The sequence below is a fragment of the Salmo salar genome, chromosome ssa06, assembly GCF_905237065.1.
Source record: "Salmo salar chromosome ssa06, Ssal_v3.1, whole genome shotgun sequence".
In the NCBI taxonomy this organism is placed as follows: domain Eukaryota; kingdom Metazoa; phylum Chordata; class Actinopteri; order Salmoniformes; family Salmonidae; genus Salmo; species Salmo salar.
In genome coordinates, this window is record NC_059447.1 from 56,208,204 (window position 1) to 56,352,382 (window position 144,179).

Consider the following 144,179-nt stretch of genomic DNA (forward strand, 5'->3'; position numbering starts at 1 on the left):
TCCTGTGTGGAGACTTTAATCCGTCCTAGATCTGATCATTACAAATCTGAACAATCACTTTAACACCCCCACTGTACTTGCTCCTCTCAGATCTGATGATCAAATGTCTGCTGTTCTCCCCATACAACATCAGGAGGGAGAAGCGTGGTGCAGCGGAAAAACGGACGTCTGGTAACCAAGAACAGAAAGGAGGGCATTGTGTGTGTGTGTGTGTGTGTGTGTGTGTGTTTGTGTTTAACTAGGCAAGCCAGTTAAGAACAAATTCTTATTTACAATGACGACCTAGCAAGAGGCACAAGACCTCCTGCGGGGACAGAGGCTGGGATTAAAAATACAAATGTAGGACAAAACACATCGCAACGAGAGACAACGCCACATAAAGAGAAACCTAAGACGACGACAACAGCATGGCAGCAACACATGACAACATAACATGACAGCAACATGTTAGCAGCACATGGTACAAACATTATTGGGCACAGACAACAGCACAAAGGGCAAAAAGGTAATAGGTAATAAGAAAACAACAACACCGGACAAGCCCTGGATGACTAAATGAATAAAGGCTGCCATCAGGAAAAGACAGAAGATTTTCAACAGATGGGGTGAAAACAATGACATGGAGAAAATACAGAAACACAGTGCAAATGCTTATCAAGGAAGCAAATGAAAAACTACTACAAAACTGAAATCCAGAACCTAAAGAAGAAAACCCCTAAGGAATTATGGGACTTCAATAACAAAGAACATCCGGAGGGAGAATACAGGTCGAGAGAATTGAGGATGACGACGGGGCTGAGGTTTTGAATGGCTTCTTTGCTGAGGCATAGACAAGCACCATGCCTACAAGGCTGGTTGAGCTGTGCAGCATTGGCCAGATAAAGCAAGCTCTGACCAGACTCAGCCCATGTAAAGCTTGTGGGCCTGATGGCATTCCAGCATGGCTACTAAAAGAGCATGCAGAAGATATAGCCCCTGTCATCACACACATTGTTAACACCACCTACTGGCAGGAGACTGTTCCTGCTGCCTGGAAGATGGCCAATGTGTGTCCCGTACCTTAAGTGTCAACGAGTGACTGGAGGCCCTTCTCTCTAACTTCATGTCTTAGAAAGTTCCAGGAGAGATTTAGCATTAAAAAAAATAATGCCAACCGTTTTATCCGAGTGCATGAATCAGTATGCCTACTTCCCAAAGTCCAGCACTACCACTGCCCTTTTGTTTCTCCTTCACATGTCCACCCGAAAAGTTGTCTTCAGTGACACTCTGGACACTGGGTATGCAGACGATGTAGGGCTGTCCCGAGCCATACCATTAACCAGCATCCAAGAGGACACTTCCATGGGCTTGGAGGCAAAGCAGCTGGAAGAGTGGGCCCCATCCAACTACATGCTCCTGAATGGTAAAAAGTCTGTGGAAATTGTGCTATGTTTTTCAACAGACCCTCCACAACCTGCACCTCTAATCCTAGGAGGACAGGAAGTACCAGCGGTAACAACGACCAAGTATCTTGGTTTTTATCTAGACTCTAACCTCAGTGGTGACACGTGGCGCAGTCAGTATTGTATTTTGTATTTATTAGGGATCACGTTCAGCTACTTTCAAGGCAGCAGTTACTCTTCTTCTCTTAATGTCCACACTCACACATAAAACAAAAGATAAAACAGTACATCATATAACATTACTACATATCTACAATACAAAATATATAATACCACCATACAACAATATTACAGTGTACGTGTGTGTGCTAGCGTGTGTGTGCATATGCGTGCGTCTGTACATGTGTCAATTCACAGTCCCCGCTGTTCCTTAAGGTGTATTTCTATCTGTTTTTTTAAATCTGATGCTACTGCTTGCATCAGTTACCTGATGTGGAATAGAGTTCCATGTAGTCATGGCTCTATGTAGTACTGTGTGCCTCACATAGTCTGTTCTGGACTTGGGGATTATGAAGAGACCTATGGTGGCATGTCTTGTAGGGGTTTGCATGGGTGTCCAAGCTGTGTGCTGGTAGTTTTAAACAGACAGCCAACACCCGACTGTGAAACACCACTCTACCCACTGCTATCAGACTATATAATAACTCTAGCTCTTAATAAATGGTTTTCCTTAAAATTCTCTTTTTAACAATCACACATTAACATTTCAATTTCCATCATGAAAAATGTCCTTTAATGTTTCAAGTGTCCTGTATTCTATTCATGTCACGTATTTTATATGAGAGTTTTGCAATTCTTAGTAATGTAAATTCTGCATTTCTTCAGTTTTATCTGTGAGCAAGAATAAATCATCTCGAACTCATAGTTTTCTTGGCATTTTGTGTTAATTGTAATAGGCTCACGTTTTACCGATATGGCGTACTCCCACCATTTATTTTTCCAGGACGCCATACCGGACTGTACTGGCTTACTTTCTCCGCTGGTTAAAATAATATATTAATGCATCTGCATCAATCATCATAATAAACTCTGCTAAAAGACAACTGGGCATTAAAATATGTACCTCGTCTTCAAATACTCTTTGGCTGGGGTTGGAGCTGTTAGTGCATTTTTTTTTGCGAGAACTAGAGTACACATGACTGTTCCCGTCCGTCTTGCTCACAATAACCACCCAGATTTCTGAAACCCCTGAGATGAAAAGAGAAGAAATTAGTATGCTTCTCCACCCTCACCCAAAGATGCTGTACTGTTTTTAAAAAAGCTTTAGGGATGGTTTTCCGGATACAGATGAAGCGTAATCGAGTTCTGGACTACAAAAACGCTTTCAATGGAGAAAAGTGCTTTTTAGTCCAGGACTAGGCTTAATCCATGTCCGGGAAACTGGCCCTTAGTGTTACAAATCAAATTAGATTAGCTGACCATGAGATAAAGCTACCTCAGTGTCTGAAGATGTATTACTACACTCCCATAGTTAAGTGTCATAATGTGACACAGAGCTCGAAACTTGTCTATCTGTGGTGCCACTATCACACGAACCACAGAATAATAACCAAACCTTGATTTAAGAAAACAAATTGCTCTCACCTCCATACATTTGTTCACATGTCGTAGTAGCCTGGAGAATCTGAGCAGGCGCAACAGGCTGAACACCCTGGTAATTCTGATCAGACACAATTTTGATCTAACTCCAGTTCTGTGGAGGGCATATCAATTACACCTGCAGCCTGAAACAGACGCCCTCAATAAGCCCTGGCTGTACACACACCCTTCAGCCAGTGGGAGGCACTGGCACCATGTTTAACGTATCTCAAGAGAAGCAGATGAACTGTATTTAGAAAAGTATACAACATTTCAGAGCCAATCCCTCCAAAAAAAGTGTTCCAAAATAATAGTTGATTATTAGCATAATGGGGAGGGCACCCATGGAGAGTTTTTAACAATACAAACATTCCAAAATCAACATCTGAAAGAAGGAGTGGGAAATGCAGTACATACTGCTGATCACCCACAGCCAGAAGGTCTGGAATTAACTAAGCTTTTAGGTAGTGGTTCCTGACTTTTCTAAGGTCAAATGTCTATCTCTCATAATGTACCTCAACAAAATCTGTCTACAACAACAGAAAGAAGAAGACAACAACAGAAAAGCATGGAAATTCAGGGCAAGGTCAATGATGAAAAATACATGTATTCTACTCCAAATCTCGTTTTAACTTTATAATTCCACTTCATGAATGTTGAATCTTTCTTATTAAAACTGTTAATAATGTTCTGTAAATGAGTTCATGCCAACAAATCCAATACATATGTTTCAAACTATGTTCAGTAAACACAACTTTTATTTTGAAACTATCAGACCAGGGGTTCCATTTATATTAGGCCAGTTATGTAGGGGTGAAAAAACAGGCCGCTGTAAACTGACTTGCTGAAGGCTATATGCAACATGCGGGAATAGCATTTAGCAAGTTGGTGGAAATGGTGTTTCATAAAGGAAGTAGGCATATTTCAAATCAAATCTAACTTTATTTGTCACATGCGCTAAATACAACCTTACCATGAAATTCGTACTTACAAGTCCTTAACCAACAATGCAGTTCAAGAAAGAGTTAAGAAAATATTTACCAAATAAACTAAAGTAAAAAATAAAAAGTAACACAATAAAATAAGAATAACGAGGCTATATACAGGGGGTACCGGTACCGAGTTAATGTGCGGGAGTACAGGTTAGTTGAGGTAATTTGTACATGTAGGTAGGGGTAAAGTGACTATGCATAGATAATAAACTGTGAGTAGCAGCAGTGTAAAAACAAATGGGGGAGGGGATCTTGGGACCCATGAGAAATATTTTCAGTCTCTTGGGGAGGAAAAGGTGTTGTCGTGCCCTCTTCACGACTGTCTTGGTGTGTTTGGAACATGATAGTTCATTGGTGATGTGGACACCAAAGAACTTGAAAACTCTCGACCCGCTCCACTATAGCCTTGTCAATGTTAATTGGGGCCTGTTTGGCCCACCTTTTCCTGTAGTCCACGATCAGCTCCTTTGTCTTGCTCCCACTGAGGGAGAGGTTGTTGTCCTGGCAACACACTGCCAGGTCTTTGACCTCCCTATAGGCTGTCTCATTGTTGTCTGTAATCAGGCCTACCACTGTTGTGTCATCAGCAAACTTAATGATGGTGTTGGAGTCGTGTTTGGCCACATAGTCGTGGGTGAACAGGGAGTACAGAAGGGGACTAAGCACACACCCCTGGGGAGCTCCAGTGTTGAGGATCAGCGTGGCAGATGTGTTGTTGCCTACACTTACCACCTGGGGGTGGCCCGTCAGGAAGTCCAGGATCCAGTTGCAGAGGGAGGTGTTTAGTCCCAGGGTCCTTAGCTTACTGATGAGCTTTGTGGGCACTATGGTGTTAAACACTGAGCTGTAGTCAAGGAACAGCATTCTCACATTGGTGTTCCTTTTATACAGGTGAGAAAGGGCAGTGTGGAGTGCGATTGCGTCATTTGTGGATCTGTTGGGGCGGTATGTGAATTGGAGTGGGTCTAGGGTATCCGGGATGATGCTGTAGATGTGAGCCATGACCAGCATTTCAAAGCACTTTATGGCTACTGACGTGAGTGCTACGGGGCGGTAATCATTTAGGCAGATTAACTTCGCTTCCTTGGGCACAGGGACTATGGTGGTCTGCTTGAAGCATGTTGGTATTACAAACTCGGTCAGGGAGAGGTTGAAAATGTCAGTGAAGACACTTGCCAGTTGGTCCACGGATGCTTTGAGTACACATCCCGGTTATAATTAGTCTGGCCCCGCAGCTTTCAATGTTGAGCTGTTTAAAGGTCTTGCTCACATTGGCTACCAAGAGCGTTATCACACAGTCGTCCGGAACAGCTGGTGCTCTCATGCATGTTTCAGTGTTGCTTGCCTCGAAGTGAGCATAAAAGGCATTTAGCTCGTATGGTATGCTCGCGTCACTGGGCAGCTCGCGGCTGGGTTTCCCTTTGTAGTCCATAATAGTTTTCAAGCCCTGGCACATCCGACGAGCGTCAGAGCCGGTGTAGTAGGATTCAATCTTAATCCTGTATTGATGCTATGCCTGTTTGATGGTTCGTCTTTTCCATTTATTTTCCGTCTTCTCGCCATTAAATCGAGTTAAGGAGGCAATCGAAGCCTTTACAGCTTGAATGGATAATATTTTAAGTACGAATCGGTCACCGGGGGACACAAGTGTACTACCGGCTGGGAACATTAAGCCCAGATGATAGTGGAGATCCATAGCGCCCACTGCAGCTGCCCAGGCTGGTGGTTGATCAGCTGTGGTTGAGCTCTAAACATCTGACGTTGCTCTGTTTCAAGATACCACATGGACCAGGGTTGTTAGTGTTCATTCTGCTAGTCTTTGAAACGCGCTGACAATGTGTATCCACTGTGAAGACTCAAAACGTTTCCTCTATTCAAAACCCATAATTTGCTAGCTGGTTAGCCTGGCGCTGGTTAAATATGACCAAAATCCTTTTTAAAAGTTAAACAATTCAACAAAACGTTTTATGTCAGTAGGTAACCATTGCTATGAACGCTAACAAGCCCATCTTACTGAAGCATATATCAGTCGTTGGCCTATCCCTCTGTACTGGCACCGATCTACTACTCACACGAATCAGCCCCATGGGCACCGCTACAATTAACACATACCGCTTGTTTCCCCAATGCTACAAATTCCTTTGTCTCATGCACTTCTGCACACTTCTCACACCTAGGAACCTCCCTCCTTCACACTGCTGCCACATGCCCATAAGCTTGACACCTGTAACAACGTAATGGATTTGGCACAAAAGCTCATAAGGGACACCTTAAATAACCTCACATCACTTTGTCAGGCAAAGACTCAACATCAAAACTCAAAAGATCAGACAATGACTCTTCTATTTCACCACTCGCACCAAACGACGAGCATCACAAACACCTGGAATCTTCCCCTTCAGTTGGTCTACTTTCACCTTTACCGCTTCCCCAGTAATCACTCCTTTCATGGCACCCTTATTGCATGCATTTTCTGGATGATTTCTCTTTTTCGCGAATCTCATGGGCCATGGCTAGATGGGATACAGTCTATGTCAAATTGACTTCGAATGTTGATGTTGTTTTTGCATTTTAGCTAACCCCAACCCTTTTCCTAACCTTAACATAATTATCCTAGCCTGCTACATTAATTCTCCAAACCTACTGTGTAAGTTCTCCTAACCTGCTACGAAAAGTCAATTCTGACAAAAGATATACCTTTTCTAACCAAAATCCGTCACAAGTGTGGTCACTGCACTGAGGTGTAATAGAATGGATCACTCCCCGAAATGTAATTTACGTAGGTATCTTCCGCCACCATTGGTGTGCTGGTTAAGTATGACAAGGTTGCTAACTTCATAACCTTTTATATAACCTTGTTCCTATAGCTCAATGGTCGCTAACTTTACTTTGGCTTTCAAAATTTGACCAAACCGATCTAATATCAAACACAGTGGCCACCGTGTCATTATTTTCTGATCGAGTCATGTAATCAGGAGATTTTTCTGATTGATGCCAGAGAGGATGAGGCGAAGCCAATATAATAGATCATTGGGTGTGTTATTGGGTGTGCAAAAAAAGTGCATGCAATCAAGTAAGTCATGCCTCAATTTTGTTTTAGATTCAAGAGGACTGCTCAGAGAATGACCGAGAGCAATGAGAAAACGACAGTAAACATGCCGTCAACCCACGAGTGATGCAACGGGAATCTGCAGAACACCGGTAATTCCATCTGAAGGTTTTGAGCCTCGGTGGTTTGGTGTAGCCAGGTTGGATTAACTGGAGTAGCATTTATTAGGCTATACGAGTTTGTTGTTTCCTATGGCTTTAATTTGGGGATTAAAGCCAATGTTCAAGATGGCATTGGAAATGTTATTGGTGAATTGTAAGGGTTCTTGGTGAGCAAGAATCCAAGATGTCTTCCAGTATCCCCACTAAATGGAAGTTGCTCAATTAAATGTCTTCATAAAGAACAGAAACAAAAGAGACATACAAACATATTTGTGTAGTGGTGGTGTAAAGTATATAGGCCATCAAGTTTTACTATACTGAATAGATGCATTTCGATTTGAATCATATAGAATTTGCTGACTCGTTTTTGCTTCTCTTAATTCCTCCAGTTTTAGTTGGGGTCATTCAAGATACCAAATGCTTAGGAGAAAGGATTCACTACGTTGGCATCGTCATGTAATGCCCCAAGGGTGAGCAGAATCTCAATATACCACAGTGCTACAGTAAGTTAAAAAAATATATATGATATGCACTGCCTTGAGAATTAAATACAGACATAGTGTAGGCAGCAAGAACATCTACATTTTTGAAATTTAAGATGTGTTTATTTACTGCTTCTTTGATACATTGCATGCATGGGCACTGCACAGTTATTGCTGTTGTCTGTCATAGTGGAACGACCACAGAACTCGAATTCTATTTCCGTGGGAATGTCAGACCTCACAGAGAATTCTCTTGACACTGTAGAGTTGTGGTGGTTGCAACTTGCAGTCCATCACCTCAATCCTGTTCACTGTGAGGAATTTTTCCATTGGGGCTTTCACTTCAATGCACTAAAACAGTTGATAATGGCTAACTGTTATTTGGTTTCACGCCTTTGCTGTTATGCAGAGCTTCCACAAAATGTACTGCTGGTGTTAAAATCTGTGTGATTGTATTAGTTTAGTAGACTTGTGAACACTAAGAAGATCTATGGTGAAATCCCAAGGGATGTTATTGATGAATGAACTGGTGATGTCTTCTCAAATCATACGTTTGTCTACTTTTTGGATGTGCTCGGTGTGAGTCATACGGATTGAGAGAGATTTTTTTTGGGGGGGGATTTTTTTAAATGACTAAATAATTGCTTTAATTATTATCAAAGAAAATTACAATAATACCTCTTTGGTTTCACCTAAGTATTATTTGTAGGTGATAGGGCTGGCAGATAATTAGAAAACAACACAGAAGAAACGTTGTATCTAGGGGGAAAAAATGAAAAGCAACCTTGTGGCACAAAATCAATCTAATTGGTTAATTAGATGGGCATTGCACTAAGCGAGATGAAGAACCATAAACGCTCTGTGTGTGTGTGTGTGTACGTGTTTGTGACTCATGGTGCTCAGCTGTTTGTGCATTGAGCTGATTTGATGCCTGAGTGAACCCACTGTAAGAGTATGTAGATTTTCATTTGGACAAGCCTGACTCCCAGTCCCAGCAGAGCCCATCACCTGACTAGCCTCACATCACATGCTCCTATTATCTGTAGGTGTTGGAAGTCAGAGCACGGGCAGACAACAAAGAGCAATATAAAAGGGAGGGAAGATCAAGTTTGACAGAATCTGATGATGTGCATGTTTTCTTATGGGGGAAACTTGGGGCGTCAAGCTATTGAAACTGCTTGGAAAGGAGAGGAACACAGATTTTAAATTGAAATCACATCCTTTTATTTGGTTGTCAAAAAATTAAGTATTTTCTCCCTTCACGTATGGATTTATTTCCGTTCTTGTACAGAGAAAAAGCAACAACTTTATTTGTTTTGCCCAGTAACAGGCTTTTTGCTTTAATGAAACACTTGGGCTTTTGCTTTGTTGCACTGATCATTATGCCCATGCACAAACATTGTGTTGCGCGAGAGAGGCAGACTAGGATGTTGCAGTCATTATGTTTTGTTCGAGTTATGAACATCCCATTCATCTTCATTGTAAGAAGCATTGGTCTCTCTGACATTCTTTATGGAACAAGTTGACAGCTTAACAAATCTTTTATATTTTTTTTCATTTTTAGCAATTAACAATCAAAAACATTCTTAACAAGCGCTAAAGTTGAAATGACTTGTGGATTGACAATCACATGGAATCATTATTTTAATAAGAACCTGATATCCACAGTAAATTCACACTCATCAAAGTTATGCCCTTAATCATAATAAAGTAGACCATTCTCAAATAGGAAAAATACATGTAAACCATATTTAATCAAATAGTTCATATTCCCGGTTTAAAAAGTGAAAGCATATGCATTATCAAGCATTGTTTTTAAGCATTATTCTAGAATCTAGCCTAGATATTTGTATTCCATGTTGCGAACATGAATATCGATAAGAACATAGTGAAGTATTGGTTCTCCGAGGCATCAAATGTACTTTCCTCTCTGATCAGAGGCAGAATGACATTTATGATTTTTGAGGGGGAAAGTCAGCTTTGTGAAACAAACCCTCTCAAATTAGGAAACCTTTTACCCAGTGGAGCCATTGTAGTTATTTTTGTTCTCTCACATACAGGTAGAGAAAAAACAGAGCATATGTCCTGTCAAGTGAGGTAAACACACAATGACACAATAAACCTACAAAACATTTCTGGATTTTTATTGCCATGATGTCGCTTTTCCAAAACAAGAGCAGCACTGCAATCGAGACCTACAATCTTAGAAAAAAGGGTTCCAAAAGGGTTCTTTGGCTGTCCCCAAAGGATAACCTTTTTTGGTTCCAGGTAGATTAGAACCCTCTGTGAATGACACAAGGACACATGCCTTAAAGATGATTGGGTACAAGACCCTTTTAGCCTCGCAGCTAGAGAGGGAGGGAGCTAGGGGGCGAGGCAGATAGAGGAAGGACGAGAGTGTATGTGTGTGTGTTCAGGGGGGTGTGCAGTAAATGAGTAGTGTGCATCTAGCCGTAGCGAGGTGATAATGGGAAAGCAAAGAGGATCATTATCTCCGACAGCCTGCGCTGCCACGCGCTGGTGGACTTACCATTAGGCAGAAGAGGAAATTGCTTCAGGCCTCACATCATCAATGGGCCTCATGAGCTGGGCATAAAAAAATAAAATAAAAATATATATATATATATTTTTTTTTTAAACACACCCCCCCATGCTCCGCTCGAGGCATAAACTCCCAAAAAAATCATCCCCATCAAAATCCATCTGTTTAAGCTAGAGATATGTTTTTTTGCATGGGCTGCGTCTCAATCCACCACATCCACCACTGGTTTTAATGTCTATGATCCGCCAGCCTTCTGCAACTGTGGTGGAAGGTGGCCGACCTACAGAGGTGTTTGTCAAACCAGCTGGCATCCCGAAAATCGTCTTCTCACAAAAACATCTGTAGTGTCCGAGCGGTTTAGGCTGCACACTAATATGAACCCTCTATGGAATGATGAGACTCACGAACACTATTGTGTTTTCCATTTTGCTCTACCCCATAAGTGTCACAGGACTTGTCTGAAGGTAACCCCGTGTCGGGCCCAAAAAAGTTATGGAAGTGAACAGGGCATTTCCATGTAAAGTTTACGGGTAATTCCACAGTAAACCTTTTTTTTTTTCTTCTGATGTTTCTTATATCTCTCAGACATAGGACAGACACTTCAAAATATACACTGAGTGTAAAAAACATTTGAGAACACCTGCTCTTTCCATTACATATTTTGACCAGGTGAAAGCTATGAAAGTTAAATCCACTTCAATCAGTGTAGATGAAGGGGAGGAGACAGGTTAAAGAAGGATTTTTAAGCCTTGAGACAATTGAGACCTGGATTGTGCAACTCAATATTAGGAGTTAGGAATCCTTTTGATAACTTTTTTTACGATCTGTTTTTCTATGTATGAATCTGATATTCAATGTGTTTCTATTGGCTAGTAGCAGTAAGGCTACTTTATTTTAAATGTTTTAATACCTACAGGGGTCTTTAAAATTCCAAATCAAATAGATAAATAATCCTTGGTATGACCATCTTAAAACAATTCCATATGTTAGCTTAGTAGAAACCAAGCCCGGGCCCTTTGACTCTAGATGGATACAAATACGCATTTCTTTAGTAAAAAGACAGGTGCTGCTGATAATACTGCTATCATCGTCAAGGCAGAGGACATGTATGTGTAGCCCATGTACAGTGCCTATAGAAAGTCTATACCTCCTTCAAGTTTTTTCACATTTTGTTGCATCACAAAGTGGGATTGAAATACATTGAATTGTAAAAAATAAAATAAAAAAAATCAATTGATCTACACAAAATACTCCATAATGTCAAAGTGAAAAGACAATTCTACACATTTTGTACAAATTAATAAAAATGAAATAACTCAAATATAGTCGTGCATTAGTATTCACCCCCTTTGTTTAGGAAAAACCTAAATTAGTTCAGAAGTAGAATTTGGCTTAACAAATCACATAACTTATATTGACTCACTCTGGGTGAAATAATAGGGGTTGGCATGATTTTTGAATGACTACCCCTTCCACTGTCCCCCAAACATACAACATCTGTAAGGTCCCTCAGTCAAGTATTGAATTTCAAGCACAGATTAAACTACAAGGACCAGGGAGCTTTTTGAAAGCCTCATTAAAAAAGGGCAGTGAGTGGTAGATGGCTGTGATGGGGGAAAACTTAGGATGGATCAACAACATTGTAGTGACTCCACAATAATGACCTAAATGACAGTGAAAAGAGAAATACAAATAAACAGAATCAAAATATTGCAAAACATGCATATGTATGCAACAAATCACTACAGTAATACTGAAGAAAAAAAAACGAGGCAAAGGAATGAAAGTTTTGGCCTAAATGCAAAACCTTATGTTTGGAGCAAATCCAACACAACACATCACTGAATAACTGCCTCCTTATTTTCAAGCATGGTAGTGACTGCATCATGGTATGGGTATGCTTGACATCTGGGGTGTTTTTCAGGATGAAAAGAAACGGGATGGAGCAAAGCACAAGAAAGATCAAGGAATATTAGTGTTTACATTTTCAGTAATAAAAAAAATAAAAAACACTACAGAGCATTTTGTGTAGATTTTTTTGTCAACAATTACATCCGTTATAATCCAACTTTGTTGCACAATAAAATGTGCAGAAATCCTAGGGGTTGTCGTCTTTCTATAGACACTGTATCTGATTCTGCCTGGATAAAAAGATTATGTCATGTCATATTCTTTTTGTCCAGACAGCATCAGATACATGGGTTACATATAGTAAGACAGAGGGGTGCTGTTTTGCTCGCTCATATGCTTTCTCCGGTGAGATCGTTTTAGCCACTTGCCTATTTAAGGAATGCTGGAATTATTTTGGATGAACGTGCGAAGGGACCCTACTTTTGAAGTGATTTGTTTGACAATCAGATGGAAACATCGTGTCTGGTTGTGTTCATGGCACATTAAACGGAAATACATTTTTACAGTTAAAATTACAGGAGAGGGGCTCAGACTGGCCTCTGCCTGGGGCCTCCAAATCACTAAGTCTGCCCTGCTGCCATGTACCTTATTCCCCTCCAAGATGGACTGGATGTGTGTGTATGGTGTTGGTGGGAACCTGAACTCCCTTTTCATTTCTTTAGTCTTCTGTAATTCTCCTTTACAAACAGTTGAAATTCTACAAACACATTTTAGGCACATGCTTTGGTAGCTATGTTTCACTAACTACTCTCCATTCCACTGCATTATTTAACAAGCTACAGATAACTTAACGAGCTGCATTATTTAACAAGCATGCTAAGAAGACTGAATATCAATCAGTCTGTTTATCTTTTGAAAATAGGATTGAGGATGATTATTTTAATCTCACAAGGCAAATGGGGTCTAAGAGTTGCAAGCTTGCAATGAACATCTTCGTTTTTCAGACACATAAACGTCTAGTCCACGTTGGTTCAACGTAATTTCCTTGAAATGACATGGAAACAGTGTTTATTCAACCAGTGTGTGCCCAGTGGGTAACTTACTATGCAAAAGTAATGATGTCATATTATTAGCAGCTAATTATCATCAGCACTCTTTTCTCATCAAACCTTTGGTATGGAAAAGCCTCCGCGTCCATTTTTAAAGGAACTTGTCACCGGATATACAATACTTGTGCTGCGCTTGTGCATTTTTATGACACCTCTCCTCTACCCTACCCTTACCCTACCCTTGTGTCTTTCCGCCCACCACAGCAGCAGTCAAGGAGGCATTTACCCCAGGATTCTGAATCCACAAGCTGCCTTTCTCCAAGACTTTGGGAATAGCTTTACTGCTTGCGCTTGCAGTAGCAAGAGAGAAGAGATGAGAGGGGGCGATAAGGCTGTCAAAGTCATTACCTTCTTCCTTCCTCACCCTTTTTTCTCTCCTCCACTCTCTCCCTCTCACAAAGGCAGTCAGTAGAATGTCCTCAGGATTCTCCCTCCACCCCGCTAACAAGAGTAGGGTTTAGGGATTAAACATATTAAACATAGTCCTGCAGGCTGTAGCCAGCCCGGGCGTCTTTTGGAGGGACTCTGGATGGAGAGTAGAACTGCTGCGTTCCCTTGTCTTCATGTAGAGGCTTCTCATGTAGAGGCTCCTCCTGCTGGATTTCGTCAGCTGCTTGGGCCTCATCCTGGGGCCCTTTGTCACCCCATTGTAGCTGCTCGCGGCTTGACTGCTCGTTAGGCGACGTCTGCTGTTCAAAGTCCTTCTGCCCCCGTTGCAGTTGCTCCTGCAGTATCAGGTCACGCTGGAGCTGGTCGCGCTGTATTTGCTCCTGGTTTATCTGCTGCTGCAGTAGTTTGTCAGGAAAGGTGGTAGAGGTGGATGTCGAGGTGTAGTCCAACTGCCCCTCTCTTTTCCCGGGACACGACAAACAAAAGATGACCCCACCGGCCAGCAGTAGGCCGGCAGAGACAAAGGTCACGTACACGGCCCCCCCAGGCTCGTATTTACTGCTCTCGGGTACGTTGGAGTCCAGGAAGGTAGTGATTACCTCGTTGGTGAACCAAGAAGCGGGCACCAGGCAGAGGATACCAGCCAAGATGAAGCAACCCCCCGCTCCGATGGCCGCGTGCCTCTTTGCCCGGTGACTGCCTCCCCAGCGGGTACATTTGAGCCCCAGGGCAGCGAGACAGAGGCCAAGGCAAGCCATCATGCACGACAGAACCATTGTCGTCCGGGCAGTCTGCAGGTAGGCAGGCAGTGAAAGAACAGAGTACTTCAAGGTGCAGCTGAACACGCCGGTGCTGTACCAGGTACAGTCCATCCACAGCCCCTGCATCTGGGAGATGGCGGTCATGATGTTGGAGCCCACGTCGGCACTCACCTTCCAGTTGGGCAGCAGCGTGGCCACAGTGGCGCCCAGGACGCCCAGCAGCGCCAGGACAAAGGCGAGGATCTGCATGGCGGAGGACGCCATCGGCGAGTTGCGAGTCTCCTCCTCTCCGGCACGGCGGCACCCTCACCTTGCTGTGGCCTGAGCCTGGCTCCTTGGCTCCGTCTCTCCCTATCGCCCTGGTGCAGGCGCGGGTCCTGACAGCAGATAATTCCTCAGTGCAGGCTCCAGTGGGCTGTGATAAAAAGCGAAATGAGAATTGAACTGAGCGAGCAAGCGTGACGATCAGACGGATGAGGCACAAGGGCTGGTAATGTGGGGAGAGGAGACTGCGCTTTGCTCTTTTTTTCTCCTTCTTTTGAGGGGAGAAGCGTGTGTGAGGGTGCTTTCTGTTTGCCTGCATTTTGACTCTGCATCCCTGGCTTTGTGTGACTAAGTTTTGTGGTGTTCATTTAAAGGCTCAATTATGTGCATTTAAAGCTGCAGTGTCCTTCCTCTGAAAGTAGGTTACTTTTTTTTTACAGCAAGCAGCTAGTTTACTTCACTTCAGCTGTCAGGTAAATGCTGGTTCTATACAAAAATGGAAAATGCAATATTTCTAATTGAAACATGCATGAGCTATTTCTCGTAAAATAATGTGTAATTTCTTAAATTCTTTACTCTGTCTTTATGTTAGTGACGTTCTGACATTGATGCTAATGTAAATGCGTTGTTAAAGTAAATAAGTGCATAGTTTGTCTGTAATGCAGTGTTCGAGAGAAGAAAAAAAAGCATCCTTACCTTTTGTGTCTTGGACAGCGTGCCATGGTGCGTCAGTCTCTTCTCAATGTTGCCTGGGCTCAAAAGAGAGAAAAAAACATAACAATAAAATAGAGTGAGCAGCTTAGCGATTCGTACTTCCTCCTTCCATCTCCTTAGCAACAGAACATACAATTCCATCCTTTTCAGTGTCCCATAAAAGACGTGCCAGCCACACATCCTTGTTGCCTGTGAGCTACAGCCCCACTAAGGAGAACTGAGTGGTGGACTGAGAGAAACGTGGTGTGAGAGTGGTTAAAGAACTAGACTAGACTAACCTGAAGGTCATTGATTCAGATTAAGCTAATGTCCTCTCAGCAAATGGGCAGCCTGAGAATGTGATTAAAGACAGTAATAAGCTAATATTTTTCATCGCGGCATATTTGAATGGCTGACTGAAATGAGCAGTTCAAGATTTGTTGGTGTACCTTTAATTGGTTCAATATATCATTTAGACAGCCGAGAGTTTTGAGGTTTGATTTGACATTGGTGCTCGCTTGGCGGTGGCTTTGTGTGTTTCGTCAATTGTCACTCAGAGCACAATAGAAACCGACTGATGACAAAGACCTGCATCCCCATCCTTTTGCCCTGCAGCCGATACGAAGGTGTCGCCCTTCAAGTGACCGCATGAACTATGGCCGACTGCATAGTTCATGCCCCCTCCTTTTGTGGAGATGGAACACACACAGCAGTATCCCAACAACAGTTACACAACCTATCCTCATAGTAATCCTGAGTCTATATATTCACACACTGTGACAGCAAAAGGAAAGTACCCTATCGTGGCAGACCTGCCCCAACAGGAACCATTACCAGAGGGCTGAACATAAAAGGTTGCCCATAGGGCTTTGACCGAATGTAGTGCACTACATAGGGAATAAGATGCCATTTGGGACACAGAGAAATATAAATGTTCCTACCTTCTCCTCAGGCCCTTATCAGACCCCCCCCCCTCCACGCTTCACATCTCTGTGGAAAGACTACATTAATTTGAAAAAGAGGAAAATATCGTATCATACATTATCTGTTCCAGACTGGTGATGGCAAGTACCGTAGCAGGGAGGGAGTGTGGAGGGTAAATGCCACTGTGATCATTACCACAGCTGTAGTCCTCATTAGGAGAACCCTAGCTCTATTTATGCGCCCATCCATTCCTGAAGGGACACAGCCCCTCTACATCCCACCACCACCCTACTCCCAAGAACAGCAGCATCCGGAGGTGAATGACCGCAGGTGTGGGTTTAATGGACCCCCTAGAATCGATGTCCGAGCCCCCACGGAAATCGAATAAGCATAATAAAATACAAAAAATCCCCATAAAGATCTGTCTGTTTAAGCTAGAGATGGGCTGCGTCTCAATCCACCGCATCCGCCGATGTCGTCCATCTGCGGTGAAAGGTGGCAGAGCTGCAGCGGTGTTTGTCAGATCATGAGACATCTCGAAAAATTGGTCTTCTCACAAACATGTCTGTAACATCCGAACTGTTTGGCCTACAAACTATTATGACCCTTCTATGGAATGATGATACTCTCATGAACACGATGGTTTTCCATGAACCCCACAAGCGTCATGTCTGAAGTCGGTACCGCTGAACTGCCAACATCTATCTGTAGTGTCCGACTCTCGCAAGTCCGTACGGGAGTTGAGGCGATGGCACAAAACTGTAACTACCAATTTGAATATCACGAAAAAGGGGTAAAAAATAAATAAACAAAATAAAATAAAAATGTATGAAAGTAGTTTAGTGTCTAAAAAAAGGGACAAATATGTGTACAATATACAGTTGAAGGCAGAGGTTTACATACACTTAGGTTGGAGTCATTAAAACTTGTTTTTCAACCACTCCACAAATTTCTTGTTTTGGCAAGTCAGTTAGGACATCTACTTTGTGCATGACACAAGTAATTTTTCCAACAATTGTTTACAGACAGATGATTATCAGGAGGAATGGGCCAAAATTTACCCAACTCATTGTGAGAAGCTTGTGGAAGGCTATCCGAAACATTTGACCCAAGTTAAACAATTTAAAGGCAATGCTACCAAATACTAATTGAGTGTATGTAAACTTCTGACCCACTGGGAATGTGATGAAAGAAATAAAAGCTGAAATAATTCTCTACTATTATTCTGACATTTCACATTCTTAAAATAAAGTGGTGATCCTAACTGACCTAAGAAGGGAATTTTTACTAGGATTAAATGTCAGGAATTGTGAAAAACTGAGTTTAAATGTATTTGGCTAAGGTGTATGTAAACTTCTGACTTCAACTGTACATAAATAATTTCCTCATCTTACTTATATCTCTCAGATATAGGACAGACACTTCAAAACAAACTTCCTTTCGATACATTTTTTGGACTATTTGTTTTTCCATGTATGAATAATTTCTTCAGTGTGTTTCCATAGGCTAATAGCAGTAAGGCCAGATTCAATGTTTGATAAAAACCTTTTTTTTTAAAAATTTTATACCTAAATGGGTCCTAAAATTCCAAATCAAATAGCTAGATGATCCTTGGTATGAGCATCTTAAAACAATTCCATAGGTTAGCTTAGTAGAACCCTCTCTCCCGCCCCCGGCCTAGACTCTAGATGGAGTACCAACTTTGGGCCTCCTGCCTCAAACAGAGTCACATTGAAGTCATTAAAATTGTAGAATTGTGAGCTTTGTGTGTGTGTGTGTGTGTGTGTGTGAGATGTGAGAGGACATGGCAGGCTATTAAAAGCATGCAGTTCCATATATTTATCCCTTCTCCTTCCAGGCACCGAAGTTGGGCTTGATACAGAGCCTGTCTACCGAAAGTCAAAGGAAAAACTGTCGTGAATTTTACACGCTGCATGCATCCCACTACTACTGTGTGTCATATTCCTTTGTACAGAAACTGTATGGACTTTTACTACCCAAATATGGTCATGTCATGAATGGAAAAAAGTAATAAAGAGCTCTTTAAGACCTGACCAGATAATGTTTTGTCATTTTACTACCCAGTATTTAGACAATTATTTAGATAACATGAATATTACTGGTACTCTTCGGATATTACTTCTAGCCTGTTGTCCCATAGAATTACTTCTAGCCCGTTGTCTCATTATTGCACATGACATGAGTCAATGAGACTGGAAAGAACTGCATTTCTCAAACATACACACTTGGATTTGGAGTTGTCATCTAAAATGTTTCTTCCCAAGGCAGTATGCTGTATGGAATTCTCCTCCATTATGTTGCCAAGAGTTTACTAAGTACGCAGGCAGGCAAGGTCATGCAGTTTCCCAAGAGTAACTCTAAGGACAAGTAAACATCTACTAACGCAACACCGCTACAAGGTGAACAGAACGTTCGTATTAATGTTATGTGATATCTGTGGTATAGGATATTTTTAATAAACTCCTTTTGATAGATATTGACCATATGAGCAGACTATAAAGTCCTTTACCAGCCTAGCCCTTTGAGGGTGTAGTGTAGTGTATTTGATGCATGTTTAGCCTGGGCTGCGAGGGGAGCGTGGGAAGAGGAGGGCCGAGTCACAAATGGCACCCTATTCACTTTCTTGTGCACTGCCTTTGACCAGACCCCTGGTCAAAAGTAGTGCACTAGAAAGTGAATAGGGTGTCATTTGGGATGGAGAAGAGGAGGGAGATGGGAACCAAGGCAACTCTCAGTAGAGCAGTGTTATTCTAGGTCTATTGCGTGGCCTCCACTAAGTGGAGAAGTAGCTGCTGATGTGTAGGCTAGTTTTCGAACGGAACGTTCTACTACTCCTTGTTTACTTTGGCTTCTTTACTTTTCACTCCCGTCATTCCTATGGGACAGTAGTAATGTGTTGTACTGTGGAGATGATGTTAGGGATGGATGAAAATGTACAGAATGGGGCCTCCCGAGTGGCGCAGCGATCTAAGGCACTTCATCGTAGTGCTTGAGGCATCACTACAGACCCGGGTTCGATCCCAGGCTGTGTCGTAGCCGGCCGCGACCGGGAGACCCATTTGGCCCAGCGCCGTCCGGGTTAGTGGAAGGTTTGGCCAGCCGGGATGTCCTTGTCCCATCGCGCTCTAGCGACTCCTTGTGGCGGGCCTGGCGCATGCACGCTGACTTCAGTCGCCAGTTGTACGGTGTTTCCTCTGACACATTGGTGCGGCTGGCTTCTGGGTTAAGCGAGCAGTGTGTCAAGAAGCAGTGCGGCTTGGCAGGGTCGTGTTTCAGAGGACGCATGGCTCTCGTCCATCTGCATCAGTGTTTTCGAATTAGTTTATTTTAGGCTATGTATCGATGTGTCCGATGCCGCCCTTCAACTCTGATTCTCTGATTCTATAGTGTGGTCTCAATGAAATGATCCAATGATGAAATGATCCATAAATCTTCAAGCAGCATCGCGGCACAATCAACCTGAAATGGACAGCTCCAGGCGCTGAAAGTAGGCAAATTTGAATAGGCATAATACATTAAAACCGTCTTCAGAGGTTTTTGTGTTGGAGCCTGCATGTATATCTTCCTGTTTAAGAAATAAGAGGCAGGCCTACCTGTTTGACAGACGATATTAGGCTATGGGCTGAAATATCCATAGGTTTGTCGTTGAATTCCTCCATCCACCATCCACTCTTTTAAATAGGATACCTCTGTGTCAGTGAATGGATGTTAAGTTAAAACCATCGAATTGAGGCAGTATGCGGGGGTATGCCATAGTCCTACCTTTTATTGAAGAAAATGGCAAAAAGCACAGCCCTACTCCTTGTTTGCCTAAGATTTTGAAGCAAAGAAAACATCCGATTATATAATAAAAATGTATAATATTTGGATTTTTGCACAATCTGGCTCCCCAGGCCCACCCACTGGCTCCCCAGTGGGTGGGCCTGGGTAGACATGCCTACACCCCTGTTATAACAGTACTTTGGTCCACAATGCTGTGTTCTAGAAACTATAGCTATAAAATATCAGAGAAAGACGTTGCTCCGATACATATGGGAGTATCATTGTTTAGTGTCTTTGACATTCAGAGGCTGAGCTACAACCCTCTATAGCCGAGGAGACAAAAAATACACTTGGGAAGTCATCTAATTCTGTCACTATCAGTTGATGAAGCTATTCACTTTCTGTACAATAGAAGATGTTTAAACCCAGACAGCTTTGAGGGAAACACTTGTGACCTTCTCTCGTTGGGTTAAGCCCAGACAAACGTTTGAAAGTACCATACTCAGATTCCTAATGTATAATGTCTCAGATGTAATTATTTGCAAACAGGGACCGTTTCGTTGCAAACAAGACATGCCGATTTGGCATTGGAGAAGATGAACACATAGGCCTATCTCTCTGTCTTTTCATAGCCTGTAATTTCGGTCATTTGTGTGGTAGTTTCTGCTAATGTGTAAAATGATATAGATTTGCATGAAATGTTTATAAAAGTAAACATTTTCTCGGACCTGCAAATACGATGATAGATTCATGCAATGCTTTTACTATAAAGGAGATTTCTCCACCCTCTACTCTTGTCCATGGTGGTCTGCGAATCCTGAGCGCACAGGGCTGTGGGCCAGATGGTTATCAAAATGATTGTGTTACCATATAATGCTTGCAAGACGAAGAACAGTTTCTTCTTTCTCATACAGTATCTAAGGCTCTGGTCTATTCTAGGACTGAGGCAAAAAGGATAGACATGTTCTCTGCTATCCACTTTGTTTTAATTATTATTTTGGGTACAGAGGAGGGTCACTTGTTTTGTTTCAAGCTTTCAGGGGGTGTTAATGTAAATATATATTTTGCTGACAGGAGGGCCATCCATTTTCTCCATGCAACCCTTATTATAAATAACGTTCACATCCTTATTGCCCGTCCCGATATTTCTCATTACTGTGTACTCATCTAAAATTCATAATGTTTAATGATGGAGGATGAGCATAACTGAGGACTATGGTTTGGCAGAGACAGACTATTGGCAGTTATTCTGTTGGCACTTCCAAAGAGGAATACAAATTCAAAGCCAGAGGTACACTTCTGTAATGATGGTGTAGAAGGGGACCCTACCCAGAATTCTTTTAAAATAAAACAAATATTATTCATGTGAAATGGCAAGCACGATTACAACGTTTTCATTGCCTGTTTGTTTGAAGTCTTTAAAAAAATTTTTTAAAGAAATGTTGAAATTGGTCACATAGCCAAATCATTTTTATAGGCTTGTAATGAAGATACTGCATGTTTAGTCTGGTATTAATTACAGGGTTTCTGCTCTGCTTGTTGTTCTCTCTTTAAAGCCTTGTTCATACAAGCACATTAAAAAAAAAACTGTTGAGCTCATTCAGCAAATCTATTTCCAAAGGGAAATGTTATGAGCAGTAGACTAACGAAGACCTATTGAAGTATTTTAGCTAAGAGACAAATGCAAGAAACATATTTTCTTCTTAGATATCCCTTTATGTTCAGGCCCTATGGTCCGGTGGTCTAGGCACATGCATGCAACCCTGGAGACGGGGATTCAATCCCACTGTCTCCACCCTTCCTAATCTGTCTCCCCTGCTGTTTCTGATCTAAAATGCCCTAAAAAATATATATTATTAGAAGTCCCTTTATGATTACCGAATTTACTGATGTTTGCTGGGATGACAAGCTGTACAGCAATGAGAAATGTTGCATTGGAGTGCTGTTAGAATATTAATTTGCGATACTAGGCAACTAGGCTATTTGTTGCTTTCCATTTTCATTGCTAAACTACCCCCAGTCTCAGATGAAGTAGGAATAGCAACACTCCACAGCAAGAGAAGGGGGAAAAGGCAACTTCTTATGTAATAAGGATAACGAAAGGTATTAAGCCTTATCACCCTATCGCAGTAGCCAGAACACCAGGTGAAATGGGATATCTGAGTTGAGAGTTCATTCCATAGACTGAACTATTTGAGTATGAGCAGCCAGTATACTGACTACAGCCTGGAAGAATCAACCCTCCCAAAATCATCAAACAGACAGGAATATAAATGACCTATTTACTCCCACAGTCAAGAGGCAATGCCCTCACTACATTTTTTACATTTTAGTCATTTAGCAGACGCTCTTATCCAGAGCGACTTACAGTAGTGAACGCATACATTTCATACATTTTTTTCTGTGCTGGCCCCCCGTGGGAATCGAACCCACAACCCTGGCGTTGCAAACACCATGCTCTACCAACTGAGCTACAACTGAGCTATTACCTGCCAGCAGTTGAGTTGACGCTGTGTTTTTATCACCAATGAGGCATCACCGTGAAATTATTAACGACAGGTTCCTAAGGTTTTTGCACAGCATATACAATCAATGTGGATGGTTAAATAACTAGGTGTTTAGAAATTCTATTCTCTCTGAAAAATATCATTCATTGCCATGACATCGGAGTAATGGAATGATGAGGGAAAAGATGGAACCCATTTCCGGCTACCTGATTGGACAAGCCATAATAAGGAAGGTACACGAGCTGCGATGGAAAGTGCAAATAAACAAGCTGTCGACAAAGTTAGCAGAACGAGGATAATGTAAATCTATCGGGTGTTACTCGACATGTCCAAGTTGCTAACAGATGTGCTCGTGTACACAAACTGTCATCCATAGACATATCTCAGTCCAACTGTAGATTACTGTCGCTAGATGTGGTCCATATTATCTAATGGAAGTCTACCTAATGCGTTGTAATCAGTCTCTCGCGTGACGAGAGAAGGAAGAAGGAAACACTTGCAGCACACACTTACCGCTATTCTATCCATCCAGTGGTCATCCAGTCGCACAACTCACAATGGAACGTTTCTCCTGTGTTTGAGAGATTTGCAGACACACACACACACACGTGTATGTGAGTATGTCAGGTCAGCGAGTGCTAGTTGAGTCTTGAACAAAGAAAAAACTATCCTGAGTTGCTGAATTTCCTCTTTTCACTTCAGTTTGCTCCTCAATTCATGCACCTCGGCGAGGTAGCGGCAGAGTTCCCTTCCCTTTGCGCTGTAGGTCCAGGAGGCCCCGGGAGGATCCCAGTCATATCATGGATGAATGGCAGGAGGCAGGAGTCGGCTGATCCACTGATGGCTGAAGAGACCCAGCTGTGTTGGAGCATGCCAGAGAGCAGAGCACACCTGCCTGCCTGTCTGTAGGTCTGCCGCTGCTGCTGTGGTCTTTGTGGAATGGCAATCCCACTCTATTGGTCTGGGTAGAGAAAAGAGCACGAGGCTGGCAGACAAGAGAGTCTAGTGGTACTGTAGTAGGCAGGCAGAGGGAGTTTTGAGAGGAGAAAGTGGAGGAGGTGGTGGACCAGGCACTGCCTTCAACAGTTTGTCAGATCAGAGGAGCTGCTATCAGTGGTCTGTGGTATCTGCGGAGCCCAGCCTCCAGTCCTCCTGCACTCTGGCCCCAGAGATAGATCTAAATTCAGCCATTCCCCATTCCTCTGTCATCCACTCCTTCTTTAATCCACCCACTGCCGAGACCAACATTTACTGCTTTTCCAACACAGCTTCTCTTCCAAGGCCTTTTTCTCGTGAAGAGTAAGCAGTAGGCACGCTGAAGTGTGTTACCCCCTCTCCTCAGGCTGTCAGGCGGCAGTGTGGCAGTATGTTCAGTGGTGGAGGCTCATGTTGAATTTATGTGTGTGTGTGTGGAGTGGGCTGTGTTTATGGCCCTTCACAAAAGGTGTTACTGTGGCAACAGGAACTGAACCGGCTTGCCATCACACACAGCCTCCTGTTTTCCCTTTAAAGCAATCTGTTACGCACATACCTGAAACCTCTCCATCTCCTGAGTATGTCTCTTTGTTTCTTGTGTCTCCATCTTGTGTCTGGCCCAGGAATGCTGTGTCTCATCCCTCAGATCCAAGACTGTAGCTAAAGTGACCAAGGACATTCCCCCCCTTAGAGAACTGCACCAACTGAGTGGAAAATAAATCTCCTCCCCTTCTAATTTCTACTACTCCCTCCATTCCTCCATTTTATGTGACGAAGACTGGCTGACGCCCTACACCTGATTAACGTTGTCCACAGACCTGTGAACAAAAAGACCTGGAAAGAGGGCCAGCAATTATGACTCATTGTGTTGGTGCTGATAGACTGGATTTAAAAAAAAGAAGCTTTCTCCATGCCGCCAGCTAGCAACAGTGTCTGTATTCACCAGAGCCTCAACTCCACTGTCTGAAGGAGGAAGAATCTGTGTGAGTCACACACACAACACTGAGGCTCGGGTAAAGGATGCTGCAGCTACGCTGATGTGGTGTGGTTGTTGTGGCTAGCTCTGGTCCAGGGCTCCAAAGTCTACATTTGGGCTCTACCTCCCTCTAGCTAACGGATGGAGCAGCAGGAGGAAGAAAGAAAGTGTAGGAATATTTTGCATCTTTCTTTACGCTCTTCTTCTGTACCACTCAAGAGTTTCTAATGCATTCTCTTGTCCAGTATATATTAGTGCCGTAGCAAATCGTAGCAAAACATTTTGCAACAGGAAACGTTTTGCAACAGAAATTAGTTTCTTATTGGTCAAGGTCAGGTCGGTGCTCCCCGTTTCAGTCAGTTTTCTTCCATTTGGTGTCTAGTGGATAAGACCTTGATTAGCCAATAACCTACAGTAATTACAAAGCATCTATCTATCAAGCAGGACAACTCCTGTGTGAGCCTGTTTAATTTTTTATTAAATATTACATCATTTAACTTTACCTGTACAATGTCATGTATATGAAAATAATATTCATTATTAGAGAATAAATTACAATTCAGCTAAATTGGAATAATGATAACAAACATTTCAACAATTTGTGACCTTAAAACCTTACAGTCCCACCTGACATTTTAGTCAAACAATGTGTTATTCACATGGAGTTGCTCTTTAGGTGGTCCTTTACATGTAAGATATGTCCGATTTTTGTTTAAAGTCATTTTACGATAAAACATTTTTTTAAAACAACATCAGAAAGTACTATCTGCACAAACACCTTTTAACTTGGTTCTATAAGGTTCTATCTGCAATCCAATCACACAATGCCGGGTTGTCAATCAAAAATGATTGAACGTAAGGTGATAAACTAGCGTATATATATATATATATATATATATATATATATATATATATATATAAAATATGAAAGAAGAATTCGCTACACAACAGTTCTGAGATCTGGGATGGGAAAATGTTGACGCTCAATATCTCAGAACGGAGCTTTGTGCAGATAGAACCTGATGGTGCCAGGGTCTTGAATTCTTAAAGTGATACATCAAATCACTTCAAGTATGAAAGAGCTTGAAAAGGGACTTTGCTTTAACTTAATAAGATAAATGAAATAGAAATGTGACACTTAATCTTAGTTTTTCTGTGGATATTAACACATGAACAAAATAATATAGAGATACATATAAATAGGAACAGGTTCAAATAAAGTACTCATATCAGATGTTTTTTTTTTATCAAGCAATTCCAGTCTTGAACTAACAACTGCTTTTGTCAAAAAAGCCATGAAAATAGAAAGCTACTCGCAATTGAGATACTGCATTATAGTTACAAACAAGATGAATTCCAGAGAGAAAAAAATGAAAGGAATGCTATTGAACATAGGCAACTGTGTTTATAGCTTATAGAGTGCAGCAAAACAAGGGACAGACAGGAGAGTCCCACGGGCATCCATTTACGTATGTACTGTGACGGTGTGTAACTGTGGGACCTGCAGGCCTTCGCTCTTCTAGGAGCTAAAAGGATAAAGTCAAGTCAAGTAACTGATCAGAGCTCAGTTCTTCAGTCAAAGCCTACTCAGCAGAGTCAGAGTAAGCACGTTAAAGAGATTCATCCTCTAGTCCATAGCAACTTGACCAGGCTAGTCAGTGTGATAAGAGCCTAGACAGGTTTTCATCAGCTCTCTGGGGTGAAGTTTCCCCTAGTTTCCCCTAGTTTCCCCTAGGCCACTATAGTGTTGGAATGGCAGCCTTCTGAATTCCCATGACCGTATCGTAGAAGCAGTCCTCGTTGACCACAGAATTCAGGCTCTGCACACTGAAGTCCCTCCCTAGTAGGGCGTTGAAGTCCACACACTGGGAGTCATTATCCTGCCTCCCCTGGCCCCCCTGCAGACTGCTCACCCTCTTCTGGACAGCAGGGTGGGGCTGGGGGACCCCCTGTCTGAGGTGCTCCTGCTGGGTCCCCGTGCTCCTCGGCCCGGCCTCTTCTGTGAAGTTGAGTCTCTGGAGCTGGGCTTCCAGGGTGCTGGTCAGGGAGCACAGCCAGGCCCTCTTGCCCAGTGTGGTGCCTTCCAGACTGGGGAGGCCCGTGGAGGAGCGGCCGGGGTGCTGGGGCTCCGTGTGGGTGTCTCCTGGACCAGGGTAGGGGCCGCCGCTGGACACACTGCTGTCGTCTGAGTGGTGCTGGTGGCCTGCAGTCCTCCCGGCCTCTGATTGGCGCTGTTGTCTTCTCCAGGAGCCGTCTCTGACAGGTGCAGGCTGGGTCCTGCGGAGGGAGCCTAGGTGCTCTCTAGAACCCCTCTCTGATAGGAGAGGCTTCCGGGTGCAGTCTCGAAGGGAGCGAAGAGCTTTCACTACACTGGCCTTATTCTCCAAACCACTGGAAAAGACCCATACATGAGATCATGTCAACTAGGCCATGTTCATTCAAATGTATATATTTTTTGTTTTCATGATTGATAAAACATTCATTATCACTGTCATTTTCATGTAATCTCTCACCTGCTGCAGAGCTGGAATACGGTCTCTGGTCTCCCCTCCACCTGAGACTTGGTGTGGACCAGCTCCCAGACGCAAGGGTTCTCTGTTCCTGCTGTGTTCCCCAGGCGGACCTGCACTGCCGACACTGGGATGAGCCAGCGGAACTTGAAGGGGTCCAGGTCGGAGCGTGACGTGGTCTGTAGCATACAAAGAAACCAAAATGTACACACGCATCAGAACTTGCGTGATACCCACTGTATAACATAAAAGTTATCGGAAGAAGTGTGTTTGAGCAAAATGAGACTCACCATCCTCTTCCTCATCTTGCTGCTCTCACGGTACACCAGGATCACTGCTCTCTTGAAAACTGAGGACAGAGGCAGGAGCAACTCGATTTGAGTCCGACAGTTCTTGACTGTTGTAATAAATATGAAAACATTGACGTCGTCCTGTCAAGTCATTCTGATTCAACTCGTCATTGGAAAAAGTCCCACTCACCGAACACCGTCAGTTCAGGGTCTTTCCTCATGCGACACAGGGAGGGGAAAGGGTTGAGCCACTTCAAAGAGGAGTGGATGAGGAACTCCCCCATGGAGATCTCTGTCACCTGGAGAAGAGAGAGGGGGACACTTAGTCTGGGAGGCTGGTGGTGGAGGGGGTTTCCTCCAATGAACTCACTCTACAATGAGTACCATTCGTATCGTTCATCCAATTACTTGAATGAACAGAATCAAATATTCGTATTGTCAAGAATACGTTATTATAGTTTCATTTGCCAGTTATGTGTGGTGGTGATTACTGTACCTCTTTCTCAGGGCCACTCTGCTCTGCCACCAGCTGGTCAAACACAGTGCCGTAGTCCTCGTAGAGCTTCTGCATCTCATTGATGTGGCTGGCCACCTTCTCCATGGCTCTCAGGGCCTCTGATGGATGGAGACAGATAGACACACAGAGAGGTGCACGTCAATAGAGCTCACCCCTAACACGTCAGACAAACCTGGAAAGACTGCTGTCTGTGGGTCTTATGGTTTCTGTGTGTGTGTTTCTGTGTGTGTGTGTGTTTCTCTCTGTGTGTGTGTGTGTGTGTGTGTGGGTGTACATACATGTCCCTGTGTGTGTCTATGCGGGCTCACACATAAACCCTGACATATGTTGTCATACCTGTAAGGTGGCTGTGCTCCTCGCTTTCGGGGTCAGTGAGGGAGACCAGCTCTCGGAGCAGCAGGGGGTACTTGAGCACCCTCTGGACTGGCTTAATGAGGTACGACTCCAGGGTGGAAGAGTGCTGCTTGGTGGGGTTCCTCGCTTCCAGGAACTCCTTGAAAGCCCGGTCCGTCTTTGCTGTAAACAGGAAATGAGGACTTAAAGCAAGCTTTGATGCAGGCATTGATTTGCTGCCTTTTGCACTGGCTTTTCAAATGGCATTAAATGATTAACTGAGCAGGGATATTCAGGTCTACTATACATAAGGTAGGCATCATCCTTACCTCGTTCCAGAACCTTCTGGACTTTGATGTGGTTGGCACAGAAGCCGCTGTAGAGCTTGAAGTGGTCGGCATAGTAGAGGAAGGAGCCGCCCAGCGAGAAGAGAAGTTTCTGGATGCAGAGAGAGAGAGAGAGAGAGAGAATGCTTGCTGTTCACTTCCTGTGAACATCAAATAGGCCTACCGCTGACTAACACTGCAGTCAGTAGGTTAAGTAACATCCTGTTGATAAAGCTTGAAGATTTTCCACTAGACCTCGAGGCCGCATCCCAAATTAAACCCTATTCCCTATATAGGACACTACTTTTCGACCACAGCCGTGAGTATACAAAATATTAGGAACACCAGCTCTATCCATGACAGACTGACCAGGTGAATCCAGGTGAAAGCTATGATCCCTTATTGATGTCACCTGTTAAATCCACTTCAATCAGTGTAGATGAAGGGGAGGAGACAAGTTAAAGAAGGATTTTCAAGCCTTGAGACATGGATTGCGTATGTATGCGTGCCATTCAGAGGGTGAATGGGTAAGACAAAATATTTAAGTGGGTTTGAATGAGGTATTGTAGTAGGCACAAGAACTGCAATGCTGCTGGTTTTTTTTCACACTCAACAGTTTCCTGTGTGTGTCAAGAATGGTCCACCACCCAAAGGACATCCAGCCAACTTACAGCCAACTGTGGGAAGCGTTGGAGTCAACATGGGCCAGCATTCGTGTGGAACGCTTTCGACACCTTGTAGAGTCCATACCCCGATGAATTGAGGCTGTTCTGAGGGTGCAACTCAATATTAGGAAAGTGTTCTTAATGTTTTATACACTGTGTAAATGGAATAATGTGCCATTTGGCACGCAACCCCAAACTCATGGGGACTCTACCTTGAACTGTTCCGGGGTCTCCAGAGAGCTGAAGTTGGGGGAGGAGGCGATGCGCTCCTCCAGGGTGTGTAGGAACACTCTCTGGAAGTCCAGCATCTCAGGCAGACTACCAAACAGAGACTCCATCTAATGGAGGGAGGAGAGAACAACAGTTAGCCATTACCCAGAGGACAGAATATTCTTTATTTTTAGAAACCCTTTATTGGCACCTTTTTTTTATCTACTGTACATAACAAATTCAAATGCCCAAAAAGTACAGGATAGAAGACAGGAAGAGGTTTACAGCCAATGTTGCGGAGGTGGTTGGGAACCACGCTCATGTGATGGTTAGCATTGTCTGAGATCTGACCAACTTTTTATTCCCTGAGACCCGGGTTCAAACCCTGGTCAGTCACACTAACATACAGCTTACTAACAAGCCATAATTCTATGTTATTGTATTTAACATGTTTAGACATGTAAAATACATTTAGACATTTACACGTATGTCTTTCCATAGTGCCCCCTTCGTGCTCTACCTCGTCGTGGCTGAGGAAGGTCTCACTCTGTAGAGGGGTCAGGTAAATGTCAAACAGACAGCCCAGGTCCTAAGGGGCAGACAGGGGAAAAACTTCATTAGACTGTGACATCATCACTATCAGACTATTACACCATCACTACCAGAGAAATCAGCATTCTCCTCAGCCTGACACATGGGCGTTAGAGTAGCAGATGGTAAACATACATTACACTAAATGCTACGAGAGATCATTAATAAACAGGCACTTAGAGACCATTCATTACCATTAATAAAGAGAGACCATCAATTTTAAATCCCCGGAGAGGACGTTCCAGCACTCTCTTAGACAAGGCAGCAGAATGTGAGTGATCAGGACCCGTATTCATAAAGCGTCTCAGAGCACGATTGCTGATATAAAATCAGATCCCCCTCTGTCCATTCATTACAATTTCAAATGCAAAACTGATCCAAGATCAGCACTCCTGCTCTGAGACGCTTTGATGAGGATAATGTATTTTAAATTATTTAACAAATAATTGTACAAATGACAGCAACACGCTGAATTACAAGTACAATTTACAATGAAATGATTAAATATGAAGAATTTGAAATATTACAAAAAAACAAGTATGGCCAGGTATGTACCTTGACGTAGGACTTCTCTGTGTCTACCAGTTCCTGTATGACCTTACAGAGCCTCTCAGAGATAGACATGTGTCTGGGGCAGGGGGGCTTCTGGACCTGTGGCCCGAGGGGCTCCATGGAATAGGGGTTTCTCTGGCCTTCTACCACCACCGCCCCACGGCCCTCTGGGAAGGTCTGGTACAGCGAGCACACCGTCTCCACATTCTGAAGGAAACAGAAGAGAGACGAGTTTAGGAGATATTCTCATTTCAGCTCTGAATATCAAATGACTGCCCTTTACTCAGCGGAGTGAAGATTACAATTCAGCTCGGAATCTACCGTAACAAGCACCTAATCTTAAAGGGGAATATCACAATATTGTTGGCATCCTATGACACGTTGCATCATCATCATGATGATGTGGATGGAGACACTTTTCTTCTTAAAAAGTCCAATATCTTGACAACTTGACTACTGACATGCAAAACATTTTGGGACTGTATCAACAGTGGACTAATGAAAGAAATACCAAAATATAGTTTTTGAATGAAATTCCCCTTTAATAATCAGTCAGTTTAAATCATCTACCCCTTGTGCAGTATAAGAGGCTGTCAAACCACTCCCTCTGTATTTATGGAGAGGCAAAGAGTGCAGAGGGTCAGGGTCTACATCCCAAATGGCACCTTTTCCCTATATAGTGCACTACTTTTGACCAGCACACTATAAATGGAATAGAGTGCCATTTGAGATGCATCCCAGGTTTAAGCCATAGGGCTCTGGTCAAACGTTGTGCACTCTATTTGGAATAGGGTGTCATTTGGGATGCACCCATCATCTAGGAGTTTTAGATATTTGTGTTATTACCATAATGATTCAGCCAAAATGAATCAATTAGATTAAATTAGAATATACTTATTTTGTCAACAATTTCCCATAAGACATGAGAGAGAGCGTCTAACAGTGAGGTATCAGACGAATAATCGGGTGTCAAGTTTATGAACAAGCATTTCACATCACATACACTTTCACGCTCTCAAAGTTGGAATAATCAGCGGTGAACACACACACGGGCCGAGGCAACCCTCAATAGCAGATTAAACAGATAGGAACCCCCGCCACGGCTTTGTTCATTTGTCATCATAACGTCTCCTGTCAGGCTATAATAAAGTGCTGACAAATGAATAAATCCCCTAGGTTAGGACTATTGCGCTGCGCTGCTATCCAGCTTTAAAATACCCTCTGAACTAGAAGCAAGGTCGGACAGAGAATGGGAAAAAGATTCTAAACATTAACATTGATGGGCTTATTACCTCCCGTAACATTTGTGTGTCTTTACATGAGCGTGTAGCCTATGTATCTTATACCTACAATAAAACCTCAACAGTAAAAACAGTGCATTCAAAAAAGCTCTTGTTTCTATGGCAACAACATCAAAGCAAAAACAACGCAACACTAGTTACAGCACCCATGCATCATCAGTGCAGTGCAGCTCAAACACAGAGAGAGTACAGTACAACAATAACTAGGATACAGAGAGACACCACAGTACACTAGCTACAGTACTACCAGGAGAGTGATCCCGTCGGCTGCCTGCTCGCAGGCTACGCAGGAGGCCACGTCGTCCAGCAGCCCGGCCAGCCTGTCCTTCAGGGACTGCCTGAGAGATGGCAGGGTGAAAGTCCCAGGGATGAAATCCCCCGCCCCCACTTCCACCTCACCCTCATCCTCCTGGGGCAGCACCCAGCACATAGCCCTGGTTGACAGGGCCACCCGGGGCTGCTTTCCCGGGGAGAACCTCTGGCTGTTGTTGGTGGAGCTGGATAGAAACAACATTCTACATGCCAGGCTGGGCGTTCTGACCTCTGCTGGTGGCCATTAATCCCTGGAGATTCCCGGTACTCTCGCTCTCTCTCTACCTTCTCTCTCCCTCTCTTTACCTTCTCTCTCTCTCTATCTCGCTCTCTCTTTATTTATGCCACTCTCTCTGTCACACACACTTAAGGAGTAAGCCTGCAGTTTGTCGTACTACACCTCTCTCTCTCTCTCTCTCTGTGTCACACACACTTAGGCAGTAAGCCTGGATTGGATTAGCAGTCTACTCAGGGTCATGTGTGCTGACAAGGCTTGGAGAGTCTATGGGCTTTAGGAGCCTTGGAGGAGGCTGGGAGGGAGGCGTTAGCTGGCTGGGAAAGACATTTGGCCGAGTGCATTTCAAGTGAAAGCAGAGAAAGGGATTTATTGACTTCGAGTAATGGCGGATATTGTCTTTGAAGCAACTGCCTTCAAATCTAAAAGGACATGACAGACCAATATAAATGTCAGTAATGTGCAGCGGGTGGCTATTCTATCGCCTCTGACCACACAACATCGGCCGCCATTTTCTGTCCATCCCGCATTGATTCCACATGTTGAATCGCCACCATTCATCGACACCCTAAGGCAGTGTCATTTGATGTGAGTGAATTCCTGAAGTGAGGGACTCTTTTCTCTCAGGCCATTGTTCTACCAGAAGAGTCCCTTCATACTTCCAATAGTTGTTGATACCAGTTGATATTGTGCGATGGTGTTGGTGTCACCTGGTGAGGCCATGGCAGGGCAGGTGTGTATGACCTGGGCTTGAACCTGAGACAGTACTCTCCTGGCACCTCATCTTAGCAGATGTCCTGCTCACCAACACATGGCACGTGATCAAACACACCACTCACTGCTCTTAAACCTCCACTGACACACACATTGATAGATATTACTGCACTGTTGGAGCTAGAAACATAAGCATTTCGCTACACCCTGCGATTGACATCTACAAATCTCTGTACGCGACCCGCACACACACTCCAGGCTCTTTTTTCACAAACCTAATGCAATGGTAAATCTCTGGCGGTAGCACCATAGGTACCAGAAATATGTGTCAGAAATATTTTTTTGCTATTTTCACAGCGGGAATTATGAGTGCAGTAGCCGGTGGTGGTGTGAAAGGGCTGGGTTTAGATGAATAAATACATTGGAGGTGTGACGAGGGCTTGGCCACTCACTGGCCAATCAACGCGTTCAATGGCTTAATACTGCATGCGTTTTTCTCAAGTTCTGAACGGTTATTGACAGGCTTTTGCGTTGTCATCAACTCCAATTCGGCTCCAATTCGGTTACAGACTGTTCTCATCATAGTCCATTGTGGATTGATACAACCGTTTATTAAATAGCAGAGGCTGCAGTAACTAGTAGCCTAATAGCAGTAAAAAAAAACATCAGTGTTTGCTCAATATGTTTGGAGTGTTGAAATTGGTTTTAACAAGTATAGGCCTACATCGCACTTCTCCTCAAATAAAAAATACTAGGCTCCCATAAATTGTATTGCATGTGTGAGGCACGTTCTCAATAAGCAAGATATAGCCTAGGCCTGCCTTTGATATGTTTGAATAATTCGAATATGTTTGGTGGAGTGAGTTTTTGGTAACCAGACAAGAGGCGCCCTTTGGAAATGGGGATGGATACCAGCCGAATTGAGTATTCACTGCAGGTAGGCCTATGTGAATTGTTCACGCAAAAAGCATGATGGGAAAAGCCTCACGAGTAGAATATTAAGAAACCTTTTATTGATAGGCTACTTGGCTAATGCATGGCCAGGATAAGAAATTCACCCGACGCATTGCTGTTGAAACCAGCTTTCGTTATAGTAGGGTAAGGGTAGCCAACTAAGGTTTTGTTTTTTAATCAAACTAAACAAACAGGAAAATAACTTAAATGTTTCTAAATAGGGTCACCAGGATCAGCTCATCTCTCTTTCCACGATTGGCATATGGACATGAGGGGTTTTAAGCACATCCCAAATAATGACAGGAGCTGGCTAAAATAATGTACAGAACAAAAGGGGATGTACTCTCCAAACCCTTTATCGATACTAGTCTTGACTAGCCGACTTGGGTAGGGGAACAAAACAGCCTTCATTGAGAGGAGGGAAGGCTTCGCTTGGTTTTTAATCAAATGAAAAGAAATGGGAAAAAACACCAATACAAAAAGCACATCTCTCTTGTCCCATACACATATACAGATGTAGGATCTCAATTTGATCACTCATTTGTTGTTGGAAATGTTCCTGCACAGCAGGAAATAATAACTTGTGGTCTAAGGTTTAAAAAGGCTTCTAAAGTTTGTAATTTCCACTTTAAAATGTCAGACTTGATTTGCTCTAACGAAAAATGTATCAACCCCTACAAGAAAATGTCCATTAATTATAATTCACATAATAATTCACATTTCCTGTTATTTTTCTGTAGTAGCAAACTGGCTCAAACTGGCTCAAATTTAGATCCTACATTTGTAGGCACTGTATATCATGGCTGGATAGGCTGCGCTTCTGCTGTCAAAATCCATGCCATAACCAACCACGTTATCGCTAAGACCAGCTTTTGGTTAGTCTTAAATATACCCACCAGCTACTGCCTGAAATTGGCACTTTTGGAGCATGTTTTTAAGGACACACCTCAGATATTGCCACCCCTTCCACCTCAGCGCAAATGGGTTCATACAAGACAGGTAAATTACCAATCCCGGAGGACGTGTTTAAAAATGGCGGAGCGCCGGTCGAATTTACTAACGAGCATTTAATAATTGCGCTGGCTTAACGCCAGACGAAAATAGAGCCCTCATCTCACCTGGCCGAGCTGCTCCATCTCATCAGCAGGTCGTGGTTGTTGTGACACCTCACCAAAGGGTGACGCTACGGAGCTCTCTGGAAGCTCCTGGGGCGATGGCATATCTGAGAGAGAAGCAGACAGGCCAGTATGATTAAATAGATGGACCAAAGGAAGCACATACACAGTAACCCCCCCCCCACACACACACATATCTACTGGTGCTGAGAGAGAATTCCTGGTTAGACCACTGGAGGCAGATTTAGACCAGGTTAAGTCCACCTGACTGGTGTCAACCAGCATTGATCTGGCTTCAATACAAGCCTAGCAGGCAGGAGCAATTCATTTGGCACCACTCCTCCTCTCCCCGGGGTCTTGCGCAGCTTACTTGGCGTCACACCAACAGCAATAACAGTATCATGCTTTTTAAAGTAAAAACACGCACGCACGTATGCACTCACACACATCCTTACACTGCACACATAAACACACCATTAAATCAATATTGCGTAATGTAATCAAGACAAAGATGATTGTCCTCCCATGGTGTTATAAATAGCATGCGGCCATTCCAACAAGAAACCGTGCTGTGCTGCCCAGTGAAATATGCTAGCTCTCTTCACATTTTCTTAATTGAATCAACGTGAGGCATTTTAAATGTCTCCATCCAGGCCTAAACACCCTGCAGCATTGGCTGGGCAGGATGGCATTCCCCTCAACATGATGTGGCAGACACACTGGCTCTGTGCTACAAGATACAAAGGCTGGAGAACCCTTTGGCCTGAGGCCCTCTAGTGGGGAAGAATACAACTGTTACCCGTTGAGAGAACACAATGCTCTTCAGACAGTAAACCAAATGTAATGCGAAGTTAGGAACAGGTTAAAAAAAAACATCTAGTAACTCAATAAACTCAATAATACCGGCAATTTCCAAAACACAACCTATTTTTTTTTGTCTAAAGAATTGTATCTGTGGGAAGGGATGCATTTCAAATGGCATCCCATTCTCTATATAGTGCACTATAATTGAGGTCTATGGGCCCTAGTCAAAAGTAGTGCACTATAAAGGGAAGAGTGTGCCCTTTGGGAAGTAACCTGTATCAAGACGAGGTTGAAAATACAAAAGTTGTAGTCTCTACCTATAGGCCAGACACAGTGGCTGGGTGGCGGTGGTGCTGGCTGCCAGGGGTCACAGTCTGGCCAGACAGAGGTGTGGTCGCCAGGGACTTGCTCCTCTCGTCTGAGCAGTAGGTGGAGGACCTGGTGGTTGAACATCAGGTGTATCAGCCCCAGGTCCAGATTGGACACACTGGTCCCATTCAGAACCAGGATCTCATCCCCCGATCTCAGACCTGAGGGAAGGACAGGAGACAATCAATCAATCTGACAGTTATCCCCTCAAAGTGTTGACCACTATGGCCTCTTTTTATATTAGAATGGGAATCCATGTCCTTCTGTAAGTTTTTATAGATAGAAATGTATGGGATGGGGAGACAGATGGGATGGATAGAGCATAGAAAGTGAGAGGCGGAACAAGGGATCGAACCGCTTCCTCCAGGGGGAAATGTGTGGCAGCACTACCACTAGTCCACTACCACTACTGTATCTACTCTTAAGTAAAATGCATCAATACTGTATTTTTCTGTCTCTGATACAAAGTAGATATGTCAAATGTATTCGAAAGATGAATTGAGATACCTTCAGTGAAAGCCAGTCCCCCTGGGTTGACCTCACTCACGTAGACATGGCTCTTCCTGGCTCCGTCTACATGGCCTGTCACAGCAAAGCCTACAGGCGATAGAGATCAGAGGTTAAAACAGAGTAATACATGATATTATACTGTAATAACACAACCCAAGAGCAAATGTGCTCTTCCCTGCAAACACACACACACACACACACACACACACACACACACACACACACACACACACACACACACACACACACACGATCCCCATTCCACATGATCCCTACTCACCAAAGTCTACTGCTGTGTCAGGGCGGGACAGTTGTATGGTGAAAACATTGAGTGGGAAGACCTCAAGCTCTTCATACACCTATTCAGAAAAAGCACATAGAAGAGTGAAAAAGTACTCATCGCATACCTCAATGTACTTACTAAAGACGGCAGATATCACTGAAACTATATTCTAATAATGGGTGGATTATGGTTGAATCTTTAAATGTAGCAAGTTGCCTCAGTATTGACTCAGAGATAATACAACGAGTGACTAAATCAATGAATGAATGCTTGTATCAGTGATTGGATCCTTCGTTTTCCCATAGGTACTATATACGGCCGGGGCCTCACCAGGTCTCGTAGTGGGTCTGTGGGCGCTGGGGAGAAGGTCTCTGTGTCCTGACCCACCAGCCTCCTCACACGCAGGCAGTGCTGGCTCGGGTCCAGGTGCCTCTCCTAGAACAAGATCCAAGAGGATGAGTCCGGACGGGGTGCGTCCCAAATGGCTCCCTATCCCCTATGTAGTGCACTACATTTGACCAGGACACACTGAGGTTACATCCCAAATGCCACCTTATTCCCTACTTAGTGCACTACTTTTGACCAAAGCCTGACTAGGGCCCTTGGGCCTCTGGTCAAAAGTAGTGCGCTATATAGGGAATACGGTGCCATTTAGCCTCAGTGTGACAGATATCTTCAGTGCCTTCAGCTACGGTAGCTAGCTATACCACGACTGAACCTGTTCCCTATCAGCTAAAAAGGATGTCGTGAGAGAACTTTCTACGGAGGGAAAGCATGAATTATTGAGATATCAAGAGCAATTAAACTAGTATCTGTTTCGTACCACCCCTACAGCAATCCTCTCCTATCATTTCCTCTTTAACTTTAACAACCATATCAGTCACTGGAGAATTCACGGCAAAATGCTGACATGGGAGTAATGAGTTAGGAGAGCGTTGAAATGTATTAATAATTAGGCCGATAGATGCAGTATGCTTACCTTACAGGCCAAAGATAGCATGTCCGATACGAGGAAATCGGGTTTGATGTGCAGAGTAACGCTTTGGCTGTCAGGCATATTCACACAGACGGGAGTTTCCAAACTGCTGTACCAAGGGTTGCCTTCAGGTGGTGCTATCAACTGCATTTTGGCAAGAGCGTCCAATCTCTGTCAGACAAAGATGGAGAATAATTATGTTTATTTCGGGTTTCTTAACTGATAATACGTTCTTATATTAAACAGGTTACTAAATAATTATGTCAGGAATTTAACATCCCTCTTGGCAATGTTTGTGAAAAGTTGTGTATTCTGGGACGTCTGCCCCATGATGCAAATATTTATCCACTATGACAAAAAAACGACAACTTTCATTACATCTGTTAAAAATCTATCAGTCAAAGATGTTTCATTTAAAACACCACAAAACCCCCAATCTCAGCTGACGTACGGGTCTATTGAACTAAAGTCAAAAGACAGTGAAAGTACATAGCAACAGGTCTGTGAAAGGGGAGGTGTCTCCCCATTCACTGATAGGTATCCCCATTCACTGGCCGTACAGAGGGATTAACACCGGTTGAACAATAGAATTCTGGGAGAATAAAGACCCTCCCCAGCCCCCCGGACCCTGGAACTCGGCCGCCTTACGCCTGCCTGTTTGCGTGGAGCAGTGTCAACAGATCAGCATGCTGTTGAGACAGCTGTGCTAGCCCCGACCCTGTGTGAATAGAAATGGCCCCACCTCTATCCCCCCCCACCCTTATTCTCCCCTAGGAAAGGATTAGTCTGAGGCTGAGATTGATCGACTACAATACTCCTCGAGTACGTCTCGAATGGCACCCTATTCCCTATATATTCCCTATATAGTGCTCTGGTCACTATGGGCCCTTAAAAGTAGTGCACGCTATAGGGAATAGGGTGGCTTTTTGGACGCATCCCGCCCTAGCACCTGGTTCTAGTGCAAATTTAGGGGCAGTTTTAGGAGACTTTCATCAACAAAGAGGAAAAGTTTGACGAGGCCTGACAAACAGGGTTGGGTAGGTTACTTTCTAAATGTAATCTGTTACAGTTACTAGTTACCTGTCAAATTGTAATCAGTAACGTAATTTTTTGGATTACCCAAACTCAGTAACATAATCTAATTACTTTCAGTTCATTTTGGATTACTTTCCCCGTAAGAGGCATTAGAAGAGGACAGAAAGGATCCATCAAACGCATTTGGTGTGTCATACTGGTCTCTGACTTGTGGTCAGACTCGCTCAGGTTGAACACACTGAAACTTGAGCCTTTTTTCAATGCGGAGTTGAACGTCATTGAGAAAACAGAAAGGTGTCAATGTATTTTTGTCTCTCGCAATCATCCTTTCTGAATCTAAAAGTAATCCAAGAAGTAATCATCTAGTTTTTCAAAAGTATCTGTAATCTGATTACAATATGGTAACTGGTAACAACTGATTAAAGGTCTTTTGTTTGTAATCAGATTACATGTAATCGGTTACTACCCAACCCTGCTGATAAATGTGTCCATGACAACCTAAAGTTATTGAATAGAATATTTTAATGCGGTTAGCTGGTGAAATATGATAAATTAGACATATTTCCACTGGTTGCAGGAAATTATGAGGTAACATGTTGGAGAAAAAAAATCCGGACAAAGTGCTTACTGTACCTCTGAGCTGCAGTGGTTGGGGATATGGCCAGCAGGCACTCCAATACTTTGTCCTTCAAAAACCTGCAACATGGAAAAAAAGCACATGCACATTAAGCCTACTCAGTGACTCAGGAGAAAAATGCACACTAAAAAGAACTAACTCAGTCTATATTTACAACATAATACATTTAATTAAAAACGATCTATCTAAAACCAAAGGCTTTGATACTATTCTGATCCAGATTGAGGCCGAAATAAGACTTGGAGGATCCATGGGAAGAAATAAGGGGTTTGGTGATGCTGAAATTACAGGTCTGGCAGTGAGGCAGATGGAACGGCTCTCATCAGGCTGGCGGGGATGGAGACTGTCTCCTCTCCACCCAGATACCAGTCTGCCCTCAGCAGAGATACCAATACCACCGCCCTCAGCCCACCGCCAGTGGCAGGCAGGACCACCACAGAGACAAGGGGTCATGCCTATGTCAACAAATGCCAACAGCTTACTGGAATTTAACAACAACAAACTCAAAATGCACACAAAATGCTTGAGTGCTGGATAGTTGTATGATTTTAGTCATTTTTCATCTTTACCTATTCTGTCTCCAGAAGAGGTGGTTGAGTGACACTGACTGACTGACTGACTCCTCACCTTGACATCACAGCTCTCTGGAAGCAGTAACAGGGCCCTTAAAGTGACAAACCCCCCAATCACCCTACAATAAAAATACATTTCTGGGCTGGCGGAGAAAGGGGGTAGAGTAGAGTCCCTTCGGTAAATGTGGTGCTGTAGGACGTTTAGTGGACGGCGCGGCGGTTTACACAGACCATCTGTTTGTCGCTGCTGGCATGCTGCAGCTTGCAACAATTAACCACATGTGGCTTCCAGTAATGTCCGTTCCATCTCTGTTTCCATTGAGTGGTCTAGTTGGCCTCTCTTATAGGGAGATTAGACTTTCTCTGACTCAGGCTCATAACAAAGAACTTCACTGCTCGGAAATCTCTCCCTATCTGCCCCGTGGGTAAGGAGGGAATCATGTACGTATTTGGGCACCACATTTGACCTGTGTACAGAGATCTATGGACCGTCATGTTATATGTGTGTATTATATTAGATAGTAATATGTATAACCATGGTATATGTGTGTATTATATTAGATAGTAATATGTATAACCATGGTATATGTGTGTATTATATGAGATAGTAACATGTATAACCATGGTATATGTGTGGTATTACAGCGGTGGTTCCGATTATGACCCAGACACCCCTGGGCATTACCAACGTATGCTGGTAAGCATATGGATATGCCATGTGAGTACACAGACGCCAGGCATGCCTGTGACTACGATGTATCTTTCAGAATGTCAACACAGAGCATGTGTCGGGGGGGGGGGGTGAAGTGGGCTTACCATGTCTATCTTATTATCCATCCCATTATACAATACAGCCAGTCTGTCTAACGTAATGTCACACTGGACAGAACTAAACAATGATGGGAGAGCAGAGGGGCCCAGTGTGGTTTGTCCTTCACTGAAGTCCTAGGGATAAAAGATTCTATCAACATCCCAAAATAGACTGCTCTCTGAGTGCTGTTTATCAACCAGAGAGGGGGGGGGGGGCTGGGACAGGGACAGGGCCAGTGGATGGGACAGAACTGGGACTGTTAGAGGGACTGACTTGACTTCAGTAACTGATGAGAATTTCTGCAGGTTGCTAGCTCTGCCCCTGACCGGGGGAAACAAAACATCTGCCTCACTCATCACCTCTATTTGGAATGTTCCCAAACAACGTACAGGAAAGATAGTTTTACGACAAGCAACCCCCTGTCTACCTCCCGCTGGAAAATTTAGTAAGTTCAACTCCCTCCGTCTGGCTAATTTATGGGTCACGGCTCGTGAGGAGTCAGACAGTGCGTAAAACGCATTCCAGGAACCAACCCGATTCTTTTTCTCTGATGGATTTATCAAACATGTTCTCTGTTTAAAACAGAAGGGCTCCAGAAACGTGCCATTGGGTTGGGAGCCAAGGGGTCCCTTGTAAAGAATTGTTTACAAGGAGAACAGGCAAAAGGCAAACGGGGGCACCACAGTCATGGGGTAACCCGCACAGGTCTTTCCCCAGTTGATGGTTCAGTTCACCTAATAAAGGCTTTTGGGAGGTTCGTCCAAGAGCACCACAGAACTTCATTACCTCCTCAATGAGATATTCTTTACCTATGTACTTTTCCCATTCACGTGGTGTGGCAGTATAGCCGAGGTTGTAGGGAGGTTGTAGGGTGGTTGTATGGAGGTTGTAGGGCGGTTGTATGGACGTTGTTATAGGGAGTTTGTAGGGCAGTTGTAGGAAGGTTGTAGGGCGGTTGTGGGAAGGTTGTAGGAAGCTTGGAGGCTGTAGGGAGGTTGTAGGAAGGTTGTAAGGAGGTTCTAGGGAGGTTAAACAGTACCTGGGACACAGACTCCCTCTTCTCCTTGCTGCGTTTGGTCAAGCTGTCCAGACCCTTGAGGGAGGAGAAGAGCCCCCTCTTACTCCGAGCCCCTCTGGAAAAAGATCGGCAACGTCTCCGCAGGGTCGCCTCGTCACGGGTGCAGATCTGAGAACAGACATTGAAGACATCACTTCTGTGGTTAGAGACTTTAAAGAGCCCAAGACTCTGTATTACAAATCTGACCAGAGAGCACGCTGATGTTTTCTGATCATAGTAAACATAGATGGCATTCAATAACATTGCTTAATTGCACCTAAAGGGATAAATAAAGGTGTTATCAATGGGACTGTTCCAGAGAATGTGTGAAATCCAATGTCCCAAGCTGAGGGTGGATATGGATGTAAAGCTGTAGGTAGATCAGGCCTCACCAGGGCATGAAAGGAGGAGACAGAGAAGATCCCCAGGCGTCCCAGAGCGGTCTTAGAGGGGCGTCCTGCCACGGCCAGGAGACTCTTGGGGTTGGGGAGCTCACTGCCCTGCAGGCTGGCCAGGTAGCAGCGCATCCGGAACAGATCCATGTGGAACTTCTCCAGGTTCTGCTCCCACTGCTGGATCTGGGGAGAAACAGACAGGACAGACACCCAGGGTTACACCACAGTACATAAGGTTACAGTCACCTTCAAGGTGACAGAATGGCCTCTCCACCCTCTCATTGACAAAGAGAGACCAGGCAGGGCAGGATCAGACTCACAGTCAAAGCCAGAGCCATTTAGAGCTTGGCCAAGTTTGCCATGTTAGCGCCTTCATTCACAAATTTCTGGTGATATGACCATACCAGAGCACCTCTATGTGAGGGTGACATGGTGACAGAATGGCCTCCACCCTCTCATTCAGAAGGGCGTCTCTAACTACAGAACGAGCCACATGTCTAATTGGAGCGACATAATCACATCTCATCACACTTATCTCTCGCTCTCGCTCTCATTTCCCCTCTCTTCTCTCAATCCCCCGTTCTCTCTCTCCTTCACAGAGGGTGAATGTGTTATAACAGTGTCATTGTTTGTGAGATTAGGATTTAATCTAGAGAGGAGGTTTAAGAGGTTCACTTCAAATGGCAGAGAGAGCTAGTATCGCTTTCAGAGAGACCGACCGTCAGACATCAAAGTGGCCGGTGGGCCTGGAGATGAGATGAGACCAGCTGCTGTAGAGCTCAGTAGAGGCTCTGGGGGTTTGACCCCCCCCCCCCCCATCTGATTACCCCACAAACTGGGCATGATGACCCACCCCCCCTCCTCCTGTCCTGCCATTAAGAAGAAAGGACACCTAACTACCCCTAATGCTGCTCCGGGAACCACTGCTGTCTGTAAACACATCAGCATTTGGTTTGTTACGCTATAAAATGTCCCCCTCATCTGGGTTTCCCATTACAACAGACTTCTATGAGGAGTGGATAGAATGTGTTGATGGTACTAGTCTATTAGACTGAGAACATCTGGAATACAAATGTCATGGTGGCAGGCTACTTGGGTCGGAAAGCTTAAAACTCCAGTTTCAACAAATGATGCTGCCAACACATATAAGCTCATGTCAATATGTTCCACAACCACAAGGAACGTTGTTATATCGTAATGATTTTTTGCCATTACATGGAGGTCGCAACTCGCAGACTTATGGACAGAAACAAGGAGATGTCATGCAGGTGTTAAATTATGTATGGTTCTACAGGAATAGAATGGTCTGGTTTGCATTGGAGCTGAGACACTAATGACCTAATAGGCCAATTTGACTAACTGCTTGTTTGAATGGCTCAGTCTAAAGGTGGCCCTTGATCTTAAGACCACGGCCATTTTACCGAACTGGCACGAAGGGCACGTGCACGAGGCCGCCGACCTCTAGGGGGCCCCCAACCAATTTTTCGAGGAAGAGTTGTGGGCCCCATGGTGGTCAGGGAGTTGTGGACCCCCATATGATAGCAAAATGTGTAGAATTGTAGGAAATTAGCTTTATAACTGCACAACTTTCTCTCAGTCTCATGGCAAAATGTGAACAATAGCTATAAAACAGCACATTTTTCTCTCTGACCCATGGCAAAATGTGAACAATATCTAGAAAACAGCACATTTTTCTCTCGGACCCATGGCAAAAAGTGTAGAATAGCATGAAATTAGCTTTAAAACTGCAACATTTTCCTCATAGCCTCATGACAAAATGTGTAGAAAAGCATTCTAAAACTGCACATTTTTTCTAAAGAAATTTATTTTAAAAATTTACATTTTGGGGGGGCCCCAAATGAGGTAGTCTGGCCCTTCTTAAGACTCACACACACACACACACACACACACACACACACACACACACACACACACACACACACACACACTTTTGTTATCCTTGTGGTGACCAAATAATTGATTCCCATCCAAAATCCTATTTTCCCTAAACCTAAATCTAACCCTAACCTTAACCCTTTAACGTAACCATAACCTTAATTCTTATGCAAGTCCTAATTGTAACACTAAACCTAACCCTAAGCCTAAAATATATTTGTCTGAATTCTCCTCGTTTTACTATCCTTGTGAGGACTTTTGGTACCCACAAGGATAGTTAAACAAAAACACAGCAGCACCGACGGAGAACGCACGCACGCACGCACGCACGCACGCACGCACACACACACACACACACACACACACACACACACACACACACACACACACACACACACACACACACACACACACACACACACACACACACACACACACACACAGCCACTAGACCATCTCAGTGCCTCACCTGGCTCTCGATGGCCTTCCTGTTCCTTTGGTCACTGATGACAGACAGCTGCAGCTCAGCCATCTTCTTCATCTTGCTGTCCATGTCTATCTTCTGCAGCAGGGCGCGGGTCTGGCTCTTCAGTAACCGCACCGTGTCCTCCTTCCCCTGTCTCTTAGCCAGCAGAGAGGCGCTGGCAGAGTGGATGGCAGTCACCCAGTTCTCCAGATCTGTTTGATTGGCAGCCTGCGGGGAGGAACAGGGCTAGATGACACAGTGCCACGGTTGGGCGGGGGGACATGGGGCCAGGTGACACAGTGCCACGGTTGGGCGGGGTGACATGGGGCCAGGTGACACAGTAGCAGGCCAGGGGAAGGGCAGGAGAACATGGCTCTCATTTCCCGTCTTTCTTTCTCTCTTCCCAGACGCCAGGGATCCTTAAGTGCCAGACAAAAGCCTGTTTACATGTTCGTGACTACGCTACAAAGTTTCACTCCCCTCAGTTTCCCCCTCGTTGCCATGGTGCGTTGGGTAGATACAGCCCTGCAGTGTGATTTGTGTGTCTAGTAAACACTTGGTGAATGAATCAAATGAACGTTACTCTCTGGGAAGAAGAAGGTGTTTTCAACGATTGTAAAACTGAGTGCGAAGAACATTAAAGAGAGACAACACGTTCCCTCTCAAAATGTGGAAAAAGAGGACAACAACCCTACTGCCAAACAGACACACAGGATGCATGCCAAATGGCACCCTATTCTCTACACAGTACACAACTATTGATCAGGGCCCATAGCGCACTATACAGGGAATAGTATGCCATTTAGGACGCACATATACACGACTAGTCTACTCAGACCAGCCAGTAGGGATGCTTTTCCCAACCCTACCATTTGACCCCTTTGTAGAACATATAACAGTGGAGCTCTAAAGCTGACAATGCATCCAGACAGGACATAACCAACGCCAATATAGTCATGACCAACCAGAACAGCAGCACATTCCATCCTAAAAAGCAGACGTTCAGCCCAGTCCATACTTGTGGTTGTCCCATAGCATATGGAGTTGTTCAAATATATAACCCTTCTAAAAAAGAATGCAACAGACTGAGTTGAAAAAACACTACTCCATCACAAGGGGTCCATGAGGCAGGAGCAGGGCATACTGCAGAAAACCCTAAAATGTTCCCTCTTACTCATTCACACTGTGCTCAAAGAAAAAGAGATCAACCTACAAAACAAAACAAGAGACAAGCTTACAGTATTGCAGTGTCCGATATGTAAAGACTGCATAAAAAATGACGACGTACTGCATTTCAAACAACAATAGTGAATGAGGACCTCCATGACAAGTGCCTCCGTTGATTGCACAGCAGTCTGTGTAGAACTAACCTCGTCCCCAGTTTATTCCACAGGCATATACAGGTACTTCCGAGCTTGAGAATCCTGGTGTGCGAGCCTAGGGTAGAACGTACCTGGAACAGATAGACGTCTCCGTACGCGTTGCTCAGACAGAAGACGTTCTCCTTCTTGGGGTGTTCGGGGACGGCCTGGACAATGCTGTCCTCGGCCAGCAGGGCGTAGCGCGGGGACAGCTCCTGCTCGGGACAGCTGCTCTTCCCATAGGTCTCATAGAACAACAGGGTACACCCTGTATGCACCAGGGAGGAGAGGAGGTTTTAGCTAAGACACAGCTCTAGAACCATATTATGAGTCAATGTCAACAATAGACTTGTAAGGGGAATACCTACAGAACATACAGTGCATTCGGGAAAGTATTCAGACCCCTTGTTTTTTCCCCAATTTTTTTACGTTACAGCATTATTCTAAAATGAAGAGAAAAAAAAAAACATTCTCATCAATCTAAACACAATACACCATAATGACAAAGAAAAAACAGGTATTTAGACATTTCAGGACTTGTATAAAAAATATACAACAAATATACCTTATTTTCATAAGTATTCAGACCCTTTGCTATGAGACTAAATTGAACTCGGGTGCATCTTGTTTCCATTGATCATCCTTGAGATGTTTCTACAACTTTATTGGAGTCCACCTGCGGTAAACTCAATTGATTGGACATGATTTGGAAAGGCACACACCTGTCTATATAAGGTCCCACAGTTGACAGTGCATGTCAGAGCAAAAACCAAGTCATTGGGTCGAAGGAATTGTCCGTAAAGCTCAGACAGGATTGCATCGAGGCAGGGTACCAAACAATATCTGCAGCATTGAAGGTCCCCAAGAAGATTGTGGCCTCCATCAGTCTTAAATGATAGAAGTTTTTTGGAACCACCAAGACTTTTCCTAGACCTGGCCGCCCAGCCAAACTGAGCAATCGGGGGAGAAGGGCCTTGGTCAGGGAGGTGACCAAGAACCCGATGGTCCCTCTGACAGAGCTCCAGAGTTCCTCTGTGGAGATGGAAGAACCTTCCAGAAGGACAACCCTCTCTGCAGTACTCTACCAATCAGGCCTTTATGATAGAGTGGCCAGGTGGAAGTCACTCCTCAGTAAAAGGCACATGACAGCCCACTTGGAGTTTGCAAAAAGGCATCTAAAGGACTCTCAGACCATGATAAACAAGATTCTCTGGTCTGATTAAACCAAGATTGAACTCTTCGGCCTGAATTCCAAGCGTCACATCTGGAGGAATTAAAATCCAGACGGAAAATATTTACACAAGAAGCAACCTAATATTACACAGTCAAACTCTCAGTCATTTAGTAAGTTCACCATTCTGCCATTCTCACTGTTAAACATCGCACAGTGTTCAACACAACGGCTCTTTATGTCATCATTTGATCTGATCAGTCAACGGCAATTTTTTCTAAAGTAATCTGGTATCATTTTATTTCAACCCAATAAGCAAAAAATAAAAACTGTATCGATCTTCATGTTAAACTACTTTTACAAATAAAAAGCAGGAAGAAAAAACACTATATTTACATATGGTGAAGCATGGTGGTGGCAGCATCATGCTGTGGGGATGTTTTTCAGCGGCAGGGACTGGGAGAGTAGTCAGGATCGAGGAAAAGATGAACGGAGCAAAGTAGAGAGAGATCCTTGATGAAAACCTGCTCCAGAGCGCTCAGGACCTCAGACTGGGGCGAAGGTTCACCTTCCAACAGGACAACGACCCTAAGCACACAGCCAAGACAACGCAGGAGTGGCTTCGGGACAAGTCTCTGAATGTCCTAGAGTGGCTCAACCTGATCGAACATCTCTGGAGAGACCTGAAAATAGCTGTGCAGCGACGCTCCCCATCCAACCTGACAGAGCTTGAGAGGATCTGCAGAAAAGAATGAGAGAAACTCCCCAAATACAGGTGTGCCAAGTTTGTAGCGTCATACCCAAGAAGACTCGAGGCTGTAATCGCTGCCAAAAGTGCATCAACAAAGTACTGAGTAAAGGGTCTGAATACTTATGCAAATGTGATCTTTCCGTTTTTTTCTGTCTAAAACCCGTTTTTAAATCTGTAACGTAAATCTGTAACGTAACAAAATGTGGAAGAAGTCAAAGGGGTCTGAAAACTCTCCGAATGGAGAGTAGTAGCATGTTTACCTTTATTTAACCAGGTTGTCCCATTATGGTCAGAAGACTTCTTTCCCAAGTGCATCCCAAATGGCACCCGATTCCCTTTATAGGGTTCTGGTCAAAACAAGTGCACTATATAGGGAATAGGGTGCCATTTCGGACGTGAACCCTATTGGCAGGTTATTTCGAGCGAGTGCAGGTAGAAGGAGGAGGGAGCCCTACCTTTAAGTGTGACCCAGTATTGCCTCCACTTCCTACGGGCCACCAGCTCCAGCTTCCTGTCCTTGTGCAGGGTGAGGATGGGTTTGAAGTAGAGCCAGCCTGCCCTGCGCACCACCCCCTGCTCCTTCTCAAACAGCAGGTCCAGCTGCTCCAGGGAACCCAGGGAGCCACTGCCACTGCTCTCCCCCTGCTCTCCCTCTCCTATTCCCCCGCCTCCTCCCATCTCCTCCTCCTCTCCCTCCTCCGAGGGCTCAGTCCGCTCCGGCCCACTGTAGCGTCCTGTCTCCAGCTCCTGCATGAAGTTCTCGTAGATGTTCTGGCGCAGAGCATCACTGTGGCACTGTTGGCCCTGGGTGTGGGTGTAGGTCTGGGTGTGGAGGGGATTCCACAGTGGACCAGTTAACTGGGAGCTAGAGTTACCTAACCCAGGGTCCACTCCACTGCTAAAGCCCTCACTGGTCTCACTACCGTAAGGCTCCTAGGGAGAGAGAGACAGAGCAGGATGGTTGGAGAGGAAAAAAATGAATAAATAGCTTGCTAGACCTTAAAAAGACCCGTAAAGTTGAATGATCATCTAACAATATGGCAATTTCAGGGGCACAGAAGAGCCATATTCTCATGTATTTCTCGATTTACCATTTCCTGGACAGGATGCCATGATTTTCTGTTTGTATTAGGACATAATATGAGATGTATTGTGAGATACTCTAACATGATATAATACAATCATACCCTGGAATGTTGCTGGTACGAGTAACAGAAGACATGGATATTATACAGACCAATCTAGAGCAAACATTCTTGCGACTTGCCCTTGGCTTGTGCTAGCTGGAATCGCTCATTGGGGCAGGAGCCTACCCAGCTAGCACATTTGGTTCCTTGGAAGTTGTGGGAACGTACGTTTTTGGTTTCCCATTGGTTCTGGGAGTGAAAACAATATGTTTCCTGACCGGTAAAACTGAAAGTTCTAAGAAAGGAAGTGAACATTTTGCCTGTTCTGGGTTGCAGGGATGTCTCGGGAACGTATTACTATGGTTCCCTGAACATTTTCCTGGGAGGTTTTATTAACGTTCCGAGAACGGAAATTCTAGGTTATTTGAAGGTAATTAAATAACATGCTGTGAACATGTTTCAATAAGACTTAATAACACTTCTAGCTTAGGTTAACTGTTTTGAACTCTAAACACAGTGCACATGGAAATGAATTTGCTTAGGTATTAATCATGCAAACACATTTATATTTTTAAATGTGGCACGGCGTCAGTGAGATTCAAACCGTGATCTTCTGTTTCCTATCCGTGGAATTAGTCGATGCCAGCTACCCCAGCAAAGGGTTACCTGTCATCCACATCTGGTTCCGAGGAGCATTTCCCGGAGACGAGGCCTACCCCAATCTATTTAATAAAAATGCCATATTGCATTCTGTCTTTGTTGTCCATTCAGTTAAGGCTGTACTCGATATAACTGAAAATCCCACAGAAGAATGTTTTTTCTTAACGTTCTCTGAACTATTTTCGAAAATCCCAACGTCAAACCAGCTGGAGAACGTTACCACAATTGAAATGAAATGTAAACATGTTTGAACTTTTAGGAAGTAATGAAATAGCAATGTAATGTTCTCCAGCGGCAAAAGGAGCGGGAAAGGTTTCCTTTCTGAACCGACATCATCGATCTTTGAAATCTTTCCCATGTAAATATTATATAATTCTACACAAAGTCTTAGGGAGACTAGCCTATAGTCTTACATAATATCTGTCAAAATTATATAAGGTTCTGAAAATGTTCCAGCGGGTAACTATTGTTAGAATAATGTGTTTTTTCCTTTCATAGTAGTGTTTATCGCAATGGCTTGATTTTGTTTATTGAAGAACAAGCTACAAAAGTATCTCCAAGGATCCAGTCTGTCAGATATAAGTCTGAGGGTATTTAGGAGCCATAGGATGACGTGTGACAGAGAGACATTCATAAGGCACTGCAATGATCTGCATCGTCAGACTGGATTTAAGAGCCAACGGCCATCAGCCAATCACGTTGACCAAAACAACCTAAACAATGAGATTACTACCACACAGACTCAGCGAGCAGTCTTATCGCATCTCTTCGACAACTGGGGACACGTCATATGATAAAGAGTCTACACTACATGCCCAGTCTTTCCTCCTTCACTGTGTACCCTTCCCTCCTCCCATCCCCTCTTTCTTCCCCTCTTTCCTCACCTGTAGTCTTCTTTTCTTCCTGCTCAGACTTCCCGTCCAGTCGCCGAGGCGCCTGATGCGGCTCTTCAGGTTGTCCTTCCTGCTGTTACCAACCACGATGGCGGAGGGCTCGGTGGCCACCGTGGCAGTAACCCTCCTGCATGGCAGCGTGCGACTGTGAGAGGAGTAGCGCTGGTCGTACGACCCCGAGCTCTCCTCCTGGATGACCGCGTCCAGGGTCAGTAATGAAGTAAGCGACCCCCGTTGCTGGGGGACGTCCTGGAACTGAGCAGGGGGGAACACAGCCGCCACGCTGGGGTTAGAGTAGAGGTCAGACAGGGACACAGGAGGGGACATGAGGCTAAACGGACTCTTCTCCGGGAGAAGGATCATGGAGTCCCCGATGCCACTGTCCTCAGTGCGGCCCGAAGAGCAAGTGTTATACCCGTTGCTGTTAAACCCTCGGCTTGTATATTGACCGTTACCATCCACAGTCTGGAAGAGGAGGCCCGGGGAGATGTCCTCAGTGTGGGCGGACGAGAAGGTGTTGAAGCCGCAGCCCGTCTCCTCGGTGCGAGTGGAGGAGTAGGTGGTGTAGCCGCTGCTGTTGTCCCCCGCTACGGTCTGACTACAGGTGAACACATTGTCGTTGAGCTCCGTGGGGTTCCCCCAGGGAGAGTCGTACCAGGAGCCCTCGGAGCTCAGGGAGCTGCCCTTGCTGGTCCTAGTCAGAGAGGGCTCTGGGGCGGCTACCACAGGCTGGCTGTGGCCTGACAGATCCTGGGGCTCCAGCGACATTCGCATGGCGTTGGTGAACTCAACACGCATGCTGCCGTCCTTATGGAGAAGCACCTTGGGGCTGCTGCGGCTCTCTATGGGACCCCTGTGTTCACACGGAGAAGTCCTCTCGGGGGTACGCTGTCCATTAGCCCCGAGACCGTTAACACTCTCCCCACTACTCTCCAGGTAACTGTAACCGGTATGACAGACGTTTTTCCTGGTCACTTGGGAACTGTCCCCTCTGCCACACCTCTGTGGAGAGATGGGCTTCAGCTTGGCTCCCGGGGGCCCCCCCAGTCCCCTGCCCTCCTTAGTGATGTGGTGCTCATAGTGTTTCGAAGAGCCATAAGGCTGGTTGTGAGTGATCTTGTGCTGGGGCAGGCAGACCCTCCCTCCCTTGCCTCTGGTTCTGTATCCCTGGCCGCTCCCCTCGCTGCCCCTCCACCAGCTATGGGGGGACAGGGCCTCCTCTTTAGTGGAGTAGAACTTTAGAGAGCAGGATTTGGATTTCCCAGGGACGTTAAAACTGCTGTACTGGCTGTCAGTGTTTCCCATTCTGATCTGCTGGGCAGAAGACAAAACATCAGAATGAGAGATAATCAAGACAGGATGTATTTCATTGTAATGAAAAAGGAATTTGTTGTTAACTGACTTCCCTGGTAAAAAAAAAAATATGATAGGAAATGAACTCACATCAGGTTAAACAAAATAAAATCACATAAAGACAATGTTAAATAAAACAAAATGAAATCACATAAGGTTAAATGAAAGCACATCAAAAACGATTGTATGCACACCAGCTGTAAAGTTTTCTTACCAGTTGTGGTGTCTGTCCTCAGGACAAACTTAGATACTACTCTGCATACTCCTATGGGTTACGTCTCAGCAGCGCTAGCTAGGCTCTATGTCGTTGTGTGATCTCTTCAGGACTGAGCACCTCTCTCTCTCACACACACTCACACAGCTGCTCTCTCTCTCTCCTCTCTCTCTCTCGCTCTCTCTCTCTCTCTCTCCCCGACTCATCTGTAGGGAAAGAGAGGAGGGAGGGGCTTTGGTCAGCTCCACACACACAGTCTGCCTTGTGTGTGAGCCTACTGTGGTTAGAGCCCCACCCCAAATCTAAACACCCCTTCTTCCTTGGCTTGGCCATCCCCCCCACTCCACTCAGCCTCCTTCCATGACATACTGCTACTGAGCTGCTGAAGGGACCTTTTTAAAAGCAGACTTCATTCTGTCACATGTTTATTTTGGTTCTCAGGAATTCTGAGCAATTTTCTCTTCTTTTAAAAAAAATAAATCCTCCACTCTAAAAGACTGTTGAGTTGAAGTCATCAGACAAGGCTATTTGGAGAGTCACCACAAAGCAATGTCTCTGAGTTCTGAGTCAGATTTCAACTTTCAAAAAAAGAACACAAGTTAGAAATCTCGCGTCAGATCAAGTTCAAGCCAAAAAGAATGAAAGAGAACATATCCTTAAGGTAAAACAATTACGGGACATTTTGAAATACAATATGACACTGATGAAAAATGACATCAACCCCAGTGTTTCCTGAAACAGATAAAGCCTCAGAGACTGTTTACATCTTGCCCAGACTTATTTTTTTCCTGAGAGACAGAGAGGGGTCAGAGGTTACAGTGGCCCAAGGTTCACTGTGTTCCAGCAGTAAACTAAAGCAGCACTACGCCTATCCTGTCCTGGGCTCATTCATACTGAAGAGGGAGGAAAGGAAGAGGTGAGGAGGAGTAGAGGAGAGGAGGACAGAGCCCTGGCTACACAAAGCAGGGTGAGAATACATCACACTGCTTACCCGAAAAACATTAACGACCCTTGACCCCTTCATTTAAACCCAACAGGAAGCACCGATGGGGAAACCTTGGATGCCGAAACACCCAGTCAGACGGCAGAGAAAAGAGCAACCGGTTGCCTCCAGTCATTAAGCTAGAATGTTGAGGAGGACAGAAGAACGGCCAGCAGCGTGACAGGTTGTATTCGACACTCGCTGTGTGTGTAAAAAGAAGACGCACCCTTTCACCCGGGGCGCCAGACTATGGGCCTGTGCAGTGGGCTGGGCGGAACCGGGGAACGGGGTGCTTCGTGACACGGTTGTCGACTTGCGCTGCAGACAAGTAGGCCGTGAATGGCTAAAGGTAGAGGCGGTGGTTGACACTTTTGTTGTGCCTCTCCGATAGGCCATCTGCTCCCTCGCTGGGGAAGCCCTGTCACTCTCGACCCTGGCATTCTTCAAGCACAATGAGCCCCCCGTGTAGAACTCCAGGCCTGCCATACTGCAGTGGAAGGCATCAGGGCTGAAAATGAGAACGTGCTCCTGTGGATGGCTGAATGCTCTTGTTTGAAGTTTTTTTTGGGGGGTGGGGGGGGGTTGGAATGCCACACACACAGTCACATCCTATTTATTCCATGACATCAGAGCAGTTCAAAACCAACCGTTCCAACCTTTAATTTCTATTTCAGTGAAGTACTTCATTGCCTTTCCTTTTGTTCACCAAATACAGTACTACGAAACAAGTTCACTCTGAATCCCCCTTTACTATCTTGCTCGCTCTCTTGTCCCAGCAGCCTCTCTGCCTTTCTCTTCCTCCTCCTGACCCCTTTCCTGTTGCTCTGCTTACACGGGCCTGCTAAACACCGACTATGTCCCAAATGGCACCCTATTCCCTATATAGTGCACTACATTTCACCAGGGCTCTGGTCAAAAGTAGTGCACTATATGGGCATGGGCCTTGGTCAAAAGTTGTGCACCATATAGGGAATAGGGTGCCATTTGGGAAGCAACCACTGTATCAGCCAGGCCCCACATACTTCACACAACTTTCCATAAGGGGATAAAGGGCTGGCACAGAGAGAGAGAGAGAGAGAGAGAGAGAGAGAGAGAGAGAGAGAGAGAGAGAGAGAGAGAGAGAGAGAGAGAGAGAGAGAGAGAGAGAGAGAGAGAGAGAATCCTGACAGTGTTCTAAAACAGGCCATTAAAAAAAAGGTACATGCCCTTCTCTTCATCCACTTTATGTTTGTCACATGAATGTCGTTAGAGCACATCTGCTGCGGCCAAGAATTCCCAACTGAAAATCTACTGCTATGATCTAATATTGTAATAACACAACTGCTCAAGTTTATGACTACAGTACATATGAGTCATCGTACAATGGAATTGTTCATTGTAGACGGTCACTTTCACAGCAAAATCCACCCTGATCAAATAAATTGACCTTATAAAGTTTTTTCAAACAGATCAAAACTGTAGGAGGCATGAATGTAGATGTTTTATTTAAAGAAAAAGAGGTAGATTCAAATCCCCACACTGTGTCAGCAGCAGCATGTGTAGCCTACTATGGATGGAGCCAAAATCCAGTGCATCATTTCTCCTTCAGCAGCCGGATAAAGGAAACAGGAAGAATAGCTAGATCATAAAAAGAAGGAAACAGAGACACCTCCTACCTCCCTCAGGACTGACACTATGATATGGTGGCAAGTGGAACGCAAGAACATACCAACAAACCAATACACCGGAAGTCTCAGTATCAGTCTCTCTCTCTCTATTGTAGAATAATAGTGAAGACATCAAAACTCTAAAATAACACATATAGAATCATGTATTAACCCAACAAAGTGTTAAACAAATCAAAATATATTCTTCAAACAGCCACCGTTTGCCTTGATGACAGCTTTGCACACTCTTGAAATTCTCTCAACCAGCTTCATGAGGTAGTCACCTGGAATGCATTTCAATTAAAAGGTGTGCCTTGTTAAAAGTTAATTAGTGGAATTTCTTTCCTTAATGTGTTTGCGCTAATCAGTTGTGTTGTGACAAGGTAGGGGTGGTTAAAGTCCATCTCTCAGTACATTTATTCATTTCCAAACAATTGCCTAGCTGTCAGGGTGGGCAGACAGCTTGTGTATCAACAGAGCTCTCTAAGATAAGTATCAAATATCATACTAATGAAACAGCCAACAACAGTTTTACAAACACTTTTAGGTTCCATCCCAAATGGCACCCTATTCCCTATGCAGTGCACTACTTTTGACCAGGGCCCTTAGGGAATAGGGGGCCATTTGGACGCATATTTAGTGTTGCTGCAGTGCATGGTTCTCACTGAAATGAAGTCATATCTGGCTGCGGTGTGTGGGCAAGCAGATATAACTCCATCGTATCCTATTGCACAGCCACAGGAAACCAGCCGTGTTGGTCTAGTGTGCTCTGGTCTGTCTTGATAAAACTGTGTTGGTCTAGTGTGCTCTGGTCTGTCTTGATAAAACTGTTGGTGTAGTGTGCTCTGGTCTGTCTTGATAAAACTGTGTTGGTCTAGTGTGCTCTGGTCTGTCTTGATAAAACTGTGTTGGTCTAGTGTGCTCTGGTCTGTCTTGATAAAACTGTGTTGGTCTAGTGTGCTCTGGTCTGTCTTGATAAAACTGTTGGTCTAGTGTGCTCTGGTCTGTCTTGATTTGTCCACACATCTGAATTTGACTGCTCAGGCCAGATGTGGTGTCAAACGCACGCTAGTTTGCAATTTAGTCATGTAAAAACTAGTGTACTGGCATTCTCCAGCCCTAACGCCAGGTTCGGCAATTTACCTGTCTAACATCAGCTCGCTTGCGCTGAGGAAGGAGGGGTGGCAATATTTGAGATGTTGACAAAAATGGACAATTTCATGTAGCGCTAATGGGAAGTTTTAAGACCCACCGGTAACGCAGTCGATAATGGCATGGATTTTGAGAGCGGAAGCGCAGCCTATCCAGCTATGACGAAGTGCCCATGGAACAAGAGATGTGCCTTTTGTGCCGGTGAATCTCATATTTCGAAACATAAAAAATGATTGGTTTCCCCCCCATTTAGTTTAATTTTATAAAAAAACAAGCATAACCTACCCTCTCCTTAATCAAGGCTGGTTTAGCAGCATTGTATTGTCTTTTTAGCCTGGTCATTAGCCGGGTAGCCTATGAATAAACAGGTTTTAAATGGTCTACTGAGAGTGCTTTGAAGTATTTCAGGTTTTTCCCCTTTTTTTATTATTCACAAAACTGCATTTCACTTGTTGAAGTAGGCTATCCATCCCCATTTTCAAAGAACGCACCTCGTCTGATTACCAAAGACACAATTCTAGCTCCAAATGATTCCCTCCTCCTGTAATGCCATATCAACAGTGGATAAAAAAAATATATAAAAAAAATATGCCTCGCACATGGGCACCGATACAATTGACAGGAGTCTAGTATTTTGTATAGATGTACGAATGTTATGCGGAAAGAATAGGCCTGTGTGCAACCAGTGCCATGGAACAAGATAAGTAATTTATGATATTGCACTCCTGACGCTACCCTATTTAGAAATATTGTTGCTGGTTTTAAAAAAAACAGTTTCCTTGTTTTCCATTTCATATGATTAGAAACCAAGCCCTCCATAGGCTACCCTAGGCCTAGGCTACTATAGCGAAGGCTGGTTCAACAGCAATGCATTGTGTATTTTTTATCATGGCCTTGCAAAGTAGTCTATCCATAAAAAGTGTTTAAATGTTTTATTTCGTCTGAGTGCCTTGAATTGAAAATATATTGCACATCCTAAAACATACACTCATATGCCTATTTGCATACTTCATTTTGCTTGGTCAAGTATCCATCCCAATCCCCAAAGAGTGCCTCTCATCCAGTTACCAAAGACGCGCTCCTCCAAACTTATTTACAATTTTCAGTCCTATAATGCAGTATCAAATGTAGCCCTAGTATATATCTTGCTTACTGAGAACCTGCCTCACACATACAATACAATACAATTTACAGGAGCCTAGTATTTTTATTTTACGAGAAGTGCGATGTGTAAAGACATGTAGGCTAGGCTTATTGACGCCAATTACAATGTTGACCTTTTTTTTCTGTTGCTATGCCTATGATATTTAACAAACTGTATTGTAGTATAATCAACAATGGACTAGGAGGAGAATATTCTGTGCCCGCCAGAAGAATTGGAGTTGACGACAACACAAAAACCGGCAATAACCTACAGAACTTGAGAAAAACGTATGCAGTATTAAGCCATTGAACGCGTTGATTGGCCAGTGAGTGGCCAAGCCCTCATCACACCTACAACTTGTTTATTCATCAAAACCCAACCCTTTTGCGGCGCTGCCAGTTATTGTTCTCATAATTCTGGTTGGACATATAGCGCTACCGCCAGAGCATAGATTTACCATTGCGTTAGGTTTGTTAAAATAAAGCCCACGGTTCACTAGTATGCACTGCTTCTCTTATTCACGTATTCATTCTCTGTTCGCCAAACAATGTTGACCCATTGTCTGCTAACCAGACTATATTTGACCTGGTATTAAATGAAATTAAACAAACTCTTTAGCCACCTCCAGCCCATTTCCACCCTCTGCCTCAATCTGTCAATTTCTAACTAAGTTAGCTGTCAATTAGAGTTGGACCCCATTGATCCATCACTGCAGCTGAGCATTCTGTTGTTAGCAAATATACTGGGGAGTGAGTTGAGGACACAGGCTGCTGTAACGTGTACGCTGGGAGTCGAGAAGCAAGTACAGGGAGTGAATAATTGAATAAATAAAACGAACATGGAACACGAATAGCGTACAGACGTGAAACAGAAACAATAACACTTGGGGAAAGAACCAAGGGGAGTGACAGATATAGTGGAGGTAATCAGGAAGGTGATGGAGTCCAGGTGAGTGTCATGAGGCGCAGGTGCGCGTAACGATAGTGTCGAGCACCAGAGGGGGAGCGGGAGTAACCGTGACAGTATCACCCTATTCCCTATTTAGTGCACTCATTTTAACCAGGGCACATAGGTGTTTGGCCAGTTCTATGTGGTGACTTTCTCTGGCGCAATTTGACCCAGATTTGGGTTAGGTTAGTTGGTACACCGATCGATGACACAGTCTCCAACCCTTTGTGACGCACACCTCTTTATATTGCATCTGCGTGTCCTATACTGTTAGTAGATTGTGTGTAGAACGTAGGTTTTGCCTTGATGTTACATTTTGGCCCTGATCATTTCAGACTGGTGAGAAATACAGTGAGAAATGATCCTAAAAGCCATCTAGAAGTAAATAACTAAATCTTCATACCCTTCATAGTGAGAGGGGTGAGATGGATGGTAGTTGTGCTCGTGGGGGCAGGGCTCTTTCTCTCTCTCTCTCTCCACTGAGCACACACTCTTTTCTTCCAGCTCCATTGTCCCAGAAGAGAGAGAAAGAAAGTGAGAGAGAGGGGGCCAGAGAGGGCCACACAAAGCAGAGACGGCTGCCTGGCGCGGGCTCTTCTGTTCAGCCTCTAGTCCAGATGCCAGCATCAAGCCCCTTTGCCCTTCAAAACATCCATCAATAAAATTTGAATAATACTACATGGTACTTTTCAAAGACCCAAAGTCGCTTTACAATTGTAAAAACGAAACAAAAAGCAGAAATCTAAACTAGGCCAGACTAACAGCAGGTCGAAACAGAAACATGAGTGAGCGAACAGGTGTTGTGTGTGTGTGAGAGTGAGTGTGTGTGGGAGAGAGAGTGTGTGTGTGTGTGTGGGGGGGGGGGCTTAGGGGTAGGCCAAGGTGAAGAGGTGGGGCTTTAGGAGGGACTGAAAGATGGTGAAGGGCTCAGAGTCACGGATGGCTGGAGGGTGACAGTTCCAGAGCCTAGGAGCAACCCTGGCGAAGGCCCTGTCGCCGAAACTCCGGGAAGTTGGATCTGGGAACGACAAGGTGGCCTGCTGTGACGGAACGGAGTGAGCGTGCGGGTTGGAAGGGGGAAAGAAGGTCGGGAAAGGTAAGCGGGGGCAAGGTGGTGAAGGGCTTTGTAGGTCAGAAGGAGGATCTTGTAGTTAGTGCCCTAGATTCAATATCTATCCAAGGAGCTCCATAGCAACCACTGATGAGCTCAGTGAGGTAAAAGGCAACCCTCAGACATTGGACACTGTGTACACAATGCCAGTCTCACTGAGAGAGAAAGATGTGCCACAGTGTTGCTGGTGACAGTGATGACGATGGCTTGTCAGTGTCTTTGAAAGGAGGAGCCATATGTTGGCAACTATACTTTCAAAAGATGCCCATGTCATTTAAATGAACAGGTTGAATGGACTGTCTGTCGCTGGCGATTGAGGCAGTTTCAGGCAGTTTTGTGAATGTGCTAATCGCATTTGGAACAAAAACCTGCTAGGAAGCACTTAAATGCCAGCAGCACCCTCAGTTGGTATCCAGATTAAAACCTAAAAGGGTTCTTTAGCTGTACCCAATCCCATAGGATAGGGGTCCCCAACTAGATTCAGCCGCGGGACGATTTTTTTCGTGAGCGGATGGTCAGGGGGCCGGAACATAACTAGAAATCATTTGTACTCGGCAAATTGACGCAAGAAGCATAAAAACATAATCATTTCAAACCTTGATTACATTGGTACACGATCACATATGTCTCTCTATTTATGAGTGGGAATACTTCAGAATAGATTTCCTAAATAAAAATACATTTGAGCTGAGTTCCTAGTGATTTTACATTCTTTTATGTAAAAGAAAATGAAAATCCCCCCCCCCAATTTATTATAAAAAAAAAAAATGTTGGCTCAGAAAGCTTTGGGAGGGGGCAATTAAAAGCGTCAGTGGAACAAATTTTGAAAGTTATTTTATACTATTCATTTATACATTTTATTCAGGTTTTCAACATCCATAATAGCATGACCATGATAGTCTTTCAGTTACAATATGGTGGTGAAGGGCTATATTCAGCACACGTTTTCATAATTTCATATTTGGCCCACTCATCTCTGGTCAGAGTCAGAGTGAGGCATGCTGGGTTTGCTCCAGCAATAGCTTAGCACCTGGGTCCGAGCTGTGTGGCGCTGTGTACCGCTGTGTACCACCACACACACTAATGAGCAGGATGTGGTGGTTAAGGCTAAGTCCATGTAAACATAGGGATTCCACAGGCAAACCCGATGCATTCCCTCACACACGAATACACACAGAAGAACGCACACACAAACAGACAGACACACACACACCTACTCTCCCTAAGTACTTTGGGCTTTGAGGTGATTCAGTATTTATTTTCTCTGTGGAGCAACGACAGTGTTGTTGGTCAGTGAAGTCTTAAAGGAATGCATTAACAGTATTGATCTGCTGTTCGGATGCCAAATGAGAGAACAATGAGAGAACAAAAAAAGTGTTATTTCCAGTGCAACCAACAGAAAACAGGAAAAAGGCCCATTTGTAGAACTAAGTGGATTTATTGGCTTAAAGTTTAATACCATTTGTTCAGAAGGTCACTGGTAAATACCCATTTAGCCGTAGAGGAATGCCGTAGACTTTTACAGTAGACTTGGTAATGTGCTGTAAAGCAGCTGAAAACGACTAAAAACCTCTGGACCACATCCCCCTATTGTATGCTGGGTTTTATTTTAATAGTTCATAGTTTCTATTGTAGATGGTGCAGCCTTAGCACGGCAGTATGGCTGCCAGAGGTCCACAGCCATGGAAATGATGGTGATCTGAGAGGGCAGTAGGGCCCCAGCCCTGTTCTCCTTGTTTGATCGGCTATGCAAAAACACCTCTGACTCTCACTGAAGACCAAGGCACGCAGAGTCGGATCCGCTTTCCAGCCGGACACACACTGTGCACACACAGCTTGGGAATTCTGCTGACCGGTCACTTATGAGAGGTGAGAGGTGAGGCCGGACAAAATCCATTCTCTTGAGTCTTTCTCACGTGCACTGCAGTGCACACAATCCTACATGACCTAAAAACGCACCCAGGCACACAAGCACACGCACACATCAAGGCACACACTGACTATACTTTACACGGTACACACAACATACACACTCAGGACGCAGTCACTTCCTTAGTCAGGGTAGGGCTATTTCCGCTCAGATAGTCACTCACCAATAACAGGGCTCCAGTCTTATTTGAATGTGACTCACAGGTCTCAGAAGGTCAAACATCCCGTCCACTTGTGTTCCCGTGATGCTATCATTGTAGTACTGTAGGGTAAAACCTGGGAACAAAATCCAACTGAAGCTTCATCTGAATAGCCTACATGAGAGCGATCACAGCCCCAGTACACACAGCGCACCTATTCCCGCTGACTGCTTTGAGGAATTCAGAAAAACATGTTCAAGATTTCAGAATGATCTTTCAGGTTCTGTACTGAAAATTGAAAAGTGCTGCAGCACTTCACCAAGTTGTCCTCTGACTTCAGACTCTTCTCTCATTTGAGGGGAACATGTAAACAAATCCAAAAACCAACCCCTTCCCTTACATAAGAGGCCGCCCATTCAGGGAGTCGCGGAGCTGAGCTCACCAGGAACCGCAGTGGCTTAGTCACAATTCTCCACCCTTTTTTTCATAAGTGTGCACATGCACACTCCCCATCATGGATTTAAAAGCATATGATTGCCGTAAACATTGGCTGGAGTGAGTTTCCACTATTGCTAAATACATGCGAGAAAGTGTGCAAGTGTAAAGTTTGACAGAAGGGTGGAGAATCGGGACTCAGGAGAGAAGTCAGGAGCGCCTCACTCACTCCTCTGTTATGCAACACAGGGAGAGGCTGCAGATCCAGCCGCACAGAATGGAAAACAATGAGGGCTAGAGCCAGAAACGGGCAGGACAAGCTGCCAAAAAATCAACGGAGAGAGAAACCACAGTGTGTGCTGCTGGAGAAGAAATGAGAAGAAGAAGAAAGAGGGGGGAGTGGGAAAAACTGACACACAGGGGAAACATACACTCTGACTCACATACACTCGTTCATCCACTTCAACACAAATGCATGCTATTTATTTATTCATTTATTCAGGTGAATAAATGAATAAATAACCCTTTGCGTTTATTGCATGGTTTGTACCAAGCATTGAAACATTTAACTCTCACCACCCCAGTGGTGTTCAAATGCAAAAGAGTCATAAATTATAGGTCAGGGAAGGTTCCCATGAATCCACTGTGGGAAGGAGAGAGAGAGAGAGAGAGAGAGAGAGAGAGAGAGAGAGAGAGAGAGAGAGAGAGAGAGAGAGAGAGAGAGAGAGAGAGAGAGAGAGAGAGAGAGAGAGAGAGAGAGAGAGAGAGAGAGAGAGAGAGAGAGAGAGAGTGTTCAATTCACATTCAATCCTTAATCTGGAGGGAATTAAACTCATGAGGCTACCCAGTATTTCCCCCCTCAGGCTAAACCTCTGTTCAATGAGAGAGCGATGTCTGGGAGCTCCAGCCTTACAGGGCCACTAACCCTAACCCTGTCTATGTAGCAGACAACGCATAACACACCCCCACAGCTAGGCTAATCTAGGCTGTCCAAAATGGAACCCAATTCCCTATGTAGTGCACTACTTTTGACCAGGGCCTGTAGAACCCTATTCCCTATATAGTGCACTACTTTTGACCAGATCCCTATGGGCCCTGGTCAAAAGTAGTGCACTACATAGGGAATAGGGTGCCATTTGAGACACACAGCCCTAGGCTCTCTCCCTGCACCCCTCATCAGGGAATAGGCGTCTCTGCTGGGGTTGGTGAGACGGATGAGTGCGTTGGGCGACCAGAGAGAAGAGGATATTAACAATTGTGACATTCTGTGTTTCCATATTAAAAGGAAATACGTTTGAGGATGTATTCTTAAGTGGCACAGAGGCTACAAATATGAGCGTCTCTGTTTGTGCTCTGAAGTGTGGGTGTTCTCGTAAATGTGTGTTTGTACATGCCTGTGTGTGTGTGTGTGTGTGTGTGTGTGTGTGTGTGTGTGTGTGTGTGTGTGTGTGTGTGTGTGTGTGTGTGTGTGTGTGTGTGTGTGTGTGTGTGTGTGTGGTGAGTGGGCGGCAGGTAGCCTAACGGTTAGAGAGGCAAGCCAGCAAGTGGAGGGTTGCCAATTCGAATCCCGGGTTCCGACGAGAACTGAGCTGGCAACCGGAGGGTTGCTGGTATCAAATCCTAGATGCTATTGCCTGCCTTTGCCCTAGGCACGTAACCCCCCCCCACACAACAGCAGCTCCCCAGGCACCCAGTGTGGAAGCCCCCTGCACCTCTCCATATTCAGACCCCTTGACTTTTTCCACATTTTGTTAGGTTACAGCCTTATTCTAAAATGTATTAAATCATTTTTCCCCCCTCATCAATCTACACACAATCCCCCATGATGACAATGCAAAAACAGGTTTTTCGATTTATTTTGCAAATTTATTTAAAAAAAATAAAAAATTCAATATCACATTTACATAAGTATTCAGACCCTTTACTCAGTACTTTGTTGAAGCACCTTTGGTAGCGATCACAGCATTGAGTCTTCTTGGGTATGACGCTACAAGCTTGGCACACCTGTATTTGGGGAGATCCTCCCATTCTACTCTGCAGATCCTCTCAAGCTCTGTCAGGTATGATGGGGAGCGTTGCTGCACAGCTATTTTCAGGTCTCTCCAGAGATGTTCAATCGGGTTCAAGTCCGGGTTCTGGCTGGGCCACTCAAGGACAGTCAGAGATTTGTCCCGAAGCCACTCCTGCGTTGTCTTGCCTGTGTGCTTAGGGTCATTGTCCTGTTGGAAGGTGAACCTTCATCCCAGTCTGAGGTCCTGAGCGGTCTGGAGCAGGTTTTCATCAAGGATCTCTCTGTACTTTGCTCTTTTCATCTTTGCCTTGATCCTGACTAGTCTCCCAGTCCCTGCCGCTGAAAAACATCCCCTCACCATGATGCTGCTACTACAATGCTTCACTGTAGGGATGGTGCCAGGTTTCCTCCAGATGTGACGCTTGGCATTCAGGCCAAAGAGTTCAATCTTGGTTTCATCGGACCAGAGAATCTTGTTTCTCATGGTCTGAGAGTCTTTAGGTGCCTTTTTGCAAACTCCAAACGGGCTGTCATGTGCCTTTTACTGAGGAGTGACTTCCGTTTGGCCACTCTACCATAAAGGCCTGATTGGTGGAGTGCAGCGGAGATGGTTGTCCTCCTGGAAGGTTCTCCCATCTCCACAGAGCGACTCTAGAGCTCTGTCAGAGTGACCATCAGGTTCTTGGTCACCTCCCTGACCAAGGCCGTTCTCCCCCGATTGCTCAGTTTGGCCGCGCGGCCAGCTCTAGTAAGAGTCTTGGTGGTTCCATTCTTCCAATTAAGAATGATGGAGGCCACTGTCTTCTTGGGGACTTTCAATGCTGCAGAAATGTTTGGGTACCCTTCCCCAGATCTGTGCCCCGACACAATCCTGTCTCGGAGCTCTACGGACAATTCCTTCGACTCATGGCTTGGTTTCTGCTCTGACATGCACTGTCAACTGTGGGACCTTACAGAGACAGGTGTGTGCCTTTCCAAATCATGTCCAATCAATTGAATTTACCACAGGTGGACTCCAATCAAGTTGTAGAAACATCTCATCTTTGGGTCTTGGGTAAAACGTGGAAGTCCAATTTTGGGTGATTTTAAAGCTCATTTCATAATCTCCAGCACAATACTAGTGTGTACATATTTGAAAACGGTGCATTTCTATGTTTTGTAGAACAAAATCTAATGTTAAAAAGTTCTACCCGATGACATCAACAGTGATTTTCAAACACTATGATATACGTGATGGCGTTGAAACAAGAAAATACTTTCCCTCTGGCTAGAAAATCGTTGCAGGTTTTGAAAATCACAGTTTTTCATACTTTTAACCCTACCCTGTGATGTCACAGAGAAGCATTGTTTAGGACCTTTCTTCTTATCTTTTTACCCACGGATCATAGAAACACGGCGTTGTCATATGTAAACATGGGTATGGTGCTGGAGATAATGAATATGACGTTGAAAAGTGGTGGAATTGCCCTCTAATCTTGATCTTAAGAGGCAAGGGGACTTATCTTGTGTGGGAACAGGGAGTAGAGGAGATTGGAGTGCATAACGTAGAACTAATAGATCAGTAATGAAATGCAGCTGTGGCTCAGTCAGGCCCATAAAGACATGGGGAAACATAAAGCCTTGTTATTGGACTCTCATTAGTGCTGAGTGATTAACCGAAATGTTGGTTATTTCTCTTCATTTTTTTGTTGTCGTAATTGGCCAACATCAGTTCAATTATTTTCTGTGAGCTCAATGCAAATTCGTAGTTTCTCTGGAGATAAATCAGATCAAGCCTGAACTGTGCAATGTAGTAGGGAGTTGTAGTTTCCAACAGGCCAATATTGTACATAGTTTAGCGCAGAAAATTTGGTAATTAACTACAATGACCATAATACATTGCGTGCCTACTTGTCCGGTGTGTGTTTCTTTTACGCCTGCTACGTAAAAGAGACAGAAGACAGCAGTTGCTTCGCAAAGCATCTCTACCTGAAAATACATGATCTAAGTGATTGATAGTTTGTATTCAGCAGTTATAAAAGTATGCAGTCATAAAAGTAAGAACTACTAAAATAGTGATTTTGTCAGACAGCATGGGTAGCAGCTCTATAGAGATGCGATGATGACTTTGATGAAATAATAAAGTCATTAAATAAAACCAATGTAATATACACAACAACTGAAATATTTTATAAAGGTAAAGTAATGTGAATAAATGATGGTTAATAAGTGATCAGCTGTAAATTGGCAGTCACTACCGTCATGGGACTTTTATTCATTGTTTTATTCTGTGTTGTTACAGCATTCCGCCCACATAATGCATAGTGCATTTAATGTTACATTTAAAAAAAATCAAAATCTGTTATTATTTTTCTAGAATCAAACCGAGACCGAACCAACCTCAAAAAAAGCCTAACAGAGTAGCTAGGGCCTGTCCTCTGTCCCTCACTTATGCACAACAACAACTTCAATGCACAAAGCAGTGTAAACCACCAATCTAGAATACCATTGAGTACAAATGGAGGTTGGGGTTATATTTTCAAAGCGCTTAAAAAAAAAGTGCTCTTGTATTCTGAAACTCGGCAGCATTAAACGATAGGAGAGAATGACACGCTTCCCTGAGAAGGGGGAGCTCTCCTAATACACACTGAGGAATAGAATAATTAACTTGACACTAATTTCAGAGATGGAAACAAACCTCCTTGGCCCATCTGTGGTCTGGTCTGGGCAAGCGGCTGCCGTGTTAAGAGGGGGTGACAGCGCTGCAGCTGGACGAGATTCGCTTCTGTTCTAATGCCACACATGCACGCGCACAAAAAGAGCGCATTGGGTTTGCAATGGATGCCCATTATCCCACATGGGAGATTGATAAGGTAACATTTGCTGTGAAATGGCATCGCGGAGAGACCCTTAATGCGAGCCACGAGTTTTTGGTGTGGCTGGAGGATGCAGGACTGTGTGGTACGTAACGCAGGCTGTTTTTCCAGTAAGGAAAAAAACTTTACCCCTAACTGAAAACCCCCCTATCCACTCTCTTCCCCCATTCAGGTCTCCAGCAAAGCCAGTGTGCCCAGTGGTGGAGACCATGGAGACAGAGGACGACCTAAATTACAGCTGTGGGCCACAAAGTAATCCACATTATCATGAGTTATATGTTGGTGATTTCCTCTTTCCTGGAAATAATGTATATATATATGTGTGAGGGAACTGTGTATATCAACGAGACAGAGGGCTGGCCTGGCAATCCATGTCTGTTTTGGAAATGCAGATTATCTAAGCATGCTTTAGGCATACTGTAGACTTTTGGTCTCGTAGTTGAGAGAGTGCATATTTTGAACTACACTGAGTGTACAAAACATTAGGAACACCTGCTCTTTCCATGACATAGACTGACCAGGTGAATCCAGGTGAAAGATATAATCCCTTATTCACGTCACTTGTTAAATCCACTTCAATCAGTGTAGATGAACGGGAGGAGACAAAATATTTAAGTGCCTTTGAACGGTGTATGGTAGTAGGGGCCAGGCGCACTGGTCTGTGTCAAGAACTGCAACACTGCTGTTTTTTTTTTTAACGCTCAACAGTTTCCGGTGTGTATCAACAATGGTTCACCACCCAAAGGACATCCAGCCAACTTGACACAACTGCGGGAAGCATTGGAGTCAACATGGGCCAACATCAGTGTGGAACACTTTCGACACCTTGTAGAGTCCATGCCCTGATTAATTGAGGCTGTTTTGAGGGCAAAAGGGGGGTGCAACGCAATATTAAGGTGTTCTTAATGTTTTGTACACTCAGTATATATAGCTACCGACTGCATAACAACTAGTGGCGATTTTAGCATGTAAATCTTGGTGGGTCAAAGAAATATGTATGCGTACCAGCAATGCCACTACACAACACAACACAATACAAAAATTGCACTGTAATTGTGAAAAACCGTGCCCACAAACTGTTAGGGCCTACATAAAGATGTCCCAACAGCAGAGTCCCAACAGCAGTCCCAACACCTTACCACTGCTACACCTGGCTATCAGCGGAGCCTTGTCTGGCAGCAAAACAGTTCATTCATCCTCATTTACTGGCTTTTTAAATAACATAGCTGATATGGCTGACTTGCTTAAACAAATGTGCTTTCTACTGACAATTGAAATGTACAAACTATGGCATAAGAGAACGACGAGCGGATAAGAGGCAAGTCGTAATTTCGAATAAGACATTAATGAGAGAGCTAGGACGGACGTTGTCAATATAACTATTTGTTCAGCGACAGAATTCAGAACATGGGCCGTTCTTACAGTATTCTCCCTGTACACCAAGTCAGAAATATAGGTTAAATCAAGGGGGCATATAAGCAGACAATGAAAGCTCTTACAATATTCAATGACTACATTTCTCTAAAACAGGCTAAAGGCTACATGTGCACCACCAAGTCAGAACAGTAGGCAAAATTAAGAGGGGGAAAAGGGACCAAATTCCTAGCATGAGGCACATGGGCTACTTACATCTTAGTACACAACATACAGTTAGTACACAACATACAGTTAGTACTACTTTCTTAGCTACAGTATACATATCTCCCTGGCATATTACATCATTTATGCAACAGCATACAATACATTTTTGGACTCACCTTGGTTGTGCAGTGCTCACTTCCTTCCAAACCATTCATTGTTGCATTTGTGATTTCCAACTTGTTGTGTAATGTTTATGTGCAATGGCCGATGAGCACCGATACGTTTTATCTATAATTTCTCTTCATTATTGATCTTCATATGACAAGGATTGAAAATAATTTGCCAGTAGATTGTCAACTTGATTCATAATGATGACTGTTAGCTAAGATTTTGAAAGTATGATGTTGACATGATCAGTCCAATCAAAGCTACTGTAGATATAACATGATTTGACATCATTTCATCTGTGGCCAATGACCTTGACCTTTCTTGGATGGGCACTTCTAATGTAACTCTGTGGCAGCACCCAAGGTGCTAGAATTTTTTAAGTCTACCCTTAGACTTTGCGGTGACGTAGTGTCCCCATGAGTGACAGAACACTGAGCCAATCACAGTGCAACGCTCCTTATTTTCTGCTGGCTTGCCCCACCACCACAGAAAGCACTGAGCTAGGCTGAAACACCTGCATTTTGGAGCTGCCTTACTCAAGAAAACAAAAGAGACCATGTTTGTATGCGGCTTCATTAACTCAATGATATACAACATTTTTTTTACATTATTTGCAAACTGATATGTGACACGTATTAAATGGCAAAATAGGCAAGCCCCCCCACCCAAAAAATGTATTTATAATTTTTCTGTTAAAAATGTGGGGCTCAAAACAGGTGGGGCTTAGCCCCAGCTGCCCTGAATGACGGGTCGCCACTGATGACAACATACAGGTAGATGCCAAAAAAAAGGTACCCCTTGAGTAAATGAATGATACAAAGTATATTGAAAGCTGCCCACTCTGCAAAAACTGGTTGAATCAATGTTGTTTCCATGTCATTTCAACCCAAAAATCTATGTGATGACTTTGAATCAACGTGGAAAACTGATTGGATTTTCAAAAAGTCATCAATGTAAGGGCATTTCATTTTTTTTGTATCCATCGTTTTACATACAGTAAATTCAATGACGTGGTGAATTTGATTGTTGATTTCTCGATGAATTCACGTTAGTTGACAACTCAATCAAATGTAAATCAAAACTAGACATTGAACTGACGTTTGTGCCCAGTGGGAGGTGCTTCCACACAGGTGTGGTTCCTGAGTTAATCAAGCAATTAATATCCCATCATGCTTAGGGTCATGCATAAAAATGCCCTACCGTGGCTAGAAGAAGAGATCAGTGACTTTGAAAGCGGGGTCTCAAAGGAGCATAGGGGGTTTAAAGGATGTGTGTGTGTGTGTGTGTGTGTGTGTGTGTGTCTCAGTCACCAGATCTCAACCCAATTGAACACTTATGGGAGATTCTGGAGCGGCGACTGAAACAGCAGTTTTCCACCACCATCAACAAAACCGTAAATTATGGAATTTCTTGTGGAAGAATGGTCCCTCCAGTAAAGATATTTTATGTTGGTGTTTCCTTTATTTTGGAAGTTACCTGTAGCTTGAAGCACTTCACTATAAGCAGCCATAGTAACAGAATCTTAGATTGGCTGTTGTACGTTAAAAGGATAATATGTTGAAGTGAGAGCGCAATTACATGACTAATTCATATTAGGGTCCTTTAAAGTCTGGCTCTTTGTTGCTGTCAGAGATTCCCCACTAGGCTAATGCCAGCCTCTGAAATGACTTCAAACACTGAAACACTCCATTCAGCTGTATTCACAGCAACTCGCTTTTCCACAACGCTTTTGTTGTGGAACCCGCATTTCCACAACAAAAAAAGGAGTGTTTTGCCAAAAACAGTATTTGCTTTGTTTTATTTGGGTTAAGGTATGCTCTTCGACAGTACCCTTCCCTTCCTCTCTATGTTGACTTTCAGCATCATATTCTCTATGACGCTCAATGGGTTCTTTGGTTCCAAAAATGTGGGCTTTTTCACCTACCTAGAGCCAGACACTTGCCTTTGGCATAGCCAGCACAACTGAGCAACGCTCCACTTTAGTCTCAATTTATATCAACATTGGTTATCAACATTGGGTAGAACCTCTTGAATTGTCCATGATGTTAACAACAAGATAATGAATAACCTTTGTTCTTCTATAAAGATGACTCCCCAAGAGAAATTATAGATTTAAATGATCATCGCTGTCTGATTTTGATCTTAATACAACAATCTAATACATTTCTTATTTGTATTATTCATTCCAATGTCCGACCTAATTAAGGTCAGCAATTAACTCTTTATTATGAAGAAAATGTGAATCCAATTATGTTTATTGGCCAGGGGCATTTTAATAGTATAATAGTTCTGCCTGACATAATTGAGTTTTACATTAAATAAGATGGTATCAGGGCTGCTCTCGTGCCTTATAATGCCCCATGTATAATGGGTTTCCATTGTGGGATTACAAGGCCTCTTCATGCTCGGTACACCCAGTCTTATTGTTGTGCGCAAGAGGATTTAGCGAAAACAACAAAACCCAGGACAGCTAAGCCTATATCACATTCTTCCATCGTAAAAAAAGTGCAGGCTTGCAAGACAAAATATGGGTTAATTGGGTAGAAAATCCACCGCACATTCCACACGCCAGCAGTTCAGATAGCTGAACACAGAGGACCCTTCTTCTGTACCAGACCCACAAAAGACATCAAGGCACTTTACCACTAGATCTGGGCTGGATGAGGTTACTGGGCTACGTGCCTGTGATGACTACCACTGGAAAAATGTACCCACTACCCAGGGACTTCACCTGTTGATGGATCTTATTGTCTTTATATGTACCACAAAAAAAGAGTTCTCTCTGAAGGAGCTCTTAGGAGCTCTCACATAGGAGAATTCAAGAACATATACGGTGCATTAGGAAAGTATTCAGACACCTTCACTTTTTCCACATTTTGTTACGTTACAGCCTTATTCGAAAATTGATTAAATTGATTTTTTCTCATCAATACCCCAATACCCCATAATGACGAAGCAAAAACAGGTTTAAAAAATATATAGAAAATATAAAAAATATATATATATATTACATTCATATAAAGACCCTTTACTCAGTACTTTGTTGAAGTACCTTTGGCAGCGATTACAGCCTAGAGTCTTCTTGGGTATGACGCTACAAGCTTGGCACACCTGTATTTGGGGAGTTTCTCCCATTCTTCTCTGCAGATCCTATCCAGCTCTGTCAGGTTGGATGGGGAGCGTTGCTGCACAGCTATTTTCAGGTCTCTCCAGAGATGTTTGATCAGGTTGAAGTGCAGGGTCTGGCTGGGCCACTCAAGGACATTCAGAGACTTGTCCCGAAGCCACTCCTGCGTTGTCTTGGCTGTATACTTTGGGTCGTTGTCCTGTTGGAAGGTGAACCTTCGCCAAGGTATGAGGTCCTGAGCGTTCTGAAGCAGGTTTTCATCAAGGATAGGGCTGGGCGATATGGCCAAAATCTCATATCCCGATATAGGTCACTTCATATCCCGATAACGATAGTTTATATAAAATGACCACATGTAAAGGCCTATTTCTTATTACATTTTGAATTATACTCAACAAATAAAAAAAGGTACTTACTCATATTTGATTATTTCTTTCATTTAGAACCTGTGCAAATTTTCAATTAAGCATGTAACAAAATATAAAATATGAATGTATAAAATCTAAAAAAAGGTAAATAGAAAACACTTCAACTATAGTTGCAAACAAAATAAATATATGCCTAATATATATATATATATATATTTTTTTTTATTTTTATTTTTTTGGGGGGGCTTGCCTGTTTTGCATGTTATTTTGGCATTAATACGTGTCACATATCAATTTGCATTGGGTACCTTGGATCGAGTGTTAGCACCAATTCACAAAACCCAAGTTTCTTGACCGTGTAAATTGGGTCCATGTCTTTGTGTAACAGTGTAGGTTCCGTCCCTCTCTTCGCCCCAACCTGGGCTCGAACCAGGGACCCTTGCACACATCAACAACTGACACCCCACGAAGCATCGTTACCAATCGCGCCACAAAAGCCGCGGCCCTTGCAACGCAAGGGGAAACCCTACTTCAAGTCTCAGAGCGAGTGATGTCACTGATTGAAACGCTATTAGCGCGCACCACCGCTAACTAACTAGCCATTTCACATCGGTTACACTTGCAGATGTAAGTTGTAACAGCAGCTGTTATCTCCTTCCATCTTCGTGATTCTTTGCCATATGGTGTGCCGCGGGCAAAAGCCTCTTGCAATGTCTGAGTCGGGGGTTTGTTTTGAGCACTCAACTGTACTTTTTGGGGTCTCATCCGTAGACTGTCTCCGTGCTGTTTCACATGATTCTTGCGTAGGTGGTAAAATAGGTTAGAGGTGTTTGAGCCTGTTTTCGGGACCGGCCTGCAGCATATTTTGCAGTGGACGGTTTTCTGGTCCGTGTCAGACTTTTCATACCCAAACCACGTCCATGCGACCGAAGTTGCCCCTCCTTTAGGTACGAGCTCCGTGTCTCTGCTCTGTGTCACGTTCACTCTTCCATGTTTGTTTGTGTTGCAAAGCGCCATTTGGAAGAACGCAAAGCGTCATCCAATTGACGAAAAATATTGCAGTAAAGAGTGTGATTTGTGACACAACGAAATAAACGATAGAGCACAATATGAAACGATAGACGTTTTTCTATCGTCACACGATATATATCGTCATATCGCCCAGCCCTAATCAAGGATCTCTCTGTACTTTGCTCCGTTCATCTTTCTCTCGATCCGGACTACTATCCCAGTCCTTGCCGCTAAACAATATCCCCACAGCATGATGCTGCCACCACCATGCTTCACTGAAGGGATGGTATTGGCCAGGTGATGAATGGTGCCTGGTTTACTCCAGACGTGACGCTTAGCATTCAGGGCAAATATTTCAATCTTGGTTTCATCAGACCAGAGAATCTTGTTTCTTATAGTCTGAGAGTCATTTAGGTGCCTTTTGGCAAACTCCAAGCAGGCTGTCATGTGCCTTTTACTGAGGAGTGACTTCCGTCTGGCTAAACAATCATAAAGGCCTAATTGGTGGAGTGCTGCAGAGATGGTTGTCCTCCTGGAAGGTTCTCCCATCTCCACAAAGGAACTCTGGAGCTCTGTCAGAGTGACCATTGGGTTCTTGGTCACCTCCCTGACCAAGGCCCTTCTCCCCCGATTGCTCAGTTCGGCCGAGCGGCCAGCTCCAGGAAGAGTCTTGGTGGTTCCAAACTTCTTCCATTTAAGAATGATGGAAGCAAATGTGTTATTGGGGACTTTCAATGCTGCAGAAATGTTTTGGTACCCTTCCCCAGATCTGTGCCTCGGACAATTCCTTCGATCTCACGGCTTAGTTTTTCCTCTGACATGCACTGTCAACTGTGGGACCTTATGTAGACAGGTGTGTGCCTTTCCCAAATCACGTCCAATCAATTGAATTTACCACAGGTGGACTCCAATCAAGTCGTAGAAACATCATGAAGGATGATCAATGGAAGCAGGGTGCACCTGAGCTACATTTCGAGTCTCATAGCAAAAGGTCTGAATACTTATGTAAATAAGGTATTTCTGTTTTAATTTTTTATACATTTTCGCTTTGTCATTATGGGGTATTTTGTGTAAAAGGGGTCTGTATACTTTCCGAATGCACTGTAAAAGATTTGGTCACAGACTGAAGATGTTGTTACTATGATCATCTACTACCCTCTTAGAAAAAAGGGTTCCAAAAGAGTTATTTGGTTGTCCCCATAGGAGAACCCGTTTTGATTCCATGGAGAACCCTTTTTGGTTCCAGGTAAAACTCTCTGTTGAAAGGGTTCTACATGGAACCCCAAAAAGGTTTCACCTGGAACCAAAAAGGGTTCTTCAAAGGATTCTCCTATCCGGACAACCGAATAACCCTTTCTAGGTTTTAGATAGCATGTTTTTTTTCTAACAGTACACACAACTGTAAAACAAGGGGAAAATGTTTTGTGTTTCACATTCCCAGGAGTCTTGTTACAGGATGCGTTATCTTGTGTGTACAGACCAGGCTTCTTCTGTAGGCTTATTGCATGAATCACTATTCCTGTTCACATTGAGCGGAGTACCATGCTAACTCAGTCAGCAAACATTGACAAGTAGCTCATGGTCCAGAATCAAGTACCACCTACCCAGCCAGAAAAGGTCCTGATGAAAACTCAGATGACAGTCCTTTAAAATAGATACTTACTGGCTGTAGCAAAGGATACCAATGCATTACTATTAGTTAAAAGGTGGCGAATATTTAGGGTTTCACAGCGTAGATTTTTAAAAACGTTATTTTCTAATTTGGCACACTGAAACTAGAGGCCATGAGTAACTTAGTCAAAAAGAAGGGCCACGTATCCGCCTTCCCTTTAAGCAGTCTTAAAGGAAAGGCGGATACCTAGTCAGTTGTACAATTGAATGCCTTCAACTGAAATGTGTCTTCCGCATTTAACCCAACCCCTCTGAATCAGAGAGATGCGGGGGGCTGCCTTAATCGACATCCACGTCTTCGGCGCCCGGGGAACAGTGGGTTAACTGCCTTGCTCAGGGGCAGAAGGACAGACTTTTACCTCAGGGATTTCAGCTCAGGGATTCGATCCAGCAACCTTTCGGTTACTGGCCCAACGCTCTAACCACTAGGCTACCTGCCGCAAACCCTCAAATGTCATCCCGTTTGACCTAGAGACTTGAAACTTTGTATGTTGGTGTCGTTCCTCATGCTGAACAAATTTGCCTCAAGGAACCATAAAATCCGTCAAGATAGATTTTCCTCCATCTTCGACATTTTGGAAAACATTTGAAAAAATGTATTATCATGAACCATAATTTCAAATAACATCAACAAATTCAGTATGTAGGCCCATGGTACATCTCTTAACTTTGTTTGAGAAAATCTAAGGGATTGGTTAAGAGATGGCTGAGATATTGATAAATCAGGAATTCAGATTTTACATGTCCATTTAAATTCTTTGTAAATCCACTCCACAATGTGCTATCAACTTGAAACTTTTTAGGGTCATCAAATACATTAACATGATAAACTAGTAAGCTTGGTATTGATATTTAAAAAAAATAAGGAAACTATTAACAATTCACTTTTTTGACTGTGTAACATTAATGCTTAAAATAATCAGAAAAAATATTCTTCCCATGGACTAAAAGTCAGATTCACTCCAAATGTGGTCATTGGACCCATCTCAATAGTCCCTAAAGAGTTTGAGACAATAACATTGATGCACTCATACCAGTAGATGCCTATTAACACATATGCTAATATGCTAAAATATGCTAAAAAAATACTTCACAAACTATGAACCATAGGACCAAATGACACCAAGTTTGGAATGCAAGCCCATAGTACATGTCTTGACTTAGTTTGACATAAGGGATTGGTAAAAAGATGGCTGAGTTATTGACAAATCAATAATCAGATTTATGTCCATTCAAACAACTGTAAATCCACTCCACAGTGGCCTATCAACTTGAAACTTGTCATCGGTATCATGGGTATCCCTAAGATGAACCACACTGAATTTGGTATTGATTTCAAAACAAAAAAAACAAGGACACTATTAACAACTAATTATTTGTATATGTAATGCTAATGCTCAAAATCATCTGCAATCATCTTCTCCTCGTGAACCATATGTCAGATTGAGTCTATATACCAAATCTGGGGTCAATGAATTAGTCTCTAATGAATTTTAGGAAAAATAGTTGCTGCATTCAAAGTCGGCCATGCTACACCAACAGATGGCACCATCTCACACCAGGGCTATATGAACTGAACCAACGGACATTGGGCTATACGAACTGAACCAATGCACATGGGGTCATGAAATGTGGTATGTAAACCTTATGTACACTGAGTACACCCCCTTTTGCCCTCAGAACAGTCTCAATTCGTCGGGGCATGGACTCTACAAGGTGTTGAACGCATTCCACAGGGATGCTGGCCCATGTTGACGCCAATGCTTCCCACAGTTGTGTCAAGTTGGCTGGATGTGGTTTGGGTGGTGGACCATTCTTAATACACACGGGAAACTGTTGAGCGTGAAAAGCCCAGCAGCATTTGTTCTAGATGTTCCATTGCCATACTGACTGGCAACGTTCTTATCCCTTTGCTTGTGCAGCCAGTGCAGCCAGAATAAAAGCAAAGTAGCAGCATTTGCATAAGCTGTTTTCTAGTTAAGATTTATTTGGATACATCCATAACAATGAGTTTATGATGCGCGACTTTGCCTGGCAGAAAACAATGTGCTCTCTTGTCAGGACACTGTTCAGACAAAAGAAAGACAATCCGTGACATTCATTTGAGCTGATTTTAATAAATGAAACCATACATTATCTTTGTTATCCACCACAGATAACATAGCTATCGCTACTTATTGTGTCACATTTATCTGTACATTCCCCTGGATTGTGCATTGGTTGAAATATCTGTCGGAATCTGTGCTTCTACTTCTGCTGCCTTGCTTCAGCCTATTGGGTGTTGATGGTGCTGCAGTGTTCTCTTTGTTTTTGGCCAGGATGTTGCTCCAGTGTTTTCTGTCTGTCAGTGACAGATGTCAGTAGCTATGGAGCGAACCTTTGCACCGATACCCACTCACTGACATAATCTCCCTCTCTTCTAAACCAGCATTGGCCAGTTTCTGGACTGTTGTGGTCCTGATGCTGTGATTTGTGTATGTAGTTGTTCCCGCTGCCCTGCAGATCTTGGGTAGAAGTGCTGCCAGATAGTTCACGCCCATCGGCTCTGACGTGTACCAGATCGAGTCCCTGATATACTCGCCTCTTCTTGGGTGGAGATAAAATGCAAGGGCGTTCTCTGGGTATTTTGATAGATATTTCTCCAGTGAGGCCACCGGGCATAGTGGGTTCCCTGGCTGCTCGAACATGAATCCCCTCTTGGACTCCCTGCCCCTCTCCATTGGGTCCAGATAATTCTTTGTGGCCTATATGCGAGAGTGGCGTATCTGAGAGAGCGAATGCGTTGTTATAATATTGTTTTCCAGTAGCCTAATTAAGAGTGCAACTTAGAAATAACAGAAACAGGCTATGAACAACATAACAGACGAGAACGGTCTAAGGTTTTGCGAGGAATGAGTTGGGCTTTAGTTGTCTGTTCCCATCTTTTCCTCTTCGACCCAGATGTAACTGGAGGTGGAAGCACACTTTCTGGAAATTCAGAGCCTTGGAGTTTTGGAGCTGGGCCATGTCCTTATCTGTGATGGAAGGGTGGCTGTTTGTGATATATTTTCCTTGCCTTCTTAGCTGTTTGATGTTGCCCAGAAATACATGATTTGAAGTGGTAAATTCAGTGTCCTTCATAAGGCACCAGCTGCGAACGATCGGTGGGTTATTTAGAAATGACCAGCTCAATTTGCTCTGTCTCGCTTGGACACATTCACTTTATATGGGATGGTGGAGATCGCAATTCAATATTGAAACAGTATTGAAAAGGTCGGAGAAACAGACAGCAAGGTTTATACAATTCTCTGCTGTTGAAAACCAAATGCTAGTTTAAAAGAAATGGGAGATAATGTCTAGATGCTTTTTATAGTGGAGATCAAGTTCAACAATTCCTGGCAGGGCTGATAAGACAGTGGATTGCGCAGTGAGATGGAACAGAGTAAATAGGCATTTCAACGTCATAGATTTAGCCGGTGGTAACTTGTGAAATAGACACCAGCTGGAATGTGGTTTTAACCAATCAGCATTCAGGATTAGACTCACCCGTTGTATAATAGAGCAATACCTATTGATCAAGTGTACTTTGTCTCGTGCAAATCAATGTCAGACTTAAATAATGCAGATGAACAATGTCAAATATTGTGATTAGTATTGTAATGGCTTTAAGAATGATTACCTGCTGCATTCAATGATAAAACAACCTACAGAACTAGACTTAACTTCACTTGCGTCACACTTGTGACATTGAAAGATAAACATCATGGTAATGCTTTCACTGATTTCAGATAAAGGAAGATAGTTCCTACATGATAGAGTGGTTGCTTTGTTATCCAACTTATCTTGTGTCCTTTCTGTCATTCTGTGAACCCCATTCATTGCTGCTCACAGCTATATTCAATTTAATTACATTTACTGTCGGGGAATAATATTTGATTCAAGACTGAACTGTTACTCACAGACCTCTGTTTGTTCTTTATATCCTCTCCCAGCCACAGCATCTCTCTTCATTAATTATATTGCTGACAAAAGCACCTGCTATCATTTTACTGTATACACCATCCACTTAACCATTCACATTCACACAACATGTGCACTTTCATATGATGGCAAGGCAATTAAGATGCTTTTTGCTTGCCACCCTCTTCTTTTTTACTGATTTACGAAGAAAGAAATTCACCTCATGTTGGCCATAAAAACGTCTCTTTCTTTTCAGCCTCTACTAAGTGGCTGGAATACCCCCACCCCCTAATGTGGCTTTGTTGTGCTGCAGCTGAGAGTGTTTCGGGCTTTGGCAGACTAAAGAGCACACAAAAGGCCCACTGGAGTCCTGGAGAGTGGCGGTAGGCAGAGCAAACACAGCACACCGCCACATGATGGAAGGCTGGGGCATGCTGCCGACCGACGGGCACAAAGAGAGTACTGTCGTGGAAACCCAAGCCGGTAGTAACTAACCACTCCACTGCCTTGGCTTTATCCATCTGTAGGAAGTTTGGAACTGCATCTGCACACACACACACACACACACACACACACACACACACACACACACACACACACACACAAGGCCTTTTATTTGGGATGCTGCTAGCCACACTATAGGGTACATTGTCTAGATTAGAGGGTAGACTTTTTTTTTAGAGGGTGTTGTTCTTTGGAAAGAATGTGCATAAAAATGTGGATTTGTCAAGGATAGATGTTGAGAAAATAAATTGTGCTTATGAATAATGATTTTGTACTAAGGAGTCTGGTGCCAGATCTCTTTTACTAAAGCAAATTTGCCTTAGCGAATTGGTTGATGTTATCTCCTGATTGCAGCCAATTGGACCAGTGTTTGACTTCAATTGAGCGTGAGCACAGCCCATTTACATCTGGTTATCTGGAAGCATAACTTGCTGGCCCAGTGTTGGCCAGGTCTGGCTAATGACGTTGTTTGGTTGGTTCACCTGATTATTGTTGTAAGATTGTAAGCATATGTCGGTCTAGCATAGCTGTTGGAATGTTGCACGAGTCCAATATCCCCCTCTTTGACTGGTGTCCAATTCATTGGACTGGCTCTTTGTTTGCTTTGGGCTGACCAGTTTTTTGACTGGGTCCAGCTGTCAGCAAGGGACCAGTGAGTAAACAGTTCAGTGTCCAACCTCTAGTGTGTTAGAACGCAAAACTTAAAAAAAAAAAAACTTGGGGGGGGGGGCAAACAAAATCTGTTGCGGGCCACCTGTTACCACCCTGACTTATGTCAATGATTGTTGTTGTTTAAAATGTTGGCCCTCTGCCTCTTTCTTGTTATACTACGATGAAACTTGACCAAACGGCAAGGAGTTTCTCTGAAACTAGGATAGCTTGAACCACAAGTCATCCAGCATTCTTTCAAGAGGTTTGTTTTCATGTGGTCCAACAAAATAAGGTTGGACAATGGCCATACTTTCATGTATGTCATGGAGAATTAAATTACACTGTTCTGTGTTGCCCTTACCTCAGAGGGTCACACATGATAACTTTCTCTTGTTTGCTCACTTGACAGCAGTCTTTGCACTCTATGTCCAAGAGGTCACCACCTCAATGGCCATATGATCAATGGCCAGCTATTACAGCCTTATTAGAGACAGACCAGTGGCTGTATGTATCAAGCGTCTCAGTGTTGGAGTGCTGGTCTATGATCAGTTTAGCTTTTTAGATCATAACGAATAAGATTATATGGACAGGAAGGACCTGATCCTAGATGCTTGATACATATGGCCCCAGCTCTATCCTATAACTGAACTGTTCAGCTCCATGAAGCATCGTTGTGAGTTTGCATATCAAACCTGTTTGACATTTTGGATAAACTGTCTGACCTATAAAACATGTAATTGTTCCCACCATATCACAACGTTATGTAGATGCATTAGTCATTAGTATTTCCTGTCTTGTACTCTTAAAGGTCACATACACAATGAGAGTTTTATAGATGAGTAGAATGTGCACCTTCAGTCATGTGCGATGACTTGGTTCCCCATATTTTGCTTAATAACTTTGTTCCCTATATTTTGCTTAATAACTTTGTTCCCTATATTTTGCTTAATAACTTGGTTCCCCATATTTTGTCTAATAACTTAACAGTATTGTGTTGGAGCAAGTTACTGAATAATGGGCTGAATGGCAGTTGGTTTCTAAATCTGGCTTCATGCTCCTATGCTTTGCTAATGAGATGAATGGTACGTTACTGGTATCATACTGTTGCAATTCCATTGATCACTGCCTTTTAAATTGTCATAGAAATGCATTGTTAACCTTTGGTACAGTTTGTAAGTATCTTTATAATGAGCATAAACTCTCTCAGTATAGTTGTAATGGCATCTTAACTGGTCATATTTATTCCATATGCCATTCAGAAAAATAAATAAGACTGCCTGACTCATTGGACACTTAAGAGCCACTGTTATTCATAGTCTTGGTTTGGCCCCTATAATTGTATCCAGATCACCCACCAGTGGCCGCTATGACCTATGCTCTGCTCTCTCTCTCTCTGTGTTCAAACACAAGATACAACTAGGCCTACAATAGCCACTTAATATATTAATATAGAAATGCTACACAATAATATTCCATTCTCTCATCGTTTTCTAACCATTATGTTTCTCACTGCGTATTTAACAGTAAAACAACTTTAATCAATGAATCCATCCATGACATCTCCTGAAACGGCTGTCAAGTGAAGCTTGACAACAGAAATAGTCACGTGCATAAACCAAGAGCTCACTGTTTGTGACCACACCACCGTGAAGTTGCTCAAGGAGTAAAACATTTCAGGGAAGGTTTTACGTTTAATTTGAACACCTTCATTTGATCCACAAACGTGTGAGGATGACTCATTTCTGGATAATATGAGTCGATTAGTGAGAGAAACAAAAAGAGTAGGCCTAACTATGGTGTCCGAAAACACATTTTTTCTGGAGCAACAATAAATAAAAAAATCTGATAAATGTTTCTACGACGAGTCAATAAAATCCCGATTTACCAATAGTTCAACTCACCAGTTTTTTATCGCACGGGTAGTTCGTAGGTTGTTTAGCATTGCAGTTACTCCATCATTTCTTCCATCATTTACGTGATTCAAATGATACACACCACTTTGCTGGAGTCCCAATCAACAAAACTCTGACCGATCTTAACTCCCGGATATTAAAATGTTGTCGAAGCAATGAACAGTATAGCCTATCATATTATTAAACAAATGTACAGTAGTATGCTCATCAATACGTTGAAGAGCTGGGGGAGGCTTCCTCAAGAAGTTGTATCGGTGGAAACCACACCCTCGTCGGTCTGACCGGACAGAAGCATCTCGTCACACAGCTAGAGAGCAAGGTCATTACATAATGCATTTTTCACAATTGTAACAGTGACAACATCTAGTTTCTCAAATTCAAGTATGCTATGCCTCATTCTTCCTCCTTCTACAAGACAATAGAGACTTTATGGACCCCTGTTCCCATAAATTGTCATGGTTCTATCATTTCCTTTCTTACCCAAAGGTTACTATGCATGTCAAGATATTCCCTACATTAAAAAGATAGATGCACATGAGTGTACATTGGTGTTCTTCTTAGGCTTTTCCTGCCTGTAAGTAGTACAGCATAACTAAAGTAGGTAGTCTAGGTAGCCTAGTGGTTAGAGTGCTAGGCCAGTAACTGAAAGGTTGCTGGATCAAATCCCCTCTGACAAGGTAAAAATCTGTCATTTTGCTCCTGAACAAGGCAGTAAACCCACTGTTCCCCAGTAGGCTGTCATTGTAAACAAGAATTTGTTATTAACTGACTTGCCTAGTTAAATAAAAAATACTTTAATATTTACACAGTAATAAGGATATGAGGACACCGTAATGTGAAGCTTGACCAAGTCAAGTGGACCCTAGAACTGAATTACCAAATCAATTCAAGTGTTACGTTGGGATGTATTCATTTGGTCCTGACTAAGAAAATCAGGGGAATTCCACACTAGCCGCGTAAACACAAATTAAGTCATGTTCTGTAGTCTGTTAACCAGAGAAGCCTGATCTGAATTAGGACATGCTCCTCTCAACAGTCCCCTCAACAACACAAAGAAGGAAACTAGAACCATTCTGGGTACACACTTTGGACGGTCATTTACTTGATTTCCACCAGTCAAGGACAAGATTTGTTCCATCAAGCTGAGTGAGGGAATAGATGGAACCATGATTGACGACTCAAAACAGAGGGCTGGAAGTTGTAATGCGTTTTTTTATTGGTAGTACACTGTATAAGTGAACGTTTTCATGTATGAACGTTTTTCTATGTCCATCTTCCCATAGGTACAACAACACTCCATCCTATCTGTTCCCTGCCTGCTTGGCATCGTGTCAGCCTCCTGTCCTCTCTTCTCCCTCCAGTCCTCACAAACCTCTCTGTTCACCTGGCTAGGCTGTGAAATGAAACCCTGTGGGTGGGTGTCCACCTGGGCTCACGTTTCCCATTCACAGTGGAGTTCCCCGGGGCAAGGTAAGTGGTGGTGAGAGGTGACGGGCTGGGCATGGAACCAGACGGAGGATGTGTTCCAAATGGCACCCTATACAGTGCCCTACTTTTGACCAGGGCCCATAGGGACTAGGGTGCCAATTGGGACACGGCCAGAGAGGGATTGGTTCACTCATGATTGGGCTATTTATCCTCACTGATCCCATCTAACCTATCTCAGCACTAGACATCCAATCCCACCACAGAATATAAAAGCCCTAAGGATAGAGCATTTCCATTTACTGTCTACTGTGACTTGGTTCATCAGCCCCTGTAGTCCCTGTTTTAAATAAACCACCCCGAGTTAAAACATCAAGAGACATCTTATATCTAGTGTTTGCTGGATCCAGTTAGTTTGGTCTTTCTACCTTCAACACGGTTGTCATTGTCAAGGATGTAATCATTTCCAGCCTAAGGGAAGGTCCCCTCATCCCTGTTCAGGCTGTCAAATCCACACACACAGCCACATGTATTATTTCAGGACATAGCTTCCAAGTAAGCCACAGGGCCTGTTACAGTCTAGCTATCATTGGAGCTGGCTTTGCTTTTATTGTCTGCACCCCACAGAGACCTGAGTACAGCTTCTAACTGTCTAACACCATAACCTTGCTTTAATGGCATGACAAACACTCACACGATGGAATCATTGCCACAGGGCATTTAGACATAAGGCCCCAAAAAGGAGGAGAAAATGTAATGATGTGTTTGACTCACAGAGGATCTGGACTGCCCGGCGGCAGCACTGTCAGCATTTAGGAACAATCAACATTAATATTCCTGTGGGTGCGCACCAAATTGCACCCTTTTCACTATGTAGTGCACCCATAGGGCTTTGGTCAAATTTAGTGCATCATATAGGGAATAGGGTGCTATTTGGACTCACCCTGTGTATCCAGTTAGGCAGAAACATCATCACTGCTGATATTGACTGAGGGGATGAGGACAGATTGAGGAGGTCCCTCTGGGGGAAACTAACTGTATTTTAGCCCAAGAGGCTAGGGAGATACAGGGAAGTGCTTTTCCTCATGGATGTTTTTCATACATTTGCATGTGATTATCTGCATTTGCATTAAAGACTGGTTGGTTGAGCTCGAGGGAAGGGTGAGGCTGTGGACTTTGGGATGAGCATGTCTAGATTGTTGACTTTATCATGTGATGAACATACTGTGTGGTATCTGTGTGGCAAGGGTATCTGTGTGGCAAGTCGAAACTCATAACACAGCCTGACAAATCATCTTCCAAGATTGTCTTCCAGGAAAATCAGATTTCCTGTGACAAAATGTCTGGAATGTTGTTGTTGTTGTTTTGAGGTTGTTCAAAGTAGTAAACAATGCATCTAGGGCATAAGAATTAAGCACCCTTTTGTTGCTCCTTCACTGCGGATTGCAGGGAGAGCGCAAAATAGCTGGTCTGACCCTACACGGAGCACAAGACTCCACCACAGACATCCTACATCCAGACATCCACAGACAATGTGTGGCATTGTCATCTGAGCGACTCCAAGTCTGATTCTCAATCAACTCATAGAAGACTAACTGAGCCCATATTCACAAAGCATCTCAGAGTAGGAGTGGTGATCTAGGATCAGGTCCCCCCCATCCGTATAATCTGTTCCTAGATCCACACTTCAGAGACTCTTTGTGAATAGGGCGCTGATAGTCTAATATTAGGTAATTTAGAGAATAGTCTTTATTAGGAGTTTAATTCACACAGTGATGGTACTATGGCGATTACTTGGGCCCACATCTCTCTCACACAGTGTATCATTTCATATTCATTACATTTATTGTTCAAGGCTGTTTACTCATTCCAAAGAGCGCAATGATATTGACATAATGCGAGAACTCTAGGGAAAGGACATTTTATCCGGCTGTGATTGTCAACCTTGATATGGAATAATGTCTGTTTGGATGGTGAAACCGTGTGTCGTTAATTCAACTTAATCTAATGGGCCCCATAACCACCATTGCGCGCGTGCGTGTGTGTGCGTGTGTGTGTGTGTGTGCGCGCGTGTGTGTGTGACTGAGCACCTCAGGTACGGATTAATGAATGGAACAACATTAAAGTTGCTGTTGACATTGCTCTCTGTACACTTGAGTGGAGAAGGTCTGAGTCTGCTAGATATGTATATAGCCCAGGGATTCACAGGACATTTCTAAATCTTTTCATGCAGAAAAATGCTTTGGAAACAGGCAGCCATGCACCCAAATCCTCTCATGATTAAATCATTTTGAGACCATTTGCATATGTTTCATACCGTTCCATTTATTCCATTCCAGACATTACAATGAGCCCGTCCTCCTATGGCTCATCCCACCAGTCTCCACTACATTTTACAGTTGTAAGCAACTGTGCCATAGTTGTATATGAATAGGCTGTGTTAACTCCTCTGGCCCCAACAATAGAAAATGTGCCTGCTCTGATCTTGGCACATGCGCTCTAGCCAACAGCTCACAGATAGGACTCCAGTGCAGTAGGCTGTGTCTAGCTGAGATTATTATTGATAATAGCGAGAATATGTTTATTTGTCAAATGGCAGTCAAGCATCAATCATCATGTCACCAGAACAAGACTCTCGATATTTATTGGAAAGGATCACCGTGCACTTTCACCACCCTGTGAAGTTCATCCTCATTTCATCTGTAGCCTAATAAACTCCATGGTTTCCCCGAGTCATAGTGGGAGGACCACACACCATATCATCGTGTGAATCCAAGTTTATTTCGATATCATGGTTATTACATGAATATTTGCGCATAAAGGAGTTTCCACCGCCATGTCTTGCATAATTAATTTTACCGACACAAAAACAAACAAATTATCTGTTGGCGTTTATACATTTGTACAGAAACTATTCGTTCCCCTCACAGCTGTCGTGATTTTTTTTTTTAGACGATATGATTTTCCCGAGTAAAAACTGTGGACGGAGACGTGGTTTGTGTTTCTAACTTGTTGAAAACCTGCACTCTGAAACGGTTTGCCATTTTGACTCTTGATGTTTATTAAGTCTCATTCTCTGTTGCACATTTAGATATATTGTGTCATGTCGTCAGAATGTCACGATTGATTTCACAGCTCAAGCTCATACAAACGTACCAGTTACCCAAGACCCACACAACCACTCCAATTTACAGTAGTCAGTTTGAAAAGAGCCCAGTCATCAAACATAATAAACACACGGCAGTGTTATATTAGGTAGCCATCCAAAAACGTCTACTGCAGCAGGCTTCCCTCTCTGTTGCCTTGCCTTCCATCTGACCCCAGTTACATATCTAGTGTGTTAGCCTCGAGGGGGAGTTATATAGGATAACGTCCTGGTAAACACATTTAAATTCGGTTCACCTTATTAAAGTTGCAAGGCGAGTTCCCTCTACCTACCCTGAGGACTACAGCGAGGCTTGACTGGTTTGGATTGACAGGCCCTCCATCAGCCATAACACCTCCAACGGAGAAAGAAGAAATAACACCCCCGTTCATTCTCATTCAAATGAGTTGGTGTTAGAGCGGTGAGGTTGACAGGGAGGGCAGCCAGCAAAATCTCCTTCTTTGTGCTTTGACACAAAGGGCCAGCAACAGATGGCTAAGATATCATCTGCGTCTTCGAGGCTACTTTCTGTCTCAACTTCATTCACAGAACTTTGAGGTTTCAGCATTTATATGCAGTTTCTTTACAATACATAGTCCATTTCATGGTCACCCCCAGATGGCATACTTTAATACTAATTTCAGTGTGTGAATGCTTCTGTATAGAAATACCAGCAGGTCTAATGGGTGCCAACAGTATCCTATTTGGAGCCATGTGGCCTACAGATAAGTCAATACATCATTTCAAAAGCTCTGGCTTTTGTTTTGTACTGCATATTCTTGTTAGGTTGATACAAAATGTAAACAGTACAAGTTACTTCCACAAAACCCATACACAATGTACAAAACATTTACAATGTTAAAATGATCAAATATATACAGTATTAAATATTTATGCTAATTCTCAGTCATTTCTTTATGGGGCGGCAGGTAGCCTAGTGGTTAGAGCGTTGGGCCAGTAACCAAAAGGTTGCTAGATTGAATCACCTAGCTGACAAGGTAAAAATCTGTCGTTCTGCCCCTGAACAAGGCAGTTAACCCACTGTTCCTAGGCCGTCATTGTAAATAAGAATTTGTTCTTAACTGACCTGCCTAGTTAAATAAAAGTAGTATATTGTCTAGATAACATTAGCTTAGGCCACTGCTTCCTTTACTACACAGTGATGTTGAACTAGGTGTGTACTTAAATAGGTGTGTGTGTACCTTGAATAAACAGCCCTTATTTCAGTGTAACAACAGTGGAAAAAAATAGTATAACAATTCATGGTGTACTTTATGGACCCTGTTATCGAGCAAACTCCTTTGTGAGTTAGTCGAATATCAGACTGAATAAATATGCCTTGTTATTAGCACGGAGCATCATATTCCCATAACAAAATACATTCTTAAAATCATAACATTGGATCAAACATGTAGAACCATTTTTACAAGAAAGCCTAGGAATACCCAAAGCAAATTTTCAGGAATATCCTCAATAAAATGAATTACAACTTTATTTTTTTTCACCTTCAACTATATGTAGGTATTTTAAAGCTACTGAATCTTTGCATCTGCCTGAAGAAAAGCATCTGGGCTGTGTTCACAAAGCGTCTCAAGAGTAGGGGTGCTGATCTAGGATATACGGACCCTGATCCCTCCATTGTGCTCTGAGAGGGAAAGACAGCTCTCTGCTGCCACCTGGTGGATCTTTCATGTGGTGAATCAGCCCCTGCAGTAGCAACAGTTACCAACCCTCCACAGACGACCCCTCCGTGCATTGAGCATGGCCAGCACGTGTTCTATAGCCAACAGGTCGGCTTATTTTGCCTATGAAACAGATACCACAGATGACACCTACAGAGTTGAAAAATGATGACATGATACTGTAGCCCAGGAATTAAAATGTGATTTTGACGGTGCAAAAGCCCAGCAGTTGGAGATAGTCTGTCCTGCTTTAGATTGATGTACAGTGCCTCCGTCTCATCAGATGTGCTCTATAAAAATCATAAGAACTATAATAAATCAAGATTTGGCACTGAAATATGCTGTCATTCACATATGTTATCATTCAAAACAAGTTGATCAACTCTTATTATAATTTCATAAGAACACTCAGTATAGCTGTGTGGGTGTTAACTAGGCTGCTACATCATCTTGTGTGCCAATCCAGTACAGTCAGAGGATGATGTTGGGTGTCGATACAGAAAAGCTAACACAGCTCACCCTCCTTTACACCCTGGGCCTCAGCCCCCGATCCATCTTCCTCTGAGGGGAGGACCTGCCCACAGCCCTCTCCGGAGAAGGGACATCCAGCCAGCTGGACTCAAAGCTCTCTGACATCATAATGCTGGTAGGGGCAGACACAGGGACAGAGGAGTGACAGGGGGAAGGAGGTGGAGCGAGGCAGGGTTAGAGATCCCTGGGTAAACAAACGGTGCAGAAACACAACATTCACACTGGGTTAACATGAGGCTCTCATTGTTTCATCTAAAACAGCAGACATGGAGTCTGAGTCTACTTATTGTCTAAAGATATCCCACTCCAACTAGCAAACATTAGCGTCGATGCTTGCAAATCAGCATGTGTCAACAAAGTAGTGGAATGGGGCAAAGAGCACTCACATTAACACAGTCTTTGGTCAGCTGCTCAGAGTGAAAAGGGACAGATTGTCTCAACCTCTTCTTGGTCAATTGCCTCACTGTAGCTACACACATAGTGATCCACAGAAATTACAGATAGTTTTTTATTTTTTTATTTAACTAGGCAAGTCAGTTAAGAACAAATTCCTATTTTTAGTGACAGCCTAGGAACAGTGGGTTTAACTGCCTTGTTCAGGGGCAGAACGACAGATTTTTTTACCTTGTCAGCTCAGGGATTCGATCTTGCAACTTTTCGGTTATTAGTCCAACGCTCTAACCACTAGGCTACCTGCCGCCCCAATTCGTTACAGTAACTTGTTAGAAAAATCTATGTAACGCCCGAGGTTGGTCGAGTGGTTAAGGCCGTCGCCCTCAGCACATATGCGATCCCCGGCCTCACACTATGTTCCCTCCATCTCCCAGCTCATTTCGGTCTATCCTCATCAATAACACTGGGAAAAATCCTTCGATAATGAAATGAACGATCCATGTAAACCCTTGAGAGACTACGACCTCTGGTGTTCTTCTCTGACAACTCACTCAGTGTAGCAGGAGCTGCCGTTGACAGTTTAAACAGCCATCTGTAACATGGAGAAACCCTGCCTTAAAAACCCAAATACCTAACCGGTACGTCCAATGTTTTATGTACTTAGGAGTATAGCTTCCAGATGATTTACAACATTTATTTAACTAGTCAGATGGCCAACTAATGGAAATTGTAATATGGCCCCATGAGACCAAGTTTAACTCATAACATACAATAACAATAACATGCAACCAATAACAAGAACCAATAACATGCAACCTTCACACCGTGTGAACAGTAGAAGTGCAGTGTTCACACAAATCCAGCTCTATTTGAAAATATATTAGACAGATAATGGACAGCAAGGGAAACTTCCAGTACAAAAGACTACATTTGATTATGACACGTGCAAAAGCTCAGCAATTCCCTGCAACCTGGGAAGTGTGCTGTGCCGAGGGGAAGCTTTCAGCTGACTCTTACTGTGAGAAAGTCATAACTCTTATGTTTTGGAAGTCATGCCTGTGATCAAAAAATACATCTCGCTTTTACCATTACATGGCCAAGACATGAACCTATGTACTTCAACGGTGTATCTACTGAAAGGCAAAATAAGAATAATATACAGTTGAAGTCGGAAGTTTACATACACCGTAGCCAAATACATTTAAACTCAGTTTCACAATTCCTGACATTTAATCCTAGTAAAAATTCCCTGTCTTAGGTCAGTTAGGATCACCACTTCATTTTAAGAATGTGACATGTCAGAATAATAGTATAGAGAATGATTTATTTCAGCTTTTATTTCTTTCATCACATTCCCAGTGGGTCAGAAGTTCACATACACTTAATTAGTATTTGGTAGCATTGCCTTTAAATGATTAAACTTGGGTCAAACATAGACTTTCACAAGCTTCCCACAATAAGTTGGGTGAATTTTGGCCTTTTCCTCCTGACAAAGCTGGTGTAATGGAGTCAGGTTTGTAGGCATCCTTGCTCGCACACACTTTTTTAGTTCTGCCTACACATTTTCTATAGGATTGAGGTCAGGGCTTTGTGATGGCCACTTCAATACCTTGACTTTGTCCTTAAGCCATTTTGCCACAACTTTGGAAGTATGTTTGGGGTAATTGTCTATTTGGGAGACCAGTTTGTGACCAAGCTTTAACTTCCTGACCGATGTCTTGTGATGTTGCTTCAATATATCCACATAATTTTCCTACCTCATGATGCCATCTATATTAGGAAGTGCACCAGTCCCTCCTGCAGCAAAGCACCCCCACAACATGATGCTGTCACCCCGTGCTTCACAGTTGGGATGGTGTTCTTCAGCTTCTTCGACCAAAGTACGTTCATCTCTAGGAGACAGAACGCGTCTCCTTCCTGAGCGGTATGATGGCTGCGTGGTCCCATGGTGTTTATACGTGCATACTATTGTTTGTACAGATGAACGTGGTACCTTCAAGTGTTTGGAAATTTCTCCCATGGATGAACCAGACTTGTGGAGGTCTACAATTTTTGGCTGATTTCTTTTGATTTTCCCATGATGTCAAGCAAAGAGGCACTGAGTTTGAAGGTAGGCCTTGAAAAACATCCACAAGTACACATCCAATTGACTTGAATGATGTCAATTAGCCTATCAGAAACTTCTAAAGCCATGACATCATTTTCTGGAATTTTCCAAGCAGGTTTAAAGTCACAGTCAACTTAATGTATGTAAACTTCTGACCCACTGGAATTGTTATACAGTGAATTATAAGTGTCTGTAAACTGTCTGTAAACAATTGTTAGAAAAATGACTTGTCATGCACAAAGTAGATGTCCTAACCGACTTCCCAAAACTGTAGTTTGTTAACAAGAAATGTATGGAGTGGTTGAAACCAAGTTTTAATGACTCCAACCTAAGTGTATGTAAACTTCCGACTTCAACTGTACATGAGGAGGAAGAGTATGTGTGTTTCTTTGATAGAAGCATACATTCAAACAATGCACAGAAAGCCAAACCAACAAGACCGTGGTTAACCCCACACCACTCTGTTTTCCTACTGGCCAAATGGAAACTTTAAATTAGATCATTGCCATGCACAGAAAAACCTTACTGCTTCTTCTTGCACTCTGTCGCTTGGTCGACAGCAAAGTCTGACGTGTTGATGCATCCTTCTGCTTTCTCAGCATAAGGATTATAGGTTGTGACAAGACAAGTGAATGCTTGGTTGGAAAAACATAGCCTGGGAGAATAGTACACATTACTGTTTTAAGCTTTGAATACTACACAAGCCATTCTCATCCAATGATTTTGCCGGTGTCTGCCATGACTGTCAATAAGGGCATTGCATTTCTGTATCCCCTAAACTAAAGCACTGAGATTTAGCTAATAAAATGTCTACTGACTCAGCCCCAACACTCAATGACATGACACAACTCACCATCTGATAGGTATACCAGTAAAGGGAGGTCCTCTTCAGAACAAACCAGTACTTCTTCCATTTGGTTCCCAAGAAGCCCTTGCGCTTCCTGTAGAGCCAGTCCTGGTAGTCGACCTGACCCAGCTCCTTCACAGACAGCCTGCGCTGGCTCATTGCTGTATCCCCTACAGGTATGGGCCCTACAGACAGGCTCAGCAACATTAGCAATGGAACAGACAGATGGACAAAACTACATGTCCCTCCTCATTAAGGCATTAATTAATTGAAACCTTGTGACTATGTCATTCAGACCTTTAGTTGAGATAAAACAATTGACCATCTAGATAAAGTAGCGCATTGTTTTTTAAGTACAAAAATTGATTCTATTAATTAAATAGAGAAAAAACACAGAAGTATTGATCCGGCCTCCATTTCACCTCCAAACTCTGTCCTGTAGGTAATGTGGCAGGAGAGCTTGATCCAGGGAGGAGAGATGCACAGGAGAACATAGTTCACATTACAGCAGCATTCTAAATCTGGAGGCATTCCTCACAACAGTTCATACAGACTCTCGGAATGACAACAGGCTGCAAATAAAGAGCAATTCTGTATACTTGCGTAACAATGTAAAAGACTGATGGTCGTCATAATGGATGGACCAAGGCGCAGCGGGTTGAGTGCTCATATTTAACATTTATTTTAAATAACCACAAAAACAAGCCACAGACAACAAACAGTCTTGCATGACACACACACACACACACACACACACACACACACACACACACACACACACACACACACACACACACACACACACACACACACACACACACACACACACACACACACACACACACACACACACACACACACACACACACACACACACACACACACACACACACACACACACACACACACACAGCTATGCAAATAATAACCTCCCACAATCCCATGACAAACACATTCCTATTTATAGGACCTTCAATCAGAGGCAGCGATAGACAGCTGCCTCCAATTGAAGGCCCCAACCCCAATTACCTAAACATAGAAATAGAAATGACTAGACAGAACATAGAAATACACTAACATAGAACAATGACAAAAACCCCAGATCTCAAGAGATGCTGAAAGAAAGAAATCCTATTTCTCCACTCCTGTTCCCAGGACAAAAAGAATATTTGTTGTAGAATTTCACTACAAGAAATGCATAATTCTGCAGAAGTTATATGATGTTAGACTACATGTGAGAGGTTATAGACCTACAGTCAGTGTCCATATTTCAGTTACTATTCCATTTAACCCATATGAATTGAAATGAGACGCACCAGTTTGTGTCAAGAACGGCAACGCTGCTGGGTTCTTCACACTCAACAGTTTCCCGTGTGTATCAAGAATGGTCCACCACCCAAAGGACCTCCAGCCAACAGCATTGGAATGTTGACTCCAACGCTTGACACCTTGTAGAGTCCATGCCCCGATGAACTGAGGCTGTTCTGAGGGCAAAAGGGGGGGTGCAACTCAATATTAGGAAGGTGTTCTTCATGTTTGGTATATTCAGTGTATTTGAGGTTAATCAAAATAATGTTAAATCCAAGAGATCAAGTTAAGACTACATTCTAGGCAGTGGTTTTCAACCCGGTGTACTACAGGTGGTCTGCGATTTGTTGTTAATTTTTATTTATTTTTTTCTTCCAAAAATAACAGTTTGTAGTGAGTATTATAAGCAATTTTATATTACTTTTCACAATGAAATTAGTTTATAATAATATGCTTTAATTTGTTACATTCAATGCTAAAATGGACTACATATTTTATGTAAAACAAAAATATAAAACTGACTGCCAATGGTAATCCTCAATAGCATGACGGTGAATTTGGTGGTCCCGGAACAGAAACGTTTGGGAATCGCTGCTCTAGGGACAAATAGGAGGGAAAGGAGCTGACTGCAAGGGTGAATTGAGAGTAGTCCAATAACAATTAGGTCCCTGGTCCAACTATACTGAACAAAAATACAAAAAACATGCAAAGTGTTGGTTCCATGTTTTATGAGCTGAAATAAAAGATCCCAGTATTGTTCCATACGCACAAAATGCTAATTTCTCAAATAATGTTGTGCACATATTTGTTTACATCCCTGTTAGTGAGCATTTCTCATTTTACATTGACATTTGAGTCATTTAGCAGACACTCTTATCCAGAGCAACTTAATGAGTGCATATATATATATTTATTTCATACTTTGCCAATGTAATCCAGCCACCTGACATGTGTGACATATCAAGAAGATGATTAAACAGCATGATCATTACACAGGTGCACCTTGTGCTGGGGACAATAAATGGCCACTCTAAAATGTGCAGTTTTGTCATGCAACACAATGCCACAAAGTCTACATTTTTGAGGGAGCGTGCAATTGGCATGCTGATTGCATGAATGCCCACCAGAGCTGTTGCCAGAGAATTTAATGTTATTTTGTTGACCATAATCCGCCTCCAATGTCGTTTTACTGTGCACGTTGGAGAAGTGTGCTCTTTACAGATTAATCTAGGTTTCAACTGTACTGGGCAGATGGCACACAGCATGTATGATGTCGTGTGGGCGAGCGGTTTGCTGACGTCAACATTGTGAACAGAGTGCCCCGTGGGGTTATGGTATGGGCAGGCATAAGCTACAGACAACGGACACAATTGCATTTTATCTATGGCAATTCGAATGCACAGAGATATCGTAACGAGATCCTGAGGCCCAGTGTCATGCCATTAATTCGCCGCCATCAACTCATGTTTCAGCATGATAATGCATGGCCCCATGTCGCAAGGATCTGCACACAATTCCTGGAAGCTGAACATTTCCCAGTTCTTCCATGACCTTCATACTCAGACATGTCACCCATTGAGCATGTTTGGGATGGGCTGATTCGACGTGTACGACAGTTTGTTCCAGCTCCTGCCAATATCCAGCAACTTCGCACAGCCATTGAAGAGTGGGACAACGTTCCACAGGCCACAATCAACAGCCTGATCAACTATGCGAAGGAGATGTCGCGCTGAATGAGGCAGATACTGACTGATCCCTACCTTTTTTTTAAGGCATCTGTGACCAAAAGATGCAAATCTGTATTCCCAGTAATGTGAAGTCCATAGATTAGAGCCTAATGAATTAATTTCAGTTAACTGATTCCCTTTTAAACTGTAACAAAAAATATATGAAATTGTTACATGTTGTGTTTATTTTTTTGTCCAGTTTATATGAGAGCATGTTGTGTCTGTAAATTCATGCAAACAGTTCATTGTGGCAGGTTGGACAACTTGCAGTGATATATTTTAGACCAGTACCCCCCCCCCAAACAACGGTACATGTTTTTGTTGTGGCACTGGACAAGCACACGGGATTCTACTTGTCAACTAATCATCACGCCCTTGACAAGTTGAATCGGGTGTTTCTTTCCCCCAGGGCTACAAAAAAAGTGCTGTTGGCGGTAGTCATCCACCGGAGTTGGGGAACACTGTTTTAGACACAGCTCTACTTGCATTAGGCAAACGCAGGTTAATTCAACTCCTACCCTACGAGGTCCGGAGCCTGCTGGTTCTGTTCTACCTGATAAGTAATTGTACACCTGGTGTTCCAGGTGCTGCGGAACTGGCTTTGAGGTCCAGAGATGAGTTTGAAGGGGCTACAGATTGAAAATACCTTTACTCATAAGAAAAAAACAAAGATACCTTACTTTTAGCCTAGATTTGTGAAAGGGGGTCATTGAATATGAACGCAGTGTGTTATTTAGATATAATAAAAAAAATACAAAAGGAAAAAGGAAGAAAATACCCTGCCACCTATTAACCCTCATAAAAAAACACCACCCCACTCCACTATTTTAACCCCATTTAATCCTACACCAGACCGACGGCCTGGAGATGGGACACTACCATTCAGCACCCCCTGTAACTCTTCTGCAGTAAAATCTCATAATCCCAAGTACTTCTCTGCAGCTGCCACCACAACATCTATTTTTTGTGACTTTACATTCCATTTCTGTGGTACAGTTGATAACCATGGCTATGAACGCTAAGAAACCAACCTTGCTGAAGCACATATTATTCTCATCACTCTCTATTGGCCGACGTCTAGTCACAGGAATTCTCTCAGGTACCCTCGCCCTGTACCCATCTTCCTCTACTGCTCTTTTCACTGCCTCAGCATACGACAACTTCTGTACTACACTGATCTTGGCTACCTCAACCTGCCTTTCTCTCACTAGACACATCTGATCTCCAGCCCCATGGGTACCCCTACAGTTAACAAACTTTTCCCACCGATACTACACATTCCTTTGTCTCGTGCCCTCCTGCACACTTCTCGCATCTAGGAATCTCCCTCCTACACACTGCTGCAACATGACCATAAGCTTGGCACCTAAAACCCCGTAATGGGTTTGGGACAAAAGCTCTCATGGGATAACTGACACATCCTAACTTGACTTTGTCCGGTAAAGACAGCATCAAAACTCAGCAGGGCACACAGTGTCTTCTCCGTTTCATTACGCTCTCCACCAGGTCTGCGTCGCACCAGACGGCGGGCGTCACAGACACAGGGAATCAACATTTTCAGTTGATGCTCAACACTTAATGCCAGCCCAGTTCTCACTACTGTCAATGGCGCCCTGCTCCGGAGAGTAAAGCAAGTCACAGGTCTTGTTCCTAGTCGCGTGGTCCTGAACTGCAGAATTACAAAACAATCATCACAAGTCCACTTCGAGTCATTTTCACCGACCCAACAGTCCCCAACATCTCCTCCACTCCACCCAACCTGACAACACATATGGATCAGCCAAAAGGCAAGGATCCGTTCTCTCCAAAAATCTCACTCCCACTGGGCCAGAATCTTCTTTATCATCATTGGGACATTGAGGCTCGACCTAGGCCGTCTTCATCACACCGGCCACCCCAAGTAATTCATACTCACTCTAGTCAGATTCAGTTTTGTCTGCCACCCATCTGTTGGGATTTATCTAATGTCCTCTCTTTGACTTCAGCATGGTTCTCCTTCCGCTTTTCACTCATCCACTCAACAATTTCAACAACCTGATCACCTAGTCAAGAGAAGGTATTTAAATATAGCCTACTAATCTACTATCTCTGCCTAGGCTACCTTTTAGCTTATGGAGTTGATCAGTAATTGTATGTGATTTATGAATAAAATGCAATTCTATAAATTCAATCACATATTATTCTTAATCTTGTATTTGGTTCAAAATTGCTCAGTTGCTGTTTTGTCATCGGCCACTGGGTGTCGCCGTAGTTCTTAAAGTCTGCATACTACCGGTAGGCTACTAGGGACATGAGAATCAAATGAATGCAGGTTGAAACACAAAGGCCTTACTCTTCAGGTATATGATCACATTACATTACTTACATTCCTCTCAAAATATACTTTATCTGGGATTTGTGCTCCATTTTGAAACTTAACCCCTTTCCAGTTGTGGGCTGCCTGTCTGACCTGTGAAGTGTATACCAGTGAGTTAGTAAGCCTAAATCCTTGATTCCAGACCAGGGGCGTTTCTAGGATTTGAAGATATTGGAGGCTTAGCCCAAAGCCATTATGGGGGTCCAGGGGCATTCTCCCCCGGCCCCCCCAAAAAAATATTTCAACAGCTAAAGGCATGAATTTGGTACACTTTGAGATGACCATTGAGAGATTAAATGTTTTACTGATAACTTTCACCTTCCCATCTGCCACAGCAGACATTGCCAGTACTCAATTACAGTAGCTACTGTAGTTCTCTGTACTCCGGAACACTCTCTACTCTGGAACACATACATCTACAGGATATTGCCAAAAACCACTCAACAACTTCACACACACACACACACAATTACTGTGCAGTAATTAGAATTCACAGAGCAGCTCAAACGGACAACTTGAAAAAGCTTGAACCAAGTTTATTCAACCCACTGGGTGCTTCAGCTGTGAACTCAACATACAAGTCACAAAAGCACATATTTATACCCTCCGACCATGAGTCACCTCCTTGTACAGTATGTCTTAGATAAACACTCCTTCTCTGTTGTTAGGCAGAAACTCAGTGGGTTCCTCTTACTGGTATTGTCATGGCCCTGCCTAAGTCTAGGACCCTCATGGGTGTGGAAGTGTGTGTGTATGGGATAGGACTGTAGTCAGATGGTCTTCGGGGTGGGCCCCTATGGCCCCCCTCCCAGCAGCGTCTTCTCTCTTCAACTGTTGACCTTATCTCAAGTTGAGTTCCACATCTCTCATTGTCCTAGTTCCACAGCAACTGGCCTGCGTTATCAGGAACTGAAACTAGACCGGAACTGAAACTAGACTGTTGCGCTTTGCCTCCTTCTTTCTATTATTCGTATTAAATATTCCGCAATAACAAGCTTGAACAGAATATTAACTTTTGTAACTTCCACTTATCTCACCCAGTAACTTTCCATAGACAAAGTTACTATTCACCCTTCATTAACCCCCAACATATACATTTCTTATACATGTAAAGTAATCAATAAGTTCCAGTATGGTAACATGAATAAGTATTTGTCAAGCCAGAATCCAACAGGTGATAGAGTCTAGTGTGTGCTCTCCCCTCCTCTGCCCCTCTCCATCGCTTTCTCTGTGTCATCTGTTGTTGTATCTCTTCTGCAGTGGTGTAAAGTACTTAAGTAAAAATACTTTAAAGTACCACTTAAGTCGTTTTTTGGGGTATCTGTACTTTACTTTACCATTTATATTTTATACTTTTATTTCACTACATTCCTAAAGAAAATATAGTATTTTTTACTCCATACATTTTCCTTGACACCCAAAAGTACTCGTTATATTTTGAATGCTTTGCAGGACAGGAAAAGTCCAATTCGCGTACATTTCACGTAGTTACCTGGTCATCCCTACTGCCTCTGATCTGGAGGACTCACTAAACACACATGCTTTGTTTGTAGATTATATCTGAATGTTGGAGCGTGCCCCTGGCGTTCCGCAAATTAAAAAAAACAAGAAAATGACGCAATCTGGTTTGGTTAATATAAGGAATTTGAAATTATTGATACTTTTACTTTAACTTTTGATACTTAAGTATATTTTAAACCAAATACTTTTAGACTTTTGACTTTTACTCAAAAATAATTTTATTTGGTGACTTGTACTTTTACTTGAGTCATTTTCTATTAAGGTATCTTTACTTTTACTCAAGTATGCCAGTTTGATACTTTTTCCACCACTGCTCTTCTGTTGCTGTCTCTTAGTATTATATATTACTTCCTCTTGTCTACCCTCGTCTCTCATCCTGTCCTGGAAATTCAAATTCTATGTGAACCATGTTTTACTTTTCCACTGTCTGTATTTCACCTCTTATAAATTATGCAAATAAATACCACTCATTTGAATCTATAGACCAGCTTGACATGATAGTCTACTGTGTGCTCAACCCACCTCTGTTCTCTCTCCATCTGCCCTCTTCTGTGTCTTTTCTGTTGCTCTCTGTGTCTTAGCTGTTGCTGTCAAAATCAAATCCAATTTTATTGGTTGCGTTCACATATTTTTCATTTCAGCGAAATGCTTATGTTTCTAGCTCCAACCGTGCAGTATACCTATCAATAGAAAACAATACACACAAATCCCCCAAAATACAAATAAAGAAATGAAGAAATATCAGAATGAGCAATGTCAGAGTCCGGAATACACTGAACAAAAATATAAACGCAACATGTAAAGTGTTGCTCCCATGGTTCGTGAGGTGAAATAAAAGATCCCAGACATTTTCCATACACAATTGTTTTTGCACAAATTTGTTTACATCCTTGTTAGTGAGCATTTCTCCTTTGCCAAGATAATCCATCCGCCTGACAGGTGTGGCATGTCAAGAAGCTGATTAAACAGCATGATCATTACACAAGTGCACCTTGTGCTGGGGACAATAAAAGGCCATTCTAAAATGTGCAGTTTTGTCACACAACACAATGCCACAGATGTCTCAAGTTTATGGGCTATTGTGTGTATATTGATGAGCTAAAACATTTTTTTTTCATCCATTTTAGAATAAGACTGTAACGTAACAAAATGAGGAAAAAGTCAAGGGGTCTGAATACTTCCGAATGCAGTTTCTATATATTTTACCATCAAAACCAAGCCCAGGCTTAATGACGCCACTGTTCCAGACTGATTGTTTAATACCGTGTATAGTCCTTTCTGTGATCAAACAGTGTCAGAGCTTTAAGCAACATCAAACTCTGTGATAATTGTGATAATTAAAGAGTAATTGCAGAACTTCAAAAATGACTTTTCTGATTATTGTTGAGAAGAACAAACAAAAAAGACGCAACCAAAAGTGAATTGCACATTTTTATTATAGTTTTGAAACTATTACAGAGGTATTCATATGGCAAAGCACTTGCAAAGTCTTGTGAGTTGCTAGACATTTATGCATAAAACTTGTCCTATGGTGCAGAAATATATTAAAGAGACCCATTTATTGGAATTACCACAGTGATTTCCTCCTTTAAGACAAGCTTCACAGCTCTTCCATATGTTTAGTATGTATGGTTACTCTTGCTAAGGCACTGTGTCTTCCTGGTCATGATATTATGTTATGGTTTCACAGTGAGTCACACCCAATGATGTATATAAACCCTGGATTGAGTTTTCTATGTATTGGCTATTGAGAGGCTTTGAAGCCACCATTCAGCCATATTGGCACTCCCCAGTAGGAGCAGTCCTCCATAAGAATTGGCGGAATTCTACAGTATTGCAATTAAAGGTTTCAAGGACCAAGGCACTGTATTTAAGTATAAAAAAATACAATGTTTTTAGATGTTTAAATGTTTTATTTCTATGTTTAGTTCTTATAATATAATTTTAAAGTATGCATTAAGGTGTCTGTAATATAATAAATGTGGTAAAAACTAAATGTAGACATTAATAAATGCATTTCTATATCTTCCTAAGTATTGTTTACAAAGGAGGAGGAATGCCAAGATGGAGGTGCGGTGGCTTCAAAACAGCGCCCCCTGTAAGTGTTTAAACACGTCAATGGTCACACCTGCTTTATTGAGGACCAGTTAGTGAGATAAAGTAGTTACAGTACACGTTTTTTTAAATGTTACCTGAACTTCACAAAAATATGCACGCACGGACGCTCACTCACACACACACTCACAGACGCATGCACGCACACACACACACAGACTGACTGTTTGTTACAGCACTGGATCAAGAGTTTTCCTCATACATACAGTAGCTTAAAAAAAGGGCAACTCTGGCAGTTATATCAGGAGCATAATAACATGGAACACTATGAAGAGAGAAGCACACTAGCTCCAATAAAAATGATAGGCATTATATCTATATCAACTTCCAACTGAAATCAAATCAACTTTTGAAAAAGATTTAAACATATTTACAAGAAATCTGTAGACAGACACAAACTAAATAACTTAACAACGTACACATAGGAGAGTTCACCTACAGACGCAAGGCAAACGTTTCCTAAACCTGAATTATAATCCTTCTCATGATAAGGAGAATGAGCAGAAACAGAAGGTCCACTCTTTTCTATAATACTTTTTCATACTTGGCATTTTCTTTAACTCCTCCACAAAAGATGGAACACTGTCAGAATCTGTCAGCATATTGAATCTAAGCGGAAAATGTGTCACCCCAAGGAGTTCAAATGAAGCAAGAGATCCAAACAAATGGTCTACCACTACATTATATGGTGTTGAAATGAAGCAAGACCTTCTGTCAGAGCTTCCAAAGGCTGCTTAGTGTTCCAAGTTCCAACAGAACGTTCCAGGTTTGGTACGTGTTAGTCAGAATACTGAGTAGAGAAGCCAGACCATTATTCGATGATAGCAAGGTAAAGGCACTGTGGGGGGGGGGGCACGTTCCACAAGGTCGAGGCACTCGTCAATGACTCAGCAGCCTGAGGCGGGCTAGCCAGCCCCCCCAGGATCGAAGTGGGTTCCGATGGAGGATGTTTGGGAGTAGCAGCAGCAGGGATCACAGTCGTAGCTGGGGAATTTTTGGATGATGCCTCCCGGTATGGGATGGTGGTGCTGTTATGCAGGTCAGCATTGATGAAGCACTGGGAGCCCCTAATGTGGTCAATGCCATGGATCAGCTGGCCAGACCGTCCCTCCAGGGGTCTGTAGGGTAGGGGAAAGTATGGGGCCTCCTCAGAGATGGTGGCGATCCGCTCGTTACTCAGGTATCTGTGGAGGATGTCCTCTCCTGTAGGGGTAAACAGACAGACAGACAGGCATCTCAATCAATCAAATGTATTTAATAAAGCCTTTTTTACAATCAAAAGATATTGAATAAAGCCCTTTTTACATCAGCACTTACACAACACCTGCCGAACCCTCTCTGTTCAAGGTTAAGTCAGTCTAAGAAGAAGTTGAGGCCAAAATCAACAGTGGTTATGCTGGGGCTTACCCTAAAGTTAATGAACAACGACTTAAGAATTCAAGGCACGCAGTCCGAGCCGGCCTCAGTTTGTTCTGCAGAGTAAATAAGCCTGTGAAATGGCCATTCTGATAACAGTAGATTAGCCTCAGTTAGGTTCCGTCCCAAATGGTACCCTCAGAGCTAGCACATAACGTTCTGAGAGCCATATGTTTCTTAGACGTTGATGAGAGTGTGGTTGTCCTATGGTTATTTTGCATGCAACCTTCCCACAATGTCCTGGGAATGGTGCAGGATACCCAGCTAGCACAAAACATTCTGAGAAGCATATGTTTCTACGGTGGGAATTTCAATACTTCAGCGTAACGTTTCCTAATGGTTTCCTCAGGGTTCTATTTTAAAATAATTTTCTCAAATTGTTCAGAGAATGTTAAGAAACAACGTTCTTCTGTGGGAATTTCAGTGCTTCAGCATAACGTTTTATACAGGTTTCCCCATGGTTCAAGTGGAAGTAATGTTCCCAGAACGTTCAGAGAACGTTAAGAAACAATGTTCTTCTGTGGGAATTTCAGTACTTAAGCATAACGTTTTCTGGTTCTATTTAAAGTCATGTTCTCAGAACATTAAGAAAACTTTTCATAAAAAAACCCAGGAAAACATTAGTATTGTTCAAAGAATGTTCTAAGAATGTTATTTAAAAACATATACATTCAGTTCTCAGTGCCAACAAAACCCTATCCTGTTAAGTGTGTTCAGGTGTGTTGGCCGCACCCACTAATTGGCCAGACCTGAGCTTAATGAATGCTTGTTTACTTTGAAATGGGTGAATAGACTAAAATGAACAGCTTTGTATGAGTTAAAAAAACATGTTATGATAGCTCCATCCTTGTGGCGCAGTGGCTTAATTCCATGGATCGAGAACAGAAGATCATAGGTTTGAATCTCACTGATGGTGTGCTAAAATAAATGTTACATTAAAAAAATATATATTAAAAAAATTGAATATCTGAAACATTCAATATATTTGCAGTGAAGCCGCTCAATAACTACATCATTCCAGTCATCCAACAGACTCCCATTCAGAGCGACACACAGAAGCATCCAGGGTCAATGCTCTGCTCAAGGGCACGTTGACAGATCTCCCACCAGGCCAAAAAACATGAACCTGGACCCTCCAATATCCCTCCACAGTTCCCCAATAGCTGTCCCTCAACCATTTGAGGCCCCTCCCACAGTCCCCCCCAAGAATAAATACAAATAAATAAAATAAATACAAAAATTAATACAATTAATTCCATACCCCACTCCCAAGAACCACCCAAAGCAACAACAACCAAGAGAATGAACTAAAGAGAAAAAAGAAAAAGACAGAAGAAAACAGCAAACAATGCAAAAAATATCTCTATGCTGTGATGTTTAACGTACAATTTCAATCTATCTAATTGAATAGAATCCACAGATTGCGAGTTGAAGATAAATAGTTTTACTAAGAGTATTAGTATATTAGTAATTGACTGACTCTCCAGATCTCCTAACAGTACTATTTCTAGGGTCAATTTTAGATCAATGCAATGCTTTTTCAGGCATTCCTGAACCTGAGACCAGAAACAGGCTACTCGAGGGCAATATCAAAATAAATGGTCTATTGATTCTGTATCCTCACAACAAAATCTGCAGAGCTTCGATGATTTTATGCCCCAAATATTCAACAGTTTGTTGGTGGCAAGAATTCTATATAATAATTTTAGCTGAAATGCACAAAGTCTAGAATCTTGCGTTGTTTTATATATCAACTCATACACGCTGTACCATGGAATCGGTACATCAAAAATCTCTTCCCAACTATTTTGCAATCTGTATGGCACAGTTGACAACATCCTAGTCCTCAAATGAAACTGGTATACTTTCCTATTTATGCTATTTTTATTCCTCTGCCAGTTTTGATCCTTTATATTGGACAGACAGACCAGTTCCCTACCTCCTCCCGCTGCCACCTGCCTCCTCCATTTTGGGGGTAATGCTGTAATCAATTGGTTGTACTCTTGGATTGAACAGACCTTCCCGTACAATTCTGATAACTCCATGAAGGATATAACTCCACTATTCCAATTTACAATAACATTTAAGAACAAAATACCCTTTTCAAACATCTTTCCCATAAATACAGGTATTTTATCAACCAGCACATTTGAGTTCAACCATAATATTTGTTGTAATATTTGTTCTATCTTTTAATGGGGATGAAATTGAAATTGTAGCCAGCTCTGCAATGCTTGTTTGAAAAAGAGAGATACTTTGAAAAAAGTATAATTTTCAATTAATCGAAAATGAGACATGGCAATCTGCACAAAGGCAAAAAGGCCATTTTTAATCAATGGATGAGTTTTTCTTACTTGATAACCATTTAGGGTTCAAGTAAAACTTTTGAATAAGTGAAGATTTTAGAGAGAGGTAACAGTAACAGTCAGTATATGGTGTGGCCACCAGCTGCATTAAGTACTGCAGTGCATCTCCTCCTCATGGACTGCACCAGATTTGCCAGGTCTTGCTGTGAGATGTTACCGCGCTCTTCCACCAAGGCACCTGCAAGTTCCCGGACATTTCTGGAGGGAATGGCCCTAGCCCTCACCCTCTGATCCAACAGGTCCCAGACGTGCTCAATGGCATTGAGATCCGGGCTCTTCGCTGGCCATAGCAGAACACTGACATTCCTGGCTTGCAGGAAATCATGCACAGAGCGAGCAGTATGGTTGGTGGCATTGTCATGCTGGAGGGTCATGTCAGGATGAGTCTGCAGGAAGGTTACCACATGAGGGAGGAGGATGTCTTCCCTGTAACGCACAGCGTTGAGATTGCCTGCAATGACAACAAGCTCAGTCCGATGATGCTGTGACACACTGCCCCAGAATATGATGGACCCTCCACCTCCAAATCGATCCCGCTCCAGAGAACAGGCCTCGGTGTAATGCTCATTCCTGCGACGATAAACGCAAATCCGACCATCACCCCTGGTGAGACAAAACCAGTCATTAAAGAGCACTTTTTGCCAGTCCTGTCTGGTCCAGCGACGGTGGGTTTGTGCCCATAGGCGACTTTGTTGCCAGTGATGTCTGGTGAGGACCTGCCTTACAACAAGCCCTCAGTCCAGCATCTCTCAGCATATTGCGGACAGTCTGAGCACTGATGGAGGGATTGTGTATTCCTGGTGTAACTCGGGCAGTTGTTGTTGCCATCCTGTCCCGCAGGTGTGATGTTCAGATGTACCGATCCTGTGCAGGTGTTGTTACATGTGGTCTGCCACTGCGAGGACGATCAGCTGTCCGTCCTGTCTCCCTGTAGCACTGTCTTTGGCGTCTCATAGTACGGACATTGCAAATTATTGCCCTGGCCACAGTTGCAGTACTCAAGCCTCCATGCAGCATGCTTAAGGTACGTTCACGCAGATGAGCAGGGACCCTGGGCATCTTTATTTTGATGTTTTTCAGAGTCAGTAGAAAGGCCTCTTTAGTGTCCTACGTTTTCACAACTGTGACCATAATTGCCTACCGTCTGTAAGCTGTTAGTGTCTTAACGACCGTTCCACAGGTTCATGTTCATTAATTGTTTATGGTTCATTGAACAAGCATGGGAAACAGTGTTTAAACCCTTTACAATTAAGAAATGTGAAGTTATTTGGATTTTTAAGAATTATCTTTGAATGACAGGGTCCTGAAAAAGGAACGTTTATAGATAGGCACGTTTCATTTTGTCTGGTTTAGCGTCCCAGATAAAGCAAAATATTTTTTTGCTCATATGATTTGAAAAAACGAATCATCAGGAGTAGGCAGCGCCATAAGTAAGTGAGTAAACTGAGATATGACTAAAGAGTTAATCAGGGCAATTTTTCCATAAATAGACAGGTATTTACCTCTCCATGGTTGCATGATCTTGTCTATTTGGACAAGTTTTCTATTGAAATTCATTGAGGAGAGCTTATTTATATATTTTGTGATATGAATACCAAGTATGTCTACTTCACCATCAGCCCATTTTATAGGTAAACTGCAGGGTAATGTAAAAGTCATAATTAGGTTTTAGTCCAGAGAGTGCAGAAAAGTTATCTAGATCTTCAATGAGACATTGCAGGGATCTAGCTTGCGGGCTTAATATAAAACTTGAGTTTCTAATCTAATGGCCATAACAAATAGATATGGTGACAGCGGACACTCTTGTTTAACTCCTCTTGACAATTTCAAAACTTTCTGAGAAGTAGTCGTTATGTACTATTTTACACCTGGGGTTGCTATACATTATTTTTACCCATTTTATAAGAGAATTACTGAAATTGAAAAAATCCAGGCATTTATAAATAAAATCCAGTCTTACTTTATCAAATGCCTTTTCAAAATCCTCTATAAATACCAGGCCTGGCTTCTTAGATGTTTCATGATGTTCTATTATTTCTAGTAGTTGTCGTATATTATCTCCAATGTATCGTCCATGTAAAAAAGCTGTCTGATCAGGATGAACAAAACCTGGTAAAACCCTTTTAATTCTGAGTGCTAGTATTTTTGCATCACCACATTGAAGTGTAAGGGGCCTCCAGTCTTTTAGATAGACTGGATCTTTATATTTGCCATCTGGGTCTTGTTTTAATAATAGGGAAATCAGACCTTCCTGCTGAGTGCCTGACACACTACCATTTCTATAGGAGTAGTTAAAACAATCTAACAATGGAGCTTTTAGTATATCAAAAAAGGCTTGATATATCTCTATCGGTATGCCATCAAGCCCTGGGGTTTATCCAGACTGAAAGGATTTATTGTCTCAAAAAGTTCTTCCTCTGTAATTTAGCCTTTGCACTGATCTTTCAGTACATTTGTTAATTTTCAATTTTCTATATTATTTGGAAAGAATTCCTTACCGTAATCTTCATTTAGTGTGAAAAGATGAGTAGGAAAAGAGAACATCTGCCTAAAATAATTAGCTTCCTCTTTTAAAATATAATTCGGAGAATCATAGATGACTCCGTCTTCAGTAACGAGTTTCTGCAAATTATTTTTGCTAGAGTTCCTGTATTGGAGATTCAAGAATAATTTTGTGCATTTTTCTCTATATTCCATCCAGTTAGCTTTATTTTTGTAATAGATTACATTAGATCGTTCTTGAATACGTTCCTCAAGTTCTTTTTGTTTTTCCTCTAACTTATTGTGTATCTCTGTAGTATCGTTTTTATTGCTATTTAGCTGTACTCACATTAAGCATCTTCAATACAAAATTAAATCTAGAATCGGCTTCCTATTTTGCAACAAAGCATCCTTCACTCATGCTGCCAAACATACCCTAAAACTGACTATCCTACCGATCCTTGACTTCGGCGATGTTATTTACAAAATAGCCTCCAACACTCTACTCAGCAAATTGGATGCAGTCTATCACAGTGCCATCCGTTTTGTCACCAAAGCCCCATATACTACCCACCACTGCGACCTGTATGCTCTCGTTGGCTGGCCCTCGCTTCATATTCGTCACCAAACTCATTGGCTCCAGGTCATCTATAAGTCTTTGCTAGGTAAAGCCTCGCCTTATCTCAGCTCACTGGTCACCGTAGCAGCACCCACCCGTAGCACGAGCAGCAGGTATATTTCACTGGTCACCCCCAAAGCCAATTTCTCCTTTGGCCGCCTTTCCTTCCAGTTCTCTGCTGCCAATGACTGGAATAAACTGCAAAAATCACTGAAGCTGGAGACTCATATCTCCCTCACTAGCTTTAAGCACCAGCTGTCAGAGCAGCTCACAGATCACTGCACCTGTACATAGCTCATCTGTAAATAGCCCATCCAACTACCTCATCCCCATACTGTTATTTATTTTATTTATTTTGCTCCTTTGCACACCAGTATCTCTACTTGCACACTCATCTTCTGCACATCTATCACTCCAGTGTTTAATTGCTATATTGTAATTATTTTGCCACTATGGCCTATTTATTGCCTTACCTCCCTTATCCTACCTCATTTGCACACAATCTATATAGACTTTTTCTATTGTATTATTGACTGTATGTTTGTTTATTCCATGTGTAACTCTGTGTTGTTGTTTGTGTCGCACTGCTTTGCTTTATCTTGGCCAGGTCGCAGTTGTAAATGAGAACTTGTTCTCAACTAGCCTACCTGGTTAAATAAAGGTGAAAAAAAACTATTAGGATTTCCCTTGTTAGTCTTGTCTCTTTAGCCAGAAACTGCTTTTTTATTATTGATGAATAATGAATTGAATGACATCTGAATGTACATTTAAAGGTATCCCAAACAATAAGGGGATTTTCTGAACCTATATTATACTGGAAAAATTCAGTTATAAATTATTTTGTCTTAGTTACAAATAAGTTGTCCTCCAGTAAACTTTGATTAAATTTCCAATATCCCCATCCATGTGGAAAATCTATAACAGATTTGTGAATGCCAATTAGATGATGATCCGATCGCATTCTGTCTCCTATTAAAACTTTTTTAACCTTTGTTGCAAGAGAGAAAGAGACAAGAATGTAGTCAAGACGACTAGCTTGATTAAGTCTCCTCCATGTATGTCTCACTAAGTCGGGGTTTTTTAGTCTCCAGATATCCACTATTTCTAATGTTTCCATAATATTTGTGATTTCCTTAAGAGCACGATGATGATAGTTTGTAGAGTGATTACCTTTATGGTCCATTGAGATACTTAACACTGTGTTATAGTCTCCTACCATAAGGATTTGATAATTTGTGTAAGTTCAATAAATTGGTATAAATGTTTTAGAAGAAGTGTGGATCATCCTGATTTGGACCATGTAGATTAATGAGCCAAATCTCTTTTTCGTCCACTTTCATATCAAAATTCAAAAGGCACTCACACATCTGAGCAATCTTATTGCAGGTGCATGGCAACAGTTGAAACAGGATGAAGGAAAAAGGAAACCGCACACTGCTCTTGATAGTATCACTGATATTTAATAAGCTTACGTATCGGCCTCACTGCCTTCGTCAGAGCTTTTGTGAATTTTCTGAAAACAGCACCTCTATGTAGACCTAGCCCCACCCACATCCATTCCACGCATGGAAAGGGGTTGGAGGCAAAGGAAAAATAAATAAGTGCTACCAAACATAACAATATGCATTTCACAAACACTACAAAAGTGTATAAATAAGACGCATTAAACACGTCCATAAAACCACAATGAGGACATATCAAGTTTTCATTAATCATTGGGTACATCGCACGAAAAAGGCTGTGAGGCCGATACGTAAGCTTATTAAATATCAGTGATACTATCGAGCAGTGTCCACTTTCATATCAAAAGGATCCACCTTCCTTGCGAATCACACCTTTTGAGTTCCTTTGTCCATGACAGAAAATTATTTCACCACCCCATTCCTTTTTCCATGCAACTTCATCTAAGGATGTAGAGTGAGTTTCCTGTAAACAGTATATGTTATATTCCTTTTCTTTTAGCCATGTAAAGACTGATCTTCTTTTTGTATAATCTGCTAAACCATTACAATAATAACTAGCTATAATTATTTCACCCTTTACCATAACTAGATACTATTCTCAGTCTAAATTGACCATAATTAGTGCTTGTAAAGTTACTGCCATCAGAGGTATTATGAAGGTCAAAACTAGAGCTTTCAAATGTCTGATATTTAGAATTCAAGAAATAGGTTCTAGCAATATTTGTTTTATTCCCTTGCCTGTTTGCCTGTGAGCCAATGCCACAGATGTTAGAAAATTGAGACAAGATATTATGTGTCTAGTAAATCTGAGTAGGTTGATGTGTATGATATTGGATGTGATTTAGTGAGAGTGTGTACAGTTGTGGCCAAAAGTTTTGAGAATGACACAAATATTAATTTCCACAAAGTTTGCTGCTTCAGTGTCTTTAGATATGTTTGTCAGATGTTACTATGGAATACTGAAGTATAATTACAAGCATTTCATACGTGTCAAAGGCTTTTGCTGACAATTACATGAAGTTGATGCAAAGAGTCAATATTTGCAGTGTTGGCCCTTCTTTTTCAAGACCTCTGCAATATGCCCTGGCATGCTGTCAATTAACTTCTGGGCCACATCCTGACTGATGGCAGCCCATTCTTGCATAATCAATGATTGGAGTTTGTCAGAATTTGTGGGGTTTTGTTTGTCCACCCGCCTCTTGAGGATTGACCACAAGTTCTCAATGGGATTAAGGTCTGGGGAGTTTCCTGGCCATGGACCCAAAATATCAATGTTTTGTTCCCTGAGCCACTTAGTTATCACTTTTGCCTTATGGCAAGGTGCTCCATCATGCTGGAAAAGGCATTGTTCGTCACCAAACTGTTCCTGGATGGTTGGGAGAAGTTGCTCTCGGAGGATGTGTTGGTACCATTCTTTATTCATGGCTGTGTTCTTAGGCAAAATTGTGAGTGAGCCCACTCCCTTGGCTGAGAAGCAACCCCACACATGAATGGTCTCAGGATGCTTTACTGTTGGCATGACACAGGACTGATGGTAGCGCTCACCTTGTCTTCTCCGGACAAGCTTTTTTCCGGATGCCCCAAACAATCGGAAAGGGATTCATCAGAGAAAATTACTTTACCCCAGTCCTCAGCAGTCCAATCCCTGTACCTTTTGCAGAATATCAGTCTGTCCCTGATGTTTTTCCTGGAGAGAAGTGGCTTCTTTGCTGCCCTTCTTGACACCAGGCCATCCTCGAAAAGTCTTCGCCTCACTGTGCGTGCAGATGCACTCACACCTGCCTGCTGCCATTCCTGAGCAAGCTCTGTACTGGTGGTGCCTCGATCCCGCAGCTGAATCAACTTTAGGAGATGGTCCTGGCACTTGACTTTCTTGGGTGCCCTGAAGCCTTCTTCACAACAATTGAACAGCTCTCTTTGAAATTCTTGATGATCCGATAAATGGTTGATTTAGGTGCAATCTTACTGGCAGCAATATCTCTGCCTGTGAAGCCCTTTTTGTGCAAAGCAATGGTGACGGCACGTGTTTCCTTGCGGTAACCATGGTTTACAGAGGAAGAACAATGATTCCAAGCACCACCTTCCTTTTAAAGCTTCCAGTCTGTTATTCAAATTCAATCAGCATGACAGAGTGATCTCCAGCCTTGTCCTCGTCAACACTCACACCTGTGTTAACGAGAGAATCACTGGCATGATGTCAGCTAGTCCTTTTGTGGCAGGGCTGAAATGCAGTGGAAATGTTTTGTTGAGATTCAGTTCATTTGCATGGCAAATAGGGACTTTGCAATTCATCTGATCACTCATCATAACATTCTGGAGTATATGCAAATTGCCATCATACAAACTGAGGCAGCAGACTTTGTGAAAATTAATATTTGTGTCATTCTCAAAACTTTTGGCCACGACTGTATGATGTCTGTATAAGAGTAAGACTATAATTTGCATGGATGAGTGTCTGTGTGTGTAACATGTATTGAGTATAGCCTTAATATTCATGATGATAATTGTATTCCATATTGTATCACCATCATAGTTGCATCATAATTACCTTAAACATCATTGAAAAACATATCCTAGCATTTCCATAGCAATTGACGTTTCACATGATCATGAAGGAGACCTTGCATTACTAGAGAGTTGGCTTCACTATAGTACAAATGTATTCCGTACAATATGTTATTATTCCCCAATGCCCCTATTCTGATATCTTCCCCTTGCTTGTTGTAAACATTTATAAACTTGTAGACAAATACATAAAAAAGATAGACAAACAATAAACACATTCAATCATAAAACAGTTCTCGGCAATGGAGAGAGAGGGAGAGAAGAGAAAATAGAAAAAGAGAGTGAGAGAAGAGAGTGAGATCAGGTGTGTGTGTGTGTGTATGTATAAGTCCGTATGTGTAAGTGAGCATGTAATTGAGTACGTGTGTGTTCATATCCACTTCATGATGTTCAGATATTTTTACAGTTCCCAGGTTTTCGTAACCTATAGTCCCTGTAGAATTTAGTACAGCCATGGTGTTATGGAGCTGTCTCGGAATAGCTGTCCATCTATAAAGAGACTGTCCACAATGAGAAAGGCACGCTTACCCTTCTCCCTTTGTACCGGATACAGTCTCTTACGACGACGTTCGTTTATCTCCCATGGAAATTGGTCATTGAGACTGAATTTGGTCCCTTTAACCTGTTATGGCTAGGGGGCAGTATTTTCACGGCCGGATAAAAAACGTACCCGATTTAATCTGATTATTACTCCTGCCCAGAAACTAGAATATGCATATAATTATTGGCTTTGGATAGAAAACACCCTAAAGTTTCTAAAACAGTTTGAATGGTGTCTGTGAGTATAACAGAACTCATATGGCAGGCAAAAACCTGAGAAGATTCCATACAGGAAGTGACCTGTCTGACAAGTTCTTGTTCATCTTGGCTCTTTTTATTGAAGACTCAGGATCTTTGCTGTAACGTGACACTTCCTACGGCTCCCATAGGCTCTCAGAACCCGGGAAAAAGCTGAATGATATCGAGGCAGCCTCTGGCTGAAACACATTATCGCCTTTGGTAAGTGGCCGATCAGAGGACAATGGGCTTAGGCGCGTGCACGAGTCGACCCCATGCTTTATTTTCTTTCGTCTTTTTACCTAAACGCAGATTCCCGGTCGGAATATTATCGCTTTTTTACGAGAAAAATGGCATAAAAATTGATTTTAAACAGCGGTTGACATGCTTCGAAGTACGGTAATGGAATATTTAGAATTTTTTTGTCATGAAATGCGTCGTGCTTGTCACCCTTCTTTACCATTCGGATAGTGTCTTGAACGCACAAACAAAACACCGCTATTTGGATATAACAATGGATTATTTGGGACCAAACCAACATTTGTTATTGAAGTAGAAGTCCTGGGAGTGCATTCTGACGAAGAACAGCAAAGGTAATAACATTTTTCTTATAGTAAATCTGACTTTGGTGAGTGCTAAACTTGCTGGGTGTCTAAATAGCTAGCCCTGTGATGCCGGGCTATCTACTGAGAATATTGCAAAATGTGCTTTCACCGAAAAGCTATTTTAAAATCGGACATAGCGAGTGCATAGAGGAGTTCTCTATCTATAATTCTTAAAATAATTGTTATGTTTTTTGTGAACGTTTATCGTGAGTAATTTAGTAAATTCATCGGAAGATTGCGGGGGGTCTGCTAGTTCTGAACGTCACATGCTAATGTAAAAAGCTGGTTTTTGATATAAATATGAACTTGATTGAATAAAACATGCATGTATTGTATAACATAATGTCCTAGGGGTGTCATCTGATGAAGATCATCAAAGGTTAGTGCTGCATTTAGCTGTGGTTTGGATTTATGTGACATTATATGCTAGCTTGAAAAATGGGTGTCTGATTATTTCTGGCTGGGTACTCTGTTGACATAATCTAATGTTTTGCTTTCGTTGTAAAGCCTTTTTGAAATCGGACACTGTGGTTAGATAAAGGAGAGTCTTGTCTTTAAAATGGTGTAAAATAGTCATATGTTTGAAAAATTGAAGTTTTTGTATTTTTGAGGAATTTGTAATTCGCGCCACGCCCATCATTGGCTATTGGAGCAGGTGTTCCGGTAGGGGAACGTCTAGATGCCTTCCCCTGCTTTTGATCAGCTCCTTTTGTTGGTAGTGTTCAAATTTTGCGATGTCTGCATAATTAATACCAAAGCAAATTAATATCCATGTGTCCTATCTGTGCTTGAAGTTTAAAACAGTTAACCCCAACTAAGGTAGCAGTGTTATTAACATTTTTATCGAAACATGTTCTCAGAATGTTATTAAATAACCTATCATTTCTGTTCTCAGAACGTTAATAAAACCTCCCAGGAAATCTTTCAGGGAATCATAGTAAAATGTTCTCAGAACCTCCCTTTAACCTAAAAATGAACGTTCCCAGAACAGGCAAAATGTTCACTTCCGTTCTCAAAATGTACAAAGAAACGTTCAGTTTTACCGGTCAGGAAACGTATAGCTTTGTTCCCAGAACCAAAAACATACGTTCCCACAACTTCCAAGGAACCAAATGTGCTAGCTGGGCTATTCCCTAAATAGCCAGGACCTTATGGACTCTGGTTAAATGTAGTGCACTATTTAGTGAATTGGGTGCCATTTGGGACACAGCCTGAGTTACTGCGCTGCTTTGTTTTGCCTGTGTTTTAACCAGGCAGGTGTACTGTAGCTGTAGCATGCTTACCTTTCCTCCCTTGAGGCCAGGGTCTGGAGGACGAATCCGACATGCCCAAACACGTGTCTACAGGCATGGACAGGGGCCGCTGTTTACCTGTAAAGTAGAGTTCAAATGTTCTGTAATTACTACTTATGCCAATATCGATCTCATCAATCTTTCTGAATGGGGGTGTAGGAATTGTTTCTGCTTATAATTTCCAACATTTTAGTAGGCTATTTGTTAGTCAACTATATTTAGATACAGGCAGCTTCTCTTCTGTCATTATATGTTGCCCTAGAAGACTAAATAAACACTTGCTCACCAGAATAATGTCATAAATGATAGAATGAATGCATCAATCTAGTTAACATCGGTATAGTTCTCTCTGTCATCTCTGCTTCTTTCACCTAGCAAAGACATTTAGGGACCGGGGAGAAAATGTAATAACCCCTCAAAATATGTTCTGTGCAGAATTTGGCATCAGATTGACTGGTCATAAGGAAATAGAAAGCTGTGAAAAAGACCCAGCATGTTTCTGATAAGATTTCTGAAATACTATCAGCTTTTATGATGCTGATAAAGATAGCATCTATACAGATGGTCCCTAACTGCGCATTCACATTCTCTCAAGATCCTGAAAAAGACTATGTGAGAGGTTATAGACCTACAGTCAGTGTCCAGATTTCAGTTTCCATTTAATTTAACAGTAGGCTACAGTTCCCTTGATGTGTCATAAGCCTATTTGAAATCCCAGTCATATGACTGTCCCGAGTGGCGCAGTGGTCTAAGGCACTGCATCACAGTGCTTGAGGTGTCACCACAGACCCGGGTTCGATCCCAGGCTGTGTCACAGCTGAACGCGACCGGGAAACCCATGAGGCGATGCACAATTGGCTCTGGGGAGGGTTTGGCAGGCCGGGATGTCCATGTCCTTATGCATGCGGGCCGGGCGCAGACACGCTGACTTCGGTCGCGTGTACAGTGTTTCCTCCGACACATTGGGGCTTCCGGGTTAAGCGAGCAGTGTGGCTTGGTAGGGTTGTGTTTCGGAGGACGCATGGGTCCGTACGGGAGTTGCAGCGATGGGACAAGACCGTAACTACTGATTGGATATCATGAAAACATATCTATAAAATGTGTATAGCGCCTCACAATCATCACACAGAACATAGGCACTGCTGTCTTCCTCTTTTACCACTTTCCCAAATCCTCCATTCTCTTTGTTTTCAACTCTCCATTTCACGGCTTTTCTCTTATTGAATTAAACTCCGACATTGTCATTTTTGCCTCAGTGGATTGACATAACTTTTTCTTTCAGTTCCCAAAAGCTTATGGCGATTGGCGTGTAGGCTATTTGGTGCCCGTAAAGCTAGGCATACGCACTATTGCCAGATAGCCCCAAAATAATGAAAGAAAAACCTCAATGTAGCCTATAGATATAAATTGCACCGCTACCCACCCGCCCGTCCTTCATCCACACAATATTTCATGACCCTAAACCCACCCGCAGATATAACCGTTGGGACTGCAAGTTATGAGTCAACCTACACGTCACTAGTTCCCACAACTTCCAAGGAACCAAATGTGCTAGCTGGGGTGCTTGTTTGTGTGTGTTTGTGTGTGCGAGCGAGCGTGCATGTGTGTCTGTTATGGTACTGACCCCTTGTGGAGGTCCGTTGTCTCAGGCGGGCTACTGGGGCTGGTTGGATGTTGGGCTCAGGGGGAGGACAGACTTTGATCTTGTTGTCATAGTCTGCGATGGTGAAGCGTCGTCTACCCTCATCCAGGAAGGAGTTAGGAGACTGAGAACCCTTTGGTCTCAGTTGGACCTTCACACTCACTTTAGGCTTCCCATCCCTTAGATGAGTGGCATATGAGGTGGAAAAGAAGGGAAATGTCAAGGTCAGCTAACAGAGCACTAATATGAATTCTAGAGGAGGCTGGTGAGAGGAGCTATTTATTCAATTCCAGCCATTACAATGAGCCCGTCCTCCTATAGCTCCTCTCACCAGTCTCCTGTGATAAATTCAATGATGGGTACAAAGACAGAGAGACAGACAGACTGAATAAGTGACTGACTGACTCAGACACTCACCGTGGGGTGTATGGGACAGTGGGGGGAGGAGGGATAAACAGGTCCAGATTGGTCTGCTTCTCTTTCTTCATGAGGGCTTCAGAGGGGGCATGTTTTGGAGACTGGACCTTGGGCATACTGGGGGCACTCTAATACACAAAGCAACAAAATACTTGTTTTTAGAAGAAAGATCTGACAAAAATGTTGTCATATAAAGTCACTGATAACCTGGGCAGAGATATGTGTTAAATGTGTGAGGCAGCTTAGCTGTTAAAACCAGAAAGCCTTCTCTACAAGTACACTGTATCAGCTAAATGAAACAATACCATTACGTAATATGCCGTTATTTCTAATTAAGCTAACTTTCGTTTGGTAAATCCACCAATAGTGGCCTGGTTTAGTATGACTGTGAGGACCTGAGACCTGGCGTGGACACACTACACTTAGCAGACGACTTATTACACAACAAGGGTATTTTTTCATCTTTAATTCCTTCCTGCCCACTTCAGAGGTTCTCAGCTCGTTCCCAAGGCCCAATATTGTCCCTAACGCAGGAATAAAGTCCTTTTTTAGATTACTGTAATTACACAAACAGATCTAAAAGGCTTTACAGGGTCCATTTTTTGTGTTTGTCTCTCTCAAAACCAATGTGTGACCTTTGTTAGGTCTGGGCGGAGTGTAGCCTCTAACGGTGAACTAAGAGACGAGGTGTAGACAGTCAGGGATTGGTAAGACTCTTAGACTAGAGATCTCTCTGGACTCGAAGATTAGAGGGTATTCAGGGCACCACTGACTCAGCCCACAACTGACATTTAAGCACTATGCAATCTATTTAAAACACACATCCTGAACACAGCCTATTAGGTCACATTAGACCCATTGTCTTTGTGAACATGAGTCACGTTCAAAACATGTCTGACATCAGTACATGCTCAGACTTTGTGCTATTCTTTTTCTTTTTTTTAAGAAAGAGGGGAAGAAGGCTTTCATTGTTCACCCTTACAACCCACCCAGTGGAAGACGCAGCCTGGTTGGCTGAGGAACTGAGGAATTGGTCCTCTCTTGTCAAACCCCACCAAAAAGAAACAGCTTTGGGATACCAAACACACACATTTCACACCTATGATGGCAGATGAAAATACATCCAGAATTGATTCAACACTAGGATATCAACGGGGGATAAGGGGAGATGGTCTACCTGCCTTACAGGTGTTCTTCAATCAACTGTGTGTGTGTGATGGGGCTCTACCTGCACCAGGGGGGGCCTCCAGCGCATGTTCTTCAGGGGGGCCGGGGTGAAGCTACAGGTACCCGAGGGCCTCTTCTTCACCACCAGACTAACGCCTGCGGTGTCCGCCTTCAGCTTACCCACCAGGTTCTTCAGCTGCCAGCCCACCTGGAGACACCAAAGACAGACAGATAGGACAGCTCGCCAGACACAGCCAGCATCACAACCCTCATCATAACCAACATCATCACAACTATCAACAAACCCCATCAACAACCCATTTCCATTAGCGACTGTACTCTCACGCTGCAATGAAACGAGCTGATCATCTGCCTTGCTTTCTTGTTGGGCAAGATTAAACAAAAAAACAGATCTCTCTCTGCCCTGGGTAAGTGGTACAATTGATCAATAGGGGGTAGCGAAGAAGAACCACCTACCACTGTCTGCTTGTTGACCTGGATGACCTCGTCTCCAGCATGGATCCTGTGTGTTCTGTCTGCCGGAGACTGGAGGACAGAGGGTGATAGATAGAGGATGAGCATATAAACATCACAGGAGTTCATTCACCCTGACTGGATCCCTCCAGACCGTCTTGGACTACTACTGTCAGAATGGATGGGATACTCACATGTTCTGTGGTTCCAGTGATGACGTGAAGCCCATCGTAGGTGGATTTGATATACATCCCCTGAGAAGATCCAGGACAACATAAGGAAGAAGCAATCGATCTCGGAGACTGAGATATCAAACAGTACATCTAGCTTGGGCTGATCATGTAAGATCCCTATGGGCCCTGGTCAAAAGTAGTGCACTATATAGGGCATATGGTGCCACTTTGGACGCATGCTAACTCTTCTCACCAGTCCTTCTCCAGGTCTGATGTTGGTGATGTGGACCTCCTCCAGACAGGCCATCTGACTCTTCTGAGGGTCGGAGGTCATCCTCATTGTCTGCTCGCAGATCACGTTCAGAGCCACAGACTGGAATGGAACATATAACGGAAAGCACTCAGCTACAATGTCTCATAACACCAATAGATTTCACTGGATTGGGAAATAACCATGGTTGTTGTAATCTCGTTCACAAGACACTGCCTCCCAATGTATGCGCAATTAGCCTGGGGACAAGGTTACAGTCCTTGTAAAGAGCTATTTTGGTGAGGACTTCGGTGTAGTGGATCTCTGGTGTGTGGTCATTCATGGAGCCTAAATTCAGGAGAGGGGAGGGACAGACTGTAGTCACACACGTCCTGACTGGATTGGCTAACGGCTGATAATGACTGGGTTTCTTTCAAAAGGCATTTAAGCATGGGTGTTACTTTGCCTTGTGCTTGTATCTCTGCACACTGCCCTCATTGAATTGAAAATGATCATTTTTCACTTCTTTTGCTTTGGATTTGTCTTCTGATAAAAACGGGTCGTAGGAACTTCAATTGCACCACAAGGTGTCCTAATCTCGTCAGATGGGTAGGGTCTCCGACAAGGCATGATGCCATAACGCTGTCATTACTTGGTGTGCGAGGCTGTAGTTCGGACCGTCAAAACAAAGGGAGCTGTTTGTTCCTGGAGAACTCTACAGAACACTGAGGCCTGACACAGACCACGGAAGTCTGACAACGACTTGCATAAGCATTGTACAACTTGGCAGTAAACAGCCTAGCATGGAGGCTGAGGTGATACATCGGGTCAGGCTCTGAGGGAAACTGCAGATAATCCAAAATAATATTATCGGCTAGTTAATGAAGTTTTTAGCTGACTGTGTGAACGAACGGCCCCTTTGGCAGTGTTATCTAACACAGGATGTGGAAACAGGGCTTCTGTGGACCATCACGGAACTGGGATGCCTCCTAAATGGCACCCTATTCTCTATGTAGTGCATTACTTTTGCCCAGGGTTTATAGGGTCAAAAATAGTGCACTATATAGGGAATAGGGTGTCATTTGTATAAATAAAGCCCTACACCCATACGGGAACACAGCACACAAAACAAGGATGACTGTAAAAGGGAAGTGCTTGTTTGTTTGTGTATGTGTGTTTGTATGTGTGTGTGCTTCCCTACAAGAATAGTAAACAAACAAAAATGTTACCAATTGGGGACATTTTCTTAGGTCAAATGCTATTTCTTGGCGGTTTAGGGTTAAGGTTAGAACTAGCGTTTGGGTTAGAATTAGGTTTAGGGTTAGGAGATAGGGTTAGTTTTAGGGTTAGAGGCTAAGGTTAAGGTTAGGTTAGGTTTTGGGGTTAAGGTTAGGTTTAGGGTAAGGGTTAGAGTTAGGTTTAGGATTAGGGGTTAGGGAAAATAGGATTTTAAATGGGACTGAATTGTGTCCCCACAAGGTTAGTTATACAAGACTGTGTGTGTGTGTGTGTGTGTCTGTGTGTGTGTGTGTGTGTGTGTGTGTGTGTGTGTGTGTGTGTGTGTGTGTGTGTGTGTGTGTGTGTGTGCGTGCGTGCGTGCGTGCGTGCGTGCGTGAGCGCGTGGGTGCGTGCGCATATGTACATGCATGCCTGTGGGTACTGTATGCGTGAGTGTGCTTCCTTGCGTGTATGCCTGTGTGTAATATCTGTGTGTGTTGAGTTTATTTTGAAGCTCCAGGGCTGAACCGGTAAACAGAGTCCAAACCAGAGATAAAAAGAGGAACCATTACTTACTACTTGTAGTATCTTCTCCTCCATCTCATAAACTGTGCAGTCCTGCAAATTAAGGACAGAAGTATATGTGAGAAGATGTTAGTCAAAACACTCCAAGCTACACAATACCAGTGGTGGACAAATATTTGTGAAATAAAACACTGGGGAGTGAATGCAAACAGGAATGCAAAAGTTGCACAAATATACAGGACGATGGTTCTTGTGGGCACTTAAATAACATCTCCCTAGAAACAGTGTGACAAGATGATTGCATGACAGTTCCTGGACACTGCTCCGACTCTGTATCCTATTCCCTATTTAGTGCGCTACTTTTAACCAGGACCCTATGAGCCCTGGTCAAAGGTAGTACACTAAACAGTGAAAGGGGTGCCATTTGGGACACAGGCACTATCCTTCACTATGGGTTTTGTGGAGGACAGCAAAATTGGGCTACTAAGCACGTTTTGATCTTTCCTCCTTCCACGTGCTGCTGGTGGAGGTCTTCAGTGGAAACATATGTGCTTTAAACTGTCAGTAGTCCTGCTCTCATTGCATCCTGTGGTGTGTGTCTGAATAGGGCACACCTTCAGCTAACACTTCCTATTTGAACTCCACCTGAATGTGTAATAGAACCAATAGCCTCTCATTCAGGGTTTTTAAGGTCTTCTTTCACAGACGTTATTGTAAGATGGGCTAACTTTGAAACCACAGAGAATTTTCTCAGAGATGTTTTGCTTTTACATGACTTAAAAAAGCTGCCATTTTTGGTTCGCAGAATGCTCATGAGAGAGGCCCTGTGTGTATTTCGGTGTTGACTAGCAGCATGAAAGAAATTTACTGAGGGGGCAAGATCCATCATGCTAATTTCTCAAACCCACAAAAGTTGTTACGTTATAGTCTCCCCAAAGTCCTATGAAACCTCATGAGAGTGAATAGTGATGATTAGAGAACGAACCTTCTGAACGGTGGAGGTGAGCTCCAGACACAGCTGAATGATCCGGTTCTTAGTGGAGGTGAAGTCACTGATCCCTGTCAAAGGAGTCCTGTCATAGACACAAACCAGAGGAGAGACATGAGTCAGTCACCTCCATAAAACACACCACAGTTAGGGCTTTTACGATGGCCTTATTACATGACCGCAGTCAAATTCCACGTGACCGTTTAGTCATGGTAATTAGGCTTCTCTAAGCTCTGATGCTGCTGCTGGTCATTAGTAGTCTACCAAACTTGCTAACTTCCTGGTACTCAGCACTCTATTGTCCCTCTAATCACTCTGACATCAATGCATTTGTTTTCAATCAATCCATCAGCTTTATATAGACTAGGCCTACTATATTTATTTAATCAACTTTCCTAATTGCTATGCTTTACAACAGGAGTATAGTCTACCTGGCTGGCATGAAAATGAACCATGGGAAAAGGATCCTTCATTCGCTATATAAGTGCATCAACGACATGTATTTTCCCCCCTGCCCCTGTTTCAAGACAGGTGCATGATAATGGTCCATTCTAGATCAAAACAAATTGCACACATACATTTATATTATTTAGTATTTGTAAAGGCAAAATTACATTAAGAATAGTCTGATGGGTGACAATATTAGCCTATCACTTGTGAATGATGTATTATCACTTGTGAGTGATGCCCAGCGTGTGCAGTAAATCAACAACAAAAACATTAAGCACATTAATCCGCTTTACAACCAGTGTAGAGCCTAAGAGACAATTTATGTTTTTTTTTTCTCTCCCCAATTGGTAGTAGTTACAGTCTTGTCTCATCGCTGCAACTCCCGTACGGACTCGGGAGAGGCGAAGGTCGAGAGCCATGCGTCCTCCGATACCCAACCTAGCCACACTGCTTCTTGACACAATGCACATCCAACCCGGAAGCCAGCCGCACCAATGTGTCGGAGGAAACACCGTACACCTGGCGACCGTGTCAGCGTGCACTGCGCCCGGCTCAACACAGGAGTCGCTAGTGCGCGATGAGACAAGGACATCCCTGCCGGCCAAACCCTCCCTAACCCGGACGACACTGGGCCAATTGTGCGCCGCCCCATGGGCCTCCCGGTCGCAACCAGCTGCGACAGAGCCTGGGCTCGAACCCAGAATCTCTGGTGGCACAGCTACCAGTGCCTTAGACCACTGCGCCACCCAGGAGGCCTGACAAGTTATGCTTGATCCGAAAATGCTGTCAGATTTTCACCATAAAAATGCACCTTTATAATAAAGCATTACATGCAAAATCGCATTTGTGGTAATTTTTGAGAATAGTGTTTTCCCGCTAATTGATTGCATTTTGGAACATACGCGCGTATAGCCTACTGCCGTGTGCGCATTGCTGCGCTTATAATGTGAAGAAATAGCCTAATAGTTTATCAACCTTTTAAGCTAAACGTTCTGATCTGTTGCATCAGCCACATTGCTTTAAAACATTTTGATGTGAGTGGTTGTATTAATTTGGGATCTATCCCATCCCACAACTGTCCCAGACTTTGTTTGAAATATTTATTTATTGCACAGAAGGACAAGTTGACCTATGGGGGATAGTGGGTTGTCATAGGCTAGTGCGTTTGCTGTTCGTAAGGCCTACTCATCTTGTTGACTGACAGAAAGTAGGCTAGATGTGGACAGCTCTTCTAACATCTTCAATATGCACCTCGGAATTTGCATCCCCAAAGTGTCTGTCTTCACTTGTAGCCTACTTCTTAGCTGAGATGCCTGTGAGAATGACCCGATTCACATGAAGAGCATTTTGATATCGGAGAGAGCTATATGAGTGAGAGGTGCTTCGGGGCACGGCAGCCGGAAGAAGGGAATTATAATTATTATATTCAGCCCACGGGCACTTTAGCCGCAAAAGACATTTTACATTTACGTCACTTAGCAGACGCTCTTATCCAGAGCGACTTACAGTAGTGAATGCATACATTTCATACATATCATACATTTTTTTTCTCCATACTGGTCCCCCGTGGGAATCGAACCCACAACCCTGGCGTTGCAAACACCATGCTCTACCAACTGAGCCACACGGGACATGGGACATGAGCTTTTTATGGGGCATTACGGTCAGACAAGGGGGATGCCGCCGGGAAATTCAGGAAATTCAAGGCCTGATGAGAATATTATCAAGTGCTTGTCAAATTGTGAATGAGACACTGATGAAATGTGCAGCCTGCAAAAGAAACAAAGCAGACATTATGCCTTTCATGTGACTTTTTTCAAATCATAATCAGAGTCACATCATTCAGCCTTGGAATGTTTTAACAATTTTAACATATAGCCCAAAGTTTGTATCACAATTAAGTTGTATAAATAACTCTAAATGAAGCATATAGGAGGACCTGTTACTTTAACCGCTCAACACAGAGTAACCGCATGTGCGCACTTCCCTTGAAATCTTTTGGAGAAAATATCCTTTCTATTTTATTCAGCTTTGTTCAATTGTATTCTTCATTCTATTAAAATAATAAAAAATTATACCACGGAATTCTAAGCCAATTTTGTCTGCTAAATGAACTAGTGTAGCCCACAGCCATATGGCATAGCAATATCAGGGCCTAACATAAGGACAACTCAGAGTACGCAATACATTTTCTTCATATCATTTTAGACCTATCTAAAATAAACAATGGATTTATTGTGAAGGTGTAGGTTATGTTACATGGATTTATTAGACTTTTTAAAATGTAGATGTTCCAAAGGTCTGCATCAGTGGCTTGTAGGCTGTGTGTTGAAGCCAGGAGATGCTAAATGTGTTTATGTTAATTTACGGTCAATTACAGTGAGACCTGCAGTTATTTGCTTGACAATCTCCGGCTGAAAACATTTCATGACAGCCAAAGCCCTAACCACAGTCAAACACAACACAGTAAACTCACTCCACTTAAACAAGTAATACAGGAATCCTCTCAATGCGTGTACAAACATAACAACGTCAGCCATACCAGAGAAGAGACAGGATGGTTACAGACAATAAAGTAAACAATGGAAATAGTATAGTAACACCCAACAGTAGGTGTTACAAACATGGCTAACAATACCAGGTGCAAATCTGGAAGTGGATATGAGAATTCTATATAATGTATCTGTATAATCATTCATGAGTGTTGCTATGTAACAGGTGCATGAAAAAGCATTTAAAAAACAACAACAACTCAGGTATGTGATTGATTTGCAATTATTGTTGTTGATCTGATGAGAAGTGTTTTTACTCATCATGTACGTAGGCTGCTCTACACACCCTCACATGTTTTGAGGGGTTACTGATCATAACTGCTGTGATCTGTCAATACAGATGTCTTATTTCTCAGCTGAGATCCTCTGGAGTGTGTCTCAAGCCGATACAAGCACAGGAAATATACCTGATGTCGACCCTGCATTACTTCACTTGGAAACTCTGTCTGTTTTGACTAGCAGACAGTAAAAACCTTCCTCAAGTCAGGACTTTAACAAGATAACATGTACGTTAACTTAAGAGCCTAATAGAACGCATTCCTTCCAGGTGAAATGCTAAGCGTGTCTGTGTGTGTGTGTGCATATGCATGTGTGTTCCGTCTACCTGTCCAGCCAGGCCAGCAGACTCTTGGCGGCTCCGATGAGCTCCACCACGGCAGTGAGGAAGTCGTTGGGGGGTTTGTGGGAGTTTTTCCTCTCGTACGACGGATTCTTCCTGCGCTCAGACGCTGAGTTCTGGAGGTTGTTGGACGCCGCTCTCATACGACCCACCAGAGTCTTCAGGTTGTCTGTCTCCACCCCGTAGTTCTGAAAGAATGTTCTTAGTTTTAATGACGGTGATATGTGGTCGTATTGTTCACCCTATTTGAGTCCCTCTGGATAAGAGCATGTGCTAAATGACTAAAATATAATGTAAAATGTGTGGTAATATTCTCATAACACAACAATCATAGATAAAAAAAATACACTCAGGTATTTTGATTCAGTTTACACATAGTCGCATAGCAAAACTGTCATTAGCATGATGATCATTTGTGCTGTTATCAATTCCGTGCAAAACCACATGGCTTGGGTTCAGCCAACATTGGCCGTGTCCCAAATGGCACCCTATTCCATCTATAGTGTACTACTCTTGGCCAGAGTCTCATCCCAGCAAACCAGGTTGCGGCAAATATTCTTACAGCAAAAAAAAAAAAACTGTCCATTCGTGCTGATGATTATAGAATGTTTGCATAAAACCTTCGTCTGATGTTGCAAGGACGTTCCTAGAACACCTATAATCTGATTCTACAATATTTCATTTAGGGTGCAAAAAACAGTCACCTGATGTCGCAGGAACGTTCCCAGAACACATTATGTCTGTTCTTTAAAGATTCCCTGAATGTTTATTTACGTTGTGGGAACAGTCTGGTGGGAACATTGTGGGGACATCACGAAAGATTTACATTTACATTACATTTAAGTCATTTAGCAGATATGTTCCCAAAACACAAAACGGTCCAGTGGTGTGGATGATTTTACAATGTTTAATTATTTGAAGTAGTGCACTATAGACAGAATAGCGTGCCATTCCAAACTGATAAGTCCTCCTACATTCCTCAGGGCCAGTCACCATGGCAGCCTGTGCATGACCCATCATCTGACTACAACATATTCCCCACCATGTCTACCTCAATTACCTCAAATCACCAGTGTGTTCTGTGAGAAAGTGTGTGTGTGTGTGAGTGTGAACAAGGAAAAGATTAGAAAGAATGATGATCGACCCTTCCACCGACAATATACTTAAACGCTTGTTACACCGTTTGAACTTCCAGGATGTTATGATGTCTAAACACAGCTCTAAGGATTTATAGCAGGCTAACACCTGAAGATCACTGGCCCTGTAGCACAGCTGTGGTAGACAGAGCTAAAACGGCCTTATTTAAGTGCAAAGAATTATAGGATGGGAGAGACCAACAGCCAGTCATCGAGGTCTGATTGAGATCAAACGCTCCGATCTCTGATAATCATTAACATGATCACCAAACACACACACACACGCGCACACGCACACACTGTACACACACACTGTACACACACACAAGCCTCCAGCTAAACAGCTGTTCAGCGCGTTTGTTTCTATCCTGAAGCATAGAAGCAATGAAAACATCTGCAGCCAACGGACTGCCTGTTCCCGTCCAGGCACTGAAGAGGGGAAAAAGGGAGAGGGAAATAAGCTAGGAAGAGAGCGCGTGAGAGAGGGAGGAAAAGGAGAAAGTGTTCTGTCGACTCTGAGATGTACAGCGGTTCTGATGAATGGGACACAGTTGGAGAGGAGGTCTGCGTCCCAGATGGCATTCTATTCCCTAGTGGGCTACTTTTGACTCGGGCTCTGGTCAAAGGTAGTGCTCTATGTAGCGAATAGGGTGCCATTTTGGATGCAGTGGAGAGTTGAGGCTGGGGATGGAGCGAATTATCTGACACCACCGGACGGAAACCGCAGGAACAATGCTGTAATGGCTTTTCCTGAAAGGGGTGTGTGTGTGTGTGTGTGTGCGAGACAGGTGGGGGGTGAGGTCACATCTGTTTCCTGAGCACCAGGAGATTTCTCCCTGAGAAAATAAAGCTCTGCCCAGAGAGTCCCATGTTGCATCCCAAATAGAACCTTATTCCCTTTGTAGTGCACCACTTTTTTTTTTACCAGGGCCCATAGGATGACGGTCAAAAGTAATGCGCTATGTAGGGAATAGGGTGCCATTTGGGATGCAAACCCACCAAGCAAGCCCTCTCTCTTACTTCTATATAATGGGCGGACAATATCTATTCCATCTTACGTTGGACATGTTCAAGATCCCAGTTCATTTCCTCACCAAACCTCGCTTAAAAGATAACAGGATCCGGCACACTACCACCAAAGAATTTCACCCATCTTATGGATCACAGATGGACCATGAGGCCACAAAATGGGATCTGGCACGGCAGAATTCTGGGGGATTGATGGGACCAAACAAAAATGTACAGTAAGGTAAACGTATTGAACTGTAGGCTCATTGAACAATTGAGGGCTGAAATAGCAGCACAAAAAAACCCCACTGGACTAGCACACTGTAATCCAGCTGTTAGAGAGACACACACACACCTTCTTTGTGGCCATTGTTTGTGTTCATAATTGACAGTCACTCTTCTGTTCCGGCCCCAGTCAGTTGCCCTGTGCCAGTCGGCTACTCTCTGTCCTACTATTGAGTTAGTAAATTCTCACACTAGGAGGTATCAGGCCCCATTCTCTAGCCTGTGGGCCAGACCTATTCACCCAGACTTCACAATGAAGTAAAGCACTGATTATACTGTACTCTCCTTTTTCAATTCCCCACAGAGGGGCACTGTATCGCACACTACACACTGAATCTAGTTCAGAGAATGAAGCACTAGCATACAGCACATTGATTTCTAGCCTGGTCAGGGCAGATCTGTTTGTGTATAGCGAATAGGAGTTGACAAGATAGCCTGGTCGCCCCAGATCTGTTTGCGCTAACACACCACTTTTCCATCCGGGCCTGAAAATCCAACCCAACACAGTGTATAATTCTTACATCAGCACACTGAGAGAGAGAGAGAGAGATAGAGAGGTGGGGCAGAGAGAGAGGGGTGAATAAAGAGAGAGGGATGGGGTGGAGAGAGAGACAGAGACAGAGAGAGGAGGAGAGAGACACTTTCTTTGTGGGCATTGTTTGTGTTCATAATTGACAGTCACCATCCCTTTTCTGGTCTGGAACCAGTCATTTGCCCAGGGAGGGTAGAGAAAGAGAGAGAGAAGGGGTTATGAGAGAGAGGGGGATAGAGAGAAAGCGTGTGTGCGTGGTGCAGAGAGAGAGACAGAGAGAATGATGGAGAAAGAGAGAGGGAGGGAGGTAAAATAGAGAGAAAATAATGGAGAGAAAGAGAGAGAGAGCGAGAAAGAGAGGGAGAGAGAGAGTGAGAGGGATAGAGAGAGAGGGGGAGAGAGACAGGGGGAGGTGGGGCAGAGAGAGAGAGATATGGAGAAAGAAATATTAAGGGAGAGAGTGAGTGAGCGAGCGAGAGAGAGAGAGGCATCTGACCGGACATTCCACCCTAATCCCTGTTTCCTGGCCAATGCCAGCTTCTCTCATTTATGGGCCGCTTAGACTCGCTCAAGCTGAGCTGACTGCTGGCTAGATAACTACCCCTCTGCCTGAGGGCACAACAAGGGGTTTGTTTGCTTTTGTTTAGTGTTTATTCAAGACCCCTCGAAAACAAGATGATATTTCAAGGTACCCCCCTAAAAATGTCAAGCCAGCCACTTGATACCGAGGCTGTGGCATAATCCACTAACCAACGCACTATTAGTATTTTAACTATACTATCGTATGCACCAGAAGCAACACCTTGACTCAGTAGGACTACCTACTGCACAATCACGACCACTTCACCTACTGCACAGACGACCACTTCACCAGAGTCATTCAACATCCGAGTAGCATGAATGTTATCACACTGGAATTTGACCCTTTGTTCCAATTCCCACTTAACTTTTAGAGTGATTTATAGATTATTGCACTGCCATTTGGGACATGGTAATGGACATTTGACGCGATCAAACCATGATCAAACTACGTGATGCGCAGATATCGGATGCTTGGATATGAAGCTTGTTGATAGTTTGAGCATCTGCAGATCTTATACAGGATACGCCTAGGGGACTATCCAAAGGGTGACTAAACGGTATCCTCTGATTGGATATTGGATATTTTAGACCACTAACCAGAGCACAGAGCAGGTCGACAGCCTCCAGCACCAGTTCCTGGTGTCCGATCCTGGTCACCCCCAGCTCTAGCAGGTCCTGGTGGGAGATCTTCAACAGCTGCTCCCCGTCAATCTTCTCCCGCTCAAAGTATGGGACATACTGCTGTAGGCTGTCGTCCAGGCCTGGGAAAGAGAGATGGAGACGGATTGTGACAGAGATACCACACACGTGTCGAAGAAGTAAACATTTGTAGTGAGTCAATACAAGTCCACCACTCAGGCATTTCTCATGATAGCACTGTCTCGCAAGAACCAGAATGAAACTGATCTCTGACCACCGTTGATCACGCATCTAGCCACCCAGAATTCCACACATTGCACATAGCAGCGGTTATGACCAGTGGCTATTCGATCACATAGTGTGCTCTCATCTGTTGTTCAGACCTTCTGGCCCAAACGGCATCAGCAACTGGTCCCCAGAATGGACATGCTTGTTGTAAATAGTCAACAGAAAAGCAACTGTCGCCATATGTTGCCATTAAATTCCATGGCTCATGTTGGCTTGGAATGCCGTGCTACATGACAGATGGCTCACTCTGACACTATGTCCCAAATGGCACCTTATTCCCTATGTAGTGCACTACTTTTGACCAGGGGTATATTCATTACACTGATTCCATGGAAGCAACCAGAACAAAACGGGGCAGGACCTACATGAATTTGTCCAATAGAAACACTAGTTCAACTGTTTGGACTAATGATTACACCCCAGGGCTACAGAGCTCTGGTAAAAAAAAAATGAGTGCACTATGTAGGGAATAGGGTGCCATTTGGGCCACAGACGCAGAGTTTACAGAGACGCCTCTTAACTAGCCATTAATGTGTTGCCTCCTGCCACCTTTGTGTTAGCACAAGCTAATGACTGTATGTTGTTACACTAAAATACTCTGGTTAATCTGTACACAATCAAAGTAATGTTTCTAAGTGTTTTGACCTTTTGTGGGGATAGAGTTTGTAAATATTAGATTAAATGCACATTCTAAATGCTTGGACAATTTAATTAGCCCTGTGCCAAAGGGTGGAGATGTAGGTGGGACAGGAGTATGAAATCTTGTTGACCACTTTCTAGTGATAGGATTGAGGGAGAAGAAAACCCTTGGTGGATACTTAAAGAAATCAAAGGATGACAGTGAGAGAGGAAAGGAGTTCTAGGAGGGCAAAGGGAAAGCAAGATGTCAGGCCAATTCGGAATTTAATTCAATTTAAACCATGAATTTGAATTGGCCACACCCCATAGAAAGTAGAATTTGCCCCATAGAACCAACTTCTCTGGTTTTAAACGGCCTATGTGGCATCGACATGACTCAGAAACATTCATTCTAGTGTCAAAGTTGACTTCAAAGTTTAAGTAGGATCATTTTGGTCATAAAGTCAGTCTCGTTCAAAACAGAGTTTTGTAAGTGAGTTCATCACGACTTACTGGAGGGTTGGTTATGGATTATGATCATGCTCACTTGCCCAGTGCACACTAACAATAGAAAAAGCAGCCAGAACGTCCAGACAGTGAGACAGACCTGCCTATTATCCAGCGCCTCAGACTTGTTTGCATAAGACAACTCATTTGCATGTATCTTGAGTCACGAGCCACAACCTGATTTGTAACATGAAACACTGCCAGACAGATGCACACTATGGTAATAGATAGTGAGAAATTTGTAAAATACAAAACAGCATCGAAGCACACTTCACCACTCGCCAGTGACTTGATAAACTGATTGTGGACTGGCTGCTCAATGTGCCTCCTAGCAACTTTTTACCAGTTGTAGATAGGCACTTTAGATTGTGATTCTGGAGACAAATGTTTCCAACCCTTTTCCCATAAAACATTAACGCGCTAGAAATGATATAACAGCGACAAGGCACTGTAAAATAACTTTTGGCACACTAGAGGATTTAGATAAATTCGCTCAGACGTGGTTTAAAGTAAACTGCATTCTAACGTTGACTTTTGTTACGGGGAAACCGTGTCCAGCGAAGGTTTTTACGCATGCTCGGTTCTTGGGTCTCGAGTGCTGCGCGAGTGGAAATATGATGGGGGAAAAGTCCACAATAAAACTGACATTAAATGTGGAGAATGATACATTTGCATCAGTTGGCCATCAAGTAGGCTATTCATTTCTATGCCATTGCAGGTTACTGTAGCCTACCATTGGATACAATATGTTGAAATGACGATATCGCTGGAGTCATTGCAAATCAATTTGTGGCATTTGTGTAGCCTACCTGTGTTGCCTAAATTCAGTGTATTGTTGTAGCCTTGTGTTATTATGCAATTATTAATGGCCATGTTTGGTTAATTACATTGGAAGTTATCAATTGGGATCATGGTCACAGATCTATCGCAAATGTATTATTCTCCACATTTGATGTCAATTTCACTGTGGACCTTTCCCAGAAATTAGATGTTAACCTATCAGGGGCTATAGGGGACTAGCTCAGCAAACCATGGAAAAATTTAATTGCAATTTTAAACCCAGATTTTAGTCAGTAGCCTATGCCTATTGAAATAACAAATTCATCTCACAAATAGGCCATTTATAACAGTTTGTTGTCTTAACATCTGGCACATAATAACTTCACAGTTGCCAGAAAATAGCCTAACAATAATTTTTGTTGATGTTCGTCCAAGTGTTTTTTAAATTATTATTATTTACTTATTTTATTTTGTAGAGGGTGAAAAAAGTTTTTCTTGTACAGAGATTTAGAGATCTGCTGTCCAACTTTCATCACTCAAACTCCTGTCGGGTTTATCTATAGTTATGCACATGTGCAAAAAACACTGATTTATTTACAATTATAAACTGGATGGTTTGATCCCTGAATGCTGATTGGTTGAAAGCCATGGTATATCAGACTGTGTACATGGGTATGACACATTTTTATTTTTTTACTGTTCTAATTAAGTTGGTAACCAACCAGTTGCAATAAGTGGAGAAAATTACATTTTCCCCCTCCAAAACATGTTTCCAAGACATTTGACCAAGGTCATTAATTCCATCAACTTGGGTGTACTGACCGTGTTGACTGTTCACTTTGGGTCTGTTTTGAAGAAAGTTTGATTGATGTTTGGGTTTCTTGGTTTGAGGGTACACATGTTTCCCATAAGGGTCGTGATTAAGGGATAACTAGCGTGTAGGATAACGTTTCAGATACCTGATGAGGGCAGTAATCTCTCTGAACAGCCAGAGACCACCAGCCAATGTCATGCTACAAAGCTCATCACCTGCTATTGATAACACACAATGCTCTTACATGTGTCTGTTGTTACTGGATAGAGCTAGGGATGTGTTATAGAGCTGAACTGTAGACATGTTAGCCTGTTGGGTGCATCCCAAATGGCACCCTATTCCCTTTAGAGTGATGAGAGCCCATCAAAAGGAATGCTCTATATAGGGAATAGAACAATAACCAAAAAACCCTGGAATACATAAATCTAACACCCCTCTACATACACAACCACCCCAAACCATATAAAACAAATACCCCCTGCCACGTCCTGACCAAACTCAAATAACAAATAACCCCTTTACTGGTCAGGACGTGACAATATCATTTCTTCCCCGCACCAGGAATACAAAAGATCGATTATGCTTATCTGACAGTTAAGGTTTTTAATAGTCACGTTTAATACAGTAGCACTGATATAAAGGAGTCTTCAACAATACACTCAACTGTGTATGATAAAGAAAATAGACCCTTACAGCACTAACAATGAAAGCAAACATCACCCATACGGTCTCTATGAGTATTGACATTTGATCACCTGATTAGGGGATTTCTGCAAAGAAAAAGGGGGTTACTGAGAACATCATTGAGGTCAGTAAACTCTTGTAAAGGGCTCAGGCTGCAATCGCATTCCACAGAAATATCCAGTTAATCATTTTTCAGAAAGATAAAAACAAGCAAAACCCATGTAGCTTCATCCAGAACTTTGGTGATTTCCTCCGCAAGTGTGTCACTTTCCTTGTAAGGTAAACCATCAATTCAAAAGGATTGATATACCTTGATGTGTTGTGAGTTCAAATGTTTTAACCAAGTATGGCGTGGTTAATTGTGTGTTCATTAATAGAGTCGATTGATGCACCGGTGCGTCACAAGGTGACTTAATTTTGAAGATTGACTAGCTCCCTGTGTGTTTATGCTAGAGACTGCAGCTCAATCCCCTCTTTCTGCCAATATAAAGCGCCTATTCCGTAACATGGGGCTTGTGAAAGCGACCTTTTTTCTACGCACGAGAGGATACAGACAAGAGCATCGTCAATGTTCTGCTCTACGACGCACACAAGCTTCAGCGGAGAACAAGCTGTGGCTCAGGTGTTCGAGGTACCTGATGATATACTTGGCATTCTTGTAGGTGTCCTGGAGGGCACCCAAAGGGGCATTCAGCTAAGGGTCAGTGTCGAAGGAGCTGTCGTCTGAGCCAGCAACCTTGCGAGGGGTTAACACGTTTGAATGACTTACATGCATCCTCCGTGGAGACCATCAGCGCGTAGCCCTCGTTGACCTCAGAGGCTCTCCTCAGCAGCTCAGAGTCGTTCTGCTTGAACCGTGAGAAAAAGGTGTTTAGCTCGTCCGGTAGGGCGGCGTTGGTGTCCACAACGTGGCTGGCTTTCTTTTAGTAATCCGCAATCGTTATAAGCCCCTGCCACATATGACTCGTATCTGACCCCCTGAATTGCTTCTCCACTTTGTCCCTATACTTGTGTTTTGCCATCTTGATTGATCTGCCTAGGTCATGTTTGTACTGTTTAACCATGCTATTGTCGCCGGGCACCTTGCCATGTTCATAAGCAGCATCTTTCTCCTCCTTTTTATAAATCCGGTGACTGCGTGTGAATTGATTTTATCCCGAGAGGCGACCTGGAACATATTCAAGTCCAAGTGATCAAAACAGTCGTACAGACCTGAATACCGAAACTTCCCTATTGAGTCTTTGTTTGTAGGCGGGAAGGAGCAAAATGGAATCATGGTCAGATTTGCCAAGAGGAGGACGGGAGATGGCTTTATACCTGTGTCGAAAAGACATGTAGCAGTGGTCCAGCATAGAATCTCCGCGAATTGGAGAGTCAATGTGTTCATAGTAATTCAGGAGCACTGTAGGTTTGGCAGATTGGACATTACACTGAACTGAAATGAAAGCGGCCTCTGGCTTGTTCATCACAGCACACAAAAGGCATGTGTTGTGCTGGCTGGGTTAGACAGTGCATGAATGAGTGGAGTTTGGACCTGCATTCCAGAGGCAGAATGTTTACTTCACCCCTCACAATAGAACATGGGTGGTGGTGGTCATGAATCGAAAGGAAGAGAGAGTGGTTCGAAAGCATTGAAACTATTCATAGACTCAACGCTGTCTCTGCCACTCCCATCCATCTCTCTCACACACTGGCCATTCAGACGGGGAACGAAAGAGGAAACACAGGAACACACCTCATCTCAAACAAAGGATTTCCTTGACCAGACAAAACAATTGTGCTGAACTTAAACAAAATACTGTGTTGTTGTGTGTGTGCGTATTCTGGGAAAAATCCAGAATTGGTACAATAGTAGCCTGTCCTGTGGTCTTTGAATGTATGGAGTTTAGCACAACTGGTGGCAGTGCCTAGTCTTCACAGATCTCTCCAAAACTTTGGGGACCAGCAAAGGGTTAATTCATGGCTCTGGGTAGCAGGGTTAATTCATAGAATTTTTGCTCCCATGGAAACACTTCTGACAGACATGAACTGGATGGAGACAATGAAGAGAAAGTTTCCAGGCCCTGCTATTCTGAGAAGTTATTAGACACAATAGTGAGTCATGATAGTGATAATAATATTAAATGAGTAACAGCCCCTATCTATGTTCCCACGGGTGATAGTGTACGTCAGAGAAACTAGTGGTAACATGTAGGCTAAACCAGGATGTGCTGTTCTGGATGAGTCAGTTCAGGCCCCCATTAGTGTGTATTGTGTAGTGATAATGTTGTGGCCAACCATTAGGGTGTACTGTGTAGTGATAATGTTGTGGCCAATCATTAGGGTGTACTGTGTAGTGATAATGTTGTGACCAATCATTAGTGTGTACTGTATAGGGATAATGTTGTGGCCAATCATTAGTGTGTACTGTATAGGGATAATGTTGTGGCCAATCATTAGGGTGTACTGTATAGTGATAATGTTGTGGCCAACCATTGGTGTGCACTGCATAGTGATAACGCATCGTATCAAGACCTGTAGGCTTTCGTAAGCGTCCTTCCAATAACTCATTCAGAACACCTGCTAAATGCAGCTGCCTGTCCTAGCCTGCCAATCTTCCTTGTTTCAATCAAAATACACTGAGGAAGCGCTGGTGTCGTGCCATTAATCAGTTTAAACTACAAGTCCGTATAGGTTTATTGTTCACAGAAATCTGTCATTGGGGGGCTGGTCACACATAAATGCAACAAGCAAGTATATGTACAGTACCAGTCAAAAGTTTGGACACACCTACTCATTCAAGGGTGTTTCTTTATTTTTACTAGTTCAACATTGTAGAATAATATGACCTTCATGGTCAAATTGCTGCAAAGAAACCCCTACTAAAGGACAACAATAATAATAAGAGACTTGCTTGGGCCAAGAAACATGAGCAATGGACATTAGACAGTTGGTGAGCACTTGTTTTTCCTTTACTCTGCGGTCCAACTCATCCCCAACCATCTCAATTGGGTTGAGGTTGTGTGATTGTGGAGGCCAGTCATCTGATGCAGCACTCACTCTCATTCTTTGTCAAATAGCCCTTACACAGCCTGGAGGTGTGTTGGGTCATTGTCCTGTTGAAAAATAAATGATAGTCCCACTAAGCGCAAACCAGAAGGGATGGCATATCACTGCAGAATGCTGTGGTAGCCATGCTAGGTAAGTGTGCCCTGAATTCTAAATAAATCACTGACAGTGTCACCAGAAAAGCAACCCCACACCATCACACCTCGTCCTCTATGCTTCACGGTGGGAACCTCACATGCCAAGATCATCCGTTCATATACTCTGTGTCGCACAAAGACACAATGGTTGCAACCAACAATCTCAAATTTGGACTCATCAGACCAAAGGACAGATTTCCACCGGTCTAATGTCCATTGCTCGTGTTTCTTGGCCCAAGCAAGTCTCTTCTTCTTATTGGTGTCCTTTTGTAGTGGTTTCTTTGCAGCAATTCGACCATGAAAGCTTGATTCACACAGTCTCCTCTGAACAGTTGATGTTGAGATGTGTCTGTTACTTGAACTCTGTGAAGCATTTATTTGGCCTGCAATTTCTGAGGCTGGTAACTCTAATGAACTTATCCTCTGCAGCAGAGGTAACTCTGGGTCTTCCTTTCCTGTGGCAGTCCTCATGAGAGACAGTTTCATCATTGCGCTTGACGATTTTTGAGACTGCACTTGACATTTTCCGTATTGACTGACCTTCATGCCTTAAAGTAATGATGGACTGTCGTTTTTCTTTGGTTATTTGAGCTGTTCTTGCCATAATATGGACTTGGTCTTTTACCAAATAGGGCTATCTTCTGTATACCACCCCTACCTTGTCACAACACAACTGATTGGCTCAAACGCATTAAGAAGGAACAACATTTCACAAATTAACTTTTAACAAGGCACACCTGTTAATTGAAATGCATTCCAAATGACTACCTCATAAGGCTGGTTGAGAGAATGCCAAGAGTGTGCAAAGCTGTCATCAAGGCAAAGGGTGGCTACTTTGAAGAATCTCAAATATAAAATACATTTTGATTTGTTTAACACTTTTTGGGTTACTACATGATTCCATATGTGTTATTTCATAGTTTTGATGTCTTCACTATTATTCTACAATGTAGAAAATAGTACAAATAAAGAAAAACCCTTGAATGAATAGGTGTGTCCAAAATGTGGACCGGTACTGTATGTGACATGTCACCCTTTTGGACTGTGGTAGTGGGTGGGCCCGTAAAAATAGGCTTGGTTTCACTCCTGATAAGCTTAGCCAATGGCAGAGGGTGGTGAGGTGAAAGAGTCTTATGACTCAGACTGAGGTGTCGCCAAGATGAAACTTGGTATATGTCCCAAATGGCACTATATTCCCTATATAGCGCACTACTTTTGACCAGGGCTTATAGAGCTCTAATCAAAAGTGGTGCACTATATTGGGACGACGGTGCCATTTGAGATTTGCCCCAAGGAGTCGTCCTCCCTCTAAACAAGTACATAAACTGGATGCTCCTGTCCTGCGGGTGTGGAAGAACCCAAGTTTAATGCAAGACATTGTGTCATGCCAAAATTAAAGATACTAAAAGTGCAGCTACATTTTGTGTTATGGGTGGATCTAATAAAATAATATTTCAAACTTTTGCAACTTATCCGACACTTTCTTCAGTCAATAACAGGATTGGGAGTTCCATTACCTATATCTATAGTCTTAAATCTTGATTTACTATCAATCACAATCTTCCTCTGTAATCACGCCTGTCAGAAGAGCGGGGAAAAATGCGGACTTGCCTGAACACTAATGCAGTATATTTATTGCTAGTGTATATGAGTTGTGTGTTTTCAAAGTTCTTCTCATAGGGGAAGGATATACAACATATAATTTCTTACTGTTCACAGTCAATCATTTATCTGTTATTATTATATTATGCTCTGTTTATTTATGTGTTTATAGCTACCTAACTGCCGGAGCCAAATACCTGCAAGAGAGCTACACAAAATGATGTCTCTCTATTTACACGCATGTGAAGGTATGCCAATTCAAATAGAAAGTATTTCAATGTAAAGGCACCTTAGGGACCACACACACACCGCACTGAATGTTGATCTGCCGTTCAGCTGCCGTTCATCTCCAACCCGCTGGTGGACGTCTGACTGACAACATTTTTTGAATCGATTTGCACTCGGTTTGCAAATGACAGCTGGCACTCTGTTCAGAGGTGCTACTGTAAGTACTTTCAGCCAGCAAACACTACTCGTGTGTCCATGCAGGTTCCTTTCATGAAGGAACCTGCTGCTGTTGTCTGGCTGGTGGTGTAAACAAACTGAGCCACAGCCAAAGATTGAGGACGGCAATCCTCTTTGCCATAACAGAAAAAACCTTGTAAACACTGAACAGGAGCTACGGGACCAGTTCAAGGATCGTTCAGCACGTTTTCCACAGGGATCACAAAAGCTTGAGGCCTGATGGTGTAGGTAAGATCTGAGCTCAGATCAGTGGCGTGTGTATCAAGCCTCTCAGAATATCAGTGCTGATCTAGGATTTGGCCCCCCTGTCCATGTAATCTTATTTGTGTTGATCTAATACTGGACAAAAATATAAATGCAACATGTAAAGTGTTAGTCCCATGTTTCATGAGCTGGAACAAAAGATCCCAGAAAAGTTCCATACACACTAAAAGCTTATTTCTCTCAAATGTTGTGCATACATTTGTTGGCATCCCTTTTAGTGAGCATTTCTCCTTTGCCAAGATAATCCATCCACCTGACAGTTGTGGCATATCAAGAAGCTGATTAAACAGCATGATCATTACACAGGTGCACCTTGTGCTGGGACAATAAAATGCCACTCTAAAATGTGTAGTTTTGTCACACAACACAATGCCACAGATGTCTCAAGTTTTGAGGGCGCGTGCAGTTGGCGTGCTGACTGCAGGAATGTCCACCAGAGCTATTGCCAGAGAATTTAATGTTTATTTCTCTACCATAAGCCGTCTCAATTTGGCAGAACGTCCAAACGGCCTCACAACCGCAGACCACATGTAAACACGCCAGCCCAGGACCTCCACATCCGGCTTCTTCACCTGCGGGATCATCTGAGACCAGCCACCCGGACAGCTGATGAAACTGTGGGTTTGCACAACCAAAGAATTTCTTCACAAACTGTTAGAAACTGTCTCAAGGAAGCTTATCTGCGTGCTCGTTGTCCTCCCCAAGCAGAAAAAATGGGACACTTTTTTTGTACTTAAGTATATTTTTTGTATATTAGATAAAGAGCAACAAATATATACTTTGAATACACCTTAAGTACATTTTATGTACATTGAGTCTTCTTGGGTAAGCTTTACACACCTGGATTGTGCAATATTAGCCCTTTTCTTTTCAGAATCATTCAAGCTCTGTCAAGATGTTGGGGATCATTGCTAGACAGCAATTTTCAAATCTTGCCATAGATTTTCAGATTTAAGTCAAAACTGTAACTTGGCCACTCAGGAACATTCACTGCCTTCTTGGTAAGCAACTCCAGTGTATATTTAGCCTTGTGTTGTAGGTTCTTGTCCTGCTAAAAGGTGAATTCCTCTCCCAGCAGACTGAACCAGGTTTCCTCTAGGAATTTGCCTGTGCTTTTCTCCATCATGTTTCTTTTTATCCTGAAAAACTCCCATTTGTCAAGCATACCCATACATGATGCAGCCACCACCATGTTTGAAAATAAAGCGGCAGTTACTCAGTGATGTGTTGTGTTGGATTTGCCCCAAACATAAGGCTTTGCATTTAATCCCAAACATGTTTTTGCAGTATTACTTTAGTGCCTTGTTGCATAGAATATGCATGTTTTGGAATATTTGTATTCTGTATATTTGTATTATTATTTTCACTCTGTCATTTAAATCATTATTGTGGAGTCCCTACAATTTTGTTGATCCATCTTCAGTTTTCTCCCATCACAGCCATTGAACTCTATAACTGTTTTACAAACACCAATGGCCTCATGGTAACATCCCTGAGCAGTTTCATTCCTGTCCTGCAGCTCAGTTCGGAAGGATGACTATATATTTGATGTGTCTGGGTGGTTTAATACATGATTCACAGCATAATTATTAACTTGACTATGCTTAAACAGACATTCAATGTCTGATTTGATATTTTTACCGATATACCAATCACTGCCATTTTATGATGCTTTCGAAACGCTCCCTGGTCTTTGTAGTTGAACCTGTGCTTGAAATTCAATACTTGACTGAGGGACCTTACAGATTTTGTATGTATGGGGGACAGAGGAAGGGTTAGTCAAGAAAAATCATGTCAACCCCTATTATTTCGCACCGAGGCCATGAGACATATTATGTGATTTGTTAAGCCAAATTTCACTCCTGAACTCATTTAGGATTGCCTAAACAAAGGGTCTGAATACTTATGCAATGACTATATTTTAGTTATCCATTTTCTCTTTCTTTTTTTGTCTTCCACTTTAACATTACAGAGTATTTTGAGTTAATTGTTGACAACAAATTACAATTAAATTAATTGTAATCCCAGTTTGTAACACAATACATTTTGAAGAAATACAAGGGGTATGAATACCTTTGCAAGGCACTGTAGACTTATAGTATACTTGATCACTCATAAGCAGAGTTTCATAAAACAAAACCAATGTTTTAAGATATAAACAACTCCAAGTGTATTTTAAATGAATATACTACATTAATATTAAAGCGTTTGAAATTTACTCAGTTCTTTGTTGAAGCACCTTTGGCAGCGATTACAGCCTTGAATCTTCTTGGGTATGACGCTACAAGCTTGGCACACCTGTATTTGGGGAGTTTCTCCCATTCTTCTCTGCAGATCCTCTCTGTCAGGTTGGATGGGGAGCGTCACTGCACAGCTTTTTTCAGGTCTCTCTTCGACCGGGTTCAAGTCCGGGCTCTGGCTGGGCCACTCAAGGACATTCAGAGACTTGTCCCAAAGCCAGTCCTGCGCTGTCTTGGCTGTGTGCTTAGGGTTGTTGTCCTGTTGGAAGGTAAACCTTTGCCCCCAGTCTGAGGTCCTGAGTGCTCTGGAGCAGGTTTTTATCAAGGATCTCTCTGTACTTTGTTCCGTTCATCTTTCCCTCGATCCTGACTAGTCTCCCAGTCCCTGCCGCTGAAAAACATCCCCACAGCATGATGCTGCCACCACCATGCTTCACCGTAGAGATGGTGTCAGGTTTCCTCCAGATGTGAAGCTTGGCATTCAGGTCAAAGAGTTCAATCTTGGTTTCATCAGACCAGATAATCTTGTTTCTCATGGTCTGAGAGTCGTTAGATGCCTTTTGGCAAACTCCAAGCGGGCTGTCATGTGCCTTTAACTTAGGAGTGGCTTCCATCTGGCCACTCTACCATTAAGGTCTGATTGATGGAGTGCTGCAAAGATGGTTGTCCTTCTGGAAAGTTATCCCATCTCCACAGAGGAACTCTGGAGCTCTGTCAGAGTGACCATTGGGTTCTTGGTCACCTCCCTGACCAAGGCCCTTCTCCCCTGATTGCTCAGCTTGGCCGGGCGGCCAGGACTAGGAAGACTCTTGGTGGTTCCAAACTTCTTCCATTTAAGAATTATGTAGGCCACTGTGTTTCTTGATGACCTTCAATGTTGCAAAAATGTTTTGGTACCCTTCCCCAGATCTGTGCCTTGACACAATCCTGTCTCTGAACTCTACAGACAATTCCTTCAACCCCATGACTTGGTTTTTGCTCTGATATGCACTGTCAACTGTGGGACCTGATATAGCCAGGTGTGTGTCTTTCCAAATCATATCCAATCAATTGAATTGACCACAGGTGGACTACAATCAAGTTGTAGAAACAGCTCAATGATGTTGAGTCTCATAGCAAAGAGTCTGAATACTTAAGTATATATAAAGTATTTCTTTTTTTCTTTTTTTTTAACCTGTTTTTGCTTTGCCATTATGGGGTATTGTGTGTAGATTGATGAGGAACAACTTTCAATGAATCAATTTTAGAATAAGGCTATAACGTAACAAAATGTGGAAAAAGTCAAGGGGTCTGAATACTTTCCGAATGCACTGTACATACGAGCATGGCAAGTTCCTGCAGGATGAATCTGAGCTCAGATCAGATGCCTGTTTAATACAGACAAGCATGGCTGATGAGTTCCTGCTGTAACCTTTTGACCCCGCTCACAGCATGATGCTGCGGACCTTTGTAGCAGAGCTCTTGTTCAGTCGCCCCCTTTATTGTCTGGAATTACTGCTTGGCCACTCTAAAAGGGATGGGTACGGTCAGTAATAACAGAACAAAGCAGAGGGTTTTGTGGGGTTGGGCTGCATTGTTAATCGCCTATTGACGGAACAGAGCTCAATTCTACCATGATCAGTAGAGACGAGAGGCAGAGAGTTTGTGTACAAACACAGTACTTTTTAAACAGCCCTATATACCACCCATTTTATTAAACAAGTCGTGCATCTTTGTTTATTGTGCATTGGCTGTTCAGCTGATAAGGACTCTCTGTAGCTTGGCTCCTTAGGCAGATATAGAGACTGATTCAAGATGTACAAAATCTAAATGTTATGCAACACATTAGCTTGATGGCTTGGCTCCTTTCATCGGTCCAAAACAGTTTTTCAATTCATGACAGCAGCAGTACTCTGAATAAAGATAGCTTCCTTCATTGTCATCTCCTGACTGAATGCTAGTTCATGGGTCTTTGACGGTCCACTCTTCCTAATGTGATGACCTGCTAACAGGTCAAGCGTATCCTGCTGTTATCATTCATAGCTTAACGACACATGGCAATGAATATGAATACATGCCGTTAATGCTGACACAATGGCCAGTGCTTGGTTGCCTATATGGTACCCTATTCCATATACAGATGTAGGATCTTAATTTGAGCCAGTTTGCCACAGCAGGAAAATAATCCTGCCACAACAGGAAATTGGAATTATTATGTGGATTATAATTAATGGATGTTTTGGTAGGGGTTGATCCATTTTTCACAAGGGTAAATCAAGTCTGAAATTTCTAAGTGGAAATTAACTTCAGAAGCCTTTTAAAAACTAAAATACACTGCAAGTGTAACATTCCCTGAATTGCAGGAAAGTTCTCCTGCAACAGGGTGATCAAGTTATGATCCTACATCTGTATAGTGCACTACTTTTGACCAGGGCCCCGGGACTCTGGTCAAAAGTAGTGCCCCACGGGACTCTGGTCAAAAATAGGGGACTATAAAGGGAATGGGGTGCCATTTGTTTGTCCTGGTAGAAATTCTACAGATCAGATGCTGTCACATCTCAAACATAATCCCATAGTTTAACTGAGAATACAGTAGGCTTATATTGTAAGGAAATAAGCAAGGTGATAGATGCTGTCACGTCTATCACAATCCCATAGTTTATAACCAATGTTTTTACCGTAAGGGCATAAGCAAGGCTTTCCCTGGTTCAGTGGTGCTGGGATATCACTTGAGGGCATTTTTTTCCACAGCATGTATTTCCATTGGAATGAATATAATCAGCCTGAGTTATATTCAAGGCAATAGAAGTGTGTCTCTGACTTTCACACTGAGATGCCACCCTGCCTCCATAAGTTTAATGATCTCTATCAGAATGGAAAAGCGGTGCAGTCTCCAATAGAATCAACTCTGCATGTTGATGCATTGGGAATTTGAGGAATTTCTTTTGTCATATATGACAGACAGGACAGGAGTAGGGGTTCATAACACCTTTTGAAACACACTGCCATGGTTATATTTTGGCACTATTCAAAGGAGCTAAGTGTGTGACATGGGTTTTGTAAAGCATAGAAGCGAAAAGGAATGTGCTGTTTTAGATAAAAGTACTGTATTTGTGGAGTCATTCAAGATGACAGTTGAACTTTGGTTCTCAACAACAGAAAATAGCGAGCTTCTAATAGCCTACCGACCAATACGTAAAGGAGCTCTGTTCAGTGCGCACGTGTACTTTAAAGTAAACATAAATAAACACTACTCCCATTTGGCACACAGTTTCCTCTCCTCAAATCAAATTTTCAATGGATTTAAAGATTATACTTAATATCTCCCCTACAAAAAACAATATAACACTTGCTTGTTACAAAGTTTCAATGCAACAACCGCTTATAAGAGACACCGACAATCAACTGTAACTTTTGTGGACATTTACAACAGTTATTCAATCAACGTTCTCCAAAAACGCATTTGAAAGTTGTTGGTTACTAAAAGCAATCAAACTTAAAGCTAGAATCCTTCATTGAAAAAAGAGCAACGCTGCATCCCTGCCCCGGTTTTGCTAAAAAAAAAAGCTAAGGGATGGGACTGTAGAAATGTAACCACTCTCAAATTCATAGACAGAGCTATGG

At 42.9% G+C, this 144,179-nt stretch overlaps 3 protein-coding genes and 1 long non-coding RNA gene across 10 annotated transcripts in view; all 4 read right to left on the reverse strand.

The window, feature by feature from the left end:
- Positions 1-8,904: 8,904 nt before the first annotated feature.
- On the reverse strand, positions 8,905-23,847 carry LOC106607669 (claudin-20). Of its 2 annotated transcripts, XM_014204867.2 has the most exons (3): positions 23,042-23,847; positions 15,318-15,370; positions 8,905-14,772 (listed from the first exon to the last, which is right to left on the reverse strand). In XM_014204867.2, exon 3 carries the CDS (start codon positions 14,619-14,621, stop codon positions 13,680-13,682), a length of 942 nt encoding a protein of 313 aa, XP_014060342.1. In that variant the 5' UTR covers positions 14,622-14,772; positions 15,318-15,370; positions 23,042-23,847; the 3' UTR covers positions 8,905-13,679. The 2 variants fall into 2 exon arrangements, with proteins under 2 accessions (XP_014060342.1, XP_014060341.1); XM_014204866.2 differs by lacking the exon at positions 23,042-23,847 and having other exon boundaries at positions 15,318-16,655.
- A 1,089-nt stretch (positions 23,848-24,936) lies between these two features.
- On the reverse strand, positions 24,937-81,984 carry tiam2b (TIAM Rac1 associated GEF 2b). Of its 3 annotated transcripts, none has more exons than XM_014204871.2 (24): positions 81,720-81,984; positions 50,870-52,189; positions 48,654-49,131; positions 46,369-46,544; positions 44,919-45,143; positions 42,551-42,736; positions 42,141-42,287; positions 39,715-39,777; positions 38,050-38,217; positions 37,401-37,505; positions 37,068-37,146; positions 36,785-36,874; positions 36,226-36,438; positions 35,108-35,211; positions 30,477-30,680; positions 29,851-29,919; positions 29,333-29,458; positions 28,459-28,567; positions 28,133-28,312; positions 27,776-27,894; positions 27,470-27,578; positions 27,280-27,338; positions 26,993-27,168; positions 24,937-26,870 (listed from the first exon to the last, which is right to left on the reverse strand). In XM_014204871.2, exons 2-24 carry the CDS (start codon positions 52,181-52,183, stop codon positions 26,219-26,221), a joined length of 5,151 nt encoding a protein of 1,716 aa, XP_014060346.2. In that variant the 5' UTR covers positions 52,184-52,189; positions 81,720-81,984; the 3' UTR covers positions 24,937-26,218. The 3 variants fall into 3 exon arrangements, with proteins under 3 accessions (XP_014060346.2, XP_014060345.2, XP_014060344.2); XM_014204870.2 differs by lacking the exon at positions 81,720-81,984 and adding an exon at positions 61,522-61,855; XM_014204869.2 differs by lacking the exon at positions 81,720-81,984 and adding an exon at positions 52,446-52,731.
- Positions 81,985-85,461: 3,477 nt separating this feature from the next.
- LOC106607671 (uncharacterized) lies at positions 85,462-89,412 on the reverse strand. 4 transcript variants are annotated; one of them, XR_006770284.1, is made up of 4 exons: positions 89,139-89,412; positions 88,901-88,983; positions 88,503-88,626; positions 85,462-88,273 (listed from the first exon to the last, which is right to left on the reverse strand). It is a non-coding gene; the product is annotated as an uncharacterized lncRNA (long non-coding RNA). The 4 variants fall into 4 exon arrangements; XR_006770285.1 differs by having other exon boundaries at positions 88,503-88,698; XR_006770283.1 differs by lacking the exon at positions 88,901-88,983.
- A 10,779-nt stretch (positions 89,413-100,191) lies between these two features.
- The window catches only part of LOC106607672 (connector enhancer of kinase suppressor of ras 3), a 44,687-nt gene continuing 699 nt past the window's right edge, over positions 100,192-144,179 (reverse strand). The window contains 13 exon segments of the mRNA XM_014204872.2: positions 100,192-101,812; positions 101,814-102,091; positions 114,464-114,550; positions 116,097-116,293; positions 116,532-116,659; positions 117,760-117,906; positions 118,176-118,244; positions 118,367-118,426; positions 118,599-118,718; positions 120,390-120,431; positions 121,324-121,411; positions 124,933-125,135; positions 129,088-129,251. Coding sequence (XP_014060347.2) covers positions 101,768-101,812; positions 101,814-102,091; positions 114,464-114,550; positions 116,097-116,293; positions 116,532-116,659; positions 117,760-117,906; positions 118,176-118,244; positions 118,367-118,426; positions 118,599-118,718; positions 120,390-120,431; positions 121,324-121,411; positions 124,933-125,135; positions 129,088-129,251 — 1,628 coding nt within the window. The 3' untranslated portion in view covers positions 100,192-101,767.

Bases quoted from the DNA above. Each gene is read 5' to 3' on its own strand.
- LOC106607669 (XM_014204867.2), bottom strand. From the start codon at position 14,621: ATGGCGTCCTCCGCCATGCAGATCCTCGCCTTTGTCCTGGCGCTGCTG.
- tiam2b (XM_014204871.2), bottom strand. From the start codon at position 52,183: ATGGGAAACACTGACAGCCAGTACAGCAGTTTTAACGTCCCTGGGAAA. The intron at 42,288-42,550 runs GTGAGGCCTGAT...GTCTGTTCTCAG, and splicing joins TCTCCTCCTTTCATGCCCTG to ATCTGCACCCGTGACGAGGC. The intron at 30,681-35,107 runs GTGAGATGAGGG...TGTTTCCTTCAG, and splicing joins AGATGGAGCAGCTCGGCCAG to AATGTGGAGACGGTGTGCTC.